The 144,179-nt window shown below is 40.9% G+C and overlaps 3 protein-coding genes and 1 long non-coding RNA gene across 18 annotated transcripts; 2 read left to right on the top strand and 2 right to left on the bottom strand.

Moving 5' to 3' along the window:
* The first annotated feature begins 31,232 nt into the window (after positions 1-31,232).
* Positions 31,233-43,952, top strand: LOC115134254 (repulsive guidance molecule A-like). Its single transcript, XM_029668041.2, has 4 exons — positions 31,233-31,892; positions 35,160-35,278; positions 37,757-38,274; positions 40,711-43,952. Exons 1-4 carry the CDS (start codon positions 31,879-31,881, stop codon positions 41,413-41,415), a joined length of 1,356 nt encoding a protein of 451 aa, XP_029523901.1. The 5' UTR covers positions 31,233-31,878; the 3' UTR covers positions 41,416-43,952.
* A 7,136-nt stretch (positions 43,953-51,088) lies between these two features.
* LOC115134253 (chromodomain-helicase-DNA-binding protein 2-like) lies at positions 51,089-107,514 on the bottom strand. 14 transcript variants are annotated; one of them, XM_029668038.2, is made up of 46 exons: positions 106,919-107,191; positions 103,970-104,230; positions 96,586-96,620; positions 94,299-94,423; positions 90,238-93,920; positions 88,528-88,591; positions 88,321-88,380; positions 86,684-86,736; positions 82,171-83,918; positions 81,721-81,832; positions 76,089-76,314; positions 75,792-75,878; positions 75,510-75,571; positions 70,028-70,135; positions 69,186-69,341; positions 68,941-69,074; positions 68,461-68,686; positions 68,261-68,361; positions 68,071-68,112; positions 67,773-67,954; positions 67,500-67,624; positions 67,096-67,312; positions 66,906-66,995; positions 66,546-66,736; positions 66,222-66,410; positions 65,930-66,089; positions 65,550-65,702; positions 64,803-64,874; positions 64,222-64,371; positions 63,844-63,992; positions 61,178-61,274; positions 60,930-61,022; positions 60,635-60,808; positions 59,900-60,078; positions 59,631-59,812; positions 59,399-59,537; positions 58,298-58,448; positions 58,066-58,182; positions 57,762-57,884; positions 57,451-57,582; positions 57,110-57,223; positions 55,102-55,280; positions 54,825-54,924; positions 53,654-53,858; positions 53,259-53,517; positions 51,089-53,099 (listed from the first exon to the last, which is right to left on the bottom strand). In XM_029668038.2, exons 10-46 carry the CDS (start codon positions 81,777-81,779, stop codon positions 52,808-52,810), a joined length of 5,415 nt encoding a protein of 1,804 aa, XP_029523898.1. In that variant the 5' UTR covers positions 81,780-81,832; positions 82,171-83,918; positions 86,684-86,736; positions 88,321-88,380; positions 88,528-88,591; positions 90,238-93,920; positions 94,299-94,423; positions 96,586-96,620; positions 103,970-104,230; positions 106,919-107,191; the 3' UTR covers positions 51,089-52,807. The 14 variants fall into 14 exon arrangements, with proteins under 14 accessions (XP_029523898.1, XP_064878636.1, XP_064878628.1 ...); XM_065022564.1 differs by having other exon boundaries at positions 81,721-83,918; positions 103,970-104,059; positions 106,859-107,192; XM_065022556.1 differs by having other exon boundaries at positions 81,721-83,918; positions 106,919-107,192.
* Positions 107,515-109,273: 1,759 nt separating this feature from the next.
* Positions 109,274-113,451, top strand: LOC115134252 (uncharacterized). Its single transcript, XR_003864318.2, has 2 exons — positions 109,274-109,361; positions 110,810-113,451. It is a non-coding gene; the product is annotated as an uncharacterized LOC115134252 (long non-coding RNA).
* Positions 113,452-119,293: 5,842 nt separating this feature from the next.
* LOC115134251 (alpha-2,8-sialyltransferase 8B-like) lies at positions 119,294-138,332 on the bottom strand. Of its 2 annotated transcripts, none has more exons than XM_029668035.2 (6): positions 138,014-138,332; positions 135,219-135,275; positions 129,430-129,573; positions 129,083-129,340; positions 120,990-121,283; positions 119,294-119,894 (listed from the first exon to the last, which is right to left on the bottom strand). In XM_029668035.2, the coding sequence occupies exons 1-6, from the start codon at positions 138,109-138,111 to the stop codon at positions 119,609-119,611; spliced, it is 1,137 nt and encodes a 378-aa protein (XP_029523895.1). In that variant the 5' UTR covers positions 138,112-138,332; the 3' UTR covers positions 119,294-119,608. The 2 variants fall into 2 exon arrangements, with proteins under 2 accessions (XP_029523895.1, XP_029523894.1); XM_029668034.2 differs by lacking the exon at positions 138,014-138,332 and adding an exon at positions 136,436-136,685.
* Between the last annotated feature and the right edge of the window lie 5,847 nt (positions 138,333-144,179).

Below are 144,179 nucleotides of genomic sequence, written 5' to 3'. Positions count from 1 at the left end.
GCACAGATTCAACCACAAAGACCAGGGAGGTGTATCAATGCCTTGTCAAGAAGGGCACCAGTTGGTAGATGTGTAAAATTTAAAAAAGCAGATGCTGAATATCCCTTTGAGCATGGTGAAGTTATTAATTAGGCTTTGGATGGTGTATCAATACACCTAGTAACTACAAAGATACAGGTGTCCTTCCTAACTCAATTGCCTGAGAGGAAGAAAACTGCTCAGGGATTTCACCATAAGGCCAATGGTGATTTTAAAACAGTTAGAGTTGGTTGATGGTTGTAATATAAGAAAACTGAGGATGGATCAACAACATTGTAGTTACTATACAAAACAAACCTAAATGACAGTGTGAAAAGAAGGAAGCCTGTACAGAATAAAAATATTACAAAACATGCATCCTGTTTGCAACAAGGCACTTAAGTAATACTGCAAAACATGTGGCAAAGTAAACCTTTTTTTCCTTAATACAAAGCGTTATGTTTGGGGCAAATCCAATACAACACATCACTGAGTACCACTGTTCATATTTTGAAGCATGGTGGTGGCTGCATCATGTTATTGGCATAAAAAAGTATATATTTGCTATATGCTATACAAAACCTGAAATGTTTACAATAGTCCTGTTTGGCCTCATGAAGGGGAAAAAAGTATATGTTTGCTATATGAAAAAGCTCCTTGAAACACTTCCTCATCAGCAATGACTAGGGAGTTTTTTTAGGATAAAAGTGAACAGAATACAGCTACAAGCACTGACAAAATCTTTGAGGAAAACTTGGTTCAGTCTGCTTTCCACCAGACACTGGGAGATTAATTCAACTTTCAGCAGGACAATAACATAAAACACAAGACCAAATCTACACTGGAGTTGCATACCAAGACGACATTGAATGTTCCTGAGTGGTTGTCTAGCAATGATCAACAATCAATCTTGAATTATTTTTTTGAAGAACAATATGTAAATATTGTCCAATCTAGGTGTGTAAAGCTCTTAGACACTTATCCAAAAAGACTCACAGCTGTAATTGCCATCAATGGTGCTTCTACAAAATATTGCCTCAGGGGTGTGAATACTTATGTAAATGAGATATTGCTGCATTTCATTTTTAATAAACGTACAAATATTTCTTAAAACACGTTTTTAACTTTGTCATTATGGGGTTTTGTGTGTAGATGGGTAAGATTTTTTCTTTTTAATTCAGGCTGTAACACAACAAAATGTGTAATAAATCAAGGTATGAATGCTTTCTGAAGGCACTGTATACCGTAGGCTATAATGCCCATCTATCCTATTTAAAAAGGACTGAATACAGAAACAGATCATTTGATTCCATTTCAACATATTTATCAGTGAAACAAAAGTGCTGTAACATTTAAACAATTTATCAAATAGCCTACACACACCAAACATTTTCAAATGTTCAAATCAAAAGGCTATTTCACAGAACAAACATTGACAGTGGGTGCATCGCAAATTCAGAACCGCTGGACAGCAACATAATAAACTAAAGCACTGATCATTGGGAACGAGATCAGAATGACTGCTAAGGATTGATCCAGAAATTAAATTGGCTAGACTACAAAACTAAAACAATCCATGTGTTCAAATCAAAAGGCTTGATTTAAAATGACATCCATAACACAGCCAAAATATGGTTTAGTATTTTGTTTAAAAGCTCTGATGAAGCCTAAGAGAATAAGAACACTTCAATGAGAAAACAGAAATCCACATTGTGTAAAAAAAAAAATTTGAAAAAAGATTTATGACCTATGATGCAATACTCGTGATCATTTTAAGGAGAACAAAAACTACTTAGCATAAATTTGAACACCACTGCAGAAGTTTCGCTTTCCGGCATCTTCACAATAGGACTGCGCGAGGAGGTCCAGACGGAACTGGCATGTCGAGACGATAACGTCTCCTTGGACGCATTCATCGTGATGGCCATCCATTTGGATAACCTTCTTTGGGAGCGTCAGTACCCTCATTGCTTCTCTCCCTCCCTCAGTGACCACTCTGTATCAGAACCTGGGCACGTGGAGGTAGGGGTCACACGCCTCCCCACGGCTGAACGACGTAGATGGAAACAGCTGGGGATCTGTCCCTATTTTGGTCAAGGAGAATACCAGCTTCAGCAGTGTCCAGTGCGTACCAACTCGGGATCCACAAGAGCAGAGAGACAGTCACGTGATCTTCTACCCCTTGGGGCCGGTGTGAGTATCCCATCTTCATAATTTTCTGCCAGATCCCTTTTTAGTGTCGATCACACTAGCTGGCTGTCCCTCGGGTACTGTTTCTGGATTCCGATGCCGCAGGGAACTTTATTGACCATACACTTGCCTCTTCTCTTAATATAACATCATACCCACTCTCCGCTCCGTTTCCTGTCCAAGCCATTGATAATTGACCACTAGGATCCGGAACCATCACAGACACACGTCACCACACCACTCACCGTGGAGTCCATTCATCAGGAGAATATTCCCTTCCTCATCACTAGTGCACCAGCTGAAAAGATCATCCTCTGCTTCCCATGGCTCCAACGCCATAAGCCCACCATCTCATGGTCAAGGATGAAAATTATGGACTGGTCACCCGAATGCCTGGAGGACCTGCTTCCCCGTTCCATCTCATGTCGTATCCCCTGTGGTCTGAGATGTAGATCTGGACATTCGCCAGGCTCTGAAGAGGGAACCCACACTCAATACCTGTCCTCCTGAGCGCATCTACATTCCCACGGGGATAAGGGAGCGGCAGTCGACCTGGGTACACACAGCTGTCGTTGCTGGGATAACCCATACTATTCAATCACCGAGAAGTATTGGTGGCCCACCATCACGCAGGATGTTATTTGTTCCATCAAATCCTATTCTGTGTGTGCTCAAACTAAATCCCCACGGAAGCTCCTTCCCCTTCCCGTGCCTCAAAGTCCCTGGTCTCATCTGTCCATTGCTAACAAAGTCAATCTCCCCTCCTCTGACGGTTTCAACACCATTCTGGTGGTTGTGGACAGCACTACAGCCTTCCGGAGGACATCGTCTCCGACTGTGGGCCCCAATTCACATCACGGGTATGGAGGGCGTTTATGGAGAAACTGGGGGTCACTGTCAGCCTCACTTCCTTAGCCTCAGTCCAATGGGCAGGTGGAGAGGATGAACCAGGAGCTGGGGTAGTTGGCCCGATTCCTTCCTTGGGCAGAATACACCCAGAATTCATCACGTCACTCCTCAACCTGGCTTACTCCCTTCCAGTGTGTCCTGGGTTATCAGCCGGCCGGAACCATTCACCCCTGCCGTGGAAGAATGGTTCCGGCGCGCAAAGGAGGTTTGGAGTGAAGCTCATGTGAGGCCCCAGCGTGCCATCCATCGCCAGAAGGAGCAGGCTTTCTACCAGGAAACTCCCACTCCGCCTGCCTGCAAGAAGCTGAGCCCCTGCTTTGTGGGGCCATTCAAGGTTCTCCGGAGGGTCAACGAGGTGACGTATAGGCTACAGTTTCCCAGGAACTACCGTATCTCACCTTCTTTTCATGTCTCCCTTCTCAGGCCGGTGTTTCCTGGTCCCCTGGCTGATGCTGTTCCCCACGACACCTCTCCTCCCCCTGGACATCGAGGGAAGTCCCGCCTATGCAGTGAGATCCCTACTGGACTACCAACGTCGTGGGGCTCAGCTCCAGAACCTGGTGGACTGGGAGGGGTACTGCCCAGAGGAGCTGTGTTCCGTTGGAGGACATTTTGGATCCCAACATCATCCGTGATTTCCATCTTCGCCCGAACCGCTCCTCATCCTCGGAGCCATCCCTCTGGCCGGCTTTGTCCTGCGGCTGGAGCCGCGTGTCAGGGGGTGATGGGGGAGGGGTACTCTCACGTCTACTCCCGCTCCTTCCCTCCGGCATTCGAAGTCACCGGTTTACTAACCACCGGCCCTGCCAACCATCGTTGTGTGCACCTGGCACCCATCATTACGCATAACTGTGTATCATCATGAGACACACCTGGACCCTATCACTTCACTGATTACCTCCCCTATATCTGTCACTTCCTTAGTTCCATTTCCCAGGCAGTATTGACTGTTTCATGTGTATACGCTACTCATGTTTCTTATATTGTTCTATGTTCCGTTTATTATCAAACTCACCACCTGCACTTGCTTTCCGACTCCCAGCGTATACGTTACATGCTCAGTAATGATGGCAAAACAGCTGACCTCGCATAAGGGTGGTTGTGCACTTACGAAAAAGATTGTAGTTAGAGTACAGTGCAGTTATTCTGCAAAAACTGCATCCAAAATATCACAGTTGAGTGCAGTTACTGAAATCCTTTTTTGAAAGGGTGAGGTAAATGCCCAATGAAGATATTAATTCAAATCAATATAATTTTAATTCTGCAATGGTCATTCTTTCTCCCCCAAACAGACATTTAACTGATTGTGCACAGACATGCAACACAACTGGTTGACTGAGAAAAAATGTGAGCGGGAACTTCACCTGGGAATATTTCCCACAGTATTTATGTAACTGGGGCAAAATATTACAAGATCCATTTAATGAAACTAACTATATAAAACATCACAACACTTATACTCTGACGTCTCACAAGTGCACAATGTGTTTTTCATAATGTCTTTATCTGCCATCTTGACATTCCCTTTAGACCAGCGTTTCCAAAACCCCAAGGGGTGCACGTTTTGGTATTTACCCTAACACTACACAGCTGATTAAAATGATCCATGCTTGATGATTAGTTGATTATTTGACTCAGCTGTGTCGTGCTTGGGCAAAAACCAAAAGTGAGCCCCTTGGGGTCCCGTGTTCCGAGTTTGGGAAACCCTGCTTTAGACACATACATGATCACTATCTAGGGCAATAAATGCTAATTTCCTATAATCAATAACACAACACAGCAGTTTTAACTTCCAAATGAGGCTCTGTTGCCTGGATTGATTGGATCAATGTGAATGATGTCTCATTCCGCTGAATATCATAATCATGGCATTCTGAGAACAAAAGTCTCTAGAGAGGAAGTTGACACAAATACAAGCGCACAGGGGTGGGGAATTTGTTTAATTTCAATCTGCTTCGGTTAATTTGCTGAATCTACTCAAGCGGATCCTGAAATGTTTCCTTGCAAATCAGGCTTTGGGCTTCAAATGTAGAGACAAAAATGTCAATTATATTTGTTGCAGTAAGCGCTAGCTTCCTGTCAGTCTGCCTGTATTACAGGTTGGTTGGGTTATCTATTGTAATGTATTTAACCAGCTTTTCTCCACGATCCTACCCTTGAGTATGCAGGAGTACTTTCAGAAAATGAGTAGGATTTATACCACCTCAAGCTGGGTTTCAGACTACCACAAATATCTAAATTGCTTAATGTTTGATGCTCACTGCAGCACTCAGAAAAAACAGCATGTCAGAACTAAAGATAACAGAGAGAAGATGCCAAGAAAGACTTTTGGTTACCTCAGAAATACTAATGTAGGCTAGCCAGGATAAGCTTTTCTGAATTAGTACAACGTAGGGAGTACTTTGTGTGTTTTGGGATATCACTTTAATTAATGCTGATGGTAAAAGGGACAGCTGGGATAGCAATAGAGAAGCCAGTCACAGGTGTTGTGTGGGGCAGATGGGGGATTTGGGGAGTGTTTGACAGAAAAGGCCATGTGTAGAAATGAGCTGACAGGTGGTTGGCCTGATCCTGCATGTGTCAGGCTGCCAGGGTGGTTTTGTCTTGGGGAGCATCAGGGAAACACTGCTACACTAATGAAAAAGGCACTAGCTGAATTTACAACTTCCAAAATTATAACGTAGAAATAGAAATGCTCTCCATCCTAGCTTTAGCACCCTCACACTACCACAAAAGACAAGCACTAGAGCCTCCGTACTCAACTGGCGGACCGCGGACCGGATCTGAACCCAGAACAGGGTCAATACACACTGCAGGTTTTTATTTATTTATTTTTTTACATGTATCGAGCTTTGACCTCTTGTATCATATAAACACACAGAAGACATGGAAGAATACATTTAATCATTTTATCTCCGCCAACAAGAGGGCTGTGAACAGTTGGGAATTGCATGAGTTGCGAGGTGGGGGTTTGTTACAACACCGATAAATTACATTATCCATGAGGACCTTTGCCACCTCGGATATTTGTGTGACCGGTCCTTCTCATAATAGTACTTGAGTACCCCTGCACTAGAGTCAGCTCATTTACAAGCAGCTACCTCTTTCAAGGATGAGACCCATTAAATGTGAGCAGCATACCACCCTGCATCCCACTGCTGGCTTGCCTCTGAAGCTAAGCAGGGTTGTTCCTGGATGGGAGACCAGATGCAGCTGGAAGTGGTGTTGAAGGGCCAGTAGGAGACACTCTTTCCTCTGGTGTATAAAAATATACCAATGCCACAGGGCATTTATTGGGGACATTGCCCTGTTTAGGGTGCCATCTTTTGGATGGAATGTTAAAAAGGTGTCCTGACTATGTGGTCACTAAAGATCCCATGGCACTTATCATAAGAGTAGGGGTATTAACCCTGATGTCCTGGCTAAATTCCCAATCTGACCATCATGGTCTACTAATCATCCTCAGCTTCCAATTGGCTCTTTCATCTCCCTGTAACCATTGCTGTAAATGAGAACGGGTTCTCAGTCAACTTACCTGGTAAAATAAGGGTTAAATAAAAAACATCATTGTCCTTCCTGTACCTCTCACAATATGACAGCTACTCCAGCAGATTATCTCAGTAGTGATATACTGCTCTAACGACAGGAGAGAAGGTGAGTAAATACTGCTTTTGTGGTCTTATGAGAAGAACGATAGTTTCAAGAATAACACAAATCTTGGTACAAACTCAAGAGACACCAAGGCTTTTGGGTGACTGATTGCTCCTCTCATCTCTGCATTATATGTTCCAGTAGGAACATTCAAAGTTTCCTCAGCATCTTATATGGCTCTATCCCTGCCTTCCCTCGACATATCAGAGAGCCAACACATCTTAGTGGCTGTTCTGTATGCCTGAATAAGTCATTCGCTGTGATTTTTTTCATTTGTATATACTGTCATGTCTTTTATCAATATCTTAACCCATAAAATGTTACTGTGGAACAAATGCTGTAGTTAACAACCTCAACCCAGCTATGACAAATAGGGAAAAGATGAGCAGACTATCTCCACCTTAGCTTTAGGTGTTGAAGTGGAAGGACTGCAGGTATTTTATGTCTGCATCAGCTTTTTTATTGTTTCCAGGAAGTAGAGGGACAGACACCCCCAGGTGCAAGCGTGTCAGCACACAGGTTGAGGAGGGAGACAAAAACACACATAAAGGGAGGCTGACTGATGAGTGATGACTTCTACAGCCAAACTTTGCAAGTTGGTGAGTATATAAAATATTCAGGCTAATTCTAAGCCTGCAAAGAAAAGTGTATCCTTTACTGTATCTGTTGACAAAATGATTGTTTTGGTCACCATACATGCAGTATATTATAATGACATGTTCAGAAAGGTTATTTAGATCAAGAAAGTTAACATGTTAATGTAGGCTAAGTGAATTGTTTCTCCAACAGTATCAGCCCTTCTCACACAACATACTGTATGTCAAAACACCTACAAATACACACAATGCAAGAACTGATAACCCTCCCAACAGTAGCCCACATACAAGTGTGTGGACTACTTCAACCGCCACCCCTCCCCCAGAAGCACAATATCCCCCCTAACCAGACATGATTCACTAGTCAAGCCAAAGTCCATCCCCCCATATTAGCATAATCAGTCTGCTTTCTCCAATCATATCATACATGGATAATATCATTGCCTATAACTAGCTTTTCAGGCACTGCCATACATGCACATGTATTGATTGTTCTCTCTCCTTCCCTCTTATCCAGTGTAAGGGAAAGATGACAGTAGGCTACACTGGCACAACTGTCAAAGGAGTAAAGACACTAATATTGACAGAAAGCGTGTGATCTCTACACCTAAACTGTGTAGGAGAACCTACTTTGATGTTTTTTAACCAAGCCTGCAGAGGTCTCTCTTTTTTCACTCCTTTGCCGTCCATTGTAAAGGCTCCCATACATGCCATGCAGGCCTGCTGCTGCGCCTGATGCACTACAGATGCGCCTGATGCACTACAGATGCAGCAGACAGAGGTCACGGGTAAGACCAAGCCCACACCTGTAAGGCTTTTGCTGTTTCCATTGGTTCAAACCTGTTACTCACCCAGGTGAGTCAAATGTGTTATGGAATAGGTTAGGTAGGTTAGTGTTATCATAATTACACACTACACTACACTTTAATACTCCAGGTGGTAGCACCAACCGGGTCAGGTTATGCTCTGCCAGGAAGCCTTGATGATTACTCAGGTGTTGGCTATCAGATTGATTGTGAATCAGAGAGAGGTGGCTGAAAGCCTCAGCTGGCATTTGTCTGTTTTTGGCTTAATTAACTTCTCTAGTGTAGGCATGCTTCTTTTTAGTTATTTTTGTATACATTTATTTTGGTCACCTTGAACAACGATAACCCACTTGCGCTAGCTGACGCAGAAGTCAAGGCGGAGCTAGCCCTGGACCCAGGTAAGGTTGCTGTGCCATGGGTACATGCATCCAACACGGTCCACATACCCTGACTTCTACACACACCTAGTCAGGTTACAGACCAGTTAGCTAGGCCTAAGACCCCTAGATGAGTGCAACAATATTAGCTGGCTTGTTAATTGGTTTTGTAACAAATGCCCTGATGCATCCAGTCATAATACGCAATGGTGGCAGGGTAGCCTAGTGGTTAGAGCGTTGGACTAGTAACTGGAAGGTTGCAAGTTCAAACCCCCGAGCTGACAAGGTACAAATCTGCCATTCTGCCCCTGAACAGGCAGTTAACCCACTAGGCTGTCATTGAAAATAAGAATTTGTTCTTAACTGACTTGCCTGGTTAAATTTAAAAAATACTCTCAAAACGAAAGGGGTGAAATATATTACTTGGTATACAGTATATGCCTGAGCTGGTTATGACTTGATATGTGACAATTCATTTTAGGCATTGTGATGTGTGCTGATGTATTCCAACTCCCACCCCTTCTACCAGTATTACCTTACCTCCATGTTGTTCTATCCTCATTGTAACCGAAGATTCCTTACTTGCCACAATATTGCCGCTGTACAAAATGTTGTGCATGCCGGGGCTTGCTTTTTTAGTCTGCCATTCTGCCATATACAAAGGCAGTGCTCATCCCAGTTTTGTGTTCAGGATTAAGAGAGCAGATATGCTGAAGCCACATCGAGTGCCACGTTCAAATTATTGCTTCCGTTTTCCCACACTCACATTTACAGGTAAAGCTTTAGAATTGTGTAAGTGTCTGAATTTATGACACTCACTCAGATATTCCCACCTGGAGCTATAAAAGTGATCTTAAATTGAGCTACAGCAGCCATGTTTCCGAGATTAGAAAAGCAGGCCAAATATTGTGCAAAAAGTGATGTGTGAAATACTAATTGGGTCTGTATTGAAGCAGTTTGGGTTTAACAGTATATTAAGGGGTTTATCAGTATACTCACAGAGCAGAGCAATTCCAGGTGGTTCTCCCTGTTCTCCGGGTAAAGCACGGTGCAGGCTGCCAGGTCCAATCACTGGTAAACACTCCTGCCACAACCCAGAAAGTGAAAGCCCAGCAATAAAGACAGCTGGGCTGCATTAATGGCTTGCTCCCTCCATGTTTCTGAAGGAGCAACTTGTTGAAGTTTGCAGCTCACAACAGGGTTATCTTTTAGCTCTTGCACCAAACCTCTACAGCCACAGTTTCTGGCCCAGGTTTAGATTGGGGGAGAGCCTGTGGAAATTAGTAATTTCCCAGTTTTGACACAAAGGCTCTCTGTCTCCATCTTGGCTTATTGAGGGTCAAGCAAGTCATGTCCAGCATGAAAGATTCACAGACCAACTACTAATTAAAAAGTAAATGCAACATACACCTGTTTTCTTTCCTGAACTGACATTCAACGTGTGGATTTGATGTACTCCTGAGAAAACAAACAATTCATTAAAGCAGATTCAACCTATTGAGCTTAACCATGGCGTGAAACCACTGCTGGGGGAGGGAGAACATAACTGTTGTTTTTGCAGAACACAACTGTCATTTTAATGAATGTGGTTCAATATGAATAAGACAAATATACTTTTCTCTCAAAAGTCTTTGCTTTGCTTTCAGTTTTGTTGTTGAAAGAAATGAGAATACCCATGAGTGAGGAAGGTGTCAGCTGCTCTGAAGGTAGAAACAGGGCCTGCCTGTGCCCATCTCTGGGTCCAACTCCCTCTTCATCCCTCTTCCTCCTGCCTGTCTGTATCCATCTCACTCTTTCCTCACTCTTAATACCTCTTTTTATTTGAGCTGTTTGCCGATGTGGTTCCAATTTGATGCATTTAAAGAATGTATTTTCTTCTCTCCATTGTGCAGAAACTACACAGGTTGACAGTTGCCTCATTGCAACTGGGGTATTCACTTTATTAGCCTGCTATATTGTGTCAAATGATTTGCAGGTGCAAAAATGACTTGGCAATTGAATGAGAAGGGATGAATGTGTGTGTGTGCGTGCACGTATTTATAACAGGGGTTGGAACCGGTTCAGGGAACAGAACCGAAAACGACAAACATTTTCAAGGATCAGAAATGGAACCTGGAATGAATGTGATCCATACTGTTTTGGAACAGAAACTTTTTTTCTCCGAAGAATGGGAACTGGTTAATAACATTATTTTACGTTCCAGGCATTGTTTTCCTTTTAATTCCACAACAAAACACCTATGCTAAGCCCTCTCTGGTCATCATAAACTTATTCCAGTGTCTGCCTGCAAGCTGAAAATGGTTGCCTATGCGTCTTTAGGCTACCTCCCCCTGTTCCCTCTTTGGCATAGGCTACTGTACTCATGTTACAAGCTTGATTTTTATTAACTAGAGAACAATGGATTCACTTTTTCAGTGCAAGTTAAGAAAACTATAGGCCTAGATTTTATGTTGGATTTATCACTGCACAAATATGTTTTTAATTCTGGTGCCGCTCTGCACAAACAAGCTTGTTAGCTAGTTAGCTCAAAGAACATTCAAAGTTCCTCCATTCAAGCCGCTCCTCCTAAGTATAATTCTGTGGACCTAGTTCATATAATGCATGTCATAACAAGATGCCCAGTACTTCAATCCTCTCTCACCCTCTCCCCACCCGCAACATTTCAGTCGCATCTTGCGTCATAGGCTACACTTGTCTGTCCATCACGCATGTAAGCAGCAAGCTTGCCTGCTCTATCCACACTGATTTGAAGCTATTTAATGAGCTAAATCTAAAAAAAAAACATTTCACAGGTTAAAAAAGGAATCATCTAAACCAGTACTCTCTTGGGGGTTCGAACTGGTTCACATCTTTTTTTTTTTTGCTAGTTGGAACTCTGGAACGAAAGGGTTAAATAATAGCGGGGGGGGTCAGAACAAAACGATTGGAAAATTATTTTGGTTCCAACCCATGATTTATAAATAATCTAATTTCGAGAGAGATGATCCAAAAACAGAGGTAATCATGTCTGTGCAGGTTACCCACATGAAAAGTACTATAACATGGTCTAAATACTGTAGCATTACTATATTTATACACTACAATATTCACTGTAGTGTTTTAAAATAAAAATATTATTTTTTTACTGTAGTATACTATAGTATTTATGTATTTTTTTACTGTAGTATACTATAGTATTTATGTATTTTTTTACTGTAGTATACTATATTATTTATGTATTTTTTTTCAGAAATGACCGTATACGCTGCAGTGTTTTTGCAGACGTGACTGTAGTATATTGTAACACCTGCCGTCAAGGGTTAGCTAAAAGACGACGCCAGTTACTTGAGGGGAACACTTCAACCAGAACATAGTACACACAGGTTCATGACAGGCCACCTATTGAGTTAGGTGAGTTCTGAGCAATGCAATCGACCAGACAACACCTTAGCAAAAATATACAATTTAGAACAATTGTAACATCTAAATGTTAGAAACAGGTTCTAGGCCAAATGAAGGTAAACAGTACAGAGGCAGATGTAAAGAACAAGCTAAGTTTATCTAGTCAATAAGACACGCAAGGGTGTGGTATATGGTCAATATACCACAGCTAAGAGCTGTTCTTATTTACGCCACAATGCGGTATATTGGCCATATACCATAAACCCCAGAGGTGCCTTATTGCTATTATCAACTGGTAACCAACGTAATTAGACGAGTAAAAAGTCATTTGTCATACCCGTGGTATACCACGGCTTTCAGCCAATCAGTATTCAGAGCTCGAGCCACCCAGTTTTTACTAAAGTGAGGATTATGTTTGTTTGTTTGACACTGATAAATAACACATTAACAAGAGTTCACCAAAATGACTTAATCTGTTACCTCCAATATAGCTTTCTGAAATACAATGCTTTCACAGAGGTTCAGCTGACCAAGTTCATTCGATGACCAAAAACAGTGGCCAAACAATACTTTACTTATGGTGAAAACAAATGGTTAACCATTGCATTTACATAAACAATAGATATTTTTTAAATGCAAATTACTTTACAAAGACTGTCACCTTATTGGAGTGCGCTGCAAATAAACGGCCTGGACCTCAAACCAGAAAAGCCTCTTCACACAAACCCTCTGAAAATAAAAGTACATTGTTGTCCACAAAAACATTAGTGCATACTACAAAAATGTCTGCAAAAACACTACAGTGACTACCACAGTAAAGTTCGCAAAAAGACTACAGTGAATACTGTGTATATAAATATTGTAATACTCCAGTATTTAGACCAAATTATACAATAGTATATTTAGACCAAATTATACAATGGTATTTATTTCATGTGGGTTAGCTGTACATGTGTAACATGTTTGAACTAGGACCACAATGTTGTTTTGTTGTGTGTTGTATCCACGGGTGGTTGTATTGTGTTTTTTAAATAGTCAAATCAAATCAATCAATCAAGGGATAATAGTGTGGAGTATAGTATACTACAGAATTCTATAGTAAACACTGCACAATCGAGGGGGAACCTCAGAGGAAATCCCCAGCGTGAGCTTCCCAAGGACAGCACGTTCAAAACAGCATCTACAAAGCTAGCAGTAAAGCCAGCTAGCAGTCCAATCGATCAAAAAAATAATAAAATAAGCACTATATGATCAAGGGATACTACAGTGTGTAGTATAGTATTCTACAGTATACAACAATAATCTAAAGTAAGTACTACACATGACCAAGGGGTAGTACAGTGTATAGTATACTGCAAAAGTCTGTAGTAAGCACTACAAGATCAAGGGATACTAGTGTGGAGTACCGGATTCTACAGTTTACTACAGAATTCCACATATTTCTGTAGTAAGTACTATAGTATTTTATAGTAAACTGTAGTATTTTCTTATGTGGGTAGGACTGGAAATATTTACCACTTGATGCAAGAATGGGACAGAACTTTCAAAACTTAATATTTTCTCATTAGGTGTGCATTGGTAAAGGTTGATTGGTTAAATATGTTACAAGCAACTGCATGCACTGTAGCACAGAGAGTGCAAACAATACTGCTAAGAGCAGAGAGGCATTCCTCAATAGCTCACTCAGCATCTTTTTCTGTTTTAATACAAGAAAAACTGCCAACACCTTTATTCAATATTGATATAGATGCAACAAGAGGCAAGTATGGGCAGATACCCTGAGAGTGTCTCTAGCTGTAGAATTCTTGGCTGTGTGATCTGAAAGGAATTGAGACTCTTATTTAAAACTGCTGTGTGATGTCCAATTTCCTCTGTGTGGACTGTACTGACTGAAAGCTCAGGATTTATTTTCAGAGCTCGACACAGTGATATTGGCAGTAGTGCAAATGTGTCATCAATATAATTGTACACACACATGAACACACTCAGATGTATGCACACTAAAATGCACACACACATTTGCACACAAAATCAATACAGCTGTATTGCTCTCAAACGGTTTGGATTCCAACATTACCCTGTCAACTCTTGCTCTCTCTTCCTGTTGGCTTTGTCTATATTTATCCATCTATCTGTCTTGGTATGCCCTCTGCATGTGTGTCCATCAGCTGGGATGTGTTTGAGCATTCTTTCTTCTGTTAGTGGTGTTTGGGAGAGGGACAGCCAGACGTTCAGACAAATGGGGTAAACATGGGTCTTGGAAGAAGAAATGTTGAGTTTAGATCTTGTCGCTGGACTGCTGAAATAATTTTATTGACGGCTGATTGCTGGTGCAGATCACCTTACTGTAGAGAAGAGACTGATAGCAGGAGGAAAGTAAATGAACATGTGTTAGCCATCTGGAGAACTCACCCAAAACACGGTGCATCCTCTGAGATCAGACAAAGGAGTCATTTTACTTTTTGAAAAGCTTTGCTCTGTTTCTGTATTCTTGATTACATATGAATTTCCAAGCTGTTGTTTTCCTTTTGAGTTGCTATACTGTACAGTCTCACTGGAACACACATTAGTTACACAATATTATTCCTCTTGTTCTACAATGCTTACAGGCTAAATGAGTTACATAGCTGTTTAGACTGGCAATCTCTATTGGGTCATAGGAAACTAATGATAGCCAAACACTTGTATTTGTTTTAAAAAATGGCACTTCATCCAATAAGAGGTATGTCATAATGTCCCTTTTTTATTGGCCAAGAGGTTGTCTATCCCACACTTTACTTTGATTGGATGCAGAAAGGAATCTGAGGGATATTGAGTATTGTTTCCAATTGAACTGGCAGAGAGACAGACTTTTTCCAGTATTCCAGTTTACCATTCCCTTGCACACATTGCACTTATAAAAGTAACTCCCATATCACTCAAGGGAAAACAAAAGCATGCACACATCTGCTAATGTAATTTGAGTTGTATTTTACCAGGGATGGCCCCTTTTGGAGTTAAATAAATGTTTTTACCAGCCAAGTATAAAACTACAGATATTAACACACACACACACACACACACACACACACACACACACACACACACACACACACACACACACACACACACACACACACACACACACACACACACACACACACACACATACACAATGCAGGTCCCTCTTACTTGGGCACATTGCACATGGAACAGGAGGAAAATGAAAGATGACATGTCAACACTTTTTTTCAGTATACAGTCAGACAGATGGAGAAGGGTGAGGTTGGGTATCTGGTGTCTTCATATACCATGTTTAATTAAAGTTCCTGATGAGAGGACTAGACTGCATGTTGAGACAAGGAAGATAATGGCAGTGCGGCCTAAAGGCAACTATGACTCACTGGTATTATTTTGGCATTGGGAGTTATGCTGGGCTTCAGTCTCCCAACTATTGGCTGAGAGTTTTGTATCAGGTGCTGCTGCTCTGCTACAGTGTCTCAGAGACATATCAAAGACATCAGGTTTCATCATCATTCCTCTGCATCACCAAAAATAGGATGCAGTCCATGCCCCTCCTGTCAATGTTTGGGCTGGTGTCAGCCATAGAGTTTTGTAAACCTACAACCTACCGGGATTTTTTTCTTAAAAGGCCCAGTCAAAAAAAAGTGATTTTCCTGTGTTTTATATACATCTCCACACTGAGGTTGGAATAATAATTGTGAAAATTATGATAACGCCCTTTTAGTGTGTGAGCAGTCTGAAATTTCAGCCTGTTTCGTGGGATGGAGTTTTGTTCTGCCTGGTGACATGACCAGGTGATAAACTAAAATAGTTAATAGACCGACAAGAAAGAGTTGCAAACCTCTCTACCAATAACAGTTAGTTTTCAGTTTTCCCCTCCCCACTCAGACCACTCCCAGACAAGTTCTAGCAAAATTATGGCTTGAGAAATTGCTCTTTGCTAAGATATTTTTGTTTCTTTTTGACCTTCTTAATTGAAAACAATCACAGTAAGATACTTAATTGTTACCCAGAAATTATTTGGTATTGAGAACTGCTGAATTGGACCTTTTAAAAAAAAAAATGTTTTTAATTAATAGAGGTCTATTGTAACAGCCAAGTTGGAGCAATTACAATTTCATCTTACAGAAAACGATCAATAACAACATAATTAAGCCCAGAGGAGAGGTATGTTGTCTCGGAGGGCTGGGGATATCTGTAAGCAATTGTCCTGTAATCAGCGCTGACATTTCCACGGCTCATTAACGAGACAGTGTACTTTATGAGACGGAGTGGACTACATGGGGGCAGTGGGAAATTAACATGTATCACAGAGTTCCATGACATCCCTGTCTAACCAACAATTTCAGAAGTTTACTTTCAAATGTTCGGGAGCAGCTTCTAATGGGATACTGCTACTATCCAGCACATTGAGCTGATAGCACGTCTTAATGAGTTTCAAATGAATCTGCTCTTCCAGCGACCACAGCTTTCTACACATCGATGAATTTAAGAGGTCTATAAATATTTCAGTATGTAAATGATCTTGTTCCAAGTCCTTTGAGTTGCAAATTAATTTCCAGCTATTGAATAAGGATAGATTTACGCTCTGAACTGGTATAAAGCAATTGACCCATGACATTGGCTTCAAGGACAGTTAAATTATTTCACATGTACACTGAATATGAATGTGTTCATACGGTTATCTTGACAGGCCTACTGCCCGGAAAGGTTACATGCTTGTTGTAAGTACTACCAAAAATACAGTATTTTCCCCTTTATGTTTCAGTCCACTGAGGCTGAGGTCTCATTGCTGGATCACTATAAGGTCTCTCTCCCACAGGAGTCAACAGCAGTTCTGACTAGAGCGTCATGCACTGTAATGTCTGTGCAATGAAACCTTAAGAAGTGCCTGTTCTCTCTGAGTATCCAGTCGCCCTCATAATTACACAAACACCATTTCAAAGCACGCTTCACTATCACCCGAGCATGAAAGCTGCAAAATAATTTAACGCTGCCAATAATTGGCTTGCAGCTGCAATAACTTTAGCTCTCGCTGCAGCCATTGTGACAGGATGCCACGAAAGGAAGGGCAAGCCTTAGCCGCTGCAGCTGTGCACACAGGACAACACTACAGCACACTGGTCAAGTTCAACAGCGGAATAGAAGAAACAAAGAAATTAAAGGCCTCCAAACATTTTCAGGCCTACTGATTTAATTTTCTAACACCAGATTCCCAGATGTTGGTAACTCTAAATGCAAACAACAAAATGTTGGGTAAGCAGGTTGTGGATGACATTGGAATTGATCTACATTCCCCAGGTGTTTATGTCCTTGTTGAGAGATGTTGCTCTGTCCCCACTGTTCACAGATGTAATTTCAACATCTCTAGTTTTTATTTTTATTTGGTAAATCAACATTTTAGGTTGACTTTTTGCAAATCAAATCAGTTTTCCACATTGCTTCAATGTCATCACATTTCATTTTGTTGATGAAATGATGTAGAAACAACATTGATTTAACCAGTTTTTGCCCAAGAGGGTCATTACTCTGTAATACCATTAGAAAGAGGGCGAGAGTCAGATCAGGCACTGGTGTCTTTGTTCAATGATTCCATATTAGTCCAGACAACAGTCACACAGAGGGAAAAGGTTTAATTGTTTATATAACATAGGGGCCGACCTTAGTTAAGCGTGAGTAAATAGATCGTAATTCCCTTTTTATACACTTTTCTCTCCATGCGTCTCCTGACCTTCGTGACGGAGTTCTAAGAAATGAAGGTGTGCCAGAGGTGTCTACAGATACAGCGTGTTCTGACCTTGACTTAATGCCTGATAATTCCACCACCTTTACACAAAACCAGAAATAAGGTTGAGCGAACTTGTCGGTTCCAAGTGGAAAAAGCATCTACTTTCTTTTTTCTGATTAGAAATAACAGCATTCTCCATGCACTGTAATTTATAAATTGATAAGTGCTAGGCAATTGAATTTTATTCCTTATGATCCATGGAGAAGAATGTGGAACCAGTCATATGGAAACAAACTGAAAATGATATCGACATGTATTGTAGCCCCTTTTCCACATTGAAGTAGGCTATAAATAGCTGTGCAGTTATTCAGAATTTTTACTGTGTGCCCTCACAATTTGCATGAATTGAGATCCAAGCTATAGGCTTCTCTAGGGCTGAACTCCCTGAATTGATGTATGGGCTTTGGAATTAATTATATACATGTGCCTTTATCCATTTTATTTACAAATTGTATCATGTTAAACCCTTTTTTCTTTTTTTTACCCCCTTTTTCTCCCCAATTTAGTGGTATCCAATTGTTAGTAATTACTATCTTGTCTCATCGCTACAACTCCCGTACGGGCTCGGGAGAGACAAAGGTCGAAAGCCATGCTTCCTCCGAAACACAAACCAACCAAGCCGCACTGCTTCTTAACATAGTGCGCCTCCAACTCGGAAGCCAGCCTCACCAATGTGTCGGAGGAAACACAGTGCACCTGGCTACCTTGGTTAGCGCGTACTGCGCCCGGCCCGCCACAGGAGTCGCTGGTGCGCGATGAGACAAGGATATCCCTACCGGCCAAACCCTCCCTAACCCGGACGATGCTAGGCCAATTGTGCGTAGCCCCACGGACCTCCCAGTCGCGGTCGGCTGTGACAGGGCCTGGGCGCGAACCCAGAGTCTCTGGTGGCACAGCTATTTTATTATTCATAAATACTTTCCTAACCCAAAAATGCCCCTAAATAATCAACAAAATCAGAGTTTTTTTTAAATCTACCAGCTGCTGCTTAAACGTAGACGAATATGCAACCTGATCTGTTTCACCTGTCTTGTGCTTGTCACAACCCTCCAAAAGGTGTCTCTTATTTTTCAGCCTGCCTGCCGTTCTGTCCCTGTTTGACCCTGCCTTGGACTACGAACCACTGCCTGCCCTCGAACTGCCCTTTGCCTGCCCTTTTGTATAATAAAAATTGAGTGTCGAACTATCACCCTGTGTCTGCATCTGAGTTGTGATATAGATGGCTTCCTTTCATTGATCCCTGTATTCTGAACCCGTTCTCTCAATGTATTCTAGTCTGTTAACACATTTTGAATTAAAGGTACACCATTATTAAAGGGATGGCTTAAGATAAATGTACTGAAAACCCTGCTGAATGAAAACTCCACGAGAATCTTTTGGCTAGCAAGTGGAAGGGTATTCCGTGGTTGAATTAAATCTATTCAGCGCACGCAAGGGAACCACGCCTACAAAGCCCATTAAGCAAAATCTAAGTCTGAATAACAACTACTGACAAGTGATTAGGAAAGGCTCGTGTAGGTTAGGTGTCTGTTTCCTACGTCTGAATCGTGCCCATTATGCATTTTTCAGCAAATGTTGTCATTTCTAGATCTTCCTCTGTTAAAAGCCATTGCAATATATTACAGTTTCCACATAATCTAGTCTTTAGCTGTCTATTGAAAGGTATTTTGTTAGAGATTTGCATTAGTGATAGCTTGGATAAGCATGTCAGGACTCTGATTATTTATGATTCATAATGCAACAGCTCACCCAGATCAGAGTAGAAGACTCATATTTATCTAGTCGTATTCTGTAGATTATCTGCAGTCACCATTCAAGGTAGGTTCTGTTGACATACTCTGACTGTATTGGACAGCAATTTCCCCTCTCATGAATAACAAATAATTATCTCTTTCACCCACTTATCATTTGTGCAATGTGTACTAACATTTGGGAAGATGCAACATGAATGTTTGATAAAATGCTAAATTCCAAATCGCAACTCTATGACAACGAAGACGAAGATGGGCATGATATCAATGCCTTATTAATTTTGGGACTCTCAGTAAACTCGTTTCACTCATATGTACTGAACAAAAATATAAACATAACATGCAACAATCTCAATGATTTTATTGACTTACAGTTATATAAGGAAATCTGCCAATTTAAATAAATTCATTATAGGCCCCAATCTTAGGACATCACATGACTCGGCAGGGGTGCAGCTATGGGTGGGCCTGGGAGCCAGGCCCAGCCAATCAGAATGAGCTGTTCCCCACAAAAGTGCTTTATTACAGACAAATACTCCTCAGTTTCATCAGCTGTCCAGGTGGCTGGTCTCAGACAATCCCGCAGGTGAAGAAACCGGATGTGGAGGTCCTGGGCTGGTTTGGTTACAAGTGGTCTGCGGTTTTGAGGCCGGTTGGACACACTGCCAAATTCCCTAAAACAAAGTTGGAGGCAGCTTATGGTAGAGAATTAAACATTGAACATTGAATTCAACTTTAAATTCTCTGGCAGCAACTCTGGTGGACATTCCTGCAGTCAGCATGCCGACTGCACGCTCCCTCAACTTCAGACATTTGTGGCGTTACGTGACAAAACTGCACACTTTAGAGTGGCTTTTTATTGTCCCCAGCACATGGTCCACTTGTGTACTGTTAAATTAGCTTCTTGATATGCCACACCTGTCAGCTGGATGGATTATATTGGCAGTAGAAAAATGCTCACTAATAGGACTGTAAGCAAATTTGCACAAAATATGAGAGAAATAAGCTTTTCGTGCATATGGAACATTTCTGGGATCTTTTATTTCAGCTCATGAAACATGGGACCAACACTTCACATGTTTGTTTATATTTTTGTTCAGTATACTCTTCAACTGAAGACCATCTAAGATACATTCTAAAATATGTGAAAAGTGGCAGCTCATCTAAATGTGGGAAATTATATTCCATGTCCTCAGAAAATTAGGATCTGCCCTCCCTCCATTTGGGAGACATTATGCAGCAAGAAATGTACAAGGCAGCTGTTTTATTGAGATAAGCCTCTGTACTGTAGAATACATTAACAAGACCAAACATGCAAATCGAAGCAGGTCTGTTGTTCTCCAACTCTCACTGCATTGCAATGTTTTGACAAACCACATGCATTATTCCAAGGACCATACTGTTCACTGGGTTGGCTCTGCACTTACCAATGTTGCTCATGGTCATTAGGTTTGATGTGCAGTGTCATTCAGTCTGATAATCTCTATTTGGTATCAGGACTAATTATACTTGTCGTCCATGCACATTCCCTAGTCTGGTTTGGTGCATGTCTAGAATTAAGGAGTGCACATAATTCTCATTGGATCAGTGTCTGGGCTTTAAAAAAAAAGATTATCCTTCCCTGCCTAGAATGAGAATGTGTTTTTTTATATATATATACTGTATAATGAGGGTGTAAGCATTCTACTCCATAACTCCATAAGGTTCTGCCAATTTACGGCTTTCCTGCATTCACATTGTTATAGACTACGTCTGAGTAATGCTATGCACTGCCTGCTTTCTACATATCACCACCTTTCCACTCACACTTCTCATTATCAAAGACAATGACACACACCCTCATTTCAGACGTCATTCATCTAGGCTATGATACCTTTTGAGTCCTATTTTATTTGAGTTTGTACACCAGCTGTGATGAGAAGACATGGAACTGCCTGTCTTCATTTTCTTTGTTAGCACCAGTAAAGTAGCTATCTAGCTACTTAAACCACGCCGCTCTGCAAACACGCCTTCTCCGATGTTGGTTACAAAGCGTTACTTATTTAAATTAGGTAAGAGAATATCATGTTACCATTGGGGTATTAAAATGAAAGAGTTAGGGTGATGTCACCCTATCCCCTTAATAATCCCGCCTCCTGAAAAGTCCTGTTTTTGACATGGGGGAGGGGACCAGTAACTTTATGATCAAACTTTATCAATGTAAAAGAAACAGGCCTTTTTCATAATTTGGTCATCATACTTTGATCTGGTTTCATCCAAACATCATCCAATTTCATGAAAAACATTATTTTGACTGTTCATGACCTTGAAAGAGAGAAATTACATTTTTTTTTATTTCAGTTGGAGCAACAATCCCACTGCTTCTCGGACAGCCATGACAAATAAATCCATCTGGAGTATGTCTGCAAAATGCACACACACCTCAGCAGATATTCAGCTCACTGCCTGACTCACTCTTGGCACCTTGTTGTTATGCTAGCTAGTTAGGAAACAGATGGGCCTACCAGCCATTAGAGAGTCATAATGCTACAATCCATTGCTATTCAAGTCAATGCAAATACTAATTTTAAAAAACTATCTCCTTAATCTGTTAGAGGCTCTGAATATTTATCTCTGTACTGCTATAATCCCCTAAACACTTGTTCCGTTAATACGTAGTTCAGTGGTCAATTTACCTCTTCAAGTAACATATTACACCATCCACGTTTTGTACAGTGCCTTCAGAAAGTATTCATACCACATGATTTCATCCACATTTTGTTGTGTTACAGTTCAAAATTGTTTCAATCGATTTTGTAACAAAACCCCATAATGACAACGTGAAAGGATGTTTTTAGACATTTTGCACATTTATTGAAAATAAAATACAGAAATATCTCATTTACATAAGTATTCACACCCCTGAGTCAAGTTAGAATCACCTTTGGCAGCGATTACAGCCCTGAGTCTTTTGGGGTAAGTCTCTAAAGAAGGCATCAGCATGCTTCGGTTCGAACTCGGCTTGGCGAACCAAATGAGTGTGCTTGCATAACCCCTTAATAGACCTTTGCTTGAAAAATGTGAAAAAAAGTTGCAAAAGTACTGTTTGTCCATCTTGAGTAGTCAAGAGTCAAAATAGTAGTCAAAATAGTCTGAATTAATTTGAAATAACTCTCAATCTGGTATTCGTTTTAACATTTTTGCAGAGGAGGTCTTAGTCACGCAATTTTACGTCTAAGATGTTTAGTGCAGTATTTCTCAATTGAAGAAATGTGCGTGAAAATGAGTTGTCTCTAGTTGAATGACAACAACCACTTCATTGAAGAATCCCTACTGTTGACCAACAAAGAGGCGTAGACTTCAGCTCCCGAAAAGACAAGAAAAATCTTGGCGAAGACCAAAACAAACAAACAACAAAATGAACGAACTGTTCCGAACTTTTTCGGATGTGTAGCTTTATTCTTCAAGCTCTATCAAGTTGGTTGTTGATCATTGCTAGACAAACATTTTCAGGTCTTGCCATAGATTTTCAAGACGATTTTAAGTCAAAACTAACTAGGCCACTCATGGACATTCAATGTCATCTTGGTAAGCAACTCCAGTGTAGATTTGGCATTGGCATTTAGGTTATTGTCTTACTGAAAGGTTCATTTGTCTCCCAGTGTCTGTTGGAAATCCGACTTATTCAGATTTTCCTCTAGGATTTTTCCTGTGTTTAACTCTATTCTGTTTATTTTTATCCTAAACAACTCTATAATCCAACTCAAATGTGCTGGTTGTTTAAAGACCTGTATTTATGGGAAAGATTTTTGAAATGGTATTTTGTTTTTAAATTATATTGTAAATTGGAATGGTAGAGTTTGTCTTTTGTGGAGTTATCAGAATTGCATGGGAAGGTCTGCTCAATCCAAGATTACAATTGATTACAGCATTAACCCAAAAATGGAGGAGGCAGGTGGCAGCAGGAGGAGGTAGGGAACTGGTCTGTCTGCCCAATATAAAGGATCAAAACTGACAGAGGAATAAAAATAGCATAAATAGGAAAGTATACCAGTTTTATTTGAGGACCAGGATGTTGACAGCTGTGCCATACAGATTGCAAAATAGTTGGGAAGAGGTTTTTGATGTACCGACTCCATGGTACAGGGTGTATGAGTTGATATATAAAACAACGCAAGATTCAAGACTTTGTGCTTTTCAGCTATAATTATTATATAGAATTCTTGCCACCAACAAAATGTTGAATATTTCGGGAATACAATTAATAATCGAAGCTCTGCAGATTTTGTTGTGAGGATACAGTCAATAGACCATTTATTTTGGTATTGCCCTCAGGTAGCCTGTTTGTGGTCTCAGGTTCAGGAATGGCTAAAAATGAATAACATTGATCTAAAATTGACCCTAGAAGTCGTACTGTTGGGAGATCTGTAGAGACCAGGTCAGTCAATTACGAATATATAATACTCTTAGTAAAACTATTTATCTTCAACTTGCAATCTGTGGCTTCTATTCGATTATATAGGTTGAAATTGTTTGTTAAACATCACAGCATAGTTGAAGATATATGATGCGTAGAAATCCGAAGAGGGTGGCCAGCAGAGATAGGTGGGATGGGCTTAGGGAAACTGAGAGTAGAGATGTGAAATTGGAGACAAGTGGGAGTGGAGTTGCTGTGCGGGGGACAGAATGACGGTCAAAGATAAAAAGTTTTTTTTTAATTAAGTCAAAATAAAACATAACAAAAAGTATGTTTGAATGACACAGGGGCAGTGTTGTTAGTTAATGCCGGTTTGCCTGAGGCTGATGCCGTGCAGGTGTATGTACACATGCATATACACCCACACTCATTGAAATGCACACATGTACACATACGTGGACAGACACACACGTAAAAAGTGCCATACATACACTCAAACATGTTCGGTTGACCTTGCTGTTATGATTGTTATCCATGATGTCTTTTGTTTTTTGCATTGTTGTCTTCTGTTTTCCTTTCTATTTCTCTTTTTTCGCTATTGTTCATTTTGTTGGTTGTTGGGGGGGTCTTGGGGGTGGGGAATGGAATTATTGAATGTATCATTTTTTTCTTGGGGGGGGGGGGGTCACATATGGTTGAGGGGCAGCTCTTGGGGGACTGTGGGGGGATCTTGGAGGGCTGGTATCCTGGCAGTTGGTGGATCACTGGTTCGGTTCCCCATTTTCGACCTTGTGGGAGATCTGTCGACATGCCGTTGAGCAGGGCGTTGACTCTGGTTGCTTCTGTGTGTCACTCTGGATGGGAGTCTGTTAGATGACTAATGTGATGTAGTTGTTGAGTGGCTTCACTGTAAGTATATTGTATGCTTTAAATATTCAAAAAATACAAATTAACTCCCTAGTCCTTGACGATGGCAAGCAAAACCCATAACATGATGCAGCCACCACCATGCTTGAAAATATGAATAGTGGTACTCAGTGATGTTGTGTTGGATTTGTACCAAACATAACACTTTGTATTCAGGACAAAAAGTTAATTTCTTTGCCACATTTTTTGCAGAATTACTTAAGTGCCTTGTTGCAAACAGGATGCATGTTTTGGAATATTTTTTTATTCTGTACAGGCTTCCTTCTTTTCACTAGGTTGGTATTGTGGAGTGACTACAATGTTGTTGATCCATCCTCAGTTTTCTCCTATCACATCAATTAAACTTTAAAGTCACTATTGGCCTCAAGGTGAAATCTCTAATCGGTTTCCTTCCAAACCGGCAACTGAATTAGGAAGGACTCCTGTATCTTTGTATTGACTGGATCCAAAGTGTAATTGATCTCTTCAATGGGATTTTCAATGTCTGCTTTATTATTTTTTACACATCTACCAATACAAGGCATTTACATTACCTCCCTAGTTGTGTGGTTAAATCTGTGTTTGAAATTCACTGATTGACTGAGGGACCTTACGGATAATTGTTTGTGTAGGGTATAGAGATGAGGTAGTCATTCAAAAATCATGTTAAACACTATTATTTCACACAGAGTGAGTCCATGCAACTTATTATGTGACTTGTTAAGCACATTTTTACTCCTGAATTTATTTAGGTTTCCCATAACAAAGGGGGTGAATACTTACTGAAGGCACTGTAAGTGACACATTTTAACAATGTGGATGACTGTATTCTCATTGTTATTGTTCAATGACTGGTATTAGGTGAAACTTAACATTATGAATGTTTTGCACCTATTTGCATTTCCGTGCACACAAATCAGAATCTGGAATCTCCCACAAGCAAAAACAGAACGATGGCTAAGAATGTAAACAAACCTGTATCCAAACAGAGGCTGTCATCACAAGCTTAGATTTATAAGAAGTTCTAATGATCAGCAGATTAAATAAATATTTTTTTAAAGGTTCTTGTTTGTCATGCAAGCCTTTATTTTTGATATGCTGCCAAAAGCCAGGGAGGGACTAATAGGGTGCAAAATTGTTGTGATCTTAGCCATGTGTGTGGCTGAAAAATAACTTTCAAAACAAACCCTGACATATGACGTCTTTGCAGTTGAACTTTGAATATTAGGAAGACCGGTACTATTTCCTGTATATCTCTCTGATAGAAATTAAAAACATTGAGAGGAAGCATTCACCTAACAGTGACATTGAAGAACCCATATTAATGACCCTGGTTGTTTACCTTCTGTCGCCAACATTGTTTTCTTCTTTTGTTGTCCCCTTAATGACCCCAGTCTATTCTGTAAGGCTGACTATCAGCTACAGCCAAGGTGACATTCATACACAAAATGTGTTTTAAAGATATCATTTATAGAGATGGAATATTGTCTGATATAGCAGTATTTACTCATACCACCTTACATAAACATTGCAAAGCTGTTTCATATATATTAGCCTGACCCCTCCAACAGCTTATCTGACACAACCTTTTGTGTAAAATAAATTAGATCAAGTTAAAGTGGAATCAGAAATATTTCCCTTTCAAAACAGTGTCAAAGCGACACATTCAGAAATGTAAGACATAGAATGACTACTACAGGGTAATATTACTTTTATAAAGAACTTGGTTTGTTCATTATGGCTATCTTTGTCTCTTTGGGTCACAGGTATATAGATTCATTGAATAAACATAAGAGGAAGTCTAGTAGACAGCATATAACCATTTGATTCCTTGATACTTTTTTTACATTAACAAATTGGAAAATAAATGGTTTCGCCGGTATCAGGGGGCTCATGATCTCCTTTCCTGAATATTAATAGGTAAATCCTGAGCCCTGACAGTTTGAGCCTTACAAAATCCCATTTTCACCTTCATTTTCTATTTCAGTGGCTGGAGTTTTATGTGGGTCTAGACCTGACAGACTTGGTATAATGGATTAAATGAAACATAATGATATTTCTGCTGTCAGTATTCAGTGGTGAAGGACATCACAGGGAGCCAATGGAAGGCTTTATTGATCATTTCTTTCACTCTGGGTAATAATAGTTGCATGACTGATTGCATTTAACATTTGAGTCATTTTGCAGATTTTTATTTGACCTTTATTTAACTAGGCAAGTCAGTTATGAACAAATTCTTATTTACAATGACAGCGTAGGAACAGTGGGTTAACTGCCTTGTTCAGGGGCAGAACAATATATTTTTACCTTGTCAGCTCTGGGATTCAATCTAGCAACCTTTCAGTTACTGGCCCTACGCTCTAACCACTAGGGTACCTGCCGCCCTGTTGTATCTAATTTGTCCTGAAACATTGACGGTTGAAATGCAATGAGCTTGACATCTTGATATCTCAACACAAAAAATACAGTGGGCCTTCTATTTTACAGTGGGCCTTTATATTTTTGGTAGTGTGTGTCTATCTACTATGTCAGTACAGTAAATCATTCTACAAAACTGCAGTCTGTCATACTGATGTCAACTGACTATTTGTGTTGACTGACCACACTGTTGCAGAGAGGCAGCCCCCCCCCCACCCCACCCCACCCCCACCAGCTGTGTTTGGGACAGGGGGCCAGCATCCGGCACTTCTAAAGCCGTTATTTTCACACTGGGTTAGCAGCCTTTCATGTGTGAGCTGTTACATCAATGTAAAAATTCTTCTTCTCAATAGCCATTAGTGAAGGGCAGCCCTGAGCTGGAAACTGCTCAGGGATTTCACCATGAGGCCAATGGTGATTTTAAAACAGAGTTTAATGGTTGTGATATGAGAACTGAGGATGGATCAACAGCATTGTACTCCAAAGTACTAACCTAAATGACAGAATGAAAAGAAGGAAGCCGGTACAGCATAAAAAATATACCAAAACATGCATCCTGTTTGCAATAAGGCACTTAAGTAATACTGCAAAAAATGTGGCAAAGATATTAACTTTTTGTCCTGAATACAAAGTGTTATGTTTGGGGCAAATCCATCACAACACATCAGAGTACCACTATTCATAGTTTCAAGCATGGTGGTGGCTGCATCATGTTATGGGTTTGCTTGCCATCGTCAAGGACTAGGGAGTTTTTTTAGGATAAAAAAAGGATTACAGCTTTAAGCACAGGAAAAATCCTAGAGGAAAACCTGGTTCAGTCTGTTTTCTAACAGACACTGGGAGATGAATTCACCTTTCAGCAGGACATTAACCTAAAACACAACTCAGAGGTGTGAATACTAGACGTCGACCGATTTATGATTTTTCAATGCCGATAATGATTTATTGGAGGACCAAAAAAAAGCTGATACCGATTAATTGGACAATTTATTTATATATATATATATATATATAGTGTGTGTGTGTGTGTGTGTGTGTGTGTGTGTGTGTGTGTGTGTGTGTATATACACTGCTCAACAAAATAAAGGGAACACTTAAACAACACAATGTAACTCCAAGTCAATCACACTTCTGTGAAAGCAAACTGTCCACTTAGGAAGCAACACTGATTGACAATAAATTTCACATGCTGTTGTGCAAATGGAATAGACAACAGATGGAAATTATAGGCAATTAGCAAGACACCCCCAATAAAGGAGTGGTTCTGCAGGTGGTGACCACAAACCACTTCTCAGTTCCTATGCTTCCTGGCTGATGTTTTGGCCACTTTTGAATGCTGGCGGTGCTTTCACTCTAGTGGCAGCATGAGACGGAGTCTACAACCCACACAAGTGGCTCAGGTAGTGCAGCTCATCCAGGATGACACATCAATGCGAGCTGTGGCAAGAAGGTTTGCTGTGTCTGTCAGCGTAGTGTCCAGAGCATGGAGGCGCTACCAGGAGACAGGCCAGTACATCAGGAGATGTGGAGGAGGCCGTAGGAGGGCAACAACCCAGCAGCAGGACCGCCACCTCCGCCTTTGTGCAAGGTGGAGCAGGAGGAGCACTGCCAGAGCCCTGCAAAATGAGTTCATCAGTTCAACGAGAACCAACCAAACTAAGATCAGGAATACAAGCGTAGAACAACTGTTAATTATGGTAATTCGCATTGAAATATATATATATATAATATTGACAATTACAACAATACTGAATGAACACTTATTTTAACTTAACTTAATATAATACATCTATTTACATCTATATTACATCTAATCTATTTAGTCTCAAATAAATAATGAAACATGTTCAATTTGGTTTAAATCATTTAAAAACACAGTGTTGAAGAAGAAAGTAAAAGTCAATATGTGCCATGTAAAAAAGCTCATGTTTAAGTTCCTTGCTCAGAACATGAGAACATATGAAAACTGGTGATTATTTTTAACATGAGTCTTCAATATTCCCAGTTAAGAAGTTTTATATTGTAGTTATTATAGGAGTTATAGGACTATTTCTCTCTATTTCATTTGTATTTCATATACCTTTGACTATTGGATGTTCTTAAAGGCACAATAGTATTGCCAGCTCAATCTTGGGAGTTGATAGGCTTGAAGTCATAAATAGCTCTGTGCTTCAAGCATTGCGAAGAGCTGCTGGCAAACGCAGGAAAGTGCTGTTTGAATGAATGCTCACGAGCCTGCTGATGCCTACCACCACTCAGTCAGACTGCTCTATCAAATATAAAATCATAGACTTAATTATAATATAACAAACACACAGAAATACGATCCTTAGGTCATTAATATGGTCAAATCCAGAAACGATCATTTCGAAAACAAAACATTTATTCTTTCAGTGAAGTAAGGAACGGTTCCGTATTTTTCGAACGGGTGGCATCCATAAGTCTAAATATTGCTGTTACATTGCACAACCTTCAATGTTATGTCATAATTCTGTAAAATTCTGTCAAATGAATTACGGTCTTTGTTAGGAAGAAATGGTCTTCACACAGTTCGCAATGAGCCAGGCAGCCCAAACTGCTGCATATACCCTGATTCTGCTTGTACAGAACGCAAGAGAAGTGATACAATTTCCCTAGTTAATATTGCTTGCTAACATTAATTTATTTTAACTACGTATGCAGGTTTTTAAAAATATACTTGTGTATTGATTTTAAGAAAGGCATTGATATTTATGGTTAGGTACATTGGGCAACGACAGTGCCTTTTTCACGAATGCGCTTGTTAAATCATCATCCGTTTAGCGAAGTAGGCTGTGATTTGATGATAAACAGGCACCACATTGATTATTTGCAATGCAGGACAAGCTAGTTAAACTAGTAATATTAACTACCATGTGTAGTTAACTAGTGATTATCTTAAAATTGATTGTTTTTTTAAAGATAAGTTTAATGCTAGCTAGCAACTTACCCTGTCTCCATGCTGCACTCGTGTAACAGGCATCCAAAAATGCTGATTACCGATTGTTATGAAAACTTGAAATTGGCCCTAATTAATCGCAAACATGTCTAAAAACATGTTTTCACTTGGTCATGATGGGGTATTATGTTGGGTGAGGGAAAAAATGTTTTAATCAATTTTGAATTCAGGCTGTAACTATATGAACATACTCCATGTCCCCAGTAGGATAAATGTGATGGACTCAGATATTTTGCATTATCTACAGTATGACATAGTAGCTGTCCAAGAGAAGCAATATATTTCTCATGTTTGACATGGCACTCAATGCACAAGTTTATGACACCATTTGAAGAAATGGGCTACTTTCACTGACATTTTTAGTGGTTCATGTCCGGTAATATGTTCAGATTCATAGGCTACCTGTTTCTGATGCCAGCCCATGCTGGGTATTTTTCTATCTAGCTACATCTGGAAAGAAGGCATAATAGCCTACACCATTGGAGCTCAGCAAATGTCTATCCCATGACTCAGTGATATGGTTGACTCCAATCACCTGTTTGATGGATTTTCCTGATCACAGAGCAGTGGAGGCAGTGAGAGCCTTCTCCCTGGAGGGATGGGGTTGGAGCCCGGCCTTGTAATGGCTCTCTAGGAGGGGGTGGTCTGGTCACTCTGCTTGAGTTTGATCCTAAAACACAGGTGCAGTGTAATTCCCCTATTCCCCCCTCTGTCTTTGATTCTGATCCATCCGTTACCATCCCGTTTCTAAATTTGGCCATATCCAAAGCTAGTTTTTAATATCTAATATATAGTCATGTTGGATTTGGACCCAAGCTCTAGTCATGCTGTGCTACTGTACTTGCCGTTTCCCTTTCACTTTTAATCTCGGCGAAGTGAATGGTAGGCTATTTTGGCATAAAATACTAAAACAGCGTATGCATCATTATTATTGTCGTTTGATAAGATAGTGGTTATAGTGTAGTTATTATAGTGTAATACAGAGTGGTGGGAGGTACGAAATGTGAAGGAGGAGCATGAATCTTAGTTATTGTGGTTTATTAAAATTAGTTGCACCAGTTTATGCATAATATTTGGAGAATAAATACCCAGTCTAAACACTCGCAAATCGCCTGAAACGGCGCGAGGTGTCGGGGGACTGAAGAGGGGTCCCAGCGGCGTCATGTAGAGCCGATCATTGTCTCTCACATTTTCTAAGTATCCATTACACAACAGTGAGCAAGGCAAGGAGTCGGGCCAGAGATATCAGCAGCCCATGTGAAGCAGCAGCGGTGCCCGGAGGGCTCTTCCTCTCAACGTCAACGAGAACCAACTAAACTAAGATCAGGAATACAAGCGTAGAGATGAGAACAACTGTTAATTATGGTAATATTTTATGAGACGTGAACGTTTATATCGGGGGAATGTTCAGTCAACGGAATGAGGAAGAATTAGTATCCAAGTGTATGAGAATCAATGAGTTGATCGGGTGCTCTAGTTCAATGCGAATTATTGTGTGCAAAAAATCACTTTGATTTCACACTCCTTATTTGAGACACCTTCGAGGGAAACCATGAATGGAGGTCCGCATTTTCCACCAATTTAAACAACGGTATATGCGAAACATTTGGATTACTTTGCTGCACAACACCTATTTTGGGTGGAATTTCGGACTCGGGACTTCTCGCCTTTGCGCTTTCCTCGCGTTCAGCAGCTAAACTTGGAGGGATCCATGCAGTCGCAAAGGTTGGTATTGGTCGTTTCTCAACAGCGAACAATTAGGCTATTTATAGATTTTTTCCAGGCTAAAATCCAAATATATATTTTCGTGGAGGCTTCTCATAATATTTCTGTCAATGGGTCATTTTATTTTGAAAATGTTTGTGTTTTTGACAGTGGATTTATAGGAGACTACCTCTATTGTGAAGCGTAACGGTAATCCATATTGTGTGTTGATTACCCATATAATACATTTGCCCGGCATTGTGTGCTACAGACTTTCTTTACATTTTTTGGCAAAAAACGGCTATAGCCTACATAGTAGGCCTACATACTACAAAAGTGAACTTGCAATGCAAGTTGTCCAGCTGTAATAACATGTTTTAAATGTTATTAGGCCTATAAGCATTGACATAGGGTATGGCATTGCTACACAACTAGGATACTTGTATAGCCTACGGTCTATGGGTTATTGTAAATTCATAATGGTCATAATACGATTCTATTAAACAATATCGTTGGCTTCTCCTCTTTCACAATGCTAAAATCAAACCCTTTACGAATGCATTATTCAGAATAAAATGGAATTGGAATCTATCAGAAAACTTCCAATCGAGCGCCTATCATATTTCTGTTTTGAATAAATAAAACATAGAACATGGGCTTCTTTATTCGCTGTGATAGAAAGGAAATGGGGTGGTAGGCCTAACAATGTTGATGACTGACTGACAGTTGTGGGCTACAGTTGCACTAAACCGCCAAATAATAGACCTGTGCACACATTTAATGACAGATCAACTTGTCCCGGTACTCATAATGCCATGTGCGTTTGTCATGATGTGAGGTTTGATATCTAGAGTTAATACAGGCGCCATCTGTTGGAAAGTGTGAAGTATCTTCACCGGGTGTCGTATAAACCAGATCATACAATATGTGGCTATGGGCCAGATGCATTATCAGTATAGGCTTATCTCCCCGAAATATATAAGGAAACATCTGGAACGCTGTAGTAATTTTATGAATTTAAATCGACATTTAGGTCTAGGTATTTTAAGCCTAAGGATAGGCCCTAGGTTTATATTTCAAGGTCAGTGATGACTAAAATGAAATCAAAACTCATTTTGGCCAATGAGACAACATCTATTTGTTCAATGGACGGATTTAGCTTGGGGGGGGGGGTTGGTTTTAGCTGGCTTTGCAGGAGGCATTACATGGGGGCTTTATACTGTAGGTCCCGGTTGAGATGTGATATATTCACTGTAGGCCTACAGTGAAATGTGATTGAGTGTTCTACAAGTTGAGGCTACATGTCAGTTACCACACTACAAGTCTAGGCTACATGTCAGTTACCATACATTGTTAAGCAATCCAAAACATCTTCCAGTCCTTACAGAATATAAGTATGTTAAGAAATAAAGCACTATCAATGTAATATCACTCAAGTGGCCCAACTAAATGTCTAAACACATCCATGTAGTTTCAACAAACTATGCCGTTTAATCTGGTTTAATAATCATATTCACTTATAGAACAATGGCTATCTCTTTCCAGACAATTAGTTAGTCTGGATGGTGTTTGGGGTTTTCAGGGAAGGCTAATGTTCCCAGGGTTTGTTATCAACCCCAATAGACTAGTATAGCCTACACAGTATGTATTTATGCCTACATAACTTCTTAGCTGGATATTATTCTTAAGTATTCTCATTGAAGTGCAATGGTGCATCAATATGTTCAATGTCTTAGGGCATCAGCCACCTTCATTGCCTGACATTAAGGATTTACAAAAATTGATCAACATGGTCAGACATATTTTACACCACAAAACAGACTTGACTTGCTTCAGTTACATTTCTACTGTAGACCTACAGAGCAAACAGTGTTGTGTAGAGCAGTATTGTACTGATGGGTGGTTGATCAACATGTGTAGTAGTTCTTCATACAAGTCCTGGTGCATATTGCCTATTCATTATCCAAATCATGACATAATGTATAGAACTAATAGACAGACAAATAAAACATTCTTAATGAACATCTGCTTACTTGTTTCTCAATTGTTTGCTGGCTGGCGTATGTTTTCTTTCAATTGTGATTTCATAAAGATGTTATGTATCATGTTACTAAAAGGCAAAGCATCAATGTTTGCACCAATTTAAACCATACTAGCCTTCAATGTGTTTGTATCATCTGGATGATCAATTACCAACTATTGTGTTATGGAGGTTTCATTGACAGTGCACCAACCAGCGTAATATATCGTACTACTTATTTGACACAGCTAAAATAACACGTTTTGCTTGAGTACCTTTTTTTGAGGAGAAATGCTATTATCCTTTTTTGCTGTTTATCTCCATCATTTAAATTCAATTTCAATTTTACACAGATTGTCACGAACAACACCTGACAAGAATTCTGTGTAGAAGTCATTCATTTTTGTAGGGAGTTCGTTTATTTAATCTAAAAGTGTTAAAACAGTGTTTGTGTTTGCAATGACTTCCCAACACAATATTAGGTAGGTGTTCTTAATGTTTGGTATACTCAGCGTATAATCAGTCACGTTATCATTGATTATGAGTCTATTAAAGAAATGCCACAAAGACATAACACAATATGAGTCAATAATACATTATTAACCTAAAGGGCGTATAGCCTACAGGCTTATAAGTGGTAACTTTTGACATAGCCTATTTGACATTGTGACGTATATGTTAATTTGTCTTTTGTACTACTATTAGCATGGTTTACAAGGTTAAACATTTTCATACTGGACTATAGGCTAAGTCAAGGCGCAAGAGAAGTGACATTCACCCATGCAGGCTAACCTCTGCCCCAACATAGATTTACGCAACATAGAAATAACGTTATTAAGGTTAGCATGTTATATAGCAGCAAAGCAAAACACTTTTGTTCCCATCAAACTGTCGAGGCCCAACGTGCTATAATGAACAATCTACACGGTTGAGTTGTAATTTGAGACTCAGGAGGGGACGAAGGCTTAACAACGGCTCCTCATTGGTCCAGTGAGTAGTATAAACTGCACCTTCTTGACACTCCCTAAATTCAAGATCGATTGCCAGCTTTTACTGTTTGCTGAGGAATTCGAGTGCATTGAATCGGCTCCTAGAAAGAGGGCGAAAGTTACTTCGAGATTTCGAAACAAGTACTTGATCGAGGACATGACTGCATTACGTGACTTCAGATCTCACGTAGCCTACTGCTCCGTGTTATTCAACAAGATAGACGATAGGAATATCTCCTAATTCATTTTTCTTCCACCTTCTTGATTTGATTCGACCAGGGAGAGGAGAGAAGTGCGACCCCGTGCTGGATGGACGGTTATGGGGAAGGGAGTAGCAGGACCTTCGGCGCTTGAAGTCGGCAAGATCCTTGTTTTGTTTCTTTGCCTGTTTCCTTCTGGTAAGACTTTGCAATAGAGATACTATTTAAATCATGCGCTTTAACTGTATTAATATGATTATTATCTAGTTATTACAACCCTTGTTTTGCCCTATGGTAACCATTTGCAGCTCACATAGCTTACTTAAACAACCTGCCAGATGGATGTATAGACATGTACCTACATTATTTGTCAAACGAGACAATTAGTTGAGTTTATCAACAAAAATGGAAGACTTACTTTATAAATTGCATGTCAACACTGGTAAAACATATCATGTCAGAGTCCTGTGGAATCGACAGTGTCGGTACGAACCGCCAATGGTTTCGCGTTTCTTGTGCTCCATGTTGAGGTGGTATATTCGTAATAAAAGAAATCGTCACATGGGAGTAAGACTTTTTTGTTTCTATTGAATAATTTTACACAGCTCAAGCCTATGCTACCCAAGCTGTATAACCCCATAGTTGTGTTATGTTTGGGGGGAGGGGATAGGGTTTACGCATTCTAACCCTCTTTTCTAAAGTAACCTAACGGTACTTGCCTTTTTCCATTTCTACCCGTATTGCGTCGGTCTAAAGAAAGTAAAGACAAATAGTTCGGGAAATCCACGAATCCCTGAATCCCAGGCGTTTAGCTTATTTTTGGTTGGATGAACAATGAGCAATTCGTAACCATGCTTAGGTTATTTATTATTAGACCTGCATGGATCTTTCTAAGCAACATTAAAACACCTTGATATAACACTGGTTATAATGGTCTTACTTGAGCCCTTCTTCCTTATTATGAGATGCAGAAATAGCCTATCTCCATGGCCTCGTAGAAATCAATTTGCTCATTTACCGACTTTTATCAGTTTCTCTTTCAAGTCATTTACCGCCAAACCAAAAAGTGATAATGCAAGTGTTAATTGTTGTTGACGTTTATTCAAGATTAAGATTAGTTTATTGCCACTTATCAGATGCATGATAATACATGCCTTTTGTTGCTGGGAATGGGAGGGAGTGGTGTGTGCTGTGTGGAGGTTGGAATAGTTGGGGTGGAATGGTAGAGTCATCAGTATTAATAACTGAAAGTGTGACTTCAAAGTGTTGTATAGTCATTGGTCAATAAGTTCTGAGTGAACGTTTGGTGCAGCAAAGTTACATGTAGACTCGTCCTAAACTGAAGTTTGTTTATTAGGGTGAAGTTAGGAGATCCAATTGTATTGGTATTTGCTATGAATTACATCTATTCTTTCCTATGTAACCCCCCCCCCCCCCTCCCCATACCATGCCACCCAAAGCAACTTAAATTTCAGGTCATGTCATTTAAGTTCTGGGGAATGCCTGTTGGAAGTTGCATTACTCTTTGATTAAGGCCTTCTGCAATGGACAGGTGGATATCTAATATCCAGTTTGACCTGTGGAATGGTGAGGCCTCTCTTCTGTTCCGCTCTCTGGTCCTGGAGCTAGTTTCTTTCCTGTCTGACCCCCCCCCCCCCCCCCACACGATACAATCCATTGCTGATGAACAACCTGATCCCCTTACACAGGGCAAATTTATGACTGCTGGTCTCTTCACAATAGCAACTTACATTGCCTTCATTCACTCCCTCCCACATTGGCTCGCACAATATCATCCCACTTCCAGTTCACCTCAACAATAGCTAAATTCTCAAAATAATAATTTCCTCACTCCGTTCTGGCTTTTAGCCATGCAACAGGAGAATGTAGTATAGATGCGAACATTAGGTAGCTGTGAATTTATGCAGTTAAGACTTCTGAGTAGCTTGTTTTGACTAATTAATGAGGTGTGTGTTGGTGCTTTTCCTAATGTAGCCCCCAATGTCCCTGTTGAAATCAAATTTGTATGCTTTTTTATGACAAGTTTACATACCATGTCTCCCACCATTTTTTTTATGATGCATGATCTTTTGCAGATTCACTGAATCTCTTGGAAAAGGCTAAACTCACTGTGTGCTGTATGAAGTCTCAGCGCAGACTTGATTTGTAATGAAGTGTGCATACACATCCCACTGGGCATACACTCGTTGAATTAAAGTTGTTTCCACGTCATTTCAATGAAATTACATTGAACCAACATGGAATAGATGTTGAATTGAAGTCTGTGCCCAGTGGAATGATGGAGTTGGCAAACTGCAGCCACTTGGAATCCACATATTTGGTGGAATTTTGGTTTTCGTTACACTTGAAGTCAGAGTTATTTGATGGAAATAAATGCTCAATTTGTCTCGAGACACTGAAAAAACATGGAAAAACTCAAAGAATGCTGCAGGGCTTTTTTGGATTATAGGAGTCTAAAGACTGGCCATTGCATAGGTTATTGTTTAAGGGTTTCAAACACACAGATAAGACTGTATAACACCTACTTTTCCTGTTTGTTTAGTACATTAATTGTTCAACACCATGTTTAGTGATTGGATGAACAGTCCATTGTGGGTATTGGTTTGCCATTGTTGTGTGATCTATGGTCCTAATGTTTTCTTCTCCTCTCTACAGTGAGTCTGCAGTGTAAGATCCTCAAGTGTAACTCAGAGTTTTGGGCCTCCACCTCAAGCTCTGGCCCGGAGGAGGAGTTCTGTACGGCACTGCGGGCGTACAACAACTGTGTACGCCGCACCGCACGCACTTGCAGAGGCGACCTGGCCTACCACTCAGCCCAACATGGTATAGAGGACCTCATGAGTCAACACAACTGCTCCAAGGAGGGACCTACAACCCAGCCTCGAGCCCGGACCCCCGCTCCACCCCCACCACCACAGCTCCAGCCTGACAGCCAGGAGCGCTCCGATGGGCCGGAGCAGTGTCACTACGAACGCAGCCTTCCTCGCCATTCCTCGCCACCCAACTACACCCACTGCGGCTTCTTTGGAGACCCACACCTCCGTACCTTCAGCGATGACTTCCAGACCTGCAAGGTGGAGGGAGCCTGGCCACTTATCCATAACAAATACCTGTCTGTTCAGGTGACCAACACACCTGTCGTGCCTGGCTCCTCTGCTACGGCCACCAGCAAGGTGAGAGTAGCCGCTACATATCTCTATCATCTTGAATCAATGTGATATTGACTGTATGTTGGGTACACCACAGTTACAGTGTCTGGTGATGCTTGACATTGCTACTGATCCAAGTATTCTGTGATTATTTCATTGCTACAGACTGAATCCTTGAAAAACTACTCTATTGAATTAGAATTTCACAACACGACCTTATCATAGAAATACCAACAGACCTTGCAGAACGTCTGATAACACTGGTCTTCTCACCACCGTGGAGGACTGTAGACATGCATCTAAGTAGAGCACAAAAAGATAGCAAAAAGATACGTGTAACTGCCAAAATAATGGAAATACTTGAGCAAAATGAAGGATACAAACTATATTGAAAGTCGGTGCTTGAACACAGGTGTGGTTCCTGAGTTAATTAAGCAATTAACATGCCATCATGCTTAGGGTCATGTACATAAATGTTGGGCATGCAGGCCATTATTTTGGCTACCATAGCCATTTTAGGGAAGGGAAAGTTTTGTTGTCTCCTGAGCAAGGCTGCTACTCCTCTATTTTACCCTTTTCTTACTAAAGAAAGCCCTTTCAGGTAATGGGAGAGAATATTTTTTGCTTTGTTTGAAACACTGAATGGAATGTTGTTGGACAAATTGTACTGCAGTGATTTATTTGTAAGAGCTCTCAAATCAAGAAATATTATCTTAAGTAAGACCTTCGTATGTAAGAGGTTGTGGGCCTCTTTAATGTGGCCAGAGAAGTAGGAGCAGCCGTGGGAATGTTTTACTGTGGACTCTGGTTAATGTTTGGATCAGTTCCATCGCAGACCAATAGGCAATACACAGAACAATTGTTGGGATCCTGATAAGGTTTACAAATGATATACCAGTATTATACCCGCAGTATAAACATCATGTGGACAGCCAAGTAGAATTTTAGGCCCACCCTATGTGTAGCAGTCCATACCCTAGCATTGTGTGTATGTTAGTTAGAAACTGTTGTTTTAACTAAGTGCTCAAGCCATGCAGGAAACTGCAGATATTTTCTGCACATTAGTTGGCCCTGATACCTCATAAATTATCATTGTTTTGTTTCTACAGTACATTGGACGGCCTGGAGGGCCACCCCAGAAATGTATTTCATTAGAACATGAGGTGAAAACAAAGATCCCTGAGCATTTGTAGTCTGCAAAGTCATTTAATATTAGGTCCACATTTGGTACGATTTTGGCAGTCGTGGTTGTGTGACCAATAGGCCTCCGTGCACTATATCCTGACTGCAGGGTTTACACTGACATTTTGTCCTCAATCACATAAAGAGAGAGACCAATTTTCCATCATCAGACCTAATGATGCACTTTCAGCATTCTGGCTTTTTTTCTGTGTGCTTAAGGTAATGATATTTTTACACAGCTGTACTTGGAAGCAAATTACACAGCTTTTGAAGTTATTCAGTCTGGACAAAGGGAAAACAAGGCAGAAGCCTATGCCACCTGTACAAACAAGACTGGGTATTTCTGTAGCTCTGTTTCATATGGGTTCCTGCTGCAGTGTATGGAATGGTCTGTTGTATGCACTACCTTCATTCAAGGGATGGGTTGATGAAACAGTTTGTTTCTTTATGCACAGGGGTTTTGTAGAGGGTTTTTCATGTTCTTAGATCATGTTATCCTTCGAAAAGAGGGGTCAGTGGCAGGTAAAAAAAAACTTTTGGGAATGGGGGATTGTGGGGTGGGATGATTGAGGGGTGGGTTGAGGGCTGGGTTGGCAGATGACTTGACTGGGTAATAACAGGGCATTTTGGTGCTCTACTTCCTGCCCCCTATTTGAGATCAGAGCCTATCGGCTGTCCCGGGGTCACTTCTGAGACAACGGCTCACTGGCGTCCTAATGAAATCATGCAAGCAGAGAAGTGACCAGCCTTAGTTAATTAGCCACAGAGCAGAGCACGCTCTCCCTCCTGGCTCAGTGCCACTCCCTGGAGCACAGTTCTGGGGTTCACAGGCAGGTTTTTCACCACTATGAATGGCTCGTCTTTGTGTCTGCACACTGAGGCCCGATTTAACATGGCCTATACCCGTGTTTTCTGAGAGCGTTTACTTTGGCCTCCCCCATGTTGAGGCAGAGCTGAAATGTGACACTGAACTGGGGTGGTGGTGTAGATGTGTCTGCATTATACAAACTACTGGTCTTCTTAATGCCAAAGCAAAAAGATTCCCCTCAGTCATTTGTGTAGACCTACCACTAACTCTTGTCCACATAAACATGTAAATATAGAGGTTCCATACAGTTAAAAAAATAATTTCAACTGCTGTTCAATGATTTAATAATTTGATGTCTATATGTACCTTGCTATTTTCATCCTCAAAAGGCCTGACACATATTGAAACATATTGGCTATTGTTGTGCTGACTGCTAATTCTAATCTTCTTCCCTCTCTCACTCGGTACAGTTGACAATCATCTTCAAGAACTTTCAGGAGTGTGTGGACCAGAAGATGTACCACGCAGAGACAGACGAGCTGCCTGCGGCGTTCGCCGACGGCTCCAAGAACGGTGGAGACCGCCACGGGGCCAACACGCTGCGCATCGTGGATAAGGTGCCTGGGCAGCATGTGGAGATCCACGCACGCTACATCGGTACAACTATTGTGGTCCGGCAGGTGGGCCGATACCTGACCTTTGCTGTGCGGATGCCAGAGGAAGTAGTGAACTCTGTAGAAGACCGAGACAACCAGGACCTGTATCTTTGTCTGCACGGCTGTCCCGCCAACCAACGTATCGACTTCAGGAAATTCAGGGACCGTGCTGTGGAGGGCCACGGCCTGGTCAAGAGCAGGACGGGCAGCCAGTCCCATGGGTTTACCTATCAGGCTGCCATGGCCAAGTGTAAAGAGCGCCTCCCAGTGGAAGACCTGTACTTCCAGTCTTGTGTGTTCGACCTGCTTTCCTCTGGGGACATCAACTTCACCATGGCTGCCTACTATGCTTTTGAGGACGTGAAAATGCTCCACTCCAACAAGGACAAATACCACATTTTTGAAAAGGATGCTTTTGGGAGTAATGCAGCACCGAGGGGATCAGATATGTTCTCGCTAGTTCTCCTCAACTGTCTGTCTATGTTGTTGTGGATTGAGTGCTGCTGGGTTCATCTATAGTGCCCTGCCAACATCATCCTCATTATGCTAGCTGTCAGTGGGTGTGAAACAAAGCCCTCACCGTGTCATACTTCACCTCTACTGCTCTGTTCTCAGTGGCTGGTGGCCAGTGTAGACAGCAGGGCCGTCCATGCATCTGAGGGGACACAGCAGCTCATTTGCAATCAAACTCATCCCAGCCCATGGTCTCATCATTGTTGTCATCATGTGTTGACTTACATCTGGGGAAGAGGTGAGCTCTCTGTGCTCCCACCTATCATTGCGTTCATTCAGCTGGTTTAAGGACTGGTCCTTTGATTAAAGGAGCAGTGGTGAGAGAGGAGAGCCCAGGAGCCCCAGCACTTTGGATATCCAGCTGGGATTAAATCCTACATTCCCACTGGGACTGCATGCCTATGGGAAGCAAGACGAGATGATCTCTTACAGAAAGAAGAGTTTGCTGATCTCCTCTCCTCACTTGTGCCAAGCCAGTGGAGCTCTCTGTGGCTCATGGGTCTGGGCTAGAGTACATGACAGGGGCTTTTGTTAATGTCTGTCCAGAAGGAGCTCACTGTTTGATGAGCTTCCAGCTTTGGAAAAGCCGGAGCTTTTTGGAGAAAGTACTCGGGCCAAAAGGATGTCAAAGCAGCAAGTGACAGTCTAGTCTGCTGTGGAGGTTAATAGGTCATAATGCCAGGTCTTTTGTAAGATTGTGTGTGTGTGGTTGTGCCCCTCTGTGGTTTAGTGTGTCCGCCAGAACAGGCTGTCTTGAATATTGGCGTTTAAAAGTGTTAATTATGATAAATGTATTTTTTGTATAGGGTGTAATTAAGATGTTCATAAGAAAACAGCCCTTTACAAACTTTACCAAGGGCACAGATAATGCAGAAACCCAGATCACGTTTACAGAGTATATCTCATCCCTTCATTCAACCAATCAACCAACCAACATGTACCATGGCCAAGAAATTGATTTCTACAGGTCTTTTGTGAGTTATTTCTCTTTTTCTAGGCAGTCAACAGTTCCACACAGATGTAGGTATCATGGCCATGTATTTGGTTTGAGAAAGATAGTCTTTCTGACCACTCTGTAGAGAGCAGAAAGTAGGTCCTGTATCAGAGGAGGCTGGTGGGAGGAGCTATAGGAGGACAGGCTCATTGGAATGGCTGGAATGGAATAGCTGTCAAATCCAAAAGCAGCACCCGGCGTTATACCTATTGCGTACATTGCCATTGGATGCGCCGAGTCGCATTAGTAGAAAACCTATGCAGCTGTTTCAAGTTCGAACACTTGCATGTGTGATGTAGAGCGGGTTAATGCTTGATCTGATTGAATCTAAGCCTAAGTATTTTAACTTTTGATTGTGTAGAATGCTGGAAGGTGCTAAATGATCTTAGTGGATAGACATATTCAGAGCAGCATATGGCAAAGAAGTTGTCAGTTTTCGGTTTTGAATTGTACCTCTAGTCATATGCAGGACCCGTGTGATGTGCATACATCTACAGTACCATTTTGATTTGTTGTAGTTTTCCAATTGCATTGTTTGTGTTCATAGTAATAATGTCATTCACCAGTTAGCCTAAATCTTGAGGCGGAGGTACTAATACCCCGAAGGCCTGCTAATTATGAACAAGACATTTAACCTACATTCTGGTTTGATCTTTATTTTAATTATTTGTTGTATACCGAAGTAAAGCTCAAAGGATACAACCTTGTCAGACGATTTGCTTCATTTTTTCCCTTCCTATTTCATCTCGGTAGAATATATTTAGATTTGACCATTCCCTTAGTACTAATCTATTCAACAACTTAACAAGGTAATATATCCCTACACTGAAGTGTTTGGCAGGCCTAACTACATGTACTGGTGCAGTTTGTTCTTAGTCTGGCAAAAAAAGTTGTTCAAATAAACAAACATGATTGTAACATTGAATCTTGTTTTTATAGATGTAACTTGTATTTTGAGTTTTCTATATGGTTCTACATGTGTAATGTGAGATTGTATATACATTTGTGTGTAAAATATTGTATTTTATCTGTATTGAATTTCACTACAGTTTTAAATATGAGAAAGGGTTTGGTGAATGTAACCTTTTTATTTTAAAATAATTTGATGAAAACGTGAACACCACATCACAAAGCTGTAGGGTCTTTAGGGGATAGTGTTCAGCTATCTATCAATGGCAGGGATCCTATCCTGGTTATTGTAGTTTCAGAGCATTCATTTTCTTGCTCAGGAGTAGACACAAGTTAACCTGGATTCCATCCAGGTGGATATCTAAAAAGGGAATACAAGAAAGTGTCCCTTTTTTTGGTGTTCATGTTTTTAATTTTAAAGCACTTTATGTTCTTTTCACTTAGCTCTTACTTGGTTTGAACTTGATTGTGAATAGAGGTTGTCAGATTTGTAACGGTAGAAAATATGGCATTTAAACACTTGGCCGAATGGCAGAAGCCAGAAAGATCAAACTGTGTTTGTATGTAGGACACAAGCGGTGTGACACACCAACTGTTTATATTGTAAATTATTTATTAAATAAAAGATGTGTCTTGCTAACTTTTGGGTGATGTCTCTATGTTGTGGTAAACCTCTTACTTTGTTTCATAGTGATAACGAAACACTGACCAATGAAGAGCTTTTTTTTTAATGATCTAGATTTCCAGTGGAGGAGGTTAGGCTACTTGATTTGCTTCGTTACACTGCCACCTGGTGTAAGCATTGTGTAAGGATATGAATACATTAAAAAAAAAACAGCCCTGGGGAGCCCTGACATTCTTATCATACAACAGTGCTTGATAAACCATAATAATCCAGGTGGATGCTTGTAGTGATAGCCATGTATGTTTTATGTATTAGCATAATTGTTGTGGGGAGGATCAAGATCACCAAAGGCAAAGACATTTATTATAATCAGACCGTTTTAGGCTGAGGCCCAATTATAAGTGTCAGACTGTTAAGGCTTCCGCATGCTTTGGTTCGTCTGGCGCCTAGCCGAACTCGGCTAGGTGAACGGAACAAGTGCGCTTAGCATAATTCCCTTAAAAGACCTTCGCTTGAAAACCATGAAAAAGTGTCAATAGCAGTTTGTCTGTCTTGAGACGCAATAGTCGGTATAGACTTACTCAAAATAGTCAATCTAAGATGACTCTGAAGACATTTGTTGCGCAATCTTACATTAAAATGTTTGGTGCAGTATTTCTCACGTTAAACATGTGCATGAAAATGAGTCATCTATCTCAATGACACTTAATTGAAGAATTCCTACTATGGACCAACTGTTGACTTCAGCTACCGAAATTCGGTTTGCCTCAAGAAATTGTTTGTGTGCACGAACAGCCGAAAAAACCCTAGTCTGAGGCCAAAACGCATATATATATACTGATACTGTGTGTGTGTGTGTGTATATATATATATATACATTTACATTTACATTTAAGTCATTTAGCAGACGCTCTTATCCAGAGCGACTTACAAATTGGTGCGTTCACCTTAAGACATCCAGTGGAACAGCTACTTTACAATAGTGCATCTAAATCTTTTAAGGGGGGTGAGAAGGATTACTTTATCCTATCCTAGGTATTCCTGAAAGAGGTGGGGTTTCAGGTGTCTCCGGAAGGTGGTGATTGACTCCGCTGTCCTGGCGTCGTGAGGGAGTTTGTTCCACCATTGGGGGGCCAGAGCAGCGAACAGTTTTGACTGGGCTGCGCGGGAACTGTACTTCCTCAGTGGTAGGGAGGCGAGCAGGCCAGAGGTGGATGAACGCAGTGCCCTTGTTTGGGTGTAGGGCCTGATCAGAGCCTGGAGGTACTGAGGTGCCGTTCCCCTCACAGCTCCGTAGGCAAGCACCATGGTCTTGTAGCGGATGCGAGCTTCAACTGGAAGCCAGTGGAGAGAGCGGAGGAGCGGGGTGACGTGAGAGAACTTGGGAAGGTTGAACACCAGACGGGCTGCGGCGTTCTGGATGAGTTGTAGGGGTTTAATGGCACAGGCAGGGAGCCCAGCCAACAGCGAGTTGCAGTAATCCAGACGGGAGATGACAAGTGCCTGGATTAGGACCTGCGCTGCTTCCTGTGTGAGGCAGGGTCGTACTCTGCGGATGTTGTAGAGCATGAACCTACAAGAACGGGCCACCGCCTTGATGTTAGTTGAGAACGACAGGGTGTTGTCCAGGATCACGCCAAGGTTCTTAGCGCTCTGGGAGGAGGACACAATGGAGTTGTCAACCGTGATGGCGAGATCATGGAACGGGCAGTCCTTCCCCGGGAGGAAGAGCAGCTCTGTCTTGCCGAGGTTCAGCTTGAGGTGGTGATCCGTCATCCACACTGATATGTCTGCCAGACATGCAGAGATGCGATTCGCCACCTGGTCATCAGAAGGGGAAAGGAGAAGATTAATTGTGTGTCGTCTGCATAGCAATGATAGGAGAGACCATGTGAGGTTATGACAGAGCCAAGTGACTTGGTGTATAGCGAGAATAGGAGAGGGCCTAGAACAGAGCCCTGGGGGACGCCAGTGGTGAGAGCGCGTGGTGAGGAGACATATTCTCGCCACGCCACCTGGTAGGAGCGACCTGTCAGGTAGGACGCAATCCAAGCGTGGGCCGCGCCGGAGATGCCCAACTCGGAGAGGGTGGAGAGGAGGATCTGATGGTTCACAGTATCGAAGGCAGTCGATAGGTCTAGAAGGATGAGAGCAGAGGAGAGAGAGTTAGCTTTAGCAGTGCGGAGGGCCTCCGTGATACAGAGAAGAGCAGTCTCAGTTGAATGACTAGTCTTGAAACCTGACTGATTTGGATCAAGAAGGTCATTCTGAGAGAGATAGCGGGAGAGCTGGCCAAGGACGGCACGTTCAAGAGTTTTGGAGAGAAAAGAAAGAAGGGATACTGGTCTGTAGTTGTTGACATCGGAGGGATCGAGTGTAGGTTTTTTCAGAAGGGGTGCAACTCTCGCTCTATATATACACACACACACAGTATCAGTCAGAAGTTTGGACACTCATTCCAGCGTTTTTCTTTCTTTTTACTATTTTCTACATTGTAAAATGATAGAGAAGACATCAAAACTATGAAATAACACATATGCAATAATACATGGGAAAAAGTGTTAAACAAATCAAAATACTCTCTCAACCAGCTTCATGAGGTAGTCACCTGGAATTCATTTAAATTAACAGGTGTGCCTTGTTAAAAGTGAATTTGTGGAATTTCTTTCCTTTTTTAATGCATTTGAGCCAATCAGTTGTGTTGTGACAAGGTAGGGCTGGTATACATAAGATAGCCCTATTTGGTAAAAGACCAAGTCCGTATCATGGCAAGAACATCTCAAATAAACACAGAAACGACAGTCCCTCGTTACTATACGACATGAAGGTCAGTCAATCCGGAACATTTCAAGAACTTAGATAGGTTCTTCAACTGCAGTCACAAAAACCATCAAGCGCTATGATCAAACTGGCTCTCATGAGGACTGCCACAGGAAAGGAAGACCTAGAGTTACCTCATTAGAGTTAACTGCACCTCAGATTGCAGCCCAAATAAATGCTTCACAGAGTTCACACATCTCAACATCAACTGTTCAGAGGACACTGTGTGAATCAGGCCTTCATAGTTGAATTGCTGCAAAGAAACCACTACTAAAGGACACCAATAATAAGAAGAGACTTGCTTGGGCCAAGAAACACAAGCAACGGACAATAGACTGGTCAAAATCTGTCCTTTGGTCTGATGAGTCCAAATTTGAGATGTCTTTGTGAGATGCAGAGTAGGTGAACGGACGATCTCTGCATGTGTGGTTCCCATCGTGAAGCATGTCTGATGATGCTTTGGTGGTGACACTGTCAGTGATTTATTTAGAATTCCAGTCACACTCAACCAGCATGGCTACCACAGCGATACTCCATCCCATATGGTTTGTGCTCAGTGTTTTTGTTTTTCAACAGGACAATGACCCAACACAACAAGCTGTGTAAGGGCTATATGACCAAGGAGAGTGATGGAGTGCTGTATCAGATGACCTGCCCTTCACAATCACCCGCCCTCAACCCAATTGAGATAGTTTGGGATGAGTTGGACAGCAGAGTGAAGGAAAAGCATATGTGGGAACTTCAAGATTGTTGGAAAAGCATTCCAGGTGAAGCTGGTTGAGAGAATGCCACAAGTGGGCAAAGCTGTCAAGGCAAAAGGTGGCTACCTTGAAGATTCTCAAATATAAAATATACAGTGCCTTGCGAAAGTATTCGGCCCCCTTGAACTTTGCGACCTTTTGCCACATTTCAGGCTTCAAAAAAAATATATAAAACTGTATTTTTTTGTGAAGAATCAACAAGTGGGACACAATCATGAAGTGGAACGACATTTATTGGATATTTCAAACTTTTTTAACAAATCAAAAACTGAAAAATTGGGAGTGCAAAATTATTCAGCCCCCTTAAGTTAATACTTTGTAGCGCCACCTTTTGCTGCGATTACAGCTGTAAGTCGCTTGGGGTATGTCTCTCTCAGTTTTGCACATCGAGAGACTGAATTTTTTTCCCATTCCTCCTTGCAAAACAGCTCGAGCTCAGTGAGGTTGGATGGAGAGCATTTGTGAACAGCAGTTTTCAGTTCTTTCCACAGATTCTCGATTGGATTCAGGTCTGGACTTTGACTTGGCCATTCTAACACCTGGATATGTTTATTTTTGAACCATTCCATTGTAGATTTTGCTTTATGTTTTGGATCATTGTCTTGTTGGAAGACAAATCTCCGTCCCAGTCTCAGGTCTTTTGCAGACTCCATCAGGTTTTCTTCCAGAATGGTCCTGTATTTGGCTCCATCCATCTTTCCATCAATTTTAACCATCTTCCCAGTCCCTGCTGAAGAAAAGCAGGCCCAAACCATGATGCTGCCACCACCATGTTTGACAGTGGGGATGGTGTGTTCAGGGTGATGAGCTGTGTTGCTTTTACGCCAAACATAACGTTTTGCATTGTTGCCAAAAAGTTCAATTTTGGTTTCATCTGACCAGAGCACCTTCTTCCACATGTTTGGTGTGTCTCCCAGGTGGCTTGTGGCAAACTTTAAACGACACTTTTTATGGATATCTTTAAGAAATGGCTTTCTTCTTGCCACTCTTCCATAAATGCCAGATTTGTGCAATATACAACTGATTGTTGTCCTATGGACAGAGTCTCCCACCTCAGCTGTAGATCTCTGCAGTTCATCCAGAGTGATCATGGGCCTCTTGGCTGCATCTCTGATCAGTCTTCTCCTTGTATGAGCTGAAAGTTTAGAGGGACGGCCAGGTCTTGGTAGATTTTCAGTGGTCTGATACTCCTTCCATTTCAATATTATCGCTTGCACAGTGCTCCTTGGGATGTTTAAAGGTTGGGAAATCTTTTTGTATCCAAATCCGGCTTTAAACTTCTTCACAACAGTATCTTGGACCTGCCTGGTGTGTTCCTTGTTCTTCATGATGCTCTCTGGCTTTTAACGGACCTCTGAGACTATCACAGTGCAGGTGCATTTATACGGAGACTTGATTACACACAGGTGGATTGTATTTATCACCATTAGTCATTTAGGTCAACATTGGATCATTCAGAGATCCTCACTGAACTTCTGGAGAGAGTTTGCTGCACTGAAAGTAAAGGGGCTGAATAATTTTGCACGCCCAATTTTTCAGTTTTTGATTTGTTAAAAAAGTTTGAAATATCCAATAAATGTCGTTCCACTTCATGATTGTGTCCCACTTGTTGTTGATTCTTCACAAAAAAATACAGTTTTATATCTTTCTGTTTGAAGCCTGAAATGTGGCAAAAGGTCGCAAAGTTCAAGGGGGTGAATACTTTCGCAAGGCACTGTATTTAGATTTGCTTAATACTTTTTTGTTACTACATCATTTCATATTTGTTATTTCATAGTGCTGTCTTCACTATTATTCTACAATGTAGTAAATAGAGAAAATAAAGAAACTATTGAATGAGTAGGTGTCCAAAATGTTGACTGGTACACACAGTTGAAGTCGGAAGTTTACATACACCTTAGCCAAATACATTTAAACTCAGTTTCACAATTCCTGACATTTAATCCGAGTAAAAATTCCGTTTAAGGTCAGTTAGGATCACCACGTTATTTTAAGAATGTGAAATGTCAGAATAATAGTAGAGAGAATGATTTATTTAAGCTTTTATTTCTTTCATCACATTCTCAGTGGGTCAGAAGTTTACATACACTCAATTAATATTTGGTAGCATTGCCTTTAAATTGTTTAACTGTGTCAAACATGTCAGGTAGCCCTCCACAAGCTTCCCACAATAAGTTGGGTGAATTTTGGCCCATTCCTCCTGACAGAGCTGGTGTAACTGAGTCAGGTTTGTAGGCCTCCTTGCTCGTACACGCTTTTTCAGTTCTGCCCACAAAATTTCCATAGGATTGAGGTCAGGGTTTGTGATGGCAACTCCAATACCTTGACTTTGTTGTCCATTTTGCCACAACTTTGGAAGTGTGCTTGGGGTCATTGTCCATTTGGAAGACCCATTTGCAACCAAGCTTTAACTTCCTGACTGATGTCTTGAGATGTTGCTTCAATATATCCACTTAATTTCCCCCTCATGATGCAATCTATTTTGTGGGGTACACCAGTCCCTCCTGCAGGAAAGCACCCCCACAACAGGATGTAGCCACCGACATGCTTCGCGTTTGGGAAGGTGTTCTTCGGCTTGCAAGCCTCCCCCTTTTTCCTCCAAACATAATGGTCAATATGGCCAAACAGCTATTTTTGTTTCATCAGAACAGAGGACATTTCTCCAAAAAGTACAATCTTTGTCCCTATGTGTAGCTGCAAACCATAGTCTGACTTTTTTATGGCGGTTTTGGTGCAGTGGATTCTTCCTTGCTGCGCAGCCTTTCAGGTTATGGTGATATAGGCCTCGTTTAACTGTGGATACAGATACTTTTGTACCCGTTTCCTCCAGCATTTTCACAAGCTCCTTTGCTGCTGTTTGGGATTGATTTGCACTTTTCGCACCAAAGTACGTTAATTTCTAGGAGAGAATGAGTCTCCTTCCTGAGCGGTATGACAGATGCGAGATCCCATAGTGTTTATACTTGCCTACTATTGTTTGTACGGATGAACGTGGTACCTTCAGGTGTTTGGAAATTTCTCCCAAGGACGAACCAGACTTGTGGAGGTCTACAATTTTTTGGCTGATTTCCCCATGATGTCAAGCAATGAGGCACTGAATTCAAAGGTAGGCCTTGAAATTCATCCACAGCTACACCTCCAATTGACTCAAATATTGTCAATTAGCTTATCAGAAGCTTCTAAAGCCATGACAATTTTCTTGATTTTTCCCAAGCTGATTAAAGGCAGTCGACTTAGTGTATGTACATTTCTGACCCACTGGAATTGTGATACAGTGAATGTGAAATAATCTGTAAACATTGTTGGAAAAATTACATGTCATGCACAAAGTAGTTGTCCTAACAGGCTTGCCAAAACTACAGTTTGTTAACAAGACATTTGTGGAGTAGTTGAAAAATGTGTTTTAATGACTCCAACCTAAGTGTATGTAAACATCCGACTTCAACTGGACATACATACACAAACTTGTCATAATATAGGCAAGAACTGTCCCAGATGCGAAGCATGCGGATGGATGGACGCCTTTAGGTCTTAGACTATACTGGATGAAAAAACAACAGTGAACATATGTTTTATAATGTAGCAAAGTTTAATACATATGTCTATAAACATATTGACAGTATATTTCACGTGGAGTGGCTTTCTCACAAATATAAATTATTTAGGCTTGTTTTCAAAAACACAACTCCAGGGACTGTAGCGTGGAGAAAAGGAAGGTGGTGTTGGTTGGCTATTCCTTCTATCAGATATGCCCACAGAGGACATAACACTGATTCATCTGTGTAAATCATTTTTCCCAAGATCTTTTGGGGAGTTGCAGAAGAACATGACAAACAATATCATTTTGTTCCCACCACCAGTCTTCGCTTAACAAGCATGCCACGTTACACAATCATCCATTGAGAACAATCTCAAGAAATGACTGTTAAATACTGCATCATCTCTGTAGAAGAGTACAGTAAATGTCCATAACTCATCCCACTGGGCACACACATTGGTTAAATCAGTTGTTTCCATGTCATTTCAATGAAATGTGTCCAGTAGGATATACAGTATGAAAATATTCACAGAAATAAGGCACAAATGGAGAAGCACACCAGAAATCATAAGAACGACAGCAGGGCCAGTCTCTGGTTTGGCACTAAAACAGAATGACCAATAACAGCTTGTCATCAATCACATCCGTAAACACTCAAGTGTACCTTAGAAAATCGATCAGTGGTTACACTGCTGTCACTGTGTCACATAACTATAGAAAATGAAAAAATGATTTCCAGATTCTTCTCAAACATAGCGCAATACTTTTACAGGTTCACTAAGCCAGTAGAGTGCAGTACTAATTGTGCAATGTAAGATGCAAAAGTACCATTCATACATAGGATAGAGAGAAATATGGTTTAAATGGCAAATTCTTTGCACACCTACAAATAAATGTGGTTAGGGATAACTTTAACAGTCAGTGTTCTTCTGAAGCTTTGCACAACGAATTAACTTAAATAATGTTTATAAACATGTCCTTCTCATTAGGTCCTTAACCACTGACCCGCTACTAAGTTATCATAAACAAAACAAAAAGACAATGGCAATGAATGTCTTTACAGAAGAATGATTAACAACACTAATGACAAATGCTCATTAAAAAACTTTAAATAGCAATTCTGAGAACTAGGTACTGGTGTGACTAACTTACTATTCGTCTTCAATTTAGACAGACAGATGTACTTATTTTTCTTCGGGAAAGAATGGGCATCTCTTTATGAAATTATGATAGTTTCATAACCAGGTCAAGATGAATAAACATGACTTTTATTATAATGGCATAAAGCTAAACTCAAAAAAATAAAAGTATTTGGGAATAATCCCATACCGCTAACATTTAAAAGGCTATATACTTCAGACACTTCAATGTTTCCAGATCAGTCATCATCAATTTTTCCCCACATAATAGTCCATAGGACTAACTATCCATAGGCCTTCTACAGACTCATCACTAACACTGACTGATTATCTGTAATTTCAACAACAAAAACATTGCTTAGTGTGATACATATTCCATAATGTTGAACACTTTTCTACATGGTCACAGACACAGATCGTTACCACAATCACACCTGGGGGAGGGATGTGGAGAGTTTGGTGTTTGCTGGTAAACAGAGTATTTGTCAATTCCGTTTCCGACTGAGGTTGTCTGGCCAAGCGAAACAGTGAGTCTAGTCGGCCCAGACCTGTCCTTCAGCAGCACCACTGTGTTCCTCACCTGGACAACACCTTTCCATTCAGTGACAGGCCTCATGTCTTCCTGTTGTTCCAGTTTAAATCAGCCCCTGCTGCTTTACGCTCTGCAGTCCGCTCTGCGTTTGGCGAGCGTGAGTCCTGGGGGGACTTCTGAGCCTGTGGGGAGCGTGGGTCCAGCAGGGGAGGGGGTTTATTGTCTGGATAGGGCCGGGTGAAGTGTTCTTGCCCTGTTGGCCCCCTTTGCTCCAGCATCCTCCCCCTGAAGTCCTGGGGATGGCCTCCTCCACTCCTGAAGTCTTGGGGAGGACGGAAGTCATCGCCGCGTCTACGCTTGGCGTCTGAATGTCTGAAGTGAGAGGGATGATGTCTTACAAAGCTTACGACTACAGAGCTACAAGCTACCACAACACTTATGGTTTTAGCATTACATTCCAATACTGACAAATACATAATCTAGACATTATTGGGTTTGAAAAGATGAGGCCTAATTGTGAGTGTTTCTCACCTGTCATAATAGGCCCGGCGGTCCCTGTGATCCTGGTCGTTGTCATACTGGTCATATGGCCTCTTCCGCGGGGAGTTGCTGCTGCCGCTACGGTAACTACTACAGCTACTGCGGTAGGAGTCTTCACGTGGATGACGGTCGCCATAGTGATGGTCCTTATACCGATGGGCGTCATATGGATGATGTCGCTCGCCTTGCCAGGATTGATTGCTATTTCCAGGGTAGTTGTATTTACGATCTCTCTGCCAATCTTCTCGATCTGTCATCATGAGATAAAATACAGTGGGCCATGAGATATGTTGTGCTCTTTTCTAAAATTAGAAATCCTCACAATTGCTGCCAAGTTGTAGAATTGTATACTTCAGATTTGATAAGACCAAATAAACAGCTCTTACCATCATTTCCAAAGTGTCTGTTGTTGGATTTGTTATAGCCTTCTCTGTGGTGACCTTGGGGGGATGTGGGAGAGGGGCGAGGCATGCCTGGATGAGACTTAGACGATGGCTGGGTGCCGGTGGAGTCTCGACTGGAACTAGACGCCTCTGCTCTGAAAGACTTCTTCTTGCCCGACGGGTCATCCCCCCTTTTTTTATGCTCCTTCTGAAAATGAGCAAAGGACAATGGAAGGGTTAAGCAGAGGACCGAGCAAAAATATCAGACAAATGATTGGCTGACTGTACTTGTTACAAAAACCTGAAAGTTTTGATTAGTGCTGAGCGATTAATTCTTTTTGAGGACATTGTGATTCTTAAAAAGTAATCATGGTTTTCAGGTTCAATAAACATAAAAAAATGTATTATGAAATAATGACGGTATAATAATTTTAGACATTTTACTGGAAATTCCAAAGCAAAAAGTTGCAAACATTCAATTGGCAAAACATAGAAGATAGTCCATTGTCTCCATCAGTTCCACATTGTATAGACATCAATAGAAAAATAGAAAATTACTATGAAATAATAAAAAAATGTCAGTTGTGTATATTATTTCGTTTTTATTTGATGACTACTCTTTTTCATTCCTTAAAAGTAATCATCTCATCTCAGGCACTAACAGTCAGCCAGCCAGCCTGCTCATGCCGCAGAGCTGTTTTGGCAAAATAGTTTCACTATTTCTTCAAAGTGTCTCTGTCCCTCTTGTCGTTATGTTGTGTACATTGTGCTCACATGCGTTCTGTGTGAATCTAACGTAGCGGGTGTAAAAGTGTATCTGTCCAGAGATCTGTATACAATGACGAGATGCTCATGTCTATGCCCTAATAATGCTAGTCGTCATCCGAAAGGCAGGCTAAAAGTTCAGGTCCAAAATAAGTCCACAGAAACGCATTGGGTTTATTTTGGACAGATTTGGCGAGAGTGTAACCCTCTGGCTTCGCCACTTTCTGTCTGATCCGTCTACGAGCTGGGCTAAACTAGGTTGAATATTTAGGCTCACAAAAAAAATAAATGGAATTCAAATAAATTAACCGCTGCCGGGCAATTAGTTGTTTAATAACCGGAAAAAAGCGAACGATCGGTCTATCACTCAGCACTAGTTTTGATACTGGGAGAAAAGAGATCAGATCACCTCCTCCTCCTGAGACCGCTTCTTCTGAGCCATCTTGTACAGCTTGTGAAGCTTCCTCGCTCCGAACTCTGTGAACTTGGACACAAAAATCCAGAGATTCCTGCCAAACAAAGAGAGACATCTTAGTAAGAGTTACCCTTAATATGGAGAACGATTTTAATGAAACTCAAATGGTATCAGAATTAAAAACATAAGACTGACCTAAATGACCACGGAGTAGGTTTCATAATCAAACCTTCAATGCAAACAACTATCTTGTGGTTGAATGAGGGCTTACCGACGCCATGTTTTGACATGCTCTGAGTCGCTGTAGGCTTTAAGGCACTCGGTGATGCGGTCTCCTATCTTCAGTAGGCAGGTGCGTGTGTGTTGGAGCTGCTCCTGAACGGACAGGCCCTCGTCAGGCTTATCCAGCTGCTTCAGAGCCTTCTTCACCGGCCTCATGCGCTCCTTACACTGGACAGACACACACAGTTTACTCAGCTAAGTAAAAGTGATCTCTTAGTCAAAAATGATCCATATGTTTCAATTATCCTCCGCTGTACAGATGTAGGATCTGAATTTGATCCAGTTTGCTACAGCAGGACAATAATCCTGCAGCAACAGTAAATGTGAATTATTATGTGGATTATAATTAATGGACATTTTTGTAGGGATTTAAACATTTTTCGTGAGGGCAAATCAAGTCAGATTTCAAAGTTGAAATTACAAACTTTAGAAGCCTTATAAAAACTAAAACACACTACAAGTTTGCATTTCCTGCTGTGCAGAACAATTCTCAACAACAAAAGAGTGATCAAATGAAGATCTTACATTTGTAACGGCACCTCCATTATGCTTGACACGTTAAATGGCTTATGGTTGGCGGCAGGTAGCCTAGCGGTTCAGAGTGTTGGGCCAGAAACTGAAAGGTCACTTGTTCGAATCCCCAAGCAGACTAGGTGAAAAATCTGTTGTGTGTAATTGTTCTTATAAGTTGCTCTGGATAAAAGCGTCTGCTAAATGACTTAGTTTGGCTCCTGAAAGCCATGGTATGAGATACAATTTACCAACATTATGACACAAAACTAATTGTTTACTGTTCAAATTACATTGCTAACCTGTTTATAATAGCAACAAGGCACCTCGGGGGTTTGTGTTTTATGGCCAATATAACACTGCTAAGAACAGCCCTTAGTTGTGGTCATATAACCACACCCACTCCGGGCCTTATTGCTTATTGCTTAAAACCTGACTCTTCATTTTTGGATAAAAAAACGTTTCCGTTTTAAACAAGATATTTTGTCACGAAAAGATGCTCGACTATGCATATAATTGACAGCTTTGGATAGAAAACACTGACGTTTCCAAAACTGCAAAGATATTGTCTGTGAGTGCAACAGAACTGATGTTACAGGCGAAACCCAGATAAAAATCCAATCAGGAAGTGCCGCATTTTTTGAAACCGCCTCATGCCAATGACTCCTTATATGGCTGTGAATGAGCTACGAATGAGCTTACGTTTTCTACGTATTCCCCAAGGTGTCTACAGCATTGTGACGTCTTTTTATGCATTTATGTTGAAGAATAGCCGTAAGGGACCACATTTAGCAAGTGGTCACATGATGGCTCCCGCAGAAAATCTTGCATAAAGTACACAAGTAAGCCATTTTTCCAATCGCTTCTTATGAGAAACCAATTGTCCCGACGTATATATTATCGAATAGATATGTGAAAAACACCTTGAGGATTGATTCTAAACAACGTTTGCCATGTTTCTGTCGTTATTATGGAGCTAATTTGGAAAAAAGTTCAGCGTTGTAGTGACTGCATTTTCCGGTCGATTTCTCAGCCAAACGTGAAGACCAAACGGAGCTATTTTGAAAAAAGGAACATTTGCTATCTAACTGGGAGTCTCCTGAGTGAAAACATCCGAAGCTCTTCAAAGGTAAATTATTTAATTTGATTGCTTTTCTTATTTTCGTGAAAATGTTGCCTGCTGGTAGCAGAGCCTAGCCATAGCATTATGCCATGATAAACTTACACAAATGCTTGTCTAGCGTTGGCTGTAAAGCATATTTTGAAAATTTGAGATGACAGTGTGATTAACAAAAGGCTAAGCTGTGTCTCAATATATTTCATTTGTGATTTTCATGAATAGGAAGATTTATATCCGCTGCGTTATGCTAATTAGTTTGAGGCTATGGTTACGCTCCCGCGTATTAACACCTACATTTGTCTTGTATGTAGTGAATAATATATCCTTATCCTGTCCATGTCAGTAGGGACATGGTGTAATGACTCACAATGCTGAAGGTCTCCTGGTCCAGCTCGTCGTCATCCTCTCCGATGGGAACAGGGTCACTTCCAGCAGTAATGTGGACCGGCCCCTGGGGCTTCTTCCCTTTGGCTCCTTTAGCCTGAAACAGACAAACAGACACCACTCAGCAGGGCAACACAGATCTTCACACAAACACCTGCACAGCAACACTTCAACCTGCTGGTCCAAGAACAATCTGATAACCTAATCTGTTCATCCACCCATCTAACAAAAGTTCCCCATTTGTTCAGACACAGGAAAGGTTAGTGGGTGTGAAATTGTATACTACCGCAGCACAATGCATAAAGTTCACGACTGCTAAAGTACCTTTTCTTTTTTTGTCTTGGGACGTTTGTCTTTTTCCACCTCTTTTTTAGGAGTTCCCTGTTTTTCTTTGTTCTCTTTGTTATCCTTTTTCTTCTGTCTCTTCTTTGAGGGAGTTTTTTCTGTCCCGTCATCCTGGTTAAATAAAGAGCAGAAAGGTAAATAAGTAAACCAGTTCTGGTGGATTACAAAGACTGCATCATGTTGCCATTGTGTTCTCTATCCCGGTATTCTGTAACCAACAGGGAATTCCCTTGTAAAAAGGCAGGTGGGTTTTATAGGCAGGTTGCGCTGGGTCTTTCGAGGTGACTTACCCTCACCTCCCCTTCCTCGGAGGGGTTGTCTGACAGGCGAGGGGAGGAAATGTAATTTCCCTGCTCATCTTTAGGGGCCTTGTTCTCTTTCTTCACCCGAGGCTTCCTCTGCTTCACTTTGACCTGGGGGGGATATGATCAGCCAAGGGGATATGTGCTCTATTGTGAAGAGACCAATACCAGACAGAATGTAAGGAAGAGCATTATTGAATGGATTTGCATATAGATAATCCAAGGGGTTCAGATGCATAGGCATTACCATTCCCTATGGTCTGATAAACAGAGCAGCGAGGTCTTTGTTTACCTCGTCCTTAGTGACTTCTTTACTCTCCACTTCTTTCTTCAACGTCTTCAGAAGATAGTCCACTCTGCCCTGCAACTGCTTCCCTTGGGGTTTCTTATCTGGGTCATCGGGGATAATCTGGAATACAGATTTTAATACAATTTGTTACCAGAAGAATAAAATGCACCCACACCGCTTTACTGGGTTCCACAGCTATCTGAGAAATATTTGATTCTGACATTCTGATGGTTACCTTGTCTGCAAGTTTGAGATCCGGATCGGTCTTCATCAGATCCCAGTTGCCGTAGCCATGCTCATAGACCCCCAGCAACAGTTGAGTGTCATCCTGCAGATCCCAGTCCACGTCAAAGTGTGGCACCTTCACTCTGCAAGTCAGTTGGAACCTATGGCAGGAAGAGGAGGAGAGGTGGTTAAACCCTCTGCTACTGCTGCCCATCAAGATAATGCTCTGGTGTCTGCATCAGTTGTTACAACTTTAACCCTTTACAGTCGTGGGAATTGGCCTATATGGATAGGGATACATTGAAATGTTTCTAACAGGAAAAAATATAGAAATGCATAACCATGGTAGAAATTAAAAAGGAACAGTTAGGAGATTATGGGAAATTATTAGACTAGAGGTACAGACAACAGTTCACCTGACAATCCAAACACTACACTAGTTTTTTGTGGATTTTACATTTACTGTATTAGACATATTTGTTGATAACGAAATCTGAAAATAATAATGACTAATAGTCAGTAACATGGTAAGAATTTTCTTAGAAAATTTGGGGTAGTTGCAACATAAGACAAAAAAGGGTTTGAATGAGAGATCAAACTGGTGTCTCCAAGTAGCCACACACCTCTCCAAAGTGTGCACAGTTCCTAAGTAATTTCAATGCACTTTTATGACTCAAAGAAAAGTCTTTAAAAAAAAAATTGAGCTCTCCTAGCTGTGCCGTTGATGAACTAGAGTAAGCACACTTCTAATTGTTTTGAACACAGCCCTAACCCCCCCCCCCCTCCCCCTCCCCCATCACATAATTACTGTTGTTTACGCAATTCAAAATCTATTACAAAATCGCAATCTGCAAATTCAAGTTCAAGTTGCATGTAGAGGCTCAAGTTCAGAACGGCTGTCAGTCAAAACCCATACAGAGCTGTGAAGCGGAGACCCTACGCTCTGTCGTCATGTATAGCATGTTACTGTACAGCCACTGTGTTTCGATTTACTCACTTATTAGTGTCCAAATCTACCATTTTCAACCCGTATAGGAATATTTATTTTCTCTGCATATTCATCTGATAAAATTATTCACATGCCTCAGATATACCTGCAATGGTATCTTACTTGTTTCTCTCAGCAGGATTAGCTGGCACAACTTTGTGCAGTGGCTCAAACTCCTCCTCATGCTGAATGATGGACTTGGCATTGACCTGCACTCCTGAGATTTTTATGTTTATACCTCTGCGCTTCCCAGGACCTTTGGCTAAAGGAACAGGGTATACATGAGTAAAAACAACACACTTGTTAGCCATAATTCCCCAAAAACTGAGTCATGCAGACAGTCAGAATGTCACACCTTCACTGGGGTTCTCTCTGAGGTGCTCTTCGTGCTCTTGGACAGCCGTCACACAGCTGTTGTGGATCAGCTCTCCCAGTCTCTTCAGGTCTGCCTGGGATTTTTCCACCAGCTCAGAGTCCCGGGCAATGCACTCCAGCCTTTCAAGCGGAGCTGCAAATTTCTTGTAAGCCTTGATGAACCTGATAAAGGAAAGAGTAAAACATTAACCTTAACTATTTAAATGAAACTTTGAGAAACCATTTGGTTTAATGTATAAAGACACCTACATACTGTACCTGCGGATCTCTGCATCAGTAAAACCCTCCACGTTGTTCTTGCGGGCTCTGGGCCTGCCTCTCCTCTTTGGCTTCTTGTCATCGCCGCTGTCGTCCGTCTCGCTCTCAGAGCCTGAGGAACGGTGCTTCAGCTTGGAGCCAATGTCACTGTCACTGTCGTTAGCCTGGGGCTGCAAGACACAAGACAACCTTCAGACACAACAAGCAAAACCTAATTCCTACGGAATGTAGTTGCCAAGTTCCCTTTTGTGTTATGGATACTTCTAAATGCTTAAATTATGCGCTTTTACAATAATAAGAAATAAAATCATGATCAAATCTAATCATCAATAATGATAATTTATCTCCATATTGAATCATTTTGAGATGACGCTTCCATGCATTTAGATCTTCAACAGGAGAGGATATTATCTGTGTGATAGAAAGACCCACTGAAATAAAACCTAATGATTTATTAAGGAAACTTCTTATGCGGTAGATTCACACACAGTGGAATCACCTACACCGAGGCAGGCAGTAAAAACCTCATTACTCATGACCACCCCATCATATCCCCCTGACTGAGATCAGTAGAGTACACAGCTCAGCAGCACACTAGGAAAGCCCCTTCACTCACACACACACACACAGCCAACTGTGCTGCACCATGTAGCAGTCACATCGTGCTCCTGCTCTAGAGAGAAGACCTAACGTGAGATGTGTGTATATGTGTTCTCTCCTGCTTACCCTCTTGTTGGAGCTCCTGCTCCTGGGCAGCATGTAGATGTCCTCCATCTCCTTCTGCTTCTGCTCTTCCTCCAGCTTCCGCCTCTGGTCCTCAGGGATGATGTCGTCCCAGTCAGGTACCGTCCGCTCCACCAGGTCTGGAGCACTCTCCTCCATGTTGGAGAAGTTGGCCACCTGGAGGAACACAGAACACATGTACTGTCAGACTGGGAGTAGAGTGGCTAGTGTAATAGCTAAAGATATTCCTGCAGATTTGGTTCAAATCAGGCTCAGAGTTGGATTAACTTCTAGGTACCTTGAACTGAGAGAGAAGCTCATCTGTGGCACTGGATCCGTGGTCGCTTTCTCTGGTTTCAGCCAACCGCAAGATCTCATCGATATCCATCTCCTGCGAGGGCCAAAAGAGAACAGCACAAGGTAAATTACAAATAACACAGACATTTGGCAAATATGGAAGTATGAAAATCTGTCATTAATACTCTTACGAATTACCGGTTTCAACACTTTTCAAAGCACATAATCAATAGAAATGTGTCTATGTACCGTAGGTTCAGTCTCCTCTCCTTCTGCCTCTTTGAACAGATCTTCAGCTCCAAACTTCAGGATGGCAGTCAACTCATCTTTGTTGAATGGGTTGGAACTGGGAAAAGAAGTTGAGGTTGTTAACTTCACTAGGGTAGGGGGCAGCATTCGGAATTTTGGATGAAAAGCGTGCCCAAAATAAACTGCCTGCTACTCAGGCCCAGAAGCTAGGATATGCATATAATTAGATAGAAAACACTAACCTTTCCAAAACTGTTAAAATAATGTCTGTAAGAGTAACAGAACTGATATGGCAGACGAAAACCCGAGGAAAATCCAACCAGGAAGTACTATTATTTTGAAATGCTGTATTTCCATTGAAAGCCTATCCACCATACAAAGACTTAGGACCCAGTTCACAAGCTCTATGGCTTCTTCTACATGTGGCCAGTCTTTAGGCATTGTTTCAGACTTTTACTCTAAAAAATGAGGGCGATACAGCACTTTCAATCAGTGGCCAGTGGAAATTTCCAGACATCAGCCATGCTCCTGATGGGGAGCTCGCTTTTCTTGTTTCTCTTTGTCTATTGACAAAGCTTTTGTCCGGTTGAAATATTATTGATTACTTATGACAAAAACAACTGGAGGGTTTATTTTAAACATCGTTTGGCATGTTTCTAGTAACTTTTATTGTACATTTCTTTTTACCTTTCGACTGGACTTAGCGCACGCTCCTTAACTTCTCTAGGGTAGGGGGCAGCATTTGGAATTTTGGATGAAAAGCATGCCCAAATTAAACTGCCTGCTACTCGGGCCCAGAAGATATGATATGCATACAACTGGTAGATTTGGATAGAAAACACTAAACTTTCCAAAACTGTTAAAATAGTGTCAGAGTATAACAGGACTGATTTGGCAGGCGAAAACCTGAGAAAAATCCATTCAGGATTTTTTTTTTTGTGCATAGTTTTCTATTCAATGCCATTACAGTATCCATTGACTTAGGACTCAAATTACAGTTCCTATGCCTTCCACTCGATGTCAACAGTCTTTAGAAATAGTTTCAGGCTTGTATTCTGAAAGAATAGGGAGTAAGAGCAGTCGGAATGAGTGGACCTTGCCGTGTCACAGAGCTTTTCATGCGTGATACCGAGAGAGTGCCTTTCTTGTTTACCGTTTATATTGATGACGTTATTGTCCGGTTGAAATATTATCGATTATTTAGGCTAAAAAACAACCTGAGGATTGAATATAAACATCGTTTGACATGTTTCTATGAACTTCACGGATACAATTTGGATTTTTTTTGTCTACGTTTGAGCCTGTGGATTACTGAAGAAAACACACGCACAAAACTGAGGTTTTTGGATATAAGAAGACTATCGAACAAAAGGAACATTTATTGAGTAAATTAATGTCTTCTGAGTGCAACCATATGAAGATCATCAAAGGTAAGGGATTAATATTATCTCTATTTCTGACTTGTTTAACTCTTCTACTTCGTGGTTACTGTTTGTAATGATTTGTCTGCTGGGCTATGTTCTCAAATAATTGTAAGGTATGCTTTCGCCATAAAGCATTTTAAAAATCTGACACAGTGGTTGGATTCACAAGAAGTTCATCTTTAAACCTATGTAAAATATGTTTTGTTTTCAATTTTTTTATAATGAATATTTCTGTATTTGAATTTGGAGCTCTGCAATCTCACTTTATGTTGGCCAGGTGGGACTCTAGCGTCCCACATACCCTAGAGGTTAAGCATTCAGATTACTGGACAAAAAGCTCAAACAAAAAAGGAGGTTTTTGGTCATAAAGAGAGACATTATCGAACAAAATGAACATGTATTGTCTAACATGGAGAGATGGGAGTGCCACCAGACACCAAAGGTAAGTGATTAATTTTAATGCCATTTCTGACTTTTGTGAGCCCTCTCCTTGGCTGGAAAATGACTGTATGGGTTTCTGTGGCTAGGTGCTGACCTAACATAATCGCAAAGTGTGCTTTCGCCGTAAAGCCTTTTTGAAATCTGACACAGCGGTTGCATTAAGGAGAAGTTTCTTTATTCGTATGTTTAACACTGCGTTGTATCATTTATCAATGTTTATGATGAGTATTTCTGTAATTTGACGAGGCTCTCTGCACTTTCACCGGATGTTTGTTTGAGACAATGCATTTCTGAACATAATGCGCCAATATAAACTGCGATTTTTGGATATAAATATGAACTTTATCGAACAAAACATACATGTATTGTGTAACATGAAGTCCTATGACTGCCATCTGATGAAGAACAAAGGTTAGTGATTAATTTAATCGCCATTTCTGACTTTTGTGAGCCCTCTCCTTGGCCAGAAAATGGTTCTCTGTGACTAGGTGCTGACCTAACAATCGCATGGTGTGCTTTCTCAGTAAAGCCTTTTTGAAATCGGACACTGTGGTTGGATTTACAAGACATTTCTTTAAAATGGTGTATAATACTTGTATGTTTGAGGAATTTTAATTATGGGATTTCTGTTGTTTTGAATTTGGCGCCCTGCAATTTCACTGGCTGTTGTCGAGGTGGGACGCTAGCGTCCCACTTGTACCAGAGAGGTTAAGAATATGAGGAATCTCATGTTTTCAGAAGTTATTCGTCAAACATAAAGCTATATCCAGACTAACAGATTCCATGTTAAAGTTTCCTTACTTAGAATTTCCAGAGTTGTTATCCAGTACAGTTCGACCAGTGGTGTCCATTCTCTGAATGACAAGATGGTCCAAAACCATCTTCTTCTTGGCTCGCTCAATAATGTCTTCTTCCACAGATCCCTTTGTGACCAAGCGATAGATATTCACCTGTTCATTGAGACAAGGAGATATTTCAATCAAATGTTAATTGGTCACATTCACATATATAGCAGATGTTATTGCAGGCGTAGCGATATGCTTGTGTCTTACTTGGAAAGTTGGCAAAGACCTACATTTCCATGACGACTCTGCTCAAGTTAGCAGAATCAAGTCAGCTTGTGCTTAGCCAAGCCTGCCCTCCATACTAATTAATCACTATGGGTCTAGTTGTGGTTACCTGTTTCTTCTGGCCAATCCTGTGAGCCCTGGCCTGAGCCTGCAGGTCGTTCTGAGGATTCCAGTCAGAGTCAAAGATGACCACAGTGTCTGCAGATGCCAGGTTGATCCCCAGCCCTCCAGCCCTGGTGGACAGCAGGAAACAGAAGTCCTGGACAGAGAGGAGAAATTATTATATGTAAAAAACGAACCACCTTACATAGTGCATCACAGCCGACCTGATGAACATCGCAAAGGGATTAAATGCTTGAAGTTGAAAAACATGTCAAGCGTGATAATTGTTAGTGTGGCTTTAATTGTATGGGTAATTAGATATGTTGTTATCACTTCTTAAAGAAAAGTTGTTTTCTTAACAGAATATCATAACTTCGACGTGGAAAATCCTAACATTCAAAGAAAATTTGATTCTAGTATCAATATGGTAATCTTGACGATATATACATCTCCTTGCGCATAATCATTCACAGAGTAACTGAAACATAACAACTAAGCCCTGACGCAGATACAGAGCTGACAAACACTGAAATTATCAACCCCTCCAATCTGCAACAGCTAAAACATCACATAGTTCCGATTACATACCTCAGAGCCTTCAGCATTAAAGTGGTCAAGTGCCTGTTTTCGTATTTCTCCCTTTATGGAACCGTCCAGGCGCTGAGAAGAGAGGGAAGGAGAGACCTCAAACCTTGGAACCTTGCCGAAACTCCCTCCGCCCTAAGATGCCACTGAACAACGCTCAGCTATACATGCCATTATACGATCCATCAGGCAAGCAGCATATTGTCAGAGAGCAATACAGCAGTAAAGCTATGTCTACAGTGATTTAACCATGCTAAAGCCCAGCATGAAGACAGTGGGCACTCTGGCTTTGGGGACCAGCCAGTCCCCATCAAAAATAACTTGAGGATAAAAATAACCATATACACTATCAGTCTGCCAGTGCATGTATGCTGCAAAACTAACATGAGCCGGTTAACACCAGAGTTGACACCAACACTGCTCCAATATCTCAACAGCTCCTCTACTGTTAACGCCTTCACTAAGTCAATATAATAAATATGGAATAACATTTTTATTTATTTCACCTTTATTTAACCAGGTAGGCTAGTTGAGAACAAGTTCTCATTTGCAACTGCGACCTGGCCAAGATAAAGCATAGCAGTTTGACATATACAACAACACAGAGTTACACATGGAATAAACAAAACATATAATGGAGATGTAAAATAACTAACAAGGAGATGTCATACTAAATACAAGAACAACAGGAGGAAGACTACTGAAGGTTTGGACCTGCCTTGCCATCCCCTGGGCTGTGTTATACCCTACCTGGAATGGGTAGCGCTTCAGGGCCAGGTACTCAGCCAGAATGTCCAACATCCGCACCATCTGGGAGAAGATGAGGACTCGGTTGCCCCTCTCCCGAAGTCTGGTCAGCAGCTTGTCTAGTAGCACCAGCTTCCCACTGCCCCTCACCAATGCCTGAGATTCACACAAGGTAAGAGGTCAAATCTGTTCTCCACCGCTAAACAAACCAATACATTAGTGTGGGTTGGATGGAATCATGCTATTTTAATCTATGTATTTCTCAAAATTCAAAACAGCAAAAACAGAGGAGATAATAAGTTCACAGTCATTTGCAAGGTAAAGACTAATTCACATAACACACCTTTTAATGCGTTGAGCTGAGCTCTTATTGCTGGTCCTACCTGCAGGTGCTCCTGTTGAGTGTCACACTCCTCCTCGGGCTGCCTGATGAGGAAACCATGGTTAGTGCACTTCTTCAGCTCCATGACGATGTTGAGGAAACCAGAGGAGCTGCCTCGGGTGCCTTTCTGCAAGGCTCTGAAGTTCCTGGTCAGAATCCACCTGAAACATTCACAAAACACATCACCAGTTAACTTCAATGACAAGGAGTAAGACCGTTTAGATACTGCTCAAATCATCTGTCCAGACTGGCAAACATTGATAGAGAGAAAAGCTACATATGAGGGAACATACTTGTAGTACTGCTTCTGCACAGCGGACATGTCCACACGGAGGATCTGTTCTACCTTGGCAGGCAGGGATTTCTCCACATCCTTCTTGACACGCCTCAGGAGGAAGGGCTCAAGGACTTTGTGGAGGCTCTGGTAGCCATTGTCAGTCCCTTTACCATGGTCGCTTTCAAAATCTTCCCAATTCTCAAACCTTCAGGAGGGGGAAAAGTACAATTGGATTGGGATAAGATTACTGTAAATTAATATAAATGTATAGGCTGTTCTTCTCAAAGTCAGAATTTGCCAAAGTTTATCTGATGTATTAAATAATAAAATAAGTACATACTTGTCAGGCATGAGGAAGTGCAGAAGGGACCACAGCTCTTTGAGAGAGTTCTGTAGTGGTGTCCCTGTGATTAGAAGTCTGTGGTTGGACCGGAACTCGATCAGGGTTTTGTACAACAGGGAGTCATCATTCTTCAGCCTGTGAGCTTCGTCCACACCCAGGAAGGCCCAGTTTATGTTCCCCAACACTGCCTATGGACAGGTCACACCAATAGAGTCAGCGGAGAGTTGCATTCAATCAAAGAATTCACTTTTTATTTCCATAAAAATACAAATGTGTACTATTTTGGCAAGTACAAATCCAAACTCATTTCTAAACATATCTGTATGAAAATACTTCCAAGCAATACTGATGCCTTACCTTGTCTTTCAGTAGAATTTCATACGTGGTTATAAGTGCATTGAACTTTATTCTCTTCGTCTGATGGCATACCCACTCATAGTCACGGATCTGTCCAACACAAAAGCAAAGCATTGGGGAACATTTACTTTTGGTTGGGCACAAGATCAACACGCTTCTTTAGAGTTCTGTAAAGAGCAGATTTCCATACCGATTTCCTGCTCATCACATCTCCCAGGTAGACCACCACGTTCATGTCGGGGGCCCAGGTGTCAAACTCTCTCTGCCAGGAGGTGAGGGTGGACAAGGGCACCACCACCAGAGAGGGCCCATACAGCTGGTGCTGGTGGAACAGGTAGGAAAGGAATGAGATGGTCTGGATGGTTTTCCCCAGACCCATCTCATCAGCCAGGATCACACTATTGCACCTGAAAAACACCGACCATAGAGTCTTAGTGTACATTTGTGTTTTTACAAAAACGACATTCAAACTATCTAAATGGCAGGTAATTGACAGTACACCTCAGTAAAGCATCAGTATAACCACTGAATGTGATGTTCCAAACCATAATAATCTGTTTCTCAATACAGCATTCCTCGTGACTTGACGTGTACCTGCACCAGGAGTGAGCCAGCCAGTTCAGTCCATCTAGTTGGTAATCTCTCAGCAGCAGGTTCTCATCCCCAATGTACAATGGCTGGTTCTTCAGTGCAACAAATCTGGGCCTCTGCTTCAGCACCTGAAATTAGAGTAAGGAAATCACTGCACTGTTCTAAAATGACTATAGCTGTAGCGCTTGTGTTCTAGCTGATAGTCAACTTTAAATAAAACATTTGTGATATGATACCATGTGCAATCCATCTAGTTAGGACACTTTCCTCACTCACTTTGCAGTCTTTGGAGGGGACTGTTTTGCTGGAGTTCCTGTTGGTGAAGCTGTCTATACAGTGCTGGAACTTCTTCCCCAGCAGAGCTCCATCCTCCCAGCTGCACTCTGAATAGGGCAGGCCCATCCACTTACACAGGTACTCCGGCTCATTGGACGACGACGCATTCTTGTGGCTGTGAGCTGATACACAGTGAAAACAACATCTTTAGTTGAAGTGCTTTTCAGAATCAAAATGTGCTGAGTATGATAATGATGAAGATATGATCATGATAATGTTGAGGATATGAGGAACTTACAAGGGAAATCAGACGGTCCCTGTGTCTTCCCTATTTTAGTCGCTGAAAATAAATATTTTTGATAAGCAAGAGGTTAAGTCTTGTAATAATCACACTTTGTCAAACAAATCTAATTTAATTGTTGAACCATTGCTGCAAGTCAATGAAGACCAATTTCAAAAGGAGTTTATTTAAATTTTTTTTTTTTTACCAATGACTCTTTCCAAAATTTGGAACTGCTTATTTAAGTCAGTGGTTAGCTCTTGTTGGCAGTTGTAGTATTCTGAATCCTCGGGGGATGCTTTGTTCAACCTTTGGAAGACAATCAGTGTCAGTAAGTAACAGAACTCATCAACAGTGAAAGGTAAAACGTCAGTGGTGTGTAGCTATGTGTACAAAACAAACCCTCACCAAGCATTGAGCTCATTGTTTTTCTTCTTGAAGTTCTCTAGTTTCTTCAGTCCCTTGACCTTCTGTTGAGTGAGGGAGTCGATGCTCTCCCAGGTGTTGTGGATATAGGACCAGCCTTTCCACTTGATCAGGTAATGGGTCTCTCCTTCATCCTTCTCAGAGTCAAAGTCTGCTCCGGGGTCCCCGTTTTCCTCCACAGCATACTGGGTAGTGGAAGCCCCACAGGCTAAAATAGATACACGCACAACATTCTGACATAAATATTTTCAATATCAGATTTTTATTCACAGTTTAAATTCCTAACCAGGCAGCAGCCTCTAGTAAACATGTCTCGTCTATCAGGGTAATATCATCACCTCTTCTGTGAGCCACAATATTTTTTGCCTTCTCTTTCATCACCTGCTGGCAATGTCTAACTAGATGGGTTAACACAATACAGGTGAGATACCGACAATAAGATACCAAGCGAAGATGCATCACCTCCTTTTTTGCCTGTTCTGGTGTCCATGATCTTCTCAATGGTCTCGCTGTCATCTTCCGGCTCCACCTCAGCTCCCTCCATCTCTATCAGGTCGTCAGAATCTGTCTCAAAGTCATTCAGGTCCTCCTTGTAACTGGAACAAACCAACACAACGCATGTAATGCAAAGTAATGTGACAGAAGCAATGCGGAACAGCAACACTTTCCTTCATATTTCAGATTGAACTAGTGAAACAATGACATACCTGACTTTGGCCGCCACCCTTCGCCGGGTTTGTCTCTTTGGGGTATCTTCATCATCGTCATCATCATCATCTTCCTCCACAGATGACTCTTGTTTCCTGGTTTTCATTCCCTTTGGAGGCTGCTGTTTTTTGACTGTAGATGATTTGGTCTGTGGTCTAAAATATTGAGTCAAATACACACATGAATCCCACTTCTAACCACTCAGCAAGACACTCTACTTACTAGTTTTTCCACTAACATCTCTAGCTGACTATAATCCCTCCTAACAACCTTACTCACACAAATGGCATGGAGACAGCTTCTAAACCTCTGACCTCAGCAATATGAATAATATCGGTGATAAGGTTACAGGTGAACGTCTTCATTAAATGCCTTTAGAGCACTAAGTGCTCAATTGGGGGAAATCATAAAGTCAACCCACAAAAGTGACACTGCAAAAACACTAATAAGACATCGCCCGATTTTTGGGCCATGTAGCTGGTATGTTAGCGAGCTTTCATCAGAACATCATTTTGGTTGACTTTGGGATTTTGACCAAGTATTTTTTCGTCATTCTTCCGAGTCTAAATTCAAATATTCACAGCCATATAGAATAGTAGAATGCATATCATAGTTGATACATTAAATGCTCAGTAATAAATACATAGAAAGTTTCACAATTATCAGATTTGAATTTACAGATTTCATATTTTGTTAGTGACTGAAGGCTAAAAAGAAGCCCAGTCATACAGTACTTTGAAAGCCCAAAAAAACACTAATATAGCTAGTTTCTGATTTCACACAATGGAAATGAAAGTGTACAGATTAGTTGTCTGAAGACCAGACTTCACTACATCCTTACCTTCTAGCAGGAAGTCGTCTGGATCTAACTTTCTCTTCCTGCTCACTGTCTGCACTGCTGGCATCCTCCTCCTGCTCCTCCTCCGAGTCATCACTCTTCCAGGTATTTCTTACAACACAGAAATACCACAAGTTCACCCTTTGGGCTTATTATGAGTCTACACCTGGCTTAGAGTGATCTGGTTAGCCAGGTTTGATGAGATATCTAAACAAACTAAAGTTCTGAAGACCATCTCAGTCTGGCTGGAACTCCTAATGACCCACGTTAGACGAGCACAAGCGCATGAAAATAGAAAGGACACAATACTGACAGCACAGAAAATAATTTGGCAACATAATGACAAATACAAACACCACTGAATTGAACGATACAACTAAATAAATGGCATGCAATTACATCCAAATAGTCATGGGATACTAATTAGGTGTGACCAATTATTCGACTGGTCGATTGTTTGGTCAACAGGCTGTTGATCAACAAAAAAATGTTTTGTCGAGCAGTAGAAAATACACACACACACTATTATTTTATGGCACACGAGACACCCGTCGTAATCACGCCCATCTCAGTGAACTAATCCATTGCGGAGGCTGCGGGGGTGCAGACGCCTCTGAAGGGTCGGGAATTTGTTATGTCCCCCCCACTTCGAAAACCAGTGGCGCCCCTGCCTTTAGATAACCACTCAGCGTGAAAAAGGGAAAAATGTCATGCTCTGATCCAGTGTAAACTTCAGAAAATAGGCATGCCTACCTGATTACTTCTTATCCCTTGCACAAATAGCCTATAGCTGTGTCTGTCCCGAGCTCACTGGCTGTTGCAAGGAGATTCAGGCTGGACCCAAGTTATTAGTTGTTTCAAGTTTGTTGCAGACAGGCCATGCATAGCCACTGTGATTTATAGGATAATTGTTTTTTAAATCTGGATATTTTCTACCTGCAGGCTGCAATGTTTTTATTTGTTGGCTTTATTGGCTGGTTTTACATAGTTGGCAATAGAAGTTACTTTTTAGGTTTGTATTATTTTCATTACTTGGATAGAATTGGATCTATATGGATAGAATCTTTGGATACGAAGATGTTATTATAAATTAAATGTAACTGCTCCAGGAAAATTTGCATATGAATACCATAACTGGCACACAGATCAGTAGAAATGGTAAGATAAATTGGCATTCCACATGAGAAGGTTTACAGACTCCTCGTGTAGCTTATTACCGGCAATTTCAGGAGCGTAACGGCAGAATCTGCAAAAGCCAGTAGGAGTGGGAGGAGGATGGTCGGGAAAGCTTAAGTTTTTGGTTCTTCTGGTTCTTGATCTCTGTCTCCCACTTGAGTCATTTGTGTCTTATTTTAACAAACAATGAGCTTAAAGCATCAGACAAGCTCAATGCATATATAGTTGATTTGATTAAAACACATAGGGTGTGTCTATATTTGGAAAAATACATGTTTAAAAACTTAGACCAATCGATTGGTCGAAAGAACAGACAACTTTTGGTTGACCAAGATTTGTTTTAGTCGGGGACAGCTTGGGCTGTTGCGATGACCGTATTACTGCCACACTGGCGGTCACGAGTCATGACCGTTTAGTCACTAATTAGGCTTCTCCAAGCTATGCTGCTGCTGCTGGTCATTGGTAGCTTACCAAACTTGCTACTAAACTTGGTACTAAGCACTCCATTGTCCCTCTAATCACTCTGACATCAATGCAAATGTATTAGAAAATCTAATAAAACACTTCATGAGAGCACGTCTCATTTTGCACAACATTTCTAAAGGCTGTGTAATTGTGGGGGAAAACAGAGTGATGTCCGTTAACAAAAAGAGGAGGATCCCATAAGCTTTCTATAGGCTAGGCCTACTAAATGTATTTATCAACTTCCTAATAGTTAGAACATTGCATTTATTTACTACAGGATTATAGCCTACCTGGCTGGATTAAAAATAAAAGCATCCTCCATTCGCTATTTAAGTGCCTGTTTCGATACAGGTGCATGATAATGGTCCATTCTAAATCATAACAAAATGTCACACATATATTACTTAGTTTATGTAAAGACAAGATTGAATCAAGAATAGTCTGATGGGTAACAATATTAGCCAATCACTTGTGAATGATATATTATCACCTGTGAATGATGCCCAGCATAAGAAACAATGCCATTCTTTTGCGACTTGTTCTAATCATAGTGGCCGATTTTATGTAGCCTAGCCCATAGGCCTATATGTTTTGATAAGCGTTGTATCACAACTAAAGTGGCCACTTCTTAAAATTAAACACATTAATGCGCTTTACAAGGGGTGTAGAGCCTAACTGGCAAAAAAGAAACATCCCTTTTTCAGGACCCTGTCTTTCAAAAGAGAATTCGTAAAAATCCAAATAACTTCAGATCTTCATTGTAAAGGGTTTAAACACTGTTTCCCATGCTTGTTCAATGAACCATAAACAATTAATGAACATGCACCTGTGGAATAGTCACTAAGACATTAACAGCTTATAGACGGTAGGCCATTAAGGTCACAGTTATGAAAACGTAGGACACTAAAGAGGCCTTTCTACGGACTTTGAAAAACACCAAAAGAAAGATGCCTAGGGTTCCTGCTCATCTGCATGAACGTGCCTTATGCATGCTGCAAGGAGGCATGAGGACTGCAGATGAGGCCAGTGTAATAAATTGCAATGTTCGTACTGTGAGACAGCACTACAGGGAGACAGGACGGACAGCTGATTGTCCTCACAGCGGCAGACCATGTTTAACACTTGCATAGGATCGGTACAACCGAACATCATACCTGAGGGACAGGTACAGGATGGCAACAACAACAACTGCCTGAGTTACACCAGGAACGCACAATCCCTCCATCAGTGCTCAGACCGTCCGCAATAGGCTGAGAGAGGCTGGACTGAGGGCTTGTAGGCCTGTTGTAAGGCAGGTCCTCACCAGACACCACCAGCAACAACGTCACCTATGGGCACAAACCAACCTTCACTGGACCAGACAGGACTGGCAAAAAGTCCTCTTCACTGACGAGTCGTGGTTTTGTCTCACCAGGGGTGATGGTCGGATTCGCGTTTATCGTCGAGGGAATAAGCGTTACACCGAAGCCTGCACTCTGGAGCGGGATCGATTTGGTGGTGGAGAGTCCGTCATGGTCTGGGGGCAGTATTTCACAGCATCATCGGACTGAGCTTGTTGCCATCACAGGCAATCTCAACGCTGTGCGTTACAGGGAAGACACCCTCCTCCCTCATGTGGTACCCTTCCTGCAGGCTCATCCTTTCATGACCCTCCAGCATGACAATGCCTCCAGCCATACTGCTCGTTCTGTGCGTGATTTCATGAAAGACAGGAATGTCAGTGTTCTGCAATGGCCAGCGAAGAGCCCGGATCTCAATCCCATTGAGCACGTCTGGGACCTGTTGGATCGGCGGGTGAGGGTTGGAGCCATTCCCCCCAGAAATGTCCAGGAACTTGCAGATGCCTTGATGGAAGAGTGAGGTAACATCTCACAGCAAGAACTGGAAAATCTGTTGCAGTCCATGAGGAGATGCACTGCAGTACTTAATGCAGCTGGTGGCCACGCCAGATACTGACTAACTTTTGATTTTGACTAGGGACACATTAGTCCATTTCTGTTAGTCACATGTCTGTGGAACTTGTTCAGCTCATGTCTCAGTTGTTCAATCTTGTTATGTTCATACAAATATTTACACATGTTAAGTTTGCTGAAATTAAATGCAGTTGACAGTGAGAGGACATTTATTTTTTTGCTGAGTTTATGAGCAGCACGTGAGATTCAAGTTTGGGGAAGATAACTTTCACCATAAATGTGCACCTTTATAATAAAAGCATTACATGCATGATTGCATTTGCGGTCACTTTTGATAATGGTGCTTTCCGCTAATGGAACAGTTGCGCTTATAGCTCAATACCATGTGTGCAATGCTGCGCTTATAATGTGAAGAAATAGCCTAATAGTTTATCAACATTTTGAGTTAAATGTTCTGATCTGTTGCGTTAGCCAGATTGCATAAAACATGTATTTTGATGCTAGTGGTTGTATTAACTTGGGATCTATTGCATCCCACAACTGTCCCAGATTGTTTGGAATATTTATTTCTCGCACTTTTGTACTATGGGGGAATAGTAGATTGACATAGGCTAGTGCTTTTGCTGTTCCTTAGGCCTACTCATCTTGTTGGCCGACGAAAAGCAAATGTGAACAGTTCATCCAATATCTTCACCTTGGAGTTGGATAAGGATATGTGCAGTTGTGTCCCCGATGTGTCTGTCTTAACTTGTAGCCTGTAAGAAAGACCCGATCACGTGACTGAAAGCCGTGTGATTGAGAGACACTTCAGATTGTGCAGCACACTCTGGTAGAAGGGCAGAACGCAGCACTCCAGGCCACAAAAGACCGTTTTTTTTAGGGTGCATTACAGCCACAAAGGGGATGCCAGCATGAAGTTTTACGCATTATCAAGAGCTTGTCAAATTGTGAATGCGAGACTGCCAAATGATGTACAAGCTGAACAAAAAAACAAAGCAGAGCTCACGCCTTTCAAGTGACTTAAAAAAAGTCAATCAAGTCTAGTCATGCAGCCTTGCAATGTATTAAAAATCAAACATATAGCCCAATGTTAGTAGAACAACTAAGTTACATTAATAAATTAAGCATATATGAGTACCCATTTCTTTGTTAACCGCTCAACACAGAATAGCCATGCACACTCCCTCAAATCGTTGAGAAAATGTATATTTTATTCAGCTTTGTTCAATTGTATTCTTCATTCAATAAAATAATGCCATGGAATTATAAGCAAATCTTGTCTGCTAAATGAACTAGTGTAGCCCACAGCCATTTGGCATAGCTACATCAGGGCCTAACAAAGACAACTCAGAGTATGCTATTCTTTTCTTCTGAAATAAGACTACATTTTCTTCATATCATGCTTCTTTAGACCTGACTAAAATAAATAATGGATTTAATGTGAACGTTTAGGCTATTTTGCATGGATTTATTAGACTTTTTAAGATGGAAGCCATGAGATGCTGTATGTGTTTATGTTAATTAATGGTCAATTACCATGAGACCGATAGTTATTTGCTTGACAATGACAAGCTGACAAAAATGTGACTGCCACAGTCCTAGATACTATACATGTACATGATATCAAACAACAATGTGAGTCAAGACTAAAGCAGAGTCTATTTGGATGACAGCAAGTGTATTTTGGGATAGCCAGTAAGGCAAACATATGCTATAGACAACTGCCCACTTCCAATTGCTTTGACGATTAGCCTACATCATGATTCAAATGATTTCTTGTGTTATTATAAATGGCATAACTTTTGAGCAGGATTTGACACAATATAGTACATTTATCTCTTGACATGATAGATTTTAGTTGATAAGAATAATCAAAATACAGAAGAAACTGAAATGAAAAGAAATAAACATCAAATAATCTCAATACTCACTCTTTCCTTTTTTGTCGTGTTGCTTTTCTTTTAGGACTTTCACCTTCTGAGTCACTGCTACCCTGCAAATGTGTTGAAATTGATTACATCTCAATGGGATATTCGGCTTTGCCGTTAGGGGTTGCAGCTACAGTGAATGAGACACCAATAAATCCACATCATATACACTAGATGGTGCAACTTCTGCATGTGCAAATCCCTTTGAGGAAAAAATACATTTTTAGTGGGGTCGGACTTTTAGTACATGGACATTTTTAGTATATTTCATGTTGCACTTCTTACCCCGGCTCCAATATTGAGACGAGCAGGTTCTTGCCTGCTGCGATTTGATCGCCTGACCCCATAGACATCTGGATGCTCTTCCCACATCTGGAATCAAAAACCAAATTGGATCATTGCATCTTTGCCTCCACTTTCTCCTTGACATTTTCAGTCTCCATCTGAATTGAGGCATTAATCCCTTTCTATATATGCACATGCATCAACGCTGTTGTGTAATATATTTGTTTCCAAAACGTCAAGGGTCTTTCAGCCCTACATAATACAACCACTTTGGAGTACAAGCCCTGCTTTGTTTACCTTCTTTACATCTGCCAGATTGTCTCTCTTTTTAACTGGTGGTTTGTCGTTGACCTCTGCTGAGGCTTGCTGGGATTCACTCTGAGACCCAGACTGGCTCCCAGATTCAGAGGAACTGTTGGACTCTCCAGAGTGGTGCGATCTTCTCCTCTCCCTGCCCTGTTCACTCTCCGACTGACTCCCAGACTCCGACCCAGAGTGGTTTGATTCTTCAGAGGCCGAATTGCTATAATATAAAAAATATGGAGTTCGTGTAAATAAAACATTCCTGCACTACTTATACTAAAAAAAATATATGTAAAAAATGATATTAAATTCTCTGGCAGCAGCTCTGATGGACATTCCAGCTGTGTAATGATCATGCTTATTAATCAGCTTCTTGATATGCCACACCTGTCAGGTGGATGGATTACCTTGTCAAAGGAGAAATGTTCACTAACTAGATGTAAACAAATTTGTACACAATTTGAGAAAAATAAGCTTTTTGTGTGTATGGAAAAATTGTGGGATTTTTAAAATTTAATCTCATGAAACATTGGACCAACACTTGTTGCACTAATATTTTTGTTCAGTATAGTATCAACCTTTTATAGTGGTGGATTTTAATTTGGGAAGCTATACAATAATTTCCTTGTCAATAAAAAGCCAATTTTATTAACAGTTTCTCTGACCTCCGACCTATTGTTAAACACTGATTTGGCTCAACAAATAAGGATCACTTTATTAATCCAATTGTACACAAGATCTAATGGAAATGTGACTCTCGCTTCATCCCAACCCCTATGAAAGACACACATACAGGTTGACGAGATCAGAGCAGGGGGCTGCCACACTGGGTAACCATGGAGCAGTTGTGGTGGGTTAAGTGCCTTGCTCAAGGGCACAGCAGCAGGCAATGGAATCTAGGTTTAGTATGTAGGACATGTTAACCTAGGCCAGGGGTATTCAACTATTACCCTACAAGATACAGAGCCTGCTGGTTGTCTGTTCAACCTGATAATTAACAGCACCCACCTGGTGTCCAGGGTCTAAATCAGTCCCTGATTAGAGGGGAACAATGAAAAAAAACAGAGTGGAACCTGAGTTTGAGGTACAGAGTTGAGTTTGCGGGACCTTGGCCTATACCACAAAGTAGAAAAAGCTGCGGAATGTGTAACATGTTAAATATAGAGTTCCTGTAGTACTGAAAAGACTACACACAACGCTAATGCCTTTAGTGGAGAGGAAACCGAAGACTCATAGCACCATAGTGTGCTCAGAGTAACTTTGTCATAACAAGCCCATTATCTCCACCTCAAACCAATCCTCTTACACAGATCTTTAAAAATACTAAACCCCATGCAAGAGAACCTGCTGGAGGTCACCTAGAACAGTGGTTATCAATCAAATCAAATCAAATTTATTTATATAGCCCTTCGTACATCAGCTGATATCTCAAAGTGCTGTACAGAAACCCAGCCTAAAACCCCAAACAGCAAACAATGCAGGTGTAAAAGCACGGTGGCTAGGAAAAACTCCCTAGAAAGGCCAAAACCTAGGAAGAAACCTAGAGAGGAACCAGGCTATGTGGGGTGGCCAGTCCTCTTCTGGCTGTGCCGGGTAGAGATTATAACAGAACATGACCAAGATGTTCAAATGTTCATAAATGACCAGCATGGTCGAATAATAATAAGGCAGAACAGTTGAAACTGGAGCAGCAGCACAGTCAGGTGGACTGGGGACAGCAAGGAGTCATCATGTCAGGTAGTCCTGTAATTCTTACATCAATCTGGGGTGCATATTATTATTGTCATGCTGAAAGACCTTTCCACAATATTTAAAAAGTTTCCTAGACTAAAATTCTCTTTGCATTCATTCAATTCCTAAAATAGCCTACAAATCTTCACAAACAACTATAACCTGTTGTAAAACAGTAGAGGGCGCCAAATAAGTCCTGTTTGCCAAAGCCACACGAGGGCTGCGATCAGCACGTTTTTACATTCTTGGACGTTCAATTTCAGAAATGGTGCTGTACTTTACGATCGGTTGAAAAACGGGGCGGGGTTATGGTTTGGGGAACGCTGTCAGTATGGCCAGTGCCCTTTAAAGACATCACTCATTGCTTCAAGCCACACCCACCAAACGGGAGCAAACGTACCTCAAAAGTCTGTTCAAGACAGTTTTGGTAAACGTGTCGTTCAGTACAAACCGTTCAGCAAACGTTCAAGCGAACTGAACGCACCTCAGTACACAGGGCCAACAGTGACTCAACCGAACAACATGAAGCACCTACTGAGATTCTGTCAAACAACCAATTATAACATTTAGATCTGAAATAATATTCACCTCAAGAGCACATCACAACATATACAATTTGTCAATGCAAACATAATTTAACTAATGTATGTAAACGATGACAAAACCATGCCCTGATTCATTGAAAACACTCCACATTATTAGTAATCTAACCAAATATTCCATATTCATGCTGTACTTTAGCTTGAAAAAGTTACATGCAACTAAAAAAAGAATATTCAATTTAAATTGAATTTCATAAGGAAACCAGAACAAATCACTGCAACGTGTATTTATTTAACTGTAATTCTTACATCATAAACACAGCAAATTACACAAGGGAGTAAACCGGTCTATGCCCCACATTGCATTAGTTAAATTTGCCATGATGGAATGTGCAGTACCCTGAATAGACTATAGGGGGTACCTAATTCCAGATCAAATCCACAGTCAAGACGACCTTGAATGGTTCAGACATGGAGTCGGCTGCTAGAATAGAACGAAGGAAAACAATTTCTTCCTTTGAAGCCATGCTTTAATACCATTGTTTAGTCACTTATGATACATAATTTCTGTAGTTAAATGAATACAATTAATAACTACAGGGTAAATTAGGAAAGCCTATAATAAATATTATATATCTTATTAATAATGAAATGGTTATATAAACATTCAGATAAGAAAAAAGGGGGGAAGGATTTGAATAAGTTCTTATTGTGATATCAAAAGGTATTGGATTGTGATATTAAAAAGGTATTGTAATGTATCCACCACTCAGTCACCCAGCAACAAATGCTCAAACCCCTTCCTCTAGTGAGAATGTAGCTGCTGCTGACTAAGCAAGCGCATGAGTGGGTGACTCCCTCCATTTAGTTAGGTCAGACATGGGCGGGACAAAAAATGTAACTGAACTACTACAGGCTGGTGGGTTGCTAGGTGAGGAATGAGCCAATCCCAGCTCAAAAGACAAGCCCCTGACCTTTGAAACACTTCCTGTTCCCATTCCTGTAGTTCTGAGCATACAGTTCTAATGCAGAAAGTCAGTCTATGCAGCACAAAGCAAGAGCCATTTTGTGACTTAAAAGTGGACTCCACTTCATGCAACACATTTTAAAAGAACATTTAATAGTAATCTGCTCTCACAGTGCATCTTGCTTCTATGTGCTTGAAAATAATCTTCTATCAGGACAAGAGCAGTCAAAAGTGTGGTAGATTAGGATTTTTTAGGGCAGACTAACTGTGCATGTTACTAAAATGGCTGCCAACAGGACAGCAAATGCACTTGCACAGCATTTCTTGGTTGACAGCATGCCTTCATGTCATGTTTTTCTGACCCATTACATTCAGGACTAGGGGCAGTTACCTGAAAAGTTAGCATTTGACAAAATCTATAACAAATGTAATGCTTATCTCTTGAGCAACCCAACCAGGCCTGTAGTTGAAGCATTCATGAAAGCCTATGGTTGTAGTAGATGTCAGTGACATCTGACAAGTTACAAAAACTGGCCCAAATGTCAAAATATAGGCCATGTAATAGATGACAAATATGAGGTTGGCCCAGGCCATGTAATAGATGACAAATATGAGGTTGGCCCTATTAGGCTTTAATTATGATATGCAGTCACCAATTATACATTGGCCTACACATGACATTAGTAACTTCCATGACTTAAGTCTAAAACTATCATTGGTTAGACCAGAGATGTGAGCAATGTGCACTTACCATGCCCCAGAGTATGAAATTATTTAAATATAATGGAAAACTATATTGTCAGATCTCATGTTAAACTCAAGACTACCATTAGATTATGCAAGCAAGAATGATTATTTGACAGTACAGACATGACTATCTCCCACATGGCATCAAAATAAACTGAGCACATGAGGTCCTTTAAGAAGATGTAGCACTTTTTATTGATGGTGAAATTACATTGTTTTGTGTTCCTTCTGTTTCCAACACAGAGATAATACATTTCAAACATTTGAATCCCAACTTTAGATTATACCTTTATCTGTAAAATAAAATAAATTCTTAAGTCCGTGAGACCATGAAAACATCTGCAATACATGATGTTTACCACCTTGGCACTTAGCTTCTGATACCATGGAACAGCTATTAGCCTAAGAGGAACTCATAATCACCAACACAGTTGATGTTGTACAAACTTCTAGTGCACAAGCACAGCTGAATTAAAAGGGTTATTGAGCATTGAGGACATCACTCAATTTAAATCAGAATAAGCTGTCCTATAAAATCTAAAATGTAGTTGGAGCATTACCACATAGTTGAAATTCTATTCATAGTCAACATAAATCAATTAGTGAACACCTAAGGTGTGCAAAATTCAACATGTCAATGGTTAGTCAGATGTGTGCACGTGTTGATCCCTTCAGAAAAATAGAGATTCATTGATGCCAATAATAATCCTGAATTAAATGGAAAAAGGCATCAATAACATTGTTTCCCCATATAAGTTAACGTCAATAGATACTTTCAGTATAAACCTAATTGAATAACTATTTGAAATGGCTATACATAACAAACATGTTGTAAAAGTGAAATAAAACATTAAATGTACAAGAGGACTGACTATCAGTGAAACTAATATTGAGCTTCACTTTCTTGCTGAGAAACACATGAAGTTCTGAGAACAAGATATCCAGGAGGTAAATAGATCAACAGGCCAAATAGAAACTAAAATATTGTGAACATTCAGTCAAGAGTGATTGTATGGCCTACTATACATTAAACAGTTCTCATTAAAACACAATAGTTTATGATTTAGGCTACCAAAATGTCTAAGTTAACATTTGTTTTAGTAGTCAACTGTTTTAAATGAAGACAAAGGTGTCTTTAAAACTTAAACTGCATAACGTTAGTTGTCTATGCAGATGAAACAAATGATAATGCGCATTAGATATTAATTTGAATATTCCTCTCAGCCCCATATGTTAACATTAGTAAATTAGAGGTTTCAAATGTTTAAAAAAGAATAAGCATTGTATGTTCAAATGGTGCAATGCAGTATCGACTAATAAGACAAGGTCATATTACAATGTAACGATGGAACAACACATATTGATATCATACATTTGTTCTTGGGGAAGAAGCCATAAACTTCTAGTTTGTATACATGTGGGTAAAGATGTAATTCAAAGAGCCTGAAAGTTCAGTATTTAGTGTAACAAATGCTAAGAAAAATTAGGGTGTGGCTATTAAAAACCAAGGTCATTGATTTGAAACGGGTACAAATCGGGACAACTTAAGTAGCAAATATGTTCACAGGTGATCAACCATGCTTGTCAAGGTAAACAATCAAGACAGATGTCAAAAAAGTGAAAATATAGAAGATCGTACCTTGATGCGTTGCTTTGAGTCGAACCTTCATCTTCTTGCTTTTTATTCTTATTCTTCATCGTCGTTTTATCTTGAAAACGTTTGATTTGATGATCTTATGTCCTGGTATTGACTGTCAAAAGTTAGAGGGATGGACCATTATAAAACTCCCATAAGATTGTTTTTGCTCAGAGGACAGTAAAAACCTCCACGTTATGAAATAAGCCATCAGCATTGTGTCTGACGTTTAAAACTGGCATTATTTATATTACTATATACATTATCGATTAATAAATGACAACTGATGACATCCTGTGATAAAAAAAAAGCCAAGTGTTGAGTATTTCAATTAGATTCACCGATCGAGCCACATGCACAAATTCTAACTGCGTCACCAAACAAAGAACGCCTAAACTGTGATAAATGAAAAAACAATCGATTGTAGGTAGGCATTATAAAACGTCAACATACCTATTCCATGTACAGGAAGGTATAATGAAGTTAGATTCACATCCGCAAAAGCAGACTTTAATACTTATGACATTAAACTTAAAATAAATGCAATTTAAAAAAGGTTGAATGAAAATAAACAGGCACAAAAAAAACTAAATGTTGATAATAGGATAATGAAACCTCACAAAAGTGATACTGAGACGAAATGCTAGAGCTCTTCACAGAGCACACTAAAAATGGAGGGGCGCCATGGCTGCCAAACCTAGGCAGAGAAAACAACGACTCGCGCATACACGCTGCAAAACGGATCTACACGACGAAAAACGCATTAAACACCGCAGAAAACGTAATTCACTGTTCACTATAGTAACACGGTTTCTTTTAAGTAAAACTAATATTAATAGCGCGTCATATTCGAGCTGGATTTCATGAAAAAGAAAAGGTCTGACGAAAGCCCAGTTAATTGTTCCCTTTCCCAAGGCTCATCCGCCATCTAGAGCTCCTTCCTAGCTCTGAAAGCTTTGCCTTTGATTGACGTTATTTCCATTTACCCCACACTCAGGTGATGTCCAAAAGTCCCACCCCCTTAATTTTGTATAAAAACGGCGAAACTATATTACATTTTTATATTTTTTTTTACATTTAGTTTCTTCACGTCAAGAGGATATCATTTGACAAATTTAGATACATATTGAAACAAAAATGGGTTTAAAGTTGAATAATATTTAAAACACTGAGACCCATCACTTCCTGTTCAGACAGGAAATAAGACTTCGGAGCCATTTTAGACGCAAAGAACCTTGGACACCATTTCAGTTCTTGCTCCGTTTTAACTCTTTGTATTATGTAGAGCTGCAGTGTATAACTTTTATTGGTTTAATTAAGTGTCTTCACTTCACCATGGACTGCATCAATCACAATAAGCCATACGCTTTAACTTGACTTCAGTATTTTTAAAAAATGTAATCACGCAAAATCAGATTTTGTGGACAGAAGTCCTACCTAGAGTGTATAAATGGTACCCAAGTGTATGATGTAATTAACTTGAAAGGAAATTATCCCACCAGGGATGTAGTGTTACACAAAGGTAAGTTGCTAAGCAATGCTCGAGATGGAGACAAGTAAACGTAAACACTTCAGCAAAAAACTTTAGCGTAATAGGTGTGTGAAGATTCCCAAAATAAAAAGTTGCGTAAACTGTTATTTGCGTTTACCTTCTACTACATCCCTCGATCCTACGTAAAGGTAGTAATTACTAGCTAGCACTATTTATGTAATTTAAAATTGTATCCCTTCCACTGACTGGATGCATTAAGAAGCCCCAGAAAATACCAGACAGGTCATTACATTTTTGTGAAATTGATTCGAAGTTTGTATTTAGAATTTTCACATTTAGAAAATAGACAATATAGTCTGGTAACAATCTTGGGTAGCATATTGACCAATGAAAGAGTCAGAATAGTGAAAAAACATTGTTTTATTTAATATAAATAACAGCGCATTACGAAATCACAGAAGTAGAAAAGTACTCTAATTGAATGCAGTAAAAGCAACTATTACAATAGCCTATTCAAACAACTGAGTCCAAAGAATCCCCAGCACAAGAGTCCATGTGAAAGTTTAAGTAATTCCAATTGACACAGTCAAATAAAATCCAGAAAAATCCAAGCAGTCAGCTTTTCAAAAATCCAATTAGCTCCCAAATCCCAGTCGCCATCTTGATGACAAAGCAGTTGTCTCCACTTCAATGTCCAGTAGAATTGGGTCTTTAATGGAATTAAGAAAAAGATGAAATGAGTCAAAAAAAAAATATATATATATATATTACATTTAATTAATAATGAACTATTGTCCAAACCCATCAGGTAGATTTTCTTTTGGCCAAAATAGCATCAATAACTCCACAAAAGATTCCAATTCTGAATAGCTAGCTAAAAGTCAAGTTGGTAATGAAACCCAGAAGTTTAAAATGTCTGTACATTACTGCAGTATGCGGTAACAAATATCGCAATTCGAATCAATGAAAAAAATATTATAATAATAAAAATATATCTAAGAGCATTAAGGGCTGAATCCTTGCTCCCCATACATATAACATGTAATTTGTAAACAGATTGGACAAAATATAAATGTCAGAATTCTGACCTATTTGCCCAAATGGCATTGTGTGCCTTTTATCGCTTTTAAAACACCAACAGAGATGCTCATGCTTTTCAAACATGAACCGAAGACAATGAAGTGAATAAATATATGGAATACTAAAAGTAATGCAAGTGTTCTAGTATGAACCTCAAAACTATCTGAACTGGGAAAGTCGGGAGTACAACAACTATTTCCTACGTGGGAGCTTGTTGTGATCGGTTTTGGATGTCGGAAACTCGTAATTATGGCGATTCAGGGAGCTTTACAGAAGTATCCCAACCCCGAGTTTCCGATAATTCCGAGAAAACATGAACGTAGCATTATGCAATTTAATAGCAACCATTCAACACATTTTAGAGTTGAACAATTGGAAACAACAAAAGACAAAAGAGGGAATACAACAAAATTGCATGCACAAGTAAAAGCTAAGCAAATGGAATGTTCTAACACATCTATTAATTGAAACATATGACCGTTCACTATAACTTATATTTGAATGTGGATCATGTAAATTAGTTATTTCTCAAAATTATCAGAAAAACGAATTATGCCATGGTTTGTGATCTACTTCTGGAATTGCACCATGCTCTTTAGATGTTACCAATTTATTTGATAACATTAACTTGATACGGTTTATTATTATTTTGCTGTCAGGCTAGGCAAAACTACTTAAACTGTCCATTAGGGGGCCCACCAGAATCACATTGAGTACACGTTGGCATGAGTTAATCTCATAATCTTGCAAAATTTATTTTCCAACACTTTTGGACAACTGACATTGCTGAACCATTACGGTTGTATCTAAACTATTGCAGCTTGATTTGTAAACAAAACACAAAACTACAAAACTAGTAATCATGCATGAGCTAAACTGCACAAAATATGCTAAATGTGCTTCCTCTGCATGCACCCTGCCTCCAAAATTTCCAAACACGACCAGCAGAGATTCACCAAGGAAGAGATAAAATCTACATGTGGTATGAGAATAAAACCATATTTTTCTCAAAATGGATTACACATTCATATGAACCATGAAAAACAAGGGGCAGGTTCCGACCTAAGATGTCAGTTCTTGACCAGCAGGTGACAACAAAGTTAGTTTTCTTGGCAGGATCCTCCAAAAACTGAGTTTCCGTTCAACATTTAGTTTGACATTATCATTCAGTGGACAGTAGGGCCATGCACAGAAATCCATTAGTAGAGGTGGGCTGGGTCTAATTAACATTTACATTTAAGTCATTTAGCAGACGCTCTTATCCAGAGCGACTTACAAATTGGTGCATTCACCTTATCAATATAGGGTTAGTCCCCGTTTCATATTTTACTAAAGAAAAGAGACTGGCTTTTTTTTATTATTTAACTAGGCAAGTCAGTTAAGAACAAATTCTTATTTACAATGTAGGCCTACCGGGGAACAGTGCCGCTGATCTGCCTTTTCAGGGGCAGAATGACAGATTTTTACCTTGAAAGCTCGGGGATTCGATCCAGCAACCATTTGTTACTGGCCCAATACTCTAACCACTAGGCTACCTGCCGCCCCAAATGTATCACAGAAGACAGAGTGGCCTAAGTGTAACAGTTTCACTACATTGTTGGAAAAGTCAAACATAATGGTAGTAGTATCTAGGTTACTTTATTATACCAGATGAGACAATAAGAGTACTATAGAATAATAGTCTATGCATTGTCAGAATACACTGACCTTACCATAGAGATGAAGCTATTTTTTTGTATGATTAAGTTTGTTAAAAGAAAAAGAGACTAAAGGATAGATTTGGGCAGTTTTGAATAATCATAGTACATGATGGGCTGGCATATGTCACAGGCATGAAAATAATCCGGGAATATTTGAAAGATGGAGGAACTCTTAAAGAAGCTATCAAGAATTAATGGAAACTTTCAGCTACTAGGGAAAATATGCTGCTTCTAGGGGGAGTATGGGCATATTTTATGCAAATGTTTTTTTTGTTAAAGGGGTGGAGTCTGTCTTGAATTATTGTGATATGATAAAATGCCCTTGTACCAAAAGGGAGAGATGAGCAACTTTAAACTGATTTAGCTAAAGTGTTCTAACTTTCACCGGAATACACATCTTTCAATAATACTGGAAGATGAGGTACAATTCCATGGTGGGAGATCTCTGTTGATCTCAATTGGTTACAATCATTGCTCTAAATTATATATAACTGGGAACCCTACTACCATTACCAATAAATAGACCTACCTCTGGATTGTTATTTGCGCTAAAGATCACAACCTTTACTTAAATATTATTCAACAGAGGTAAAAATGTTTAAGAAATCGATTTAGTACAGTATTGAAAGTGTTATAGCAGATATTCGAAGAAACATTCCATTTGTTACAGCAGAGATCAAAAGACATGACTTACACATAGCTGTCTTCTTATTTCATTGGGAGGGAATGACAGTTCAGGCCTTGATTCTGTTAGGGATAAGAGGTGAAATTAGGTGACCAACAAATACAACAGACCATGAGTTGTGGTCAACTCTGGAATTAATTCCAAATCTATCTTGGATTAAGTCAATGCAAACCAAAGATATGTTCCCCAAAATGTCACCTCTGAAATTATCAGGTTTCTTGGAGCTGTGCTGTATACTCCGGTCAAGCAGTGTCAGCTAGCAAAAAAATATTGGTTTCCAACTTTTTATTATTTTACATTTAGATGACTCGCCAAGATGAAAATGACTAAATTCTGCAACCCCAGTTTACGAGTTATGACATATTACTTTTCACCTTTTGAAACAATTTAAAGATTGTCATAAAATATATATATTTTGTGTATTTTCAATAATTATGATAAACATGTATTGTTATGAACAGAATACTAAAATGGCATCTTCTTGATTGTTAATGTAGCTAATTTGACCATCTGTCAACATTAGCGAGCCAACTACTTTTTTATAGCAATTTTAGCTAGCTTATTTGCTAGCATGTTAGTATAAAACTTACTACATAAACTCATCTAATTCATCCCGACTTCTAAAGAACATCAGGCTTAAGTCATATAGCAACTTCAACAACTTGTAAATACTAGTTTCCAAGGAGCACTTGAACGGAGACTTTCATGATCATACGTTTTAGGTCTAGGCATGATTGAGTTGAGCCAGGCGAATAGGCATATTTTAAAAATACCTGTAATTTGCTGTGTTCTTTAATTGTCTGAGATCATACATTTACCCATTACCTAGCTAGCTATTTTCCCCTTCTGATGTATGGATGTCAGTTACAGTTATCCCCAAAAGAATAAACAGCACATTTTGCAAGCACTTAACAGAGACCTTGTGCACTGCAATGTAACCATATGCATCCAGAATCAAATTTCGAAAATAAGTCACAAATCGCAAACGTAACAGGAAGCTTTGAAGCAACGTCATGTTAGCATCACGAGCTAAACGTAAGTGAATTATGTTGCCCTCTTGTGGTCGTAACGAGCATAACAGTGCCGGCAAGTGTTCACTTATACGTAAAAAAATATATATATATATATATTGTCACGATACCATTATAAGGAAGTAACAAAGCAAAGGAAATAAAACATGAAGCAGACTATATTTCTTGAGGAAAATGACTGACGCCACCCAGAGCCACATTAGTTTATTTTGCAAGCTATAGAACACAATATTTGTCAAAAGTAGGTTTTTAAGGAGCTTAGAGTTAAGTCTGCTTTGTGTTTTCATTTTTTGCCAAGGAAAATCTGGTATTGTAGCATCGAGATACTGGTATCGTGACTACTTTCTTGTGTTTATTTTGTTCTTCTTTCAAATATTGAACGGGCGCAGACTAATGCCAAGTGTGTACATAATGCAAATGTTTTGTTACAATGTACTCGTTTTAGGATACAAGGTTTATTAAACACTTCCATATCATCTTTCACATTAAACATTTTATTTCCCTCTTTTTTACCTTAATGTTATTGTGCGTCATGCATTTAATGTTAAATGGGTCATGCAGTCTGGTTTTATTATCTGCTCAGTCTTTAATTAAAAGGAAACATTTTATACTTACAAGTCTTGGTCATTCCAATCCCCCTAGTCATAAATATGGTCGACCATCCGGATGACAAACCTTCAAAAATACAAATACAAAAGTGAAAACAGGCCAACAGCCCAACCTATTGGTAAGTCTTATATGACAGTAAGGAGAATCATACTCGCTTAATTAAACACTCATGGTTAAATCATTAATATGCATAAAATACCCCCACAAACTTACATTTTTTCAAATATCAAAACATTGGTATTCTTCTTTCAGCCCATTTTTCTAACTTCAATGGTTCCTGAAATAAATCAAATAGGAGAATGGATTATCATAACATGTCAGATTAAAACAATTATATAATGTCACTAAATATGGCAGAATGCCATCAAATTATCTGATAGAGATTCTATACATCTTTACAGAATTGTATATTCAAATATGTTACTACAAATGCTACAGAGGCAACCATTTACATGACTTTAAGTGGGTAAAAAAGAAAATCTACTATCTACCCATAATTAATTGTTGATATAAAACCATTTGTATTAAGGCAACTGATCTGCATTTACACATTTCAAATGCATGCATGTCAAAAAAATACTACACATTCATCATGAAAAACATAAATATGCATTGTGGCCATTGATCCAATTACTTGTGTGTGTGTGTGTGTGTGTGTGTGTGTGTATCAAAATCGAGACAATTTGTAAGAATTGTTATTGGAATACTAAGATTAAAATATTTTTTTTTACCAATTTATGACCATCATATAGATGATATCTATACATCTTTTTTCAAATCTAGTATCTCTAAACAGGAAGACTTTTAGACTTTCTCAGCCCCAGAGACCTTTATGTTAAACTTGAATTAAGGTGATAACACAGCATCAATTTGATTACATTAAATATCTATGAAACCAATCTCATCCTCACTGTATGAACATATTTCAATCATCTGGCCAGGACAGCATACGCTTTTGTGTCTTGGAAAAGGGTGCATTTCTAAATAATTATTCTATGAATTGTGATTAAGTGAATAGTTTGGTATTTGTCAAGTGTGAAAAAAACTAAAGTTACTCCCAAATCTCATCTTCATAACAGCTAGAAACAATAACCTAAAAACGATGTATGACATTTTTTCAGTGGCTTTTATTTCCATTCTGTACCACAACGAGTTAAAAGGCAACACCCTATTTTACATTTTCGAAAAATAGCTTATATATGCTCCTCAAGACATGGCAGTTTCATTTGAACATAATAAACCTTTGTTGTTATATGTATAGAAAGTACATACAGAACATTATCGAACATATTGATTTACCTTAATTTTAATTAATTATTCATTGCTGTTCAAATTAGCCAAAATATTACGTTATGCCTAACTACCTGTCTGGAATGTTTTTCAACAAGTAACTCCTAAACCTGGCAATAAAGCCTTTTTTAATATATATATTTTTTAAATTAATTGTTGTATGGAAAAACATCGACATTCACTCATAATATATTATCTCTTGAAATCACAACAAAATGATTCATACTTTCATCTTACTCTCGACCCACTCAAATAAAACATGTATGTTAAGGTGTACTCAATTTAGTTACATTTTCCTCTGTCCATTTCAGACAAGGGCATATGCCCTTTCAAGGACAAAGCACATTTTAAATGCGTAGGTTCTAGAACTCGAAAGTGTACCCAATCATATAGGTTTCTTTATATTTGACTTAGGCTAACACAACACATTTTTTCTACTCATCCCACGAATTAGAATTTCAACCGCACCGACATCCAGTCTGAAAATCGTTTTTCCTTTTCATTCTTGGCAGGGGACCCCACCATGGCCATTTTTACAACAGACTATCGAACCCTCGCTCTTACCACCATATTGCCACATCTTCTAACCGCGCCTTTACAGGGGAAAACTGTGTTTTTCTTTCAGATACTTACCCATATGTGAGACGGGCGCTATCCCTTGTCTTCTACCACGCGGCCGCCGCATTTCTTTCTGATTTTCGTATTTTATCGGGAACTTCTCCCTGACAGTTGTGCTTCTCTCTGCCATGCTGTGCTGTGCTGTGCTGTGCTGTGGGCTCGTCTCTTCGGTCTGTCCTTCTCACTACGTCTGCCTGAACTGTTATCCTGTTCAATACAGCTCTGCCCCCTCTTTTTCAACATAAACGCATACAACTTCCTCTGAAACACACCAGCATCCTGGGTAGCAGAGCCTCTGCGCGGAAGGTTTACATTATTACAATTAATATATTAATTGAAGTCAATATGCAACATTGTGCTCAACGTTTTGAAATGCATCTAATGTTAGTTACAAGGAGGAAGGATACATTGTTGCAAGATTCCCCTACATTACCCAAATATGTATTCTCAAAGGGTTATTTATTTATGTTATGCATTTAAATACACATTTTGTGTGCCTCCTAAGAAATGTGTTTATGAAGACCATTTAAAGGCAAGATGTAAACAAACTTCAGTAGTGAAATAATTTGTAGTTTTGAATATCAAACACAGTTTTGTTTTAATTCCTCCTGTCCTGTATATTTCACTAAACATTTCAGCAGACACATTACATCACGTGTTGCATAGCCCTATATTCACCTCAATAATTATTGAACAGTACATTGACCATGTTATAATCTCTTGCATACAGATATAACTGAATAATTCATGGATAGACTGTAACTGCATTGCTTTGCAAAAAGCAGCAATAACATAAACGCCATTTTGAATGTCCTGTTCAGTGTTCAGTCCTTGGTACTCCACCCCCATCACCAACCAATAAGATGAAGGCCAGAATAGCTCTTGCTGTTTTGCAGTGGAAGATATTCTTTAAAAAGAACCACAGCCTAGCAACAAGCGCTGTAAGTCCTCCCTGCTTGGGAGGATCACTGATCTCGCCAGACTGAATAACCCCCAAAAAACATTGTATAAATCATGCTTTATACTATTAGATAGTGATCATCCCAAAGAGAGGAGGAGGAGATAGGGTGTGCAGGTCAATAGTATTGTAATCAGACCAGAATTGTCTTTGCAATGGAAAAACAAAAAGGGTGCCAGATGAGCTTGAGGTAGAAGTTACACGTCGCTACAGATCTTGGATCAGATTACCCTACTAAACCCTAACCTTAATAACTAGGGGAAGAACAATCATATCCTGTATCAGTGGTTAAGGATAGTAGCGGTGCGTTGGTGAAATCACTTGGGAAGCCAGAAAAAAAGGCATATTACAACATTTGGGTTGCAATAATTGCGTTGTTTGCTCTATTACCTGGTAATTCATATGCCTTGCGACCATGATTTTAAGTGATAATGCCAGAGAAGCCAGGGTTTGGAGGATATATTGACACAGGTGTTGTTAGGCCCAAGACAAAGTTGGCTACGAGGACATTATCACTTTTATACAACGGGTTACCAACATATTCTAATAACGATTTACATATTTTCAAGAAAAACATGATTTTTATTCATTCTATTTCATCCTTACACAAGATAAAGTCTTGACACAAATCTAGAGTTGCTACCCAAGCCGGCTGGTCGTTCGTTCTATCGGTTTGGTTGCCAGAGACATGACCAAGTCTTTTTGTTCTGCATCTATGGACGCAACCCTGTCATTCGTTCTAAATGTTCTATTGCCATACTGGCTAGCAACAATCGCATCCCTTGCTTGCTAGCTAGCCAACTAACAGTGCAGCCAGAATAACAACAAAGTAGCTGCATTTGCATAAGGTGTTTTCTAGTGACATTTATTTGGATACATCCATAACAATCAGCTAATGAGGCGCTATTTCACCTGGCATAGAAAATGTGCTCTCTCGTCAGGACACTGTTGTTTAGAGGAGCTAGCCAACAACACAGCTAACACAATCACTTCTGAAGCTGGAAAGACTGCAAACTAGCTGCACTTTGTTTAGTTTGATCTGTTTTCTATCCATAAAAATTGATGCTGATTCATGATTTTGACTGGCTGAGAAAAGCTGCCTGCCTGTCTCATCCCAACTACCCACATTTTCACTACTATTCGACAGCTGGAGATCGAATTTGAATATTGAAACAATGTTGCAAATGTCAAGAGAGACATACAGCAAGGTTTATATAAATCTCCGCTGTTGAAAACTAAATGTTAGTCTAAAAGAAATGTGAGATAATATCTAGATGCTTTTTATAGTGGCGATCAAGTTTATAAATTGCCTGGCTGAGCTGAAGACAGCGGATTGGCAGACAAATGGAACAGAGTAAATAGGCATTTTAATGTCATAGATGTAGCCAGAGTTAATGTGGTTTAACCAATCAGCATCAGACCCACCCGTTGTATAAATAGTCTTAAAGGCCGAGACAATAAGATGACAGTGGCAGAATAAATTCAACCACACCTTTGTTTTATAACAAATCGGAAAGCAACCCCTGTCCGGTTTAGTTCACAAAGCATATTGCATGTAACAGACAGTTACATGACATAAAGCATGGTCAAGCAAATGTTTCTGACATTTTCGGACCACATAACAAGTATTGATTTAGAACCACAGAGTTACCGCACGTCGCCAAAAAAACAAGAGCAAGAAAACAGGAGCTGCCTCCACTATTCCAGCATAATTTCAACATCATTAAACATCATTAAATCTAATACAGTGACAAGTAAAATATAGCAAAAACAATTTAGTCCAATCAACATAAGCTACATAGGATGTGGCTGTGGTTCTGACTTCTGTGTCCATGCCAGGGGCACAGTAAAGGATGAATTAATGGTTGGATCAGAATCACTGTTATATTCATTAACGAGTATAGAGAATGAAGTAAAGTCACAAGTCCAAATCCCTATCTCCATTCATGTTTTTTTTAGGAAACGGACAATTTTAGCTAGCTAGCTAGCTAGCTAGCCACCAAATCAAATCAAATTTATTTATATAGCCCTTCGTACATCAGCTGATATCTCAAAGTGCTGTACAGAAACCCAGCCTAAAACCCCAAACAGCAAGCAATGCAGGTGTAAAAGCACGGTGGCTAGGAAAAACTCCCTAGAAAGGCCAAAACCTAGGAAGAAACCTAGAGAGGAACCAGGCTATGTGGGGTGGCCAGTCCTCTTCTGGCTGTGCCGGGTAGAGATTATAACAGAACATGGCCAAGATGTTCAAATGTTCATAAATGACCAGCATGGTCGAATAATAATAAGGCAGAACAGTTGAAACTGGAGCAGCAGCACAGTCAGGTGGACTGGGGACAGCAAGGAGTCATCATGTCAGGTAGTCCTGGGGCACGGTCCTAGGGCTCAGGTCCTCCGAGAGAGAGAAAGAAAGAGAGAATTAGAGAGAGCATATGTGGGGTGGCCAGTCCTCTTCTGGCTGTGCCGGGTGGAGATTATAACAGAACGTGGCCAAGATGTTCAAATGTTCATAAATGACCAGCATGGTCGAATAATAGTAAGGCAGAACAGTTGAAACTGGAGCAGCAGCATGGCCAGGTGGACTGGGGACAGCAAGGAGTCATCATGTCAGGTAGTCCTGGGACATGGTCCTAGGGCCCAGGCCAGTTGAAACTGGAGCAGCAGCATGGCCAGGTGGACTGGGGACAGCAAGGAGTCATCATGTCAAGTAGTCCTGGGGCATGGTCCTAGGGCTCATGTCCTCCGAGAGAGAGAAGGAGAGAATTAGAGAACGCACACTTAGATTCACACAGGACACCGAATAGGACAGGAGAAGTACTCCAGATATAACAAACTGACCCTAACCCCCCGACACATAAACTACTGCAGCATTAATAGAGGGCAACAACACAACAAGATGCAACAATTCAAGTTGTTTCTGTCAATTGACTTATAACCCTAAGTTGGCTTCCCTTGACACTTTTTTTTGGTGCACCAGGACCATTCACAGTTGAGCTAGCTCAGTTTAGCTCAATGCTGAATGGCAAATGTTTTATACTTTTGTTGATCAAGGGAGGCCAATTGCTCACTGGCTTCCCTTTCATTCTATTCAATGCTACGTTCGGCAACAATGTCATACTTGTTTGGACCAGACAGCATCAGATAGATGACCTAAACCTAGAGAGACAGAGGGGTGCTGTTTCACTCGCTCAGATGCTTTCTCCGGTGAGATAAATTCAGCCTCTTGTGAATTGAAGGAAAATTCTGAAACACAGAGAGATGAAAGATAAATTATTTTATTTGGTTTTTTTTGGAAGCCTGGCTTCTCTTGACATCTACACTGGTTAGGGGTCAGCTCTACTGCTGAAATCTAGAAGGAATGGACATTGTAATGGACAGAGGAGATATGAATGCAACATTGATCAAACTTATTTTGTTAGACATTAAAAAATATAGCTTACAGTTTTTACAGTGGCCTATAAAATCATGATGGTACCTGATTATAAGTGCTTGTTTACACATGCTTTAGAAATTAAGAATTGCTCATCAATATGCCTATTTATGTAGATTTGGATTATTATTGTAACTGTAATGCTTGTCTTGTATTAGACTGAAAGACTAGGCCCCAGTTCCCTGTCAGTTGTTGTTGCTGAAGCCCTCATTAACTGGTTTGAATACCAGGTGTCCAGGAAACAGTAACCAGATTGATTCGTTTTCGGCCTTGGTGTCCGACTTAGAATGAATTCCAAACGGACAGCAGATCTGATAAAAACAAATATGCAGACATTTTATTTTGATAAAACCAATAGTGTCAAACAAAGCTATATTATATTTCTGTAAAATTCAGAAATAGATCTAAAAGCAGCATTTGACAGTCCATAGTCATCACCATTCCACAATTCAAAGTACACAGTAAGCCTACAGGCAAGTACGGGCACCTAGAAAACATTGGTACATCTATATTTTGCCAGCATTAAATTATATTTTACAAAAACAACCTGGTAATCACCTTTATGGTCTGATATTTAAGGGTTATTCTACAAGTCACAATGCAGGACATTATTCTTATAAACTTACTTAGTGCTTCAGCACATCCAAGAGTGAAATTCCACCCCTTGAACAGTTGGGAAGCAAAGGGCTACCTCCCAGTGTCATGGTGAATAAATGCCGCCATCTAGTGTCTATTAGAGCGCAATTGGTTATAGATTTTCTTATTTAATATGTTTGTTCAATAACCTTCAACTTTTGTGGAACCTTACAAAATGTATCAGCTTGTAAACAATATATACTCTTCTTTGTGTTGCAAATGAATGCGTAACATGTAGTGTTTTCTTCATTCCGGCCTGCTATGACCTGCTGGTTAAGGTTTGCAGGATCCAGCTAGAGGCAATGTAAATGGGATTAAACAGGAGCGCTCGTTCAGTACTGACAACAAATATAAAAGCATTGGATTGGTGTAGGCATGGGCTAGAGCTAGAGGGAGTTTCGATATAACAGTCATTTCCTTTCAAATATATATATATTTTTTTACTCCTGAATTAATTTAAGCTTGCATTAAAAGGGGTTAAATACTTATTGACTCAAGACATTTCAGCTTTTCATTTTGAATGAATTTGTAAAAATGTCTAAAAACACAATTCCACTTCGACATTATGGGGTATTGTGTGTAGGCAATTGGTTAAAGAAAATCTCAATTTAATCCATTTTAAATTCAGGCTGTAACACAACAAATCGTGGAAAAAGTCAAGAGGTGTGAATACTTTCTGAAGGCACTGTAACTGTGTGCTAACACTGCACTACCCCTTGCTTATGTAGCACATGGGGATGCGTGAAACTTAGTCCTCAGCCTGAAGTGTCCCCACTTGTGCCGGCGAATAGCTAGCTGTTCGGGTGGTGCCGACTGGTAAAAAAAAAAATTCAGGAGGACTGTCATGTGTGCTAGCAAGTCAGAAGTCCCGAGTTCGCACCAGGTATGGGCCGAATCGGAAAGAAGCTGTACTCGCTAAGCAAGCAGCGAAAACGTCCTTCACAGTAGTGCTGTGACCCAATCTACATTTGCGCTCAACGCTGGGATCACTGTTGAGTATGTTTGAGGGGTGAATGTGTGAAAATTACTCCTCCGCCTGAAGTGTCCCCACTGACGTCCTTTACACTTACACCTGTCAAAACATCTCAGATCTCCACAAGTGCATAGAGCTTAGGGTTTAGGCCTAGGGGTCGATTTGGGATTAGGACGAGTAATCAAAATTGCAAGAGAGGAAGAGGCGAAATGAGAGGATCCATGCCTATCAAAATCTATTGACTTGGTAATACAGCGATAAGCAGACCGTGTGCCTTCCTGCATTTGTTAGGGAGGAGACAAGACAATCTTGTCAATATATACAGTATCTCTGGCCATGCTCTGGGCAAACAGGAAACAACCATACCTCTGGACTGCGTCACTTCCTGTCTGTGGCAGCACCTCAAACAAAAAGAAAAGAGTTCATAAATCAACTAGAGCCCAATTCCATTTCTCCCCATCCCCAAAGTGTTAACTTGTGCACAGTGTACTCCACTTCAATGATTTGTAATTATTTAAAGCATTTGATTGTTCGAAGTATAGGCTAGCTAGGGACTTCCCACCATAAAACCAATCATTTATTTTTTTATGCACTAGGGAGAGTGGACTCGCAGAGAAGGGGGAGAAACAGAATTGGGCTCCCCCTTCTAAACAAGCCAATGAGATCTCTTGGTTATTTACAATTGGTTCCACCTGTGACAATAATCTGTTCCAAATAAGCAGCCCACTGACTTGTTTCTAAGAAAAGCTCAATTCTAGGTAAATACTTGATAAAATGAATAGGATGTAGAGATTGCTAGAATAATGTGGGCCCATTTTAACAGATATCAGATGACAGCTACATGCTCCAGCTGACGCTTGGCATTGCTCATGGTGATCATAGGCTTGTGTGCGGCAGCTCGGCCATGGAATCCCATTTCTTGTGCTGATGTTGCTTCCAGAGGCAGATTGGAAAGCGGTAGTGAGTGTTGCAACCAAGAACAGACGAGCCTGTGTGGCCTACCACTTCGAGGCTGAGCCATAGTTGTTTCTAGATGTTTCCACTTCAAAATAACAGCACTAGCAGGGCAGAAATTTGACGAACTGACTTGTTGGAAAGGTGGCACCCTATGACGGTGGCACATTGAAAGTCACTGAGAGCTTCACAACTTGCACTCCTATAGATATTAAAAAATTGGATGAAACTTCCCATCCAACCAGAAAAGCAAAGAGAAGCAATTCAGACATTCTTGAAAGTCAGTACAATCCTTCTCCTGCAAACTAACATTATTTTTTATAGTTATTAGAAATGTACTTTGCAGTAGGCGTTTAGTATTCTCCTATGAAATAATGGCGGTCCGCAAACCATCGTTAAAGGTGCATGTCGCCATCTACTGTGCTGGAGTGTGTGGTCAATCATGGTTTACAACATTTCTAAATCCTCCTACCTAACTCAGTACTTCTGAGAAAATAAAAAAAGAGCCCCACTAACTTCAAATAGAACCTCCCCAATCTCCGAAATCCCTTCCAAACTACCCCAACCCCGTCCAACCTCAATGACCCTACATTTCAATTCCTTCTCTTCAACAAACTTACAATAATATAATTACACATGATCCACCATTTCATTGAACATACAATCCAGACAAACCAATCACATGCTTGCCAACCAGATGTAATGAGTTCAATGTACAATGTCCTAAGCGCAATCGAGAAAACACCACCTCTTCCTTCCTAATCTGACCTTTGAATCTTAGTCCACACACCTTTCTTTGGAGGGCATATAATGTTGACCCTTGTGCTCAGAGTCCCATCTCTTCTGCACACATCTATAAAAATTGTTCTGATCTTACGTTTGGCCTCACCTCTACACAGTGTAACATTCATATCAAGATCTAGTTTCAAAGCGCTTTTGGGTAATTGGTCTACAATTTCATTCCCTTCCACACCCAAATGTCTTGGGAGCCAGCAGAATCTCACTACTACACCCATTCTCTCAATTCTCCACAATAACATTAATTCCTCCAATAGTAGGTCACTCCTATTACATTTACCAGAAGATAAACTATTCAATAAAGACAGAGAATGTGATCATAATTTAATTCTAATAGGTTGTACGTCCAACCACCCACTGGAAGGCAACTATTATCGGCAATAGTTAAACAGTTCATCTGTTCGTCTTCTACATATCTGCACATCAAATTTAGGAGTGTAAACACCTGCTCCTATGCACTTACAATCTGAGTCCTTGGATCCATCAGTGAAAAGCAGTAAAAAAAGCATGTAATTGTCAACCAGTTTCCCTATATCACTGACTTCTGACCAATCTTTCATTTTCTCTACCAAGGTTAGATCAACAACAGAATCTGGGAGCACCATGGAAGAACATCCCCCCCCCATCACCACAGAAGGGCAAACCTCTAACTCCCTCAAACCACTCTCATCAGCATCGCTTTCCAACTGTCCAACCAAAACCACTGTCTTGTCTACTAGCATATTCCCTACCGTCATCTAGAACAATAGCAGTAGGATGCTCAACCTCACAGTTTTTCAACCGGCATCTCACCTGCCTCCACTAGTAAGGCACATACATATCCTTAAAGCTATATACGGGATTCTGTCCAGCTTCTGAAGCCAAGTCTTCGCCGCAGTTCCATAAACTATACACCCGTAATCAATTGTCGTCCTGATCAGAGCTCTATAAATATCCATCAACAATTCACCACCTTCTTACACATTGTTTCAACATTTATGCCATGATCTTTCCATGTATATTGCTCATTGAACCATAGACCCAAATATTTGTACTTAGAAACCCTCCCCATAGCCTGTCCAAACAGAAACAACAATATATTATCAGTAACTTTCTCCTTCGAGAAGAGCATACAAGACTTCGCCACTGACAATTTAAAATCCCAGTCAATCGACCATCTTTCAACATCCACTATAGCTTGTTGAAAAGATTTGATCACAAGAAACATTCCTTCCCCTCTTCCAAATAGCTCCATTATCAGCATATAGGGAAGCCCGAACACACCTACCTACATTCAAAAACACATAGTTAATTATAATGTTGAACAAAATAGGACTGATAGTACTGCCTTGTGGAATACCATTGTCATCTCCATAGGCATCATGAAATGGATCCTATTTTAACTCGAAAAGAGTGATTAAATAAGGACAAAACCCAGATATCTAATCAGTAGGCCTTCTCTCCACATAGTGTCATAAGCCTTTTCAATGTCAAAAAAGTCAGAAGCCATTACGTCTTTCATGACCAGAGTTTTTTCAACTTCATTGCTCACCTTTACTAATGCATCCAAAGTAGATCTACCTTTATGGAATCCACTTTGACATCGACTCAATAAACCTCTAAGTTCAAGGAAATATGACAACCTATTGACTATAATCTTTTCCATGAGTTAGTGGTCAGTGCTATTGGTCTATAACTATCAGCACATGAAGGGTCTTTACCAGGCTTTACAAAAGGTAATATTACGGCACGTTTCCTACCAGAAGGTATAACCCCCTCACTACAAATCGTATTAAATAATACCAGTAGAACATGTATGACCTCATCAGGTAGATAGTTAAACATTACATAGCACAACTGATCATGACCTGGGGCTGTATATCCACAGCCTATTACGGCTGAACGCATATCACGCATGGTAAAATCAGCATCCAAAGAAGAGTCAACATTATCCCTTTTCTTATACACATTAACATGAGCATTTAAAATCTCACACCTGCATTGTTTATATACAGTAGCAGTCAAAAGTTTGGACACACTCATTCAATGGTTTTTCTTTATTTTTTAGTTATTTTTTCTCCATTTGTAGAATAATAGTGAAGACATCAACACTATGAAATAACACATATGGAATCATGCCGTAACCAAAAAAGTGATAAGCAAATAGCCACCCTTTGCCTTGATGACAACTTTGCACACTCTTGGCATTCTTTCAAGCAGCTTCATGAGGTAGTCACCTGGAATAGATTTTAATTAACAGATGTGCCTTGTTAATTTGTGGAATTTCTTTCCTTCTTCATGCGTTTGAGCCACTTAATTGTGTTGTGGCAAGGTAGAGAAGATAACCCTATTTGGTAAAAGACCAAGTCCATATTATGGCAAGAACACCTCAAATAAGCAAACAAAAATTAAAGTCCATCATTACTTCAAGACATGAAGGTCAGTCAATCCGTAAAATGTCAAGAACTTTGAAAGTTTCTTCAAGTGCAGTCACAAAAACCATCAAGCGCTATGATGAAATTGGCTCTCACGAGGACCGCCACAGGAAAGGAAACCCAGAGTTACCTCTGCTGCAGAGGATAAGTTCATTAGAGTTACCAGCCTCAGAAATTGCAGCCCAATTAAATGCTTCACAGAGTTCAAGTAACAGACACATCAACTGTTCAGAGGAGACTACGTGAATCAGGCCTTCATGGTCAAATTGCTGCAAAGAAACCACTACTAAATGACACCAATAAGAAGAAGAGACTTGCTTGGACCAAGAAACACGAGCAATGGACATTAAACCGGTGGAAATCTGTCCTTAGGTCTGATGAGTCCAAATGTTCGATTTTTTGTTCCAACCACCGTGTCTTTGTAAGATGCAGAGTAGGTAAATGGATGATCTCTGCATGTGTGGTTCCCACCGTGAAGCATGGAGGAGGAGGTGTGATGGTGTCGGGGTGCTTTGCTGGTGACACGGTCAGTGATTTATTTAGAATTCAAGGCACACTTAACCAGCATGGCTACCACAGCATTCTGCAGCAATACGCCATCCCATCTGGTTTGTGCTTAGTGGGACTATCATTTGTTTTCAACAGGACAATGAGGCAGAGTGATGGATTGCTGCATCAGATGACCTTGCCTCCACAATCACCCGACCTCAACCCAATGGAGATGGTTTGGGATGAATTGGACCGCAGAGTGAAGGAAAAGCAGCCAACAAGTGCTCAGCATATGTGGGAACTCCTTCAAGGCTGATGGAAAAGCATTCCAGGTGAAGCTGCTTGAAAAGAATGCCAAGAGTGTGCAAAGCTGTCATCAAGGCAAAAGGTGTCTACTTTGAAGTATTTCAAATATAAAATATATTATTCTACAATGTAGAAAAGAGTAAAAATAAAGAAAACCCCTTGAATGAGCAGGTATGTCCAAACCTTTGACTGGTACTGTACTTCATCCAAAGTAACCCCACTATGTACCCTAGCAAATGTCTTCCCCAACAAGTCCGCTTTTTCTTTATCAGTTACAACCATTTTTCGACCCACAACCAAAACTGGAATTCGAGTGGACTTGCTTCTTCCACATAGACCATACATCCCCCAGCTCAGAACCCCTGTCTATTGTAGAGCAGAACTGTCTCCATGCATTTCTCTTGACATACTTAATGACTCTACATACTAAAACTCTCTTTCTTTGGAACTCAACCAGATCCTCATGAGTCATTCCTACGCAACACTCTGTAAGCCCTATTACTTTTTCAAGCACTCTTCAGTCCACCCACTTTACTCACTGGTACATATCAATTCACAGCACTCAAAATCAGAGGTCACAGAGGCAGCACATACATCACCCAGCCTCTCAAAAGACAACTGTCCAACAGACTTTAAGCAATGATCACCAAATGTTTCCCAGTCTGCTTTATGAAAGCCCCAACTTCTGAATGGTACTCTACCTGGAAGAGTAATATCACAGTTCATGGTACACGAAATCGGGAAATTATCACATCCAACAGTAGAATCATTGATTCCATTCCATTCACACATACAGTTGAAGTAGGACGTTTACATACACCTTAGCCAAATACAATTAAACTCAGTTTCACAAATCCTGACATTTAATCCTAGTAAAATTTCCCTGTCTTAGGTCAGTTAGGATCACCATGTTATTTTAAGAATCTGAAATGTCAGAATAATAGTAGAGAGTGATTTATTTCAGATTTTTATTTCTTTCATCACATTCCCAGTGGGTCAGAAGTTTACCTACACTCAATTAGTATTTGGTAGCATTGCCTTTAAATTATTAACTTGGGTCAAACATTTCGGGTAGCCTTCCACAAGTTTCCCACAATAAGTTGGGTGAATTTTGGCCCATTCCTCCTGACAGAGCTGGTGTAACTGAGTCAGGTTTGTAGGCCTCCTTGCTCGCATACGCATTTTCAGTTCTGCAAAAAAAAAATCTATAGGGTTGAGGTCAGGGCTTTGTGATGGCCACTCCAATACCTTGACTTTGTTGTCCTTAAGCCATTTTGCCACAACTTTGGAAGTATGCTTGGGGTCATTGTCCATTTGGAAGACCCATTTGCGACCAAGCTTTAACTTCCTGACTGATGTCTTGAGATGATGCTTCAATATATCCACATAATTTTCATTCCTCATGAAGCCATCTATTTTGTGAAGTGCACCAGTCCCTCCTGCAGCAAAGCACCCCCACAACATGATGCTGCCACACCTGTGCTTCACGGTTGGGATGATGTTCTTCGGCTTACAAGCCTCCCCATTTATCCTCCAAACATAACAACGGTCATTATGGCCAAACAGTTCTATTTTTGTTTCATCAGAAGTACGATCTTTGTCCCCATGTGCAGTTGCAAACAGTAGTCTGGCTTTTTATGGCGGTTTTGGAGCAGTGGCTTCTTCCTTGCTGAGTGGCCTTTCAGGTTATGTCGATATAGGACTCGTTTTACTGTGGATATAGACGCTTTTGTGCCTGTGTCCTCCAGCATCTTCACAAGCTCCTTTGCTGTTGTTTTGGGATTGATTTGCACTTTTCACACCAAAGTACGTTCATCTCTAGGAGACAGAACTCGTCTCCTTCCTGAGCGGTATGACGGCTGCGTGGTCCCATGGTGTTTGTACTTGCGTACTATTGTTTGTACAGATGAACGTGGTACCTTCAGGTGTTTGGAAATTGCTCCCAAGGATGAACCAGACTTGTGGAGGACTACAATTGTTTTCTGGGTCTTGGCTGATTTCTTTTGATTTTCCCATGATGTCAAGCAAAGAGGCAATGAGTTTGAAGGTAGGCCTTGAAATACATCCACAGGTACACCTCCAATTGACTCAAATGATGTCAATTAGCCTATCAGAAGCTTCTAAAGCCATGACATAATTTTCTGGAATTTTCTGTTTAAAGGCACAGTCAACTTACTGTATGTAAACTTCTGACCCACTGGAATTGTGATACAGTGAATTATAAGTGAAATAATCTGTCTGCAAACAATTGTTGGAAAAATTACTTGTGTCATGCACAAAGTAGATGTCCTAACCGACTTGCCAAAACTATAGTTTGTTTACAAGAAATTTGTGGAGTGGTTTAAAAACTAGTTTTAATGACTCCAACAGAAGTGCATGTAAACTTCCGACTTCAACTGTAGATGCAGAGTTAGAAGCCATCGCGAGGTCCAGGCAGGATGTAACCCCTCTAACATCAACTTTTGTACCACATCTGTCATTAAGATATACTAATGCTTGTTTCCATCATATCTTCCACAATATTAACATTAGTAACTACATGTGTGCTTTCCCATAAACTATTATGAGTATTAAAGTCACCACACCATATCTCTCTAGAGCCCAATTCTCTTGATATTTCATCAAACATCGCTACAGATAGTTGACGACAAGGGTTGTACAAATTGTGTAACTTAATATTTCTACCTGCACTGTAGATTTCCACCATCACACATTCAGTTATATTATAATATTGTAGCGACCCGCACAGTGTTATGTGTTAGGCTAGTAGGTGGTTGTGTTGTACGTACCAGTAACCAGTGTTCGCGGGGTCCGACATGCCAATCAACCTGCTTTTTGCCAATCACGGGAATGCCTGGAAGGTTCTGATGCCGGGCATCCTGGCGGTTGGTGGAGTGGCGTGGAGGGGGGTTGGGCAGGGGGATGGAGCATTGGAAGTTAGGACCAGGTTTAGCCTTTGTTCTCTCTTTGACGTCTAGGCTTCACAAGAGAAGGTCACGATTGGCTTGTGGGTTTCATTTATTTGGCGTGGGCTACGGCCAAACAGTAGCCTGTGTAAAGTTGGTTTAATAAACCGTCAATTCGTAAACTCAATCGTCTGTCTGGACAATTGTTCCTTTATGATCTAGTCAGGTCATTACAATATACAACACCTTCTCTTATGAACATAGCACAACCACCACCTTGTCCGAATTGATATATCACATCTGACTGAACAATTACCAGAAATAATAAAATCAAGATGTAGTCTAAGCCATGTTTCTAAAACACATCTCACTTCAGGTTTGATCTCTAAATCTATGACATATTTCTTAAACTCCTGACTGTTAGCAAAAAGGCTTCTGGCATTCCACTGAAGGATAAGAAAAACCATAATTCTACTTATCATACTGAGACATTCCATCATTAGTATTATTAGGAGTCAACATATCAATAATCATGGCGACAGTAACATCTGTTACTCCTAAAAAACTGTTGCTGCTTCCACAATGATCTTCCACTTGACAGTTATTCTGTCCACAAACGCAGTCAGGTTGATAACCTTTCCAATGAAGGCTATAAAGTATATCTGACTAACTATTAAGGTGTCCTTTGAAACGACACATTTGTGAGAGCAAGATTTCTGAGCAGGTCTCGTATCCATGTCTGGATCTGCACCTGGCATCCACCAAAGGCTGCACTGTGCCCCCCCGCACAGTTTATACACTGCTCAAAAAAATAAAGGGAACACTTAAACAACACAATGTAACTCCAAGTCAATCACACTTCTGTGAAATCAAACTGTCCACTTAGGAAGCAACACTGATTGACAATAAATGTCACATGCTGTTGTGCAAATGGAATAGACAACAGGTGGAAATTATAGGCATTTAGCAAGACACCCCCAATAAAGGAGTGGTTCTGCAGGTGGGGACCACAGACCGCTTCTCAGTTCCTATGCTTCCTGGCTGATGTTTTGGTCACTTTTGAATGCTGGCGGTGCTTTCACTCTAGTGGTAGCATGAGACGGAGTCTACAACCCACACAAGTAGCTCAGGTAGTGCAGCACATCCAGGAAGGCAGATCAATGCGAGATGTGGCAAGAAGGTTTGCTGTGTCTGTCAGTGTAGTGTCCAGAGCATGGAGGCGCTACCAGGAGACAGGCCAGTACATCAGGAGACATGGGGGAGGCCGTAGGAGGGCAACAACCCAGCAGCAGGACCACTACCTCCGCCTTTGTGCAAGGAGGAGCAGGAGGAGCACTGCCAGAGCCCTGCAAAATGACCTCCAGCAGGCCACAAATGTGCATGTGTCTGCTCAAACGGTCAGAAACAGACTCCATGAGGGTTGTATGAGGGCCCGGCGTCCACAGGTGGGGGTTGTGCTTACAGCCCAACACCGTGCAGGACGTTTGGCATTTACCAGAGAACACCAAGATTGGCAAATTCACCACTGGCGCCCTGTGATCTTCACAGATGAAAGCAGGTTCACACTGAGCACATGTGACAGACGTGACAGAGTCTGGAGACGCCGTGGAGAACGTTCTGCTGCCTGAAACATCCTCCAGCATGACCGGTTTGGCGGTGGGTCAGTCATGGTGTGGGGTGGCATTTCTTTGGGGGGCCGCACAGCCCTCCATGTGCTCGCCAGAGGTAGCCTGACTGCCATTAGGTACCGAGATGAGATCCTCAGACCCCTTGTGAGACCATATTCTGGTGCGGTTGGCCCTGGGTTCCTCCTAATGCAAGACAATGCTAGACCTCATGTGGCTGGAGTGTGTCAGCAGTTCCTGCAAGAGGAAGGCATTGATGCTATGGACTGGCCCACCCGTTCCCCAGACCTGAATCCAATTGAGCACATCTGGGACATCATGTATCGCTCCATCCACCAACGCCACGTTGCACCACAGACTGTCCAGGAGTTGAGATCCCTCAGGAGACCATCCACCACCTCATCAGGAGCATGCCCAGGCGTTGTAGGGAAGTCATACAGGCACGTGGAGGCCACACACACTACTGAGCCTCATTTTAACTTGTTTTAAGGACATTACATCAAAGTTGGATCAGCCTGTAGTGTGGTTTTCCACTTTCATTTTGAGTGTGACTCCAAATCCAGACCTCCATGGGTTGATAAATTTGATTTCCATTGATAATTTTTGTGTGATTTTGTTGTCAGCACATTCAACTATGTAAGGAAAATAGTATTTAATAAGAATATTTCATTCATTCAGATCTAGGATGTGTTATTTTAGTGTTCCCTTTCTTTTTTTGAGCAGTGTATAATCTATGGACATAGAAAGTGAAACCACAGAAATGACCCCCCCTCAGCATAGCCGAAGTTCCAGGGACATGACTTGTGATTTTCTTCCCTATGAGTTTTCATTTTCAGAATCTTCCCTTGCTGAACATGGTCAGCACATAATATTTTAACAGTCTACCATTACCAATAAATCGGGGTAATGTGACTTCCCCTATCTCTTTCTTAACGGCATTGGTTTGTCGAATAGGGTGTAAATGAGACCCCGTGGTCGCATCAAACATGATTACAACTTTCCATTAAGAGACATCATGTATTTTGTTTTTCGCTACCATTACCCTCTTCACGGACGCAACACTAGAACTGTCACGTGCCATTCTTTTTTATTTTACTTTTCACAACAGACCATCCCGGACCATGACTTTCATCATCCCCAACCATACCATCAGAACTATCATCCATGTCGACCACAGTCCAGCACAGCTGTCTCTAAAACCGCCTACCATATAGACCGATGGATTCTATTCCGCTTCCTTGTTTGAAGTCGAACCTCACGCGTCCAAATTTACAGAGGCTTTAAAATTACCCATGACATCACATGCCCTGCGTATCTTCAAAATGATTCAGTAAAAAAAACGTTTCCATTATTTGTCGCAATAAAGTTCGACAAAATAAAAATCAACCCGTTGAACAAATAAAAATGTTGTCGATATTTAGAAAGTTTCTCCTATATCTGCCGTTTTCATTACACATATCGCAAATGTTTTTTATTGCGACATTGCTTTTGTCGAATAAACCCGGGGTCAATGGACAATGGGCTGATACCCCATTTCATGGGTGCACAATCCATAGGTTAGGCTGTACAGTGCATATAAGTAGCCAATGCCCCCAATGCTATTCTGAATTCAAACACATCTACAGTACGATTTTAACTGATGTTTACATTTTTTTTTTCAAATTAACTTAGAATGTAATAGGAAAGTTGGCAACTTAGAACGTCTTTTGTTTGATTTCTATAACACTATTCCAACCTTGTTTAGCACTTTCGAGTCCAATTGTGGCATGATTCCACAATTTTTATCCGTTTGCATCAGTTTCAATTAGGAACTTTTATTTTGAAGGCGATCCGCTGATTCCACAATTATTGCTCACGCGTATGTTGTTCACGACACACACGTATGAACAGTGGTCTACACACACAGGGCTCTTCCGGCTGTAGATAATCCTCCTCCCTTTTCCCTGCACGCATTCCAAATGAAATCATGAAGGGATTGTAGGCTACTAGAAGCAACGGGCTTTGACAGCAGCTAGGAAAAACTGCGAGCAGCGACCATTCAGGAGATATTAATTCAGGAGATAATTGTTAGGTTATACAGATGGATAGGCTATTTACACCGTTTTAAGGAACCGGTTCGTTTGACGAGTGGATGCGCAATTTTAAACACTTCCTTGAAATGTCACAGAATGTCATCATCGCCAATCTTGAATCGCATATCTTCCTTGGCTTCGTGAAAGAAATTTAGAGAGAAAGAAACGACGATTATTTTCACAAGCAATTTACTCTTATTCTTTCAAGCAGGATGGTTTCATACAGTTTAATATTCACTTTGGTTATTGCTGCGGCATGGAAAGTTATAGGTGAACCACAAACTGTGTCTTCACCCGCAACGCAGTTAAATTCAACACCAACCCCCCATGGAGGGGATTTGTCAAATAATATCACAGATCATGCACAGACCGAATCAAGAATTTATTCAATATTACAATATCTTCCGACTCTTAAAAATATTGTCATTATTATCTGCGTGCTAACAGCTGTTCTCATCACGTGCTTGGTCATCAAAGTGATCAGGTAAGCTGATTTATGTTTACACCATACCAATAACTATAGCCAACTGAATTATCATAATTAAATAGTCCTTGTGTAATATGCTCTACTATTCTTATAAGACAACTAATTTGAGCATTCATAAAGATCCTCCTTATTGATAATGTCATGCAGCATGTAATAGGAAAGTTGGCAAGTGGGGAATGTGTTCTCTCTATTGCAGCAACTATCATATTGTGTCAGTAATTGCTGTTGGGAATATCTAAATGTTAAAATATCTCATGTTAAACACCACTACATTAGGCTACATCAGCAATGCCATAATCACTTCCCACACCAGGTGGGCAGTAGGCCTAGCTCCTAGAGTGTGAAATGTGTGTGGCAGGTGGGCAGTAGCTCCTAGAGTGTGAAATGTGTGTGGCAGGTGGGCAGTAGCTCCTAGAGTGTGAAATGTGTGTGGCAGGTGGGCAGTAGCTCCTAGAGTGTGAAATGTGTGTGGCAGGTGGGCAGTAGCTCCTAGAGTGTGAAATCTGTGTGGCAGGTGGGCAGTAGCTCCTAGAGTGTGAAATGTGTGTGGCAGGTGGGCAGTAGCTCCTAGAGTGTGAAATGTGTGTGGCAGGTGGGCAGTAGCTCCTAGAGTGTGAAATGTGTGTGGCAGGTGGGCAGTAGCTCCTAGAGTGTGAAATGTGTGTGGCAGGTGGGCAGTAGCTCCTAGAGTGTGAAATGTGTGTGGCAGGTGGGCAGTAGCTCCTAGAGTGTGCGTCTCTCCTTTATTTTCAAGTTTTCTACTCCGCTAGCCAGCACCTCACCTAAATAGGTGTGTGTTTCTTTTTCTTCTAGATTGGGCAGTAGGCCTTAACCACAACACACTGCATTAATCCTGTCCATATGGCAAAACAGCCATGTCAGGTTCTGCTTGGTTCAAGGTGAGAAACTACTCCACACCTCTTGTCTCATTATCACAACCCTTCTCTGGTTTGTCATAGATCTGGAAGGAGAATAAGGAAAACACGAAAGTATGACATAATCACTACACCAGCAGAGCGAGTAGAGATGGCTCCTTTGAATGAAGAGAATGAGGAAGAAGAGGACTCCACCCTCTTTGATGTCAAGTACAGGTAGGTAGGTTTGTTATGGGTCTACTCGTATCAGTTCCAGGCATCCTAATCCCAACGTGACCATGCTATCCAATCCCTGGACAGCAGGGCCTCTGATTCTTGAATAGATTAAAACCTAAACATCCCTTATCTATCATCAATGTTTAAAACTATTATATTTTCTTATATAGGTTGGAATTTGAGACAAAATATCCAAAGGAAGGTATCAGAGAGGAAGTAGGTCTACAATCTACTTTTGATATTTTGTCTCCAATTCTGCCCTGTATAAGAACCCACACCACATACATTTATTTCAGTGTAATTGATTAACTCATTAGATTAAAGTTATAGATCTGTTTTTGTCCCATCCATGAATGTGCAACTTCCTCAGAGGCATGTTCTGTTTGTAATGCAAAAAGGATGTGTACTTAGGCCCTTCTTCATACCATCTCAGTTTAAAAACATAAGGACAAAATTAAGAGCATACAGAAATGTGTTATATTGGCTTTTTTGTGTAATCTCCACTACTTTCATTGCCAGTGCTTAAGTGTAATTAAACATTTTACAAGGTTACAATAATTGTTTTCCCTTATATGTTTCATCATTAAAGGTTTTCTGTGCGGAACAGCCACACACGTTGCTTTTCGCCATAATTGCACATTTAGAACATGTTTGAACCTGGGATATTTAGATTTTAGACTGTCTGCTTAATAAATACTAAATTACGATGAACATGAAAGTGGGGAACTGTTTGAGCTCAAATGTATCTGTTCAATATCATCCATCTGACATGGTTTGGGAAGTTCTTAACGTTGACTAAACCTATGGTGTTATTTCAGGGTAACGTAATTACTAGCTATAAGCTAAGAAATAACATGCAACAATTGTAATTACATAGTAATAACACATTTTATGTCTGTTTCATTGTGATTCAATAATACAAGAACCACTATGTAATATTTAGTACCAGCTAGCCAAGAACCATGTTACCAAATTATTTGAAGTACTACAAAGTATCCACTGTTACTAAAATACCAGGGGAAATGGAAACAGTACTGTACAATAAAGTCACATGCTTTCATGTGTTGCAACATTTCAGGTGTTAACATTAGGGTTCTCCCTTCCGTCCTTTCAATTGTTCTTTGACACGGTCACAACTTCCTGTGATGAAGATATGGGCTCCTGTTTACCTGACATTCTATGCTTATAAGTCAAACTCTCCCATACCCAGTGGACAGTAGACTTACAAAAGCAAACAGCGGAGTGGTAAATCAATAGCTAGTATTTATAAACATTGTTTTTCTCCTGTAAGAAAGTTTATTTGAAACCTGGTAGCTTGTGTTGATTGAATAGGAAGCCAGGTCTGTCTGATTCTACACTATTCACAATTTAGCACCATTTCACACCAACCTATAAATGCACATTTCTATGTAGACTACTGTAATTATGTATTGTCATTTGTTTTTTAGGTGAATGCCAGCATTAAACAGAGGATGTTGGATTTGAATCCCACCATTTTCTCCAGTGGAAACACAACCCAAGGATATGTGGCCTAATGCAGTCTCCTGATGTCTTCAGTGTTTGGTAACTTTTGTCAAGTCAAGTTTCCGATCTCACCGATATTTGCAGAAAATGTTACCTCTGTGGTCTGGTATTCTAGAATGTATTCTGATTGTTAACATGTTGTATTTACAATCGTTTTGTACACATCAGACACTTCCAATGCAGAAGGTTCCTCTTCAGAGGGATGTTGCCAATAGATTGTGAATTGGGGCTAGCTCAGTAAATTTGAATCTTTAAGCAAAAAATAAAATCCATAGAGAACATTTGATGGCGTTTGCTGTCTGCAAGGCAATCCTTTTGCCGTCCTGTAATGCTTATGGTATATTATTCACTGTAATAATATAAGATACAATCCTCAGAATAATATTTTATATAAATACTTATTTACGTCTGTTGCAAAGATGATTTTAATTGTCTTATTATTCGTATTCCAAATATTACACTAACCACTCAAATGTGCATACACTGTATACTGTCTGAGGCTTTCTGTCCTCTGTCTCATAGTTTGTTTGGGTGCATATTTTTACTGTATGTGTTTGAGAGTCTCCCATTTTGCTGCTATCTCTAACCTGGGGTTGGATAAGGTTTCTAGTGCATATGTTTGGTCACAATGACAAACAAGTATATTGAAGAACAGGTCATAGAATATACTTTGTAGGATTTTGGAAATACATGTACGTTTCTCAAAGTTGCATTGTAAAATATCAATGTATATTTGAATATACAAACAGTATCTCATCTTTTTTTTTTACCATTATTACCTTGCCAGACATGTTCCCGAGACCGGGTCATTGGTGTGTTCTAGTGAATGTAATTACACATAACAGGCAAATCCTGGTATTGCTTACACAGGCTTATTAAAAATGGTAACCGTAACCCAGGACTTTCGTGGCATGTTCCACATTTACTCAGAACTTGTGGAATTAATTATTTGATTGGTTCCATGCCACAATGATTGGCTTTGTGACTAGACTGATGTGTGATAGATATTTATTTTAAGTGAAGGAATAATCATGGATAACTAACTACTCTTACAAAATGAATGCTTTTAAGCTGTTGATAGAAGAAATAGTGTGAGAAGAGGGGGTTATGACTGTTGTAATATAAATGTATGCAGATTACTTTCAAATGAAATTGGCACCTACCTCTTTCCTGTAATAATTGAGAAAGTTGAAACCCCAAACAACGTCCCAACTTTTAGACAGTTGCAGTATAATAAACTGACCAATGGACTGGCAAACTTTGTGTAAAGTGCATGGTTTTTCTATTTCAAAATAGAAGCAATTGAACAGCCAATGTGTATGTGCAGTGCCTTTTAATTGGACCATACATCAGTAAATGCAGTGCATGCTTTCACATTCAAAAGCTTTACATTAGCCTACCCCTACAATTAAAACACATTGTTGGACAAAAGTTACCCATCAACTCAGGTATTTCAAGGCACCTGTGACGTGTCGCTCTAAATAGTCTAATACACAAGGAATACTTTTGATTGAAACAAAAGTACATGTTTAACGAATCAGTTAATATGAAGAAATAACTCAAAGAATCATTCCATCCTTAGATAATGTGGTCTTTAGGTCCTCTGGAAATGTTGTGTAGTAATATAAAAAACGTGTTGAATCCCTAATGTCACCTTGTCTGTTTAACCAGTTGTTATCTGAGAGTACACTATCAACTAGAGTACATACAGGGGTTTCCAGGAAACTCAAATTAATTCCATTTGAACTATCTGATAAGTAACACCATTAGAGGAACTTAAAACGTTCTGTTCAATCTTCCTATGCCACATTGTCAGAGAGCACATTATGATTTTAAGCTGTTAACTTGTTTTCCATTTAGATTTGTATTTTTCAGCCTGCAGTTAAAATAAATTACTGTTGAAGATTGACAGTAAGATTCAAGTTTTCCATTGTATACAACTATAAAAAACTTGAGTCCAGTTTGGATTATTATTTTGTGTTTCAGTCAGAGGATTTTTATTTAGGATATTTTGAGTGTGATTTAGTTAATTCTGTAGTTTTCAATAATGTACAGGTAGTCTTGTTTCTTTGATTGTATTCTTGATTTCCTTTAGATGCATTGTTGCTAAAACATTTCCACCTTCCTCATTTCTCTCCTCTGCAATTGATTTCTTCTACAAAATCCTCTCTAAAAGGATAATAGTGTGAATGTTTCTGATCTTCAGTGCAGTGTTTGAATGTACAAGTCATTTATTTTGGGGTTTATGTCTCGTAACAATATTCATTTGAACTTTATTGAGAACATTTATTTGAAATGAATATTCTGGTTAAGGCAGCTTTTCCTCTGGTAAATGCAATCAAAGCTGTCATACTATATCTAGATCATTGCTAATTACCCTCATCCCAACTCGAAGCCAAAAATGCCTAAGTGAGAAAACCATTGTTTAATGCTTCTTTTGAAGAATATAGAAAGCATGTCTAGCTTGGTTTTTCTGTCACAAAAAATGTCATTGTAGAGTTAACTACCCACTGGCTGGCTCCATGTTTTTTTTTCTCCAAATAAAAGTACTCTCCCTCACCATCAACCATCCACCTCCTGTCTTGGTCTTGTTGAATAATTTTACTGAAGTGTGACATTTGCACTTGGTCAGTATTCATTTTTGCTAAGCCCTTGGCTTTTGGAGTTCCATATGAAGTCATGGTTGTATATCAGCAGTACTCTCCGGCCTTCTATTGGGACCCTATCACAATGTTCTACACCTTTCTGCAAACTTTTCTCCTTCCTGTAACATGCACACAGTTCCTTTGATACTACAGATGTACTTTCTATGCGCTTCCTGTTTCAATCACTGTAAAAGGCAAAAGGTAAATTACATTAGCCTATTTCAAGAAAGATTGAATTGTTTTAGTATGGTGTCCTTCTAAAACAAAAAGCACTTTGAGATCCAACACAATACTTTGCATAAAATAAATGTTAACAAAATGCTGAGGATATATAGCTCAGACAGGAAAAAGCTCAATATAGAATACCAAAGAATAATCATTAACACATTTTTACAGCAGGATATGTAAACATTTCTTCAGAATGTCCCATAAGCTGTGACCCCAAGGCCGTTTCAGGGGTAATTAGTTTAGTGGTATTGGTCACATACTGTTTCTATTTTTGCAAAACACAGACTTTCTTTTATGAAAAGATACGTTCATTACTCCGGAAGGCCCACTGACATCTAAAGTAAGACTACGTCTATTTTTAACTAGAAGTGTAATAAGAGCAACATGTAGTTCTACAGAAGCATCATGTCAAAACAACATTTTTCTACAGCCAGATCACGTGTGAGAGCACGAGGCTGCTTTTTGGACTTGAGTAAGCCACACGGAATATTTCTAATAGTTCTTGCTCTTCCATATATTTGATATAATATCATCCCATTCCTTTACTAGATTGTGTGTATTAGGTTGTGGAATTGTTAGATATTACCTGTTAGATACTGCTGCACTGTCGGATCAAAAGCATTTCGCTACACTCGCAATAACATCTGCTAACCATGTGTATGTGACCAATAACATTTGATTTGATTTCTAGTAACTTCTACAGTGTCTTCAGAAAGTATTCACACCCTTTGACCTTTTCCACCTTTCGTTGTGTTACAGCCTGAATTTAGAATGTATTACATTTAGATTTGTGTCACTGATCTACATACAATACCCCATAATTTCAAAGTGAAATTGTTTGAATATATACATTTTTTTTATAAATCTGAAATGTCTTGTCAATAAGTGTTCAACCCCTTTCTTATGGCAAGCCTAAATAACTCCAGGAGTAGAAATGTGCTTAACAAGTCAGATAATAAGTTGCATGGACTAACTCTGTGTGCAATAATGGAGTTTAACATCATCTCTGTACCATACACATACAGATAATTGTAAGGTCCCTCAATCGAGTAGTGAATTTCAAGCACAGATTCAATGACAAAGACCAGGGGAGGTTTTCCAATGCCTCACCAAGAAGGGCACGTATTGGTAGATAAAAACAAACATACTTTAAATATCCCTTTGAGCATGGTAAAGTTATAATTACACTTTGGATGGTGTATCAATACTCCCAGTCACTACAAAGATACAGGCACCCTTCCTAATTCAGTTGAGGGAGAGGAAGGAAACCACTCAGGGATTTTATCATGAGGCCAATGGTGATTTTAAACCTGGATGGATCAACAGCATTGTACTCTACAATACTAACCTAAATGACTGAATGAAAAGAAGGAAGCCTGTAGAGAATAAAAAATATTCCAAAACATGCATCCTGTTTGTAATAAGACACTAAAGTGAAGAAAAAAAATGCAAGGAAATGAACTTATGTCCTGAATCCAAGGCATTAGGTTTATGGCAAATCCACACTTCATATTTTCAAGCATGGTGGTGGCTGCATCATGTTATGGGTATGCTTGTCATCGGCAAGGACTAGGGAGTTGTTTTTAAATATAAATAGAGCCAAGCACAGGCAATGTCCTAGAGGAAACCCGGTTCAGTCTGCTTTCCAACAGACACTGGGAGACAAATCCACCTTTCAGCAGGACAGTAACCTAAAACGCAAGGCCAATTGTACACTGGAGTTACTTACCAAGACAGCATTACATTTTCCTAAGTGGCCTAGTTAAAGTTTACTTAAATTGACTTGAAAATCTATGACAAGACTTGAAAATGGCCATCTAGCAATGATCAACAACCAACTTCACAGAGCTTGAAGAATTAAAAAATAAAAATGGGCAAATATTGTACAATCCAGGTTTGCAAAGTGCTTAAAAATTTACCCAGAAAGTCTTTGCTGCCAAAGGTGATTCTAACATGTATTGACTCAGGAGGTTGAATACTTATCTAATCTTAAGTGTTTTTTTTCCCATAATATTCTTGGGGTGGAAATTGTGTAGATCGTTGAAGAAAAATAACAATTAAATTAATTTTAATCCCCCTTTTAACACAACAAAATGTGGAAAAAGTCAAGGAGTGTGAATACTTTCTGAAGGCACTGTATTAACAGAGGAATGTTCCCGCCATGGATCACTAGAGTATTGAACATCTTGCCAAACCTTTGAAACAACTTTTAGAATTAAATCACTTTCTTTAACACAGCTGCCTTGAGCTAGGGGTGCAGATAAACACATCTTCATTCTGCAGACTCCTAAATATTTACACACATTCCATCAAACAATTCTATGTCTTGCCTGCGTAACCAAGATGTTCACATTATTTGTTGATAACAAGTTGTCTGCCGACGATATCCCATTGATGGAGATCAGAGGAGGCTGGTGGGAGGAGTTATAGGAGGACATGCTTATTGTAATGGCTGGAATGGAATAAATGGAAATTATAAACAAATCAAACAATAGGAAACCACATGTTTGACTCTGTTCCACTGATTCTATTCCAGCCATTACAATGAGCATGTCCTCCTATAGCTCCTTGCACCAGCCTCCAGAAAGTATTCAGACGCCTTGACTTTTTCCACATTTTGTTGTTACAACCTTATTCTAAAATTGATAAAATTGTTTTTTATTATTATACATCTACGTAATACCCCATAATGACAAAGCAAAGCAAAAACAGGTTTTTAGAAATGTTTGCTCATTTATGTATATATATATATATATATAAGGGAAATGTCACATTTACATAAGTATTCAGCCCCTTTACTCAGAACTTTGTTGAAGCATCTTTGGAAGCAATTATAGCCTCAAGTCTTCTTGGGTATGACGCTACAAGCTTGGCACACCTGAATTTGGGGAGTTTCTCCCATTCTTCTCTGCAGATCCACTCAAGCTCTGTCAGGTTGGATGGGGAGCGTTGCTGTACAGCTATTTTCAGGTCTCTTCAGAGATGTTTGATCGGGTTCAAGTCCAGGCTCAGGCTGGGCCACTCAAGGACATTCCGAGACTTGTCCCGAAGCCACTCCTGCCTTGTCTTGGCTGTACGCTTAGGGTTGTTGTCCTGTTGGAAGGTTGAACCTTCGCCCCAGTCTGAGGTCCTGAGCAGGATTTCATCAAGGATTTTTGATACCACCATGCTTCACTGTTGGGATGGTGCCAGGTTTCCTCCAGATGTGACGCTAGGCATTCAGGCCAAAGAATTCAATCTTGGTTTCATCATACCAGAGAATGTTGTTTCTCATGGTCTGAGTGTCTTTCGGTGACTTTTGGCAAACTCCAAGCGGGATGTCATGTGCCTTTTACTGAGGAGTGGCTTCCATCTGGCCACTCTACCATAAAGGCCTAATTGGTGGAGTGCTGCAGAGATGGTTGTCCTTCTGGAAGTTTCTCCCATCTCCACAGAGGAACTCTAGAGCTCTGTCAGAGTGACCATCGGGTTCTTGGTCACCTCCCTGACCAAGGACCTTCCCCCTGATTGCTCAGTTTGCCCAGGTGGCCAACTCTAGGAAGAGTCTTGGTGGTTCAAAACTTCTTCCATTTAAGAATGATGGAGGCCACTGTGTTCTTGGGGACCTTCCATGCTGCAGAAATGTATTGGTACCCTTCCTCAGATCTGTTCCTCTACACAATCCTGTCTCGGAGTTCTACGGGCAATTCTTTTGACCACATGGCTTGGTTTTTGCTCTGACATGCACTGTCAACTGACAGGTGTGCCTTTCCAAATCATGTCCAATCAATGGAATTTACTACAGGTGGACTCCAAGTTGTATAAACATTTCAAGGATGATCAATGGTTCAATTTCGAGTCTCATAGCAAACAGTCTGCATACTTATGTAAATAAGGTATTTCTGTTTTTCTTATATATATTTGCAAAAAATTCTAAAGACCTGTTTTTGCTTTGTCATTATGGGGTATTGTGTGTAGATTGATGAGGACATGTTTTTCTTAAGACAAATAGTAAAACAACAAAACAAGCACAACCTTCTGAATATCTGCAAAGCATTAGCCAACATCAACACAAGGTCTTTTAACACACCTATACTTGGAAATGGTCTTAAGAGGCAAATTCCTAAGAAGAAATTGTCAAACCCACAGGGAACCATTGAAGATCAGGAGTTTGCTGTTGGCTGTTCCTGTGTAAACAGTAGTGTGTGAACAGCTGGGTGTGTTCCCTGTCTGACTGTTATCGCTTAAACATTTTGCATTCCAGTTGAGTGCCTCTATTCAACATTACTACAGTGCACTGGCTCAGACTAAGCAGTAGGTAAACTAATAATAGCCTGTCTGCCCTGGATGACTTGAGTCCCGTGGCTTTAAGAGCTCTGTAGATCATCTGTAGGACCATTTAATAAGCTGTGAAGCTGCTTAAACATCTTTTCCAACATTGGTGATTTAATCTCAGTGATTGCTGCATGCCGCTATTTCTTAACACTACATTCAAAGACTCGTTATACTTCACACTCTAAACAGAACAAGGAAAGAAATGCGATACTGTATTTCATAACCTGGGGACGACAAGATTCTGACATGCTGGTAAAAATTGAGTTATTCACATAGTAGCTCGTTAGGTGGTCCTTTACCTGTGAGATGTTGCTAGTTATCCATAGGATACGATCTCTTTGACAAATGTGTGATGAACATGAATTAATATATTTGATAATGTGATTAGAAATAATTAAGGGTATTCTCTTTATTTAATCATTAAATATCTGTACTTTTCTATTGAAATTGAAAATCCTGTGCACCCCACACAAAAAAAGATTGACAAATGTCTTAGAATTGGGATACTCTGCACTTTAGGTACCTTGATGGCGAGGACCTTAATGGGTTATGAAAGCAAATAATTCACTACAAAACATTTGAGATCTGGGATGTGAAAAATGTCATTCTCAATATCTCAGAACCATGCTTTGTGCAGATATAACCTTATAGTCCCAAGGGCTCGATTTCCAAATACCACAAACCAGTTTCCCCGATGAGGAAGAAGTTAAGGCAAAAATAAGAAACTAGGCCTACACTATTAGGCTACTCATTAAATACAATTCCCAATTTAAGGTGAGAGCTAACAAAACTGCCCAGGGACTGCGGTTGAAAATTAGCCGGCTGGCTAAAACCGGCACTTTTACTGAAATGTTGATTAATATGCACTGTCCCTGTAAAAATAAAATAAACTCAAACATCACACAGTAGTATGTAGTTGAACCCATGTTCACTAATAAACTAAATGTGGAAAACTAAATGTACTACTATTCATAGTTTATGAAGAAGTGCTTCCATCTTGTGGCTCAATCAGTGCTATGCAGGCTGGTGCTCCTGCCTTGGATCTGTCTGATATGATGTCTCCAACAGTAGTGATGAAGTAGATTTATCTTCTAATTCAAAGGAATAATTATCAAAATATCAATAAAAAGTTTTATAAATGTTGTGATTATATACATTTTCTATGACACATTACATGTAAATAGAAAAGGTATTCTTGTTGAAAAAAAGCATATACCAACATAAATTAGTTATTTTTTAAATTAAAAAGTGTCTGTTTCAGTTAACATTTCTACAGTAACCTGTGAAAATTTAACTCTTCAGCGCTCATGTCTCTTGAAGGACAACAACGTGAGCCCAAATAAGACATGCAGTATCCTACATACGGTCGTTCAACTAAATTCACAGCTACATAAAAATGTCCTACAGTTTAATACAGGAAGTATTTCCTCTGAGATGTCCGTGTCTGACAGACATCAACTGAGCAGGAGGTATTTTCCCAAAAGCTTAAGGGTCATTTTGATGGAGACACAGTACATTCCTTGCTGTGTTTTTAGATTATGTTCCTACATCACAAGAGCCAGTGTGGAGACGCAGCGCCCCCTGTCTGTGGAGTGAACTCAGGGTCCTGAACTCCAGTGGCATAGTGTGTGGACTGGCATGGGACGTGTACTCGTAGGTCAGAGTGTCATAGTAATGGTACTTCACTGGTTTCCCCTGGGAATCCTGAGGGAAAGGCCAGAAACCGTACAGGTGGATCTCCTCACAGAAGCGAGTGGCCATGGTGTACATCAGTAGACCAGTGGTGGGTCTCTTTATCTGGACGTTGTTGGTCAGCCAATACCTGAAGAATGGAGCAAGATAGTTATATAACCAAGCTGAAGGTATTTTAAGGCACGCAAGTGTTACCTGACATCTGAAAGAAATACCTAAGAGGAAATCTTTGGAATCTTTATTTTAGGATAGAGCTATTTCTCAGTGTCCAAATATTTTCCTTTGTATCTGGAAAATAAATCTACAGAACCTATAAAAATAGTGGACACTTGCACACATGCCAAGGTCCTATGACAGATAACACATAGCAAGAATACAATTGTGTTGAAGATTATCTGAAGCACAGTCTGGTAGACTTTATCTCTTATAAAGAGGATGAGTGCATTGAAGCCAATATCCGTTAGAAAGCACTGAACCCTCTGCATTCTTAGCACTACAATGGCAGTCCACTCAACCTTGAATAAGCCCCTACAATAAGCACCCTTTCTCTCCCTATATGATGTCTTTCACTCAGCTCTCTGGGTGGATGTATGCTGAGGCGCCAGTGGGCTCAAGGAGAGGAACAGAATTGTAATAAGATAGACAGGTCTGGGGCCTACAGTCACAATGCAAGCCCCACCTGGTCCTCTCACTCACAGGCCCCCAGTCCAGCGTGGCCTACCTGGACCTCGAGATACTCTAAGAGGAGCCCAGTGACCTAGCAGTGGCCTAGGACTCGCAGGAGGTCAATGGTGGATCTATCGAGTACTCAGAGAAGAAGAAACCCAGGGGAATCTATTCAGTTTGGCATTTATCAAGCACCACTGTAGCTAAAAGGTCATAGACATGTACTGCATTTCTAACAGCGTTTTCCCTGCATTTCAAAAAATGTATTGCCCTTTCAGAAAAGATTCAAGGCTTTTTGTCAAAATACACTACAAAAAAATAACACTTCTGCTGGCTAGCTGTCCTCCTGCAAATTCAACAGCAGGCAGAGAGGCCAGCAGCAGTAAGTTGGTCAACAATGGCCTGTTGAGTAGCTCTAATACTCTGTTTAAGAATGGCAGGGGACCTGTGAACTGCTGCTTAATTAGTGGCTGTCAGGCCCTGGATTGTGGAGCTCACAGGTGTACAGACTACGAGCTTCAGTGTCACAAAGAGCACATGCGTTCCCTCCATGTCTTACCCTCTGACAGCATGGAGAAGGCGCAGTGAGGGGAAGGCGGTGTGCACATCAACCGTGTGCAGCAGGATGAGACGGATGGCCCACTCTACCCTCTCCTCTCCTCCCTTGGCCATGAAGGCTGGGATCCACAGTACGCTGCCGCTGAGGCTCCGGAGCCGCTGCAGGAAGCGCTCCCTCCACTCCTCACTGGCCAGGTCCTGGAAGGCCCGCTGCACCACAGATGGGTTCATGGTCACAAGGTTGGTGCGCCGGCCCACATCCTCAGCATACTCTTCCACTGGCGCCAGGTTACATCTGCAAAGATACATTTATCTAAATTACTCTGCTATCACTTAGTCCATTTGATTAGTCTTTCACAAATATTAAGGTCAATCCACAGATCTCATAAATTTGCCCAATCCTACTGTCCTCCATAAACTCCATGAAGATTTGTAAACTCAACATACACTAATTTAGGTAGCTCTGACATTGTTCAACATGCATTAAGCACATAATCAGTGAGCTAAGAACAACCCTACACCAAACACAGCTAGCTCATTGGTGAACTGCAACTGAAAACCCTAATGAATGTATTCCATGTGTCATCCTGCTGTGTGTTGGTATCGTGTCCAAAGAAGGTTACTTGACTGACCTCAGTAAAAGTAATTACTATACCAATGCACAGAGAGATAATGACCTAAGGGGAAATAAAATGTCCTGTATCTATTAAAATAAATAATGTGGAGTTGTGTGAGTGCCAGAGTCAGGTTTAACTGAACACTGCTGTGAGCAGAGGCATTATTTCCCTACCTGAATACCTCAGCAAATCCCTCATCACTCCCTCCCAACTAACAGCCCCTGCTTAGCTATGGCTTTCTCTGCAAACCCATTCTGACCAATCTTTCCGTTTCCCTGTTGATCTGACACTCCAGCAGCAGGGAGGTTGGGGATTTACTCTTCCACCATAGAGGCATACAGTATGGCTCTGCATATCCAGACATTAGATCAAGTTGCACAAGGAGGATGGGGAAAAACACCTTCCCAAAGTAATGAGGGACTTCAAATATCCCAATCTCATTACAGCAGTACAAACGTATCAGCAGAAATTCACTGCCTTGCTACGGTTTTGCTATTATTGTACAGGAATCAAAAGATACGAGATATACTATGATTCCCTTCCCCAAAAAACTGTGAAATATTGATATGGTCTCGCATATTTCCCAATTTCCATTAGTTCAGATGCCTCTCTTCATCATTAATTTAGGTCATATGTCAAACTCATTCCACAACTGGGCCGAGTGTCTGCGGGTTTTCGCTCCTCCCTTGTACTTGATTGATTGATTAATTAAGGTCACTAATTAGTAAGGAACTCCCCTCACCTGGTTGTCTAGGTCTTAATTGAAATGAAAAACCAAAAACCAGCAGACACTATGCCCTTCATGGAATGAGTTTGAAACCCCTGATTTATGTGCTCTACTTTCTAATTACCCATACTCACGATGCAGTGGAGGCTTTTTTGCCTGGTCTCAGAAATCTGCTGTGTTGTGCACTGAAGACCACAAGCGAAGGGAAAAGATGACAGGAGGAGAGTGCGTAGATAGTTGCGAGAAGGAATTTTATATACAATGAGCAGTGATCATGCTGTTTTTATGTGGCTGTTATGAAAGTGAACTGTGTTTGCGTGGGATCAGCGATATATTCATTCTGCCGATTCTTAAATGGAAGCAAACGGAATCGGGATAAGCATACCTGAATTTGTCCAATGTAAAACTCTAATTTGTAACTGTTGGACTAATGATTACACCCCAGATCAGCTAGATGCAGGCAAGAGTGTGCAAGGCGTATTGAATGTGTCAAAGTCTGTCACCTTGATTAGTCAAAAATCTCTCGACCTGTGCACCTACATTGTCAACTTTTATTCATAGGTTAGGTTGTAGCAACCTCATGATGGGTACAGGGGAAATTGGTCATTGTCATGTAATTGGTCATTGTCATGTAGTAGCATTGTCATGTAGTAGCCTAAACCTATCGATGTTACATTGAGCTGGGTGAATGGCATTTGAATGACACTCATCCACCTCTTTAAGGAATACCTAGGATAGGATAAAGTAATCCTTCTCACCCCCCCCCTTAAAATATTTAGATGCACTATTGTAAAGTGGCTGTTCCACTGGATGTCATAAGGTGAATGCACCAATTTGTAAGTCGCTCTGGATAAGAGCGTCTGCTAAATGACTTAAATGTAAATGTAAATGCTGTAATAGAAATAAAAACAAAATCATCCTCATCTCAAAGGTCACCGACCGGCACTGTCACAATGCTTTGCTGTAGTGTGGACACAGTTAGGCAACCTTGGATTTCTTCCCCCTATAAACATCTGTAGTTGTACAATTGCTATGCATAGCTGTACTTTCTCTGTTGCTACACTGACAGACAAAGCAGTTATATAGCAATAAATAACCCACTCACAGAAAGCCGTTTGCTGACACACTAGCACAGAGCAGCATTGACGGATGGTTTCAGACAGACATTCTCCCTTGGTAAATGAGTGTAGCAGTCCTAGGAACAAACGGCAGTGCTTCTCTAAAGCACCCCATTACATTTCGGGTGGATAGCAGTAGCTTTTGAAAATGTCACATTTACCCAGCAGGTATTTAATTGCTGTAAGTACTGCTGCTCATTTCTAAAAGTAGCAGGCATTTCAAAGGTGTGGAGAATATGTTATAGAGCAGTGGCATTGAATCCTCAAGGTAAAGTATTTGTGAAATCTAAGGGACTGTGCTTACATAAAAGTTATGAGTATAAAGATGAATAGTGCTTTAATAGAGAGAGCATCATTACTATCCTGAATATTCCACTGCAAATTCAATGATAAATTAACTCATAATTCCCTTTTATACACAGCAAATTGGCCCGTGTTACCTAGTCTTGATTTCTCAGTGTAACATTTCTAGTGTTGATTCAGGTGTTAAATTACGTTAACACTCATTCATGTAAAAGAATCCCAGTGTTGATATTAATAACCAATCTTAAACCAAAATCACGGCCAAAATTATCATATTTACCAGAATGCTCTATTGCAGGTGTCACGACTTCTTCCAAAGTCAATGCCTCTTCTTGTTCGGGCAGTGCTCGGTGGTCGACATCACCGGTCTTCTAGCCATCATTGATCCATTTTTCATGTTCCATTGGTTTTGTCTCGTCTTCCTACACACCTGGTTTTAATCCCATTCATTACCTGTTGTGTATTTAACCCTCTGTTTCCCCTCATGTCCTTGTCAGAGATTGTTTGTCTCTGGTGCGCAGAGTGCGTGATCGCCTGTTGGAGCATGACCTGTACGTCAAGGCTGAGAAATGCCTGTTCTTCCAACAGTCCGTTTCCATCCTAGGAGAGTGACCGCATTGCAGCCATGCGTAATTGGCTGACTCCCTCGACGGTAAAGGAGGTGCAGCGATCCTTAGGGTTTGCCAACTACTACTTGAGGTTTATCCGGTGTTTTGGTCAGTGTTACGGATACAGTTATCCTGTGTGTGTGTGTATCCTGTGTGTGTTTCTTTTCTCTCCTTCTCCCCTCACAGGTGAAAATCATCACTCCCCAATCAGTCAACAATCAATCATCAATCAGAAGACACACCTCCTCCTACTTCCTACCCTATCACAGTTCCTTCCCCATAGTTTAAAAACCCCATCATTTGTTTGCTCTAGCTCAATCTCTAGCTCAATCTCTCTGTAAATGCCATGTCTGTAGGTCTCTGTGTTTCACTCTCGCTTTGTGTCTTAACCTCTCTTTTGTTTAAACACCTCCATAGCACTTTGTCATCACCTGTGAGTATTGTTTTTGGTTATGGTGTTTGTTTGTTGCTGGTGGGAAAAGGGGGAAACCAAGACAAGTCGCCCATGGGCATACACTACCCGTAGGTGAACTTTGTTAAATACACTAGTTAGAACTGGGCGGACCACCAACTGTATTTTTGGTTAGTTAGCTGTTGTTAAAGTAGGCTAGTCTAGCTTAGGGGTGTTTTTGAATACTTATTGTTTCTTTTCTTGGGGCCAGCTCAGCCCCTTTACCTGCTCCCCCCATTACCGTGTGTTTATAAATAAACCTAGAGTTTGACGGTAGATTTCTGTTGTCGTGGTTATTTCGTGCACACTTTTACTTTGTCACAATAATCATTTGCATGAGTTATGTTATGGGTCTCATTACCATCCCCCTAGACTGTCGGGCCAAAAGGGATTCGTAACAGTCAGGTTGCTGCTCCCATTACCTCACTGCTAAAGGGGGGCCTGGTGTGCTTGCAGTGGTCAGCTGGTGTGCTTGCAGTGGAGGCGAACAGGGCTTTTAGGCACCTGAAGGCTGTTTGCCTTGGCACATGAGTTGGCTCATCCGGATCCCTCTTTGCCATTCATAGTGGAGGTGGACGCATCCGATAGGAGCAGTGCTCTCTCAGCGCTTGGGTACGCCACTGAAGCTCAGCTCATGTGCCTTCTTTTCGAAGAAGCTCAGCCCAGCGGAGCGAAACTATGATGTGGGGAACTGGGAGCTGTTGGCTGTCGCCAAGGCTTTGAAGGGGTGGAGACATTCGTTTGAGGGGGCTAAACACCCTTTTCGCATCTGGACTGACCATCGCAATCTGGAGTACATCCGGGAGGCGAGGAGACTGAATCCTCGCCAGGCAAGGTGGGCCATGTTTTTCACCCGTTTTGTGTTTACCCTCTCTTACAGACCAGGCTTCCAGAACGTTAAGGCAGACGCTCTGTCCCGGCTGTATGACACAGAGGAGCGGTCCATGGATCCCACTCCCATACTCCCAGCCTCTTGTTTGGTGGCACCAGTAGTGTGGGAGCTGGATGCAGACATTGAGCGGGCGTCACTTGCAGAGCCCTCTCCCCCTGTGTCCAGCTGGGCGTCTGTACGTTCCGTCTGCTGTCCGCGACCGATTGATCTATTGGGCCCACACGTCACCCTCCTCTTATAACCCTGGGATAGGTCGGACGGTGCGCTGTCTTGATGGGAGGTACTGGTGGCCCACTTTAGCTAAGGATGTGAGGGTTTATGTTTCCTCCTGCTCAGTGTGCGCCGAGTGCAAGGCTCCTAGACACCTGCCCAGAGGTAAGTTACAACCCTTACCCATTCCACAACGGCCGTGGTCGCACCTGTCGGTGGATTTCTTAACTGATCTTCCACCTTCACAGGGTAACACCACGATCCTGGTTGTTATGGATCGTTCTTCTAAGTCCTGTTTGTCTCCTCCCTTTGCCCGGTCTCCACACAGCCTTACCAACTGGGTAGGCCCTGTTTACACACGTCTTCTATGGGGTGCCTGAGGATATAGTGTCTGATCGGGGTCCCCAGATCACGTCAAGTGTCTGGAAGGCGTTCATGGAACATCTGGGGGTCTTGGTCAGCCTTACCTCAGATTTTCACCCCGAGAGTAATGGGCAGGTGGAGAGAGTTAACCAGGATGTGGGTAGGTTTCTGCTGTCTTATTGCCAGGACAGGCCGGGGGAGTGGGCGAAGTTCGTGCCCTGGGCAGAGATGGCCCAGAACTCGCTTCACCACTCCTACACTAACCTTTCTCCCTTTCAATGTGTATTGGGGTTTCAGCCGGTACTGGCTCCTTGGCATCAGTCAGACCGAGGCTCCTGCGGTAGACAATTTGTTCCGGCGCACGGAGGAAACCTGGGAGGCGCACCGTACTGCGCCAGAAAGTTGTTGCAGACCGTCATCGCAGTGAGGCCCCGGTGTTCTCACCAGGGGACAGGGTCTGGTTCTCGACCCGAAAACTGCCCCCCCGCCTGCCCTGCCGGAAGCTTGGTCCGCGGTTTGTGGGGCCGTTTAAAGTCCTGAGGAGAGTGAACGAGGTATGTTATAGGTTACAGCTACCTACCAATTATCGTATTAACCCCTCGTTCCATGTGTCTCTCCTCAGGCCAGTGGTGGCTGGCCCGCTCCAGGAGGCTGAAGTGCGGGATGTTCCTCCACCGCCTCTGGACATTGAGGTGATCCCGGCGTACTCCGTTCGCTCCATCTTGGATTAGAGACGTCGGGCGAGGGGCCTTCAGTACCTCGTGGACTGGGAGGGGTACGGTCCGGAGGAGAGATTGCTGGGTTCTGGTGGAGGACGTGTTAGATCCTTCCCTGCTGCGAGAATTCCACCGTCTCCATCTGGATCGCCCTGTGCCTCGCCCTCCGGGTCGTCCCTGAGGCCGGTGTCGACGAGCTGCTGGACCCGCGCGTCTGGGGGGTACTCTCACAACTTCTGCCGAAGTCGATGCCTCTCCTTGTTTGGGCGGTGGTCGACGTCACCGGTCTTCTAGCCATCATTGATCCATTTTTCATGTTCCATTGGTTTTGTCTTCCTACACACCTGGTTTCAATCCCATTTCATTACCTGTTGTGTATTTAACCCTCTGTTGGTGCGTGACGGGTCCTCGTACCCACTTTGTTTTATTGTATTCATGGTTTTGGAGTTATGTTTTATTTTTTTATGTTTGTTTTCAAGTTATTAAACAACTCCATTCCATTAAGTTTGATTCTCCTGCGCCGGACTTCCCTGCCACCTATACACACGATTCTGACAGGAGGTAGATTTGTAGAATTGTTTGTTTCATGTTTTTGCATGTACATTGATTGATTAATTAATATTATGCCTCTCGAATATAAATAATAAAAAAATCTAAACAAATCCAATCAGTTACTGGGACTTGTTGCACCCGTTACTGAAATGGTAGTTCCAGTTTAGATGCTTTAGGTAGTCTCATATTTTAGTCATCCCAACCCGGCAGTCATTCTAAATGCCGGTTGCCGGTGAATACAAATGAAAAATGTTGGATATCCCCACTCTGGCTGAATTCCAATAGGACTTACACATCACTTTGCAAACCAGCATAATGTTACTTGCAGGCCTGGTGTTGCCTGTAAACCATGATTTTCAGCCCACTGTATTAAGATAACTATGCCTTCAAAATAAGGCCTTATGAAAAATGTTGTATTGCGTTAAATAATTAAATGTAATGATACCATATTCACTTGATAGGCCACAGGACTAAGAATGCAACAACCATGTCTCGGTCACCAGGGGTGCAACTTTCGCTGGGGATGGAGGGGACATATCCTGCCCAAATTCTGAAATTGGATTTTTGCCACCCCCAGTTTTATAATCGGAATGTGATACAAAACGATGCAATGGTAGGCTTTAGGATCATGCGGACACCTTCGTGAGATCGGGTAGGCTGTTTGGAGTGTTTATCCGACTGGATTAAAAAATATATTTGTCCCCCCACTTCTAAAACCATGATCCCTTATGATCCATTATTGATGTCAACTGTTAAATCCACTTCAATCAGTGTAGATGAAGTGGAGGAGACCGGTTAGAGAAGGATTTTTAAGCCTTAAGACATGTAATACATGGATTGTGTTTGTGTGCCATTCAGAGGGTGAATGGGCAAGACAAAATATGTAAGTGCCTTTGAACGGGGTATGGTAGGTGCCGGGCGTACCAGTCTGAGTGTGTCAAGAACTACAATTCTGCTGGTGGTTTCATGCTCAACAGTTTCCTGTGTGTATCAAGAATGGTCTACCACCCAAAGGACATCCAGCCAACTTGACACAACTGTGGGAAACATTTGAGTCAACATGGGCCAGCATTCCTGTGGAACGCTTTCAACACCTTGTGTAGTCCATGCCCCGACTAATCGAGGCTGTTCTGAGGGCAATAGGTTTTGTTTAGTACACTCAGTGTATATAATTTAGGTATTCATCTTGTCCAGATGGGATAGGGCAGTGTGCAGTGCAATGGTGATCTGTTGGGCCAATATGGGAATTGTAGTGGGTCTAGGGTGTCTGATAAGGTGGAGGTGATATGGTTCTTAACTAGCCTCTCAAAGCACTTCATCAGATCAGTTCCTTTCACGTTGTTGGGTACAGGAACAATTGTGAACATCTTGAATCAAGTGGGGACAACAGATTGGGATATGGAGAGTAAACACTCCAGCCAGCTGGTCTGTACATGCTCTGAGGCTAGGGATACGGTCTGGGCCGGCAGCCCTGCGAGAGTTAGCATGCATAAATAATTTACTCACGTTGACCACAGAGAACGAGAGCACACCTTACCTGATAACAAAGTCATAGGAGTCTATCTCTGGCCCACAGCTGCTGTTGAGTAGGATCCCAGAGTTCCCTATGATGGCACAGTGCCTGTGGTGCTGGTTCTTCATGGGGGATGCAGTGGGCAGCAACTGGTATAGGTTTTCTGAGATATTGGTAGTGCTCTGACGATCAAAGATGTAGTGGATGACATCTCCAGGTTTCAATGTGCCCTTCAGAATAGAGATGTCCCTCTCTGGGTCGAAAAACCTCAGGATGTTCTTCCTATAGAAAGAAAATACGTTATCCATGAGGGAATACCTAGCTTAGAGGAGTGTGAGATCTGATGGAGACCAATGCAGAGGTAGGCCTACCTGATGAGATTGGAGAGGGTCCTGTTGAACATCCAGTTATCTGTAGAGAGCTTGGTGGTATTATTCAAGTATGACGGAGAAGCAGGACTCTTGTCCTCCCCTTCACTGACTAAAGGTTTAGGATTGGCCTTCACTGCTACATTTCTACAACAGGACAGAGGCATTTATCCTAAATTAAGGGCAACATGACTTTGATACATGTGATATAAGAATTAATGTCATCACTTAAAAAAGCAGTGTGAATGAACAACCAAGTCCTGTGTGTAAAGCCATCAAACGTGTAATGAAAGCCATATAGTCCATTTCATGACATCATTAATTACACTTATTTTCAAACCCCAGGGAATTTCTATGTTTACAGTGAGGGGGAAAAGTATTTGATCCCCTGCTGATTTTGTACATTTTCCCACTGACAATTTTTTTTATCAGTCTATAATTTTAATGGTAGGTTTATTTGAACAGTGAGAGACAGAATAACAACAACAAAAACCAGAAAAACGCATGTCAAAAATGTTATACATTGATTTGCATTTTAATGAGGGAAATAAGTATTTCACCCCTCTGCAAAACATGTCTTAGTACTTGGTGGCAAAACCCTTGTTGGCAATCACAGAGGTCAGACGTTTCTTGTAGTTGGCCACCAGGTTTGCACACATCTCAGGAGGGATTTTGAACCCACTCCCCTTTGCAGATCTTCTCCAAGTCATTAAGGTTTCGAGGCTGACGTTTGGCAACTTGATCCTTCAGCTCCCTCCACAGATTTTCTACAGGATTAAGGTCTGGAGACTGGCTAGGCCACTCCAGGACCTTAATGTGCTTCTTGAGCCACTCCTTTCTTGCCTTGGCCGTGTGTTTTGGGTCATTGTCATGCTGGAATACCCATCCACGACCCATTTTCAATGCCCTGGCTGAGGGAAGGAGGTTCTCACCCAAGATTTGATGGTACATGGCCCCGTCCATTGTCCCTTTGATGCGGTGAAGTTGTCCTGTCCCCTTAGCAGAAAAACACCCCCAAAGCATAATGTTTCCACCTCCATGTTTGACGGTGGGGATGGTGTTCTTGGGGTCATAGGCAGCATTCTTCCTCCTCCAAACACGGCGAGTTGAGTTGATGCCAAATAGCTCCATTTTGGCTCAAATGACCACAACACTTTCACCCAGTTGTCCTCTGAATCATTCAGATGTTCATTGGCAAACTTCAGACGGGCATGTATATGTGCTTTCTTGAGCAGGGGACCTTGTGGGCGCTGCAGGATTTCAGTCCTTCACGGCATAGTGTGTTGCCAATTGTTTTCTTGGTGACGATTGTCATGACGTTGGGCTGGGGGTAGGTTTATGACAGTCATAAATACCTCTTTCCCCCTTTTTCCTCTCTCTACCCTACTGATGTTACATTTGCAAAACCCTTGGTTAACATAGAGATTCTGGGAACATCAGAAGGTGGGGGAAATGAACTATATGCTGGTAATCTGACCAATTGAACATATGCGGTGGTACTTAATGAATATGATGTCAGTTCGGTTGTCATCTGAGACATTCTCATCAATGATAAGATGACATAAACTCTACAGTGGAATGTCTACACATCAGAGTTATCTGATTCACATGGAATTGTTGTTCAATTTAAATGTTTTAATATTAAATGATTCGTGATGGGATGAAATGTGATTTTAGCTTCTAAAATGTGAGATTTGGGTTTTCATAAAATAGGGCTCTGCTCAATCAGTGGCCCTTGACAACAATATAACTTTCTGTTCCGAGGACGTGAGGACGACGGTCCGATGTCAGAATGGTTCAGATAATAACTACAGAACGAAGCTAACATCAGCGTGAGCTTTGGTTGCGAATGGTATGAACTTTGAACTCTTATTCACTACAGAAGTGATACCTCCTAGCCGTTGAGTTAGCAACAGCCGCTGCAAACGAGGGTTAGGAAGGAACAGACAGAGTATCCTGTCTACCAGACAACGACGTTACTACAACGTATTCAATTTACCAGCAGAGACATTCTTCAAAGGACTTGGTTGGGCAACACGGCCTTCCATCTACCACCAATCTACCGAAGCGCAGCTCAGAGTAAATATTTGTTGCATTTTCCTTTTTCAAATGGGCGGTAATTTAGAATGCATAAGATACTGTATTTACGATAGCACAACTTCGCCCTTTGTTCCTCAGTCTTCCCGCTCTTTCACTCAAACCCAGCCCCTTTGCTTCTGTGTAACCATCTGTCATATCTGTTCCGCCCACTAGGGACGTTTTCCTTTATGACGTAATTTGTAATCAAGTTATGATTTAAATATGTGCATTTGTAATTCTGTGTGATTAGTTAGGTATTTAGTAAATAAATAATTAAACCCAAATTTCTATTGCTGATTCAATTTGTTAGCCAGGGTTCGTGCAGATAACCAAGAATTTACAACTTTCAGATGAGACTGAATTAAGATGGCGATTAATATTGACTGCTATTGATGTAAAATATTACTAGGTCTTTACTAGGTTTATTCAGAAGATAACAGCTCTATAATTATTATTCAGTGGTGCCCGACTCTCTAGTTAATTACATTCACATGATTGGCTCAATCAGGTAATATTAATTACGGATAAATTATTTTCTAGAATAGCATGTCATATCACTTACTCCGGCATAGCCAAAGACACGACACTGTGGTCCCAGCTGCCTTGAGATCATTGACAAGATCCTCCCGTGTAGTTCTGGGCTGATTCCTCACCGTTTTCATGATCATTGCAACTCCACGAGGTGAGATCTTGGATGGAGCCCCAGGCCGAGGGAGATTGACAGTTCTTTTGTGTTTCTTCCATTTGTGAATAATCGCACCAACTGTTGTCACCTTCTCACCAAGCTGCTTGGCGATGGTCTTGTAGCCCATTCCAGCCTTGTGTAGGTCTACAATCTTGTCCCTGACATCCTAGGAGAGCTCTTTGGGCTTGGCCATGGTGGAGAGTTTGGAATCTGATCAATTGATTGCTTCTGTGGACAGGTGTCTTTTATACAGGTAACAAACTGAGATTAGGAGCACTCTCTTTAAGAGTGTGCTCCTAATCTCAGCTCGTTACCTGTATAAAAGACACCTGGGAGCCAGAAATCTTTCTGATTGAGAGGGGGTCAAATACTTATTTCCCTCATTAAAATGCAAATAAATGTATAACATTTTTGACATGCGTTTTTCTGGATTTTTGTTGTTGTTATTCTGTCTCTCATTGTTCAAATAAACCTACCATTAAAATTATAGACTGATCATTTCTTTGTCAGTGGGCAAACGTACAAAATCAGCAGGGGATCAAATACTTTTTTCCCTCACTGTATATAATTTTTAAACTGGACAAAAATATAAACACAACATGTAAAGTGATGGTCCCATGTTTCATGAGCTGAAATAATGATCCCAGAAATGTTCCATAGGCACAAAAATGTCTCTGTTAGTGAGCATTTCTCCTTTGCCAAAATAATCCATCCACCTGACAGGTGTGGCATATCAAGAAGCTGATTAAACAGCATGCTCATTACACAGGTGCACCTTGTGCTGGGGGCAATAAAAGCAACTCTAAAATGTGCAGTTTTGTCACACAATACAATGCCACAGATGTCTCTAGTTTTGAGGGAGCATGCAATTGGCATGCTGACTGCAGGAACGTCCACCAGAGCTGTTGGCAGAGAATTTAATGTTAATTTCTTACCATAAGCCGCCACCAACGTCCTTTTATATAATTTCGCAGTACGTCTAACCGGCCTCACAACTGCGTACCAGGTGTATGGCATCGTGTGGGTGAGTGGTTTGCTGATGTCAACGTTGTGAACAGAGTGGCCCATGGTGGCAGTGGGGTTATGGTATGGGCAGGCATAAGCTATGGACAATGAACACAATTGCATTTTATCAATGGCAATTTGAATGCACAGAGATACTGTGATAAGATCCTGAGGCTCATTGTCGTGCCACCATCACCTAATAATGCACGGCCCTATGTCGAAAGGATCTGTACACAAGCTGAAAATGTCTCAGTTCTTTCATGGCCTGCATACTCACCAGACATGTCACCCATTGAGCATGTTTGGGATTATCTGGATTGACGTGTACAACAGCATGTCCCAGTTCCTGCCAATATCTGCAACCTCGCACAGCCATTGAAGAGGAGTGGGACAACATTCCACAGGCCACAATCAACAGCCTGATCAACTCTATGCAAAGGAGATGTGTCGTGCTGCATGAGGTAAATGGTGGTAACTCATACCATATACTGCCTGGTTTTCTTATCCACACCCCTACCTTCTTTTAAGGTACACTATATATACAAAAGTATGTGGACACCTCTTTAAATCTGGGGATTTGGCTATTTCAGCCACACCAGTTGCTGACAGGTGTATAAATCGTGCACACAGCCATGCAATCTTCATAGACAAACATTGGCAGAAGAATGGGCTTACTGAAGAGCTCAGTGACTTTCAACGTAGCACCGGCATAAGGATGCCACCTTTCCAACAAGTCAGTTTGTCAAATTTCTGCTCTTCTAGAGCTGCTCCGGTTAACTGTAAGTGCTGTTATTGTGAAATGGAAACATCCAGGAGCAACAACGGCTCAGCAACAAAGTGGTAGTCCACACAAGCTCACAGAACGGGACAAGAGCATAGCGTCTGCAACACTCACCACCGAGTTCCAAACTGCCTCTGGAAGCAACGTCATCACAAGTACGGTTTGTCGGGAGCTTCATGAAATGGATTTCCACACACAAGCCTAAGATCACCATGCCTAATGCCCAGCGTCGGCGGGAGGAATAATGGTCTGGGGCTGTTTTTCATAGTTCGGGCTAGGCCCTGTAGTTCCAGTGAAGGGAAATCTTAACGCTACAGCATACAATGACATTATAGACGATTCTGTGCTTCCAACTTTGTGGCAACAGTTCGGGGGAGGCCCTTTCCTGTTTCAGCATATCAATGCCCCCGTGCACAAAGGGAGGTCCATACAGAAATGGTTTGTTGAGATCGGTGTGAGAGAACTTGACTAGCCTGCACAGAGCCCTGACCTCAACCCCATCAAACACCTTTGGGATGAATTGGAACTCCGACTGCGAGCCAGGCCTAATCGCCCAACATCAGTGCTCAACCTCACTAACGCTCTTGTGGCTGAATGGAAGCAAGTCCCCACAGCAATGTTCCAACATCTAGTGGAAAGCCTTCCCAGCAGCAGCAAAGGGGGGACCAATTCCATATTATTGCCCATGAATTTGGAATGAGATGTTTGACGAGCAGGTGTCCACTTACTTTTGTTCATGTAGTGTATCTATGACCTACAGAAGCATATCTGTATTCCCAGTCATGTGAAATACATAGATTAGGGCCTAATTAAATTATTTTAATTGACTGATTTCCTTATATGAACTGTAACTCTTTGAAATTGTTGCATGTTGCATTCATATTTTTGTTCAGTACACATCAGAGATTGTACATCAATTATGTGATTTATTAATTATTTTAATTAGATACAATTTTGTAATCCATACAGCTTTCCCAAATCTCATAGGTCTTACATGTTTCTATGGAAACAAGCAATTTAATGTTTTTTTATTCAGGTTCATTTTCTTGCCTTAGGGCAAAACCCAATCATAGGGTAATGAGATTGCTGATATGTTCATGTGTATTAAGTCTGTTAATTATTTTACATGTCTGCAAGCATATGAGCTCTGAAGGGTAGCAAATAAAAAGCTAGAATAACAGAATTGATGAGTGTTACACAATCAGGAGGCAATGGTGGAAGGGGCAGACCAGCCTGACAAACCTGTTTGGCTTGGGAATGAGGCTGTGCAAGTACAATTGTCTGGAACCTCCAAGATTCCTAGACCAAGAAAAAAGTAATTATAGCCACCATCAGAATAATTCACAATATTGTTTGTATGTGTATGTAGTGTATTAAAAAAATATTAATAACTGTACAAAAAAATTGTTTGTTAGATGAATGGAATCATGCAGAACATGAAGTGTGAGGGGCAAGAGCTGGTTTAATCAAATTCCAGGCATATAACTCAAGCTGTCAGAATATGGTATATGGCTATGCTCTTAATGTGTATTTGGATGAGCAGTAGGCTCATCACGCTCACATGAACATGAAGGACAAGAGCATGCATCAAAATGCAGTCAGATGGTGAAACAGAACAGCCATTACATTGATATAATACTGGAAAATGTGCGCTGAAGGCCATGCTTGTCATTAAAGAGGTATGTATAAGGCAATGTGTCACATGATCCCTGGTAGGGCGGGATATCTCAATGTCTCAGGTATCTTATGTACCTGAGGGAAAAAAACAGGACATGCCAACTGATCTACCAATCTGACCGTTACCGAGTCTGGATAAAAACGTGTAGTCGGTCAACATCCTGTAAAGATCAACCTGAATGGTATATAATCTGTACTCTATGAGTAGCATGGACTACTGTTCTAGATATACAACATTAGATACATCATCATTGCCTTTTATGACCACAATCTCAACATAATAAAGAAAAGACGATAAAATCTCATCACATATCTGCTTCAAAAACCCAACTCTCACGGGGTGTGTAAAACTATAAAGCTCCAGAAAATCAATTAGAGCAAGCACTCAGTACTATAATACTATTGCTCCACTAATTGGAAGGTGCAAATGGACAGTGAAAATCCCAATTAGGTATGTGCAATTGCATCTTGTGTCAGTTATTACAGAGGCAAGGAGAATCACTAATATACCAGGCGGCAGACCAGGAGCTAGGAGCATTCAATCTGCTGAAATGAATGTGACAGGCCTAGCTGTGCTATCTGGGGAGCAACACAGCTATTCTATTGTTCTTGGAATGGAGATATGTACTAATATAGGCAAGCTCCTTCATGAAGCATTTGTAATTCATTGGTTCTTACCATGTAATTACAATATAAACATGATTATTACTGTGTAATTACCACCATAAGTATGTTAATAAATACTTGGTCATTTGTGAACCGTTAGACAAAGTACTACATACCAACTGTTCCAGCTGCTTAACATTTACAGCCTTGAGACTTGTGCTATCATTCTCTCCAGCCCCAGAGGTCTCCATGGCAGAACTGTTTGCAGCACATGTATCTTCCAAGCTTCAAGAGTTGTATTTGTGTAATAGAGGATTTCTGCTGCAGGGCTCAATTATGTCTGGAGAAAGGCAAACTGTTTCTTCTGTCACCAGTCTGTTGCTCTCACAGTAACAAATCAAACAGTAATCTCCTATCTGCACAGCCACCCACCAAACAGCCCTCTACCATGACATGACTGGAGCTGGAGTGCAAACAGGATACACTGAAGTGTGGAACAAAACCACCAAGCGCATGCCATTTGTCACGAAGCCCTGGGGTGTCTCAGCTCAGCCTGATGATGCTATTGATTCAAGGTTTGATGTGGAAAGAAAAATGATCTTCCAATTATTGGACTGGTTCCTTTTGATACAGTGGTCTGTTCTATTGTGTTAGTATATCTTCTAAAACAGTGACTATGCAGACTGTTTTTATTATCAAAATGCAATAGAATTAGAGTAAAATCCAGTTGACACTGCTGTTAGAGAGTACAGTATTCTTCACTGAAGAGAGCTAACAGTGTAAAGTTACACCTGAAACTATCTGATTACCAGCACATTGTCTCTCCCCCCAAAAACTCCCCTGGTTTTGTAGCAATTAGTTAATCCATGCACTCCATAAGTAAAGTGCCAAGAGTACACGTATACACACATGCACGCTCGCTCGCTCGCTCGCTAACTCACTCACTCACTCACTCACTCACTCACTCACTCACTCACTCACATACTCACTCACACACACACACACACACACACACACACACACACACACACACACACACACACACACACACACACACACACACACAGGATCTGAAGGTAGTCCTTAAAGATACTGTAGCCTACTGTATAATGCATGGAGGCTAAACTTCACACAAATTGCTCTTTGGATACAGGTATTGAGCGTCTGTTGAACAGCTGTCATCAATTGCATTATTACACTGGGATATCACAAACAAAGGAACAGCTAAAGTGAATGGTTTGATTAAAAACCAAAGACAACACTCTTTGAAAAAATGTTCCAAAAGGGTTCTTCGGCTGTCCACATAGGAGAACCCTTTTCGATTCCAGGTAGAACCATCTGTAGAAAGGGTTCTACATAGAACACACCTGGAACCAAAAGGTTCTACCTGGAACCAAAAAGGGTTCTTCAATTCTATGGGGACAGCCGAATAATCTTTTTAGGTTCTAGATTGCACATTTTTTCAAAGATGGGAATAGGAGTGGAACGTATCAATACATGCACATGCAGGGGTTTGTAACCTTGAAATGCACAAAATTGTACTCAACCTACATGCATCCTACTGAAGAAATGTAAGAGGAGCGCTCAACATCTTCTTAAGTTCTAAACTGAATGAGTGAAGATAACGCTGAATCTAACAATTCTATATGAACATAAGATAATTATATTTATCTGAATAATGCATTTTAACATCTAGATAACACGTGCAACAAAATGCATGAACAACTCGAATCAGAATCCACCGCTATACTTACGCAATTTCTTTCTCGACTTCAGCAATATCAGCAATGATCAGAAATAATACCAGCACGGTTACAATTCCAAACATCAATGTTCGTAATTCTAACTGCATGACTGAGAAGGTAGAAGAACTAATCGAAGCTACACTCAAAAATCCAAATCGATTGCATATATTATCCTTTTAATCGCTGACATTGATAGATTGTAGATTGACATCAATTATGTCCACCGATATTCCTCAATGTTCATTTTAAACGAAGACCATTTGTCTACGAACAAATCCCAGGTTCAAGTCCTTTAATAACGTTTTTTCTCTCTCCCTTTTTTCCCAACAGCAGCAGCACTGTTTTCATTCTCTCCTCAATTCCCCCAGTCAAACTTTCAAAGCTTGTGCTTGAAACTACAAGGGATTGAGATAAAAGCAATATGGAAAAGATTTAAACCTTAAAGGTACAGCACGCCTTATGGCTTTCTACAGTAGGGTAGCCTATAGCTGCTCTTGGAGGCTTAGGCTATAGACTGCTATAATTGGCTACTATCTATTACCATTGCCAGGTCATCATTGAATTGTGATTGACTATTGTTGTAGAACTAACTGATAACCAGGTTCAAGGGACCACCTGACATGATTAGGCTACCATATGTCATCAAATTAATAATCACGGTCTATATTTAACCATTCATCATATAAAGAGCATTGTAATAGACACAAAATAATAAAATATGTCATCGCTGTCTTTGTGAGGTTAGGTTTGTTGAGATAACATTTAAAAAAATGCAATTTTGTATCATAAAGATATTCATTGAGTGGCATTCTGGTGTCACCATAACATAAATTATCCTTTGTATAGCTGGTTGTCGTGTCTGAGTCTGATTACTGTCCTCGCTCCAATGCAAAACCTTTCAGCTTTCAACTTAATGGTAGTCATGTTGAGTCAGTGAAAATGGTGTTTGTCAGGCGGATGGATGGGTGAGTGATTGAAGACCTAAGGGAGGAATTAAATAGCGCCAGTACTCAGTTAAAAAACATTTGCATTTACTGTACATTTTGTCACTTTACTGGCTTATCGTACTGGTACTCTGGTACGTATATATACACCAATGGTGCTCTTTCAGCATTCAAATAAATCTGTCAAGTGACAGTGGAAATGGATTTCTCAATAAAACCTTTTAATGATTTTTTTGTTGCTTGGACTGACATGGGTTGTGTGTGGCAGTGGTACTAAGGTAAATGTATATGATTTTCCTACAACGGTGAATCAAATCAAATCAAAATCAAATCACATTTTATTTGCCACATGCACTGAATACAACAGGTGTAGAGCTTACTGTGAAATGTTTACTTACAAGCTTTTAACCAACAATTCAGTTCAAGAAATAGAGTTAAGGAAATATTTACTAAATAAACAGAGGTAAAAAAATATTAAAGAATCAAAAGGTAACAATAAAATTACATAACAATAACGAGGCGATATACAGGGGTTCTGATACAGAGTCAATGTGCGGGAGTACAGGTTAGTTGGGGTCATATGTAAAGTGACTATGCATAGATAATAAACAGACAGCGAGTAGCAGCAGTGTAAAAACAAAGTGGGGGGGTCAATGTAAATACTCCTGGTGTGTAACGTTCGTCGGAATGAGGAGACCAAGGCGCAGTGTGATTTAGGTTCATCATATTTATTTAAATGTGAACCAGCAACAAAACAATAAAAAAATATATTAAAAAACGAACGTACAGCCTTGTAGGGCTCAAAGCAACAATACAAAAATCTAAATCTCACAAACAACAGGTGGGAAAAGACTGCCTAAGTATGATCCCCAATCAGAGACAACGATAAACAGCTGCCTCTGATTGGGAACCATACCTGGCTAACAAAGAAATAGAAAACATAGAATACACATAGAAATAATCAACTGGAACACCCCCCAGTCACGCCCTGACTTACTCCACCATAGAAAATAAAGGCTTTCTATGGTCAGGACGAGACAGTGTGGTGGCGGCTCTGGTGCAGGACGAATAACCCTCTCATCCCGCGCGGCTCAGGTGCGGGACGAAGAACCTGCTCATCCCGTGGATCCCGCCATGGACCCGGACTGGACACTGTGCCTGGACTGGGCACCAATGCAGAAGAAGACTCTGACCTTGGAGCTGGACTGGACGCCGTGCTTAGACTGGGCATCGGCGCAGGAGAAGGCTCCGGCCATGGAACTGGAAGTTCCGGACCGTGGACCATCTCAGGAGGTTCCGGACTGTGGACCGTCTCAGGAGGTTCCGGACTGTGGACCGTCTCAAGAGGTTCCGGACTGTGTACCGTCTCACGGGGTTCCGGACTGTGGACCGTCGTTGGAGATTCCGGACTGTGAAATGTCGCCGGAAGCGCTGGACTGGGAACTGTCGCTGGAAGCTCTGGACTGGGAATTGTCGCCGGAAGCTCTGGACTGGGAACTGTCGCAGGAAGCTCTGGACTGGGGACTGTCGCAGGAAGCTCTGGACTGGGGACTGTCGCCAAAAGCTCTGGACTGGGGAGGCGCACTGGAGGCCTGATGCGTGGGGCCGGTACAGGTGGCACCGGGCTGGTGCAGGGAAGAGGCACAGGACGCACAGGACGTACTGGACTGTGGAAGCGCACTGGAGGCCTGAGACATGGGACTGGTACAGGTGGCACCGGGCTGGTGACATGCACCTCAGGGTGAGTGCTGGGAGGAGGCACAGGGCTGTGGAGACGCACTTGAGGGAGAGTGCGAGAAGCAGGTACAGGACGTCCCTGACTGGGATTGCGCACTTGAGGGAGATTTCGAGGAGCAGGCACAGGACGTCCTGGGCTGTGGAGGCACACTGGAGGTCTGGAGTATAGAACTGGCGCAGGATGTACTGGACCCTGGAGGTGCACTGTAGACCAGGAGCGCTGAACCGGCACAACCCGTTCTGGACAGATACCCACTTTAGCACGACAAGTGCGAGGAGCTGACACAGGACGTACTGGGCTGTGAAGGCGCACTGGAGACCTGGTGCGTATTGCCGGCATCAATTGTACCGGAACTTTAACACACATCTCAGGACGAGTGCGAGGAACTGGCACAGGTGACATTGGATGGCTAACATGCTCCTCAGGGCGAATGCCGTGCATACTACGCCAAACCAACAGCTCTCTCTCTTCACTCTCCTCCAATTTGTCCAACAACTCCTCGAAGGTCTCTAACCCTCCCCTCAATTCACTCTCCTCCAATTTGTCCAATAACTCCTCGACAGTCTCTGACTCACCCCTCAACTTCGCCGACCACTCCCTGTGCCGCCCCCCATTTTTTTTTCTGGGCTGTCTTTTGGGCTTGCATTGTGGCCGCAAACCCTGGCATCGTCACTGTCCTTCCCTCGCTTCCTCCGCCTGCTTCCATGGCAGGCTTCCGTCTCCTGCCATAATCTCGTCCCACGTCCAGGATGTCCTCCACTCATGGCTTTCCTCCTGTGCACGCTGCTTGGTCCGTTGTTGGTGGGATCTTCTGTAACGCTCGTCATAAATGAGTAGACCAAGGCGCAGCGTTATTTAGGTTCATCATATTTATTTAAATGTGAACCAGCAACAAAACGATAAAACAATTATAAACAAATGAACATACAGCCTTGTAGGGCTCAAAGCAACAATACAAAAATCAAGATCCCACAAACAATAGGTGGGAAAAGACTGCCTAAGTATGATCCCCAATCAGAGACAACGATAGTCAGCTGCCTCTGATTGGGAACCATTCCCGGCTAACAAAGAAATAGAAAACATAGAATGCACATAAAATTAATAAACTAGACCACCCCTCAGTCACGCCCTGACCTACTCCACCATAGAAAATAAAGCCTTTCTATGGTCAGTACGTGACATGGTGGCCATTGGTCTTATGGCTTGGAGGTAGAAGCTGTTAAGGAGCCTTTTGGTCCAAGACTTGGCGCTCCGGTACCGCTTGCCGCGCTGTAGCAGAGAGAACAGTCTATGACTTGGGTGACTGGAGTTTTTGACAATTTTTTGGGCCTTCCTCTGACACCGCCTAGTATATAGCAGTTGCCATACCAGGCGGTGATGCAACCGGTCAGGATGCTCTCCATGGTGGAGATGTAGAACTTTTTTAGGATATGAGGACCCATGATAAATCTTTTCAGTCTTCTGAGGGGGAATAGGCTTTGTCGTGCCCTCTTCACAACTGTCTTGGTGTGCTTGGACCATGTTAGTTTGTTGGTGATGTGGACCACAAGGAACTTGAAGCTCTCTACCTGCTCTATTTCAGCCTCATCAACGTTACTGAGGGCCTGCCTGTTCTACCCTCCTTTTCCTATAGTCCACGATCAGCTCCTTTGTCCTACTCACATTGATGGAGAGGTTGTTGTCCTGGCACCAAACTGCCAGGTCTCTGTACTCCTCCCTATAGGTTGTCTCATCGTTGTCGGTGATCAGGCCTACTACTGTTGTGTCATCAGCAAACTTAATGATGGTGTTGGAGTCTTGTTTGGCCATGCAGTAGTGGATGAACAGGGAGTACAGGAGGGGACTAAGCATGCACCCCTGATGGGCCCCAGTGTTGAGGACCAGCGTGGCAGATGTGTTGTTGCCTACCCTTACCACCTGGGGGTGGCCCATCAGGAAGTCCAGGATCCAGTTACAGAGGGAGGTGTTAAGTCCCAGGGTCCTTAGCTTTGTGAATCAGATCACATGTGCATATCCCACAAGTATTTCTAAAAGACAGAAAAAGCTGGGGGGGAGGCTCAGCTCCCTTGAATGAGACATTTGCTCCCCTAAATGCAACAGAGGTCTAACTTTGTGGAGTCTCCAAATAATGCTTATTTAACCATCCTCCTAATTGTTTAATATGCAGTGGAAAATATGTTTTACCGTGGTAAATATGAAAATAACAGCTTCCAAATGAAACGAAGACCCCGACCTCTCTGTCAGGCTTTAAACCATTTATTTCTACATGGCTGCACAAACCGTCTCCCTCAGCTGAGCTCCTTTAAACGCATCGTTTTTCCTTTGAACATACTAATTTTTGCCATTTGTTTGCCTGTGTCCTTGATATAAAATAGCCTTTATTCCAATGCATTAGATTTATCCGTTGATTTATCATTGTTTGCTTTTGTCAGTCAGCTGTTTAGAGCGCTCATTGCTTTGTTTTTCAAGTGCTCATGGGTACTGGTGTTCTTTGCGAATCAGCTGATGATGGTCACCAATATCATTAGACAGCTAGCCTAATGTACAGCTAGACACCAATGTGCATCCAATCCATCCAACGTTAATGACAGTAGGCCTATATTTGACACCCTCTCGGTTAGAAGCATTCGATTTTGCAATGGTATAGGCTTACAATATTTTGGATTTGTGTGCCCCTGAGAACTGTGTTCTTGGCGAAACGTAATTAAATGTTACAGTGCATTTTCTGAGATCTCCAAGATCTAGGAATCATACAGGGTTTAAGTTCAATGTTCTAATTCAATTGTTAAATGCTTAATAATTACAAATAACACGGTCATAAATGTTATTCATGTAAGGAAAGAAAGTTAGTGTTTTAATTAAGTCAAATGATCTGTGAAGACTCCAAGCATTCAACTCATGAATTATGGAAAAATCATGAACTAAGGTGCAAACATGTTTTGATTCAAATCGTGTATTATATTGAATGTAAGCTACCTGTTCTGTGTTTGTTCATGTGTGTAAAATTGCCTCAGCTACCGGCAGCGGTGTAGAGCTAGTGGAGGGTAAATGCAACTAAGCACAGTTTACCCACCTTTTTCTGAAAAATGCATTGAAAGTATGGGGAGCGTTACTTTTGTTTTACTGCAACTGGCAATCAGAGTTTTCCCAGCACCTATTTTTTTTACCATTACATCACTGCTTACCGACCAATTTGAAGTTCATGGTAATAGGCCTACACATTGTAGCCTAGTGTAGTAAATTGACCGTGTGTGTTAGGGTGACCATCATGTTTTTCCCGGGACAGTTTCAGCCCCACTTCAGGTGTCCCAACTTTTCAGGCAACACAAATGTAAACACTATAGGAACACTATGGTGTTTTGAAGCAGATGTCTATTTACATTTATCAAATGGTGCAAGTGTACATACATTGCACTGTTTGGATTATTTTGGAGTGGCTGAACATGCACAGGTAGCCTACTTTTTAAAGTGATTTGTTTGACAATCAGATGAA

This window comes from Oncorhynchus nerka, linkage group LG9a (genome assembly GCF_034236695.1).
Source record: "Oncorhynchus nerka isolate Pitt River linkage group LG9a, Oner_Uvic_2.0, whole genome shotgun sequence".
NCBI lineage: Eukaryota > Metazoa > Chordata > Actinopteri > Salmoniformes > Salmonidae > Oncorhynchus > Oncorhynchus nerka.
The sequence above is the reverse complement of the archived record's forward strand: the minus strand, read 5'-3'. Positions and strand labels throughout refer to the sequence as shown.

What these genes read in the sequence shown, in the direction of transcription:
- LOC115134254 (XM_029668041.2), top strand. An exon ending in TCTTTGCCTGTTTCCTTCTG is followed by an intron (nt 35,279 to 37,756) that starts GTAAGACTTTGC and finishes TCCTCTCTACAG; the next exon opens with TGAGTCTGCAGTGTAAGATC. An exon ending in CTGCTACGGCCACCAGCAAG is followed by an intron (nt 38,275 to 40,710) that starts GTGAGAGTAGCC and finishes CACTCGGTACAG; the next exon opens with TTGACAATCATCTTCAAGAA.
- LOC115134253 (XM_065022566.1), bottom strand. Translation starts at nt 81,779, where the DNA reads ATGAAGAATAAGAATAAAAAGCAAGAAGATGAAGGTTCGACTCAAAGC. An exon ending in AAGAAGTCACTAAGGACGAG is followed by an intron (nt 57,885 to 58,065) that starts GTAAACAAAGAC and finishes TATCCCCCCCAG; the next exon opens with GTCAAAGTGAAGCAGAGGAA. An exon ending in CCAAGACAAAAAAAGAAAAG is followed by an intron (nt 57,224 to 57,450) that starts GTACTTTAGCAG and finishes TGTCTGTTTCAG; the next exon opens with GCTAAAGGAGCCAAAGGGAA.
- LOC115134251 (XM_029668035.2), bottom strand. Translation starts at nt 138,111, where the DNA reads ATGCAGTTAGAATTACGAACATTGATGTTTGGAATTGTAACCGTGCTG. An exon ending in ACCCTCTCCAATCTCATCAG is followed by an intron (nt 129,341 to 129,429) that starts GTAGGCCTACCT and finishes TTCTTTCTATAG; the next exon opens with GAAGAACATCCTGAGGTTTT. An exon ending in CTTCTCCATGCTGTCAGAGG is followed by an intron (nt 119,895 to 120,989) that starts GTAAGACATGGA and finishes TCCATTCTTCAG; the next exon opens with GTATTGGCTGACCAACAACG.